Source organism: Copadichromis virginalis, linkage group LG13 (assembly GCF_057382275.1).
Source record: "Copadichromis virginalis isolate Kocher_CV1m ecotype Utaka linkage group LG13, C_Virginalis_male_GT1.1, whole genome shotgun sequence".
Taxonomy (NCBI): Eukaryota; Metazoa; Chordata; class Actinopteri; order Cichliformes; family Cichlidae; genus Copadichromis; species Copadichromis virginalis.
The window spans coordinates 2,866,508-3,010,686 of record NC_140630.1 but is presented as its reverse complement, the minus strand read 5'-3'; the positions used below and the strand labels follow the sequence as shown (position 1 = coordinate 3,010,686).

The window sequence follows — 144,179 nt, the reverse complement described above, 5'->3', positions numbered from 1 at the left end:
GCCGAGCATGTGTGCGGTCAGCGTGTGACGCCACAGTTCTCCTGAAGCGACGTGCTGTTTTTATTAGCAGGAAGCGAAGGCCTGCTGAAAATAGACGGCGTGATGCAGAGCTCGGACGCTTTTAGCCCTGATGGAGAGCCAGATTGTGGAAGCCCCGCGTAGGCTGTCCTCCAAATCAAATAAACAGTTTAAATTATTCTGCAACAGGCGGCCGCTGTGCAGCCAGCACACACACACAAACACACACACACGGCCAGCCTTGTATATTTATAACAGGACAGTAAACAGCAGAGGCTGTGCATGTTGTGTGTAGACTGCAGACTCTTTTGAGGTTTGCTGTCCTGTGCTTACTGCACCAGTTCACAGCTTCATTCTGCTCCTGGACACTGAAGATCCTCCCATGATGCACTGCATTAACTCGATATCTTCCAAGATCACATTTACTTTAGTCTACAATCCAAGATTATTTTTTGCTACTATATCTGCACATCCAATCACAAATTGTCAACTCAAGTCAAGTGGCTTTTATTGTCCTTTCAGCCATGTGCAGTGGGACAGTGCAGAGTGAAACGAGACAGCGTTCCTCTGAGACCCTGGTGCTGCATATGACATAACAGACGATCAACACAGAAATACATAAAGTGTGTGTGTGTGTGATACTGCAGATAAGTGCTCGGCAGTGATGTGTATGCAGCTGTGTGTGTCACTGAGTGTTCAGGAGTCTGACGGCTTGGGGGAAGAAACTGTTCCTCAGTCGGGCAGTGAGCACCTGGATGCTCTGGTACTTCTTGCCAGAAGGCAGCAGGGTGAAGAGTGTGTGTGAGGGGTGTGTGGGGTCCTCCACAATGCTGGTGGCTTTGCGGATGGAGCGGGTGCGATAGCTGTCTGTTATGGAGGGAAGAGAGGCTCCAATGATCTTCTCAGCTGCTCTCACTATCAGGTCTTGCAATCCGATACAGTGCAGTTACCATACCAGACAGGGATGCAGCTGCTCAGGACGCTCTGGATAGTCCAACTGTAGAACGTAGCAACACATCATTCTGAGCATCAAACCGTGCGTTCAGCGCATCTGGTAGGGATGCGTGGTCACAGATGTGTACTAAGTTGGTGCGGTCAACATTTGTTGCAGCCTCCCTAAACATGTCCCAGTCAGTGTGCACAAGAGTCCTGAAGGGCGCTGAGAGCTCCTGCAGGCCAAATTCTCACCTGTCTCAGAACCAGTTTGCAGCGTCTGACGAGTCTGTTAGCAAAACAGACAAGTGGTGCGAGTGTCCGAGGTGTGGGCGGGGCTCCTCTCTGTATGCGCAGACCTTGTCCTTCAAATGTAGAAATTTGTGATCAAACTTTAGTCTCAAACTAGTTTGTGAACTATTTTCAGGATGTCAGTGAGCTCGAAGTTTGGGGCAAATTTTTAAAATACAGTATTTTGGATTGTGCAGGACGCGGGTGGCTGAGTTCATCCTCGAAATCTCACAAAGTCCAACAAAAACTTTATCTCCATTTTATTCTGATAAAATGGAGATAAAGCTGAGGAGACGAGGCTGAGATGGTTTGGACCTGTGCAGAGGAGGGAGGGCGGATACACTGGAGCTCTCAGGCAGGAGGGAAGAAAGGAAGACCTCGGAGAAGATTGATGGATGGAATGCAGGAGGACATGCAGAGGGTTGGTGTGACAGAGGAGGATGCTGAGGTAGAGGGAACTGGAAGCAGACGGTCTAATGTGGAGACAGCGAAACGGAGCAGTCGAAAGAATAATTATCGGAAAGTCAAAGAAGAGAGAAACATGAAAATAAAATTATTTATTTTAGTCTCGAGAGTCCTGGATTCATAACTGCAAAACGTCATTTTCCACACAGCGGTTGATGACAGCTTCAGACACTAAGACACAATAAAATCCCAACTCAGAAGAAGTGAAGACGATTCAGGAGAATCCCCCAACCCCTCTAAACAAATAAACAAAAACAAACAAACACGACTCATGACAAAAACATGCTTCGTGTTTTTGTTTCCTGCCTCTTTGTGGTCATTTTTTAAATTATTAAATTGTTTGTTTGGTTTTTCCATGGAAGTTATTATTGTCCCTTTTATTGTTCGAATCAGTTTTTATTTGTTTGTGTTTTTTTAGTTTCTGTGTCTTTATTTTGCATCTATCCCTGACACTGAAACTCACAACGAAAAGCACTTTGAAGGGACTGTTGTGAATCCATGCTGCATAAATAAAACTGAAGATCAAAGTTATTTGTGCTTTTAGTATCTGTGTGTGTGCGTGTGTGTGTGTGTGAGTGTGTGTGTGTGTGTGTGTGCGTGCGCGTGTGTGTGCGTGTGTGTGTGTGTGCGTGCGCGTGTGTGCGTGCGCGTGTGTGCGAGTGTGTGTGTGAGTGTTGGTAATTTCACAGGTGGATATCTTATGAAAATGTTTTCTAAGACAAATTTCACATTAAAAAAAAATCCAATATGTTTCCATTTTTTTTCTCTGCAGCTTCCTTCTCTCACCCCAACCAATCGCAGCACATGGCCCCGCCCCTCCCTGAGCCTGGTTCTGCTGGAGGTTTCTTCCTGTTAAAAGGGAGTTTTTCCTTCCCACTGTCACCAAAGTGCTGCTCATAGGGGGTCATATGATTGTTGGGTTTTTCTCTGCATGTATTACTGTAGGGTCTACCTTACACTTGGTGCTGTCAATGTTAATCTCGTTAAAATGACGTTAACGTCATTACCGCATTAACGCGGTAAATCTCCGTTAGCAAGGTAACACTGATCGCCAACATTAACGCTGACAGCGCTACTTACAACATAAAGCACCTTGAGGCGAGTGTTGTGATGATTTGGAGCTGTATGAACAAAACTGAATTCAGCTGATGTGTCTCTGACATTTACAAAGTTTTTGTGCTTCGACGTCACTTCATGAACACATCAGTCAGTTTACTGCATGTTTGTAATTAGCATAACTGACCAATAGATGTGTATTGACTGTAATTTACTGTATTTTTAGTTACATTCAGCTCAGCTGTGCAGTCGTTATACTTTTTATTATTTGTATTATTATAGTGATAATTAGCGTGATGCTAGCTCGCACACAGAGCAGCTCTACAGTTCCCTTCATGCTTTTCCGAGGTAACACGGAGCTCCTTGAAATTGGAATTTGAGCTTTGCGTAACAATTTCTCTTTTTAACTTTTGCCAGCATTGGCAGCAGAGCTCTGTGTGACATTTCCAAGACTAACTGGCTGAGGGAGCTGTCGTCCCGGGGGTATCGTATAAATGTCGCTCTCGGGATGACAACTACTTTGCCCTTTCAGGATGTGTGCTGCGCTCTGATCGGGAATCTGCATTTCTAAAGGAGCCCAAACGGAGCTAAGTTTAGGTTTGCGTGCCGTTGTTCCTCAGACACTTCAGCTTGAGTGGATCCAAATGTGTTTTCTGACAGACTTTGGTCCACAGGGTATAGACAGGAAGCTGGATCTGAAGGCAAAAGAATCCCACAGAGAACCTTCACATGCACATGACTCTGGGATTCACTCTGTAAGTAAATGATGGTGGTATTTAGCCCAGAAACAAACTATCTTGATGGACCTTTCTATTTTGGGGGTGATATATGTAATAATATTAACATTACTGTCCTTTTAGGTTCATATCAGTTTTTCATGACTTCTCCTTAGACTCTCGGGATCTGGACCTGATGAAGTTTCATGTTATTTCTGTCTGGAGGATTCGCATGGACTCGTTTCTGCCTTATTTTGTGCTTCGGCCCATTTTTGGATGGTCATTGTCTTTATGGTGGGTCAGCTTATGTTGTTAAAACGTTCCTGCAGAGGATATACACACACAAAATCATTTTTCTTTTAACGGTGTCGACTATGTAGCGAACATCAATGATGTTTGTCCACTTCACAACCATTAGCTACAGTTGCAAGTGCTAAAAAAAGCTACACTCAGAGTGTTGGCTGGAAACCTGGCACCAAATGTTGGTGAAAAGGAGACCTTTCACATGCTCGAACGTGTTCTGAGCAGCCACCTACCCCACATGGTAATAAAATGTAATTCTTGAAGTTTTATCTGGCGATTTCTCAGAAAACAGATCAAAGATCTGAGGCACCAAAGCCTGTTTCTGTTCCTCTACATCACACATGTTAACCTGATGCAGTTTATTCAGACTAATAGATCATAGATCATCGTGCTGAAGCTCAGACTTAGTGAGATTCCTGAATCTGTTTTTTAAGCACTGAAAAACATCAAGAGCACCTCGCGTGAAAGACCACATGGTCTGGAACGATGCTCAGGTTGGTGCTGCACGTTAGAAAACATCCACATGGATGGCAGGACCCAAGGTTTCCCAGCAGGACATGGCCCAAAGTATCACACTACTTCTGGGGTCCAGTTTGGATGCTAAGGGGCTCATTGGTGGTGCAGTTCAAACACCATGAACTGTAATGATCTGTGTATACTGACACCTTTCCGTCAGAATCAGCGTTACCTGCACCAAGTATGAACACACAAAGCTACAACACTTAATAGTACTGTTTATTTCTTTTGAAATAATAAAAATAAGGTCTAGTATTCATCACTTTTCTTTTAAAATGCTCCAAAGATCTGAAAAAGTACAACATTACCTCCTTTTAAATAGCTTAAAAGAACTTATTTAAAACACTCAATCAAAAAACACAAAGCTTTCGTTTACAGGTAGTATTAAAGTACTGAGACGTATAATTCAGACTGATTCCTAAATGCTGGGAAGTGACACCGTCGGTCAGAGGCTGTATTATGAATGCTGCCTCTGAAGTCAGCCTCACGCATGTCTCCTTTGTATCAGAGCAACAACAACAACTGTGCTGTGTGTCTGTGCTCCCAGAAACCTGTTATCTGCAGCCCACACGGCCCAGGCGCCACGGTTACAATCTGTAGATGCCTCCGGCGATACGCCGACCGGCCGCTTCACACGGCGTCCTTTTTCTCTACGTCAAAGCCACGATTTCACGGCGGAGCGCAGAGGACTGAGAGGGCCGTGCGAGCCTCCGCGGTGACGTCAAAGTGCCGTGTTATTGTGTTTACTCTCTCCATGAAAGATCAACACCAGCCTGCAGTATTTACTGACAGGCTGGAGCGCAGTTAGGAACCATAACATAACAAGACATTTAACATTCTGCCGTGGCCTCAGGATCGACAGCCGGATGGTTTTTCCCAACACGCAGATGGTGCTGATGTAGGTCAAAAACCAGGAGAAGAAGCAGAAATAGAAACAAATGCTTCATGTGAAGAATTTCTGTTCAGATGGGAGGAAAACAGACATGTGGTGGACACGATGATCCAAGTATTTACTATTTATTAAGCAAAGTGACAGAATAGTGACTCTGTCAATATACATCTTTATTCAACTTTGAAGTGGCTGCTTAATCAAATTGTGAGCTCTGCACTGATTTATGTCAAACTGTCTTCACACCATCAGATGCTGTCAGGGGGCTGCGAATTCTGAATTCTCTCTGCTTATTAAACATTAAGAAAATGTTACATTTTTGTTATTATTACTTTGTTTTAGTTGAGTTTTGGTCTAGTTTATGTTTTTTCTGTCTCCTGAGTCGTTTCCTGTCCTCTGTGCAGTCTTACATGTTGTCTTGTCCACATTCTTTTAAGTTTCCTGTTTTACTTTGAAGGGTCTGCTGTTCCATGTTCAGTGTTCCCTGCTGTTCAGGTTCATTTGTGTCAGCTGTGTTTCTTCAGGTGTTCTCACTTCCCTCATTGCCCTCCTGTGTATCGTCTTCTGTCTTCCTCTGTTCAGCATCGTGTTCTTCAATTCGCAGGATTATTTTCAAGCTTCGGTTCAGGTTCATGTCATCGTTTGCTTATCCGAGTTCTTGTTATAGTTCACCTTTGCTTTTTGTGTTTCTCATGAGCCTGAATAAATGGCTCGCTTTTTAACTTTCGTCCTGTCCTTTGTGTGTCTGATTTTGGGTCCACACCTTAAACACACCGGCCATCCTGGCCATAACAGATGGTTTACTTCAGCAGCTGTTGGATCATATATGGTTTATAAAACGTGGACATAAACACTTTCTCCAGTTCTTTGAGTCTCACCGTTAGTGTTTTGTCCTCTCCAGTTCTGTGTTTTCTGATTTTTAAGTGATTATATTTGCTGTAAATCTAATTTGGGGTCGCTGATGTCATAAATAACACCCGTTGCAGATGTGACACAAGTAAACACGATCGCGAAGCTTTCATCTGCGAATGCTTCACTTATTTTGGTTTGAAACCAGAAAACCAAGACGACCTATGACACCTGATTCAGTGTGTTGGGCGTGTGTGGATAACTTGATGGTCATGTTTTGCCTCCAGATGCACATTATTCTGGTGATGAAGACTTTGAAGATCCATCCCCTTGGAGCTCATCAGTTACTCACTTAGCCAGAGTTAAATGACTGAGTATGAGATCTGCCAGAGGAAGCAGCTGTCGGCTCAGTGAGAGTAACCTCCTGCCTCCAGGAGCCAAATTTGCTTTTTACAGGCATCACAAGACCGATCTTAATCCAGTGTTTGAAATGCACGATGACCTTGTGTGTGTTGTTGTTGTTGAAGGTCTTTGGGGTGCGCTGGGCTGTGAGAGTGATGCAGATGAGTGGAAACTGTTCGCTGACAGCTCAGAAGCCTAAAATATGTCCTGCTGCAGTGACTATGAAACTATGCAAACTATAACAATACACAATACACGCTGATGGACCGTTTACACGACTGAATACATTTACTGGCATTTTTAAACTCAGCGTAATTGAATTTGGACATGTCGGATATTCTATTAGGGAACTTAATTTTTTTTAAATGCAGAGTGATGAATTAGTTATAACACTGATGCTCCAATGAGTGCATCAGGAACAACTCTGGGTTTGGTATACTGCCTAAGGAAACTTAGACCAAAGCAGCCAGGAATTGAACCTGCAACCTTCCAATTAGATGATTTGCTCAGCCTCCCCTAATTGGACTATTAATCAGGCAAAGAAAATCCTTAAATCTCAAACTAGAGCACAGGTTTCTGTTAATGCAGTAAAGCACACGGAAAACCGAAGTACTGGATTAAAAGTCTCCAAAAGTACAGACCAGAGGTCCAGTTACTGTAGCTGGGGGACTGGCTCGCTTTTTGGAGCCTCATGTGGACACTAGAGGAACTACAGTTTATGAAGCTTCATGTTTCGGGCCCACGCATCGATGCTTTTACTCACGGCACACCGATCACGTTTACTGTTGTTCACAGTCCACCCTCACGTGAAGCCAGCATCTTCACTACGATTCCGTCTGTTTTCAGAGTTTTGGATGGACGTGAGAAACAGGACAGCGTTTTAGCCTCACAGAGTATTTCTGTGCTCTGCCTCCGGCTTCTTTGGACATCTTGGACTTGAGAAACAATCATCAGAAAGATGAAAAAAGAAACAGAGCTGTCATCTTAATCATGTTCATATGTCCTCACAGACAGAGAGGCGGGCAGACGAGCCCCCCAGAGTCCAGGGGGGTTGGAATGAGCTGTGGCTAACCGCTGGTTTCTTCCATCCCGACCACTGTGCAAGTTCCCACCATGCCCTGTTCACACACATCACACGATCACAGGAACAACAAAAATATGTCTGAATATAAAAAGTTACAATTTATCACTTCATACCTGCAGAAATTCATAAACAGATTTTTCTTCTACCGTTTCATCTTTTTTAAAAGGATTTCTTTCAAGTTAAAAACATTTCCTGGAGTCATCATGTCAGCACCATCATATGGAAGAAGCTCCCTCTAACAGATCTTCATTTACACTGATCTATAAATCTGACAAGACACTGACAAACTGAAATGTCTAAACCACGGATGAGGCTCATTCAGCCCAATTTGACCTTAAACTCCACTTTTCTGTCTCAGATATCGTGATAGAAGAAAAAAAAAGTGAAATCCCAACAATACATCTCAGTTCTTCGATATGATAAAGAAATACTGTTGCAGTAAATGGATGAAATCTGTCAGCCTGATGTTTCTGGATTAAATGTTAAAAAATAAATGTGCAAAATTCCTGAAAAATGGTTCAAATTCCCAGATTCTCCTTAAATAATAAAGCAAAGGAAAAAGTCTTTTCTATGAAAAATATTACTTTTTTTCAGAGAGTAAAAAAGAAGGAACTTTTTACAATCATTTAAATTTTTATCCATTACCTAAAAACTTTAATGAAAATATTGAAAGTATTTTACTACCACTTATTTTAAAATCTGTGCCCTCCCTTCCAGAGCCACGCAGTGGGCCGGGCTGGACTCTTAGCGGTCCAATTCTGGCCCTCGGGCCATAGGTTCAGAACCCCTGGGCTTGTTTTTAATGAAGGAATCTTGACTTATTCCTAACAAAACACCGTAAAGACATTAAACCTGTTTACAGACTTTACGCCACTCTCTCGTTTCATTTCTGTGACTCTGCTGCACGTATGAGTCGCCTGTTTCTAAGCAGTTTGTAATGATTTATGGTGTTTACAGGACATAACCTGTAACGCAACGATGAGCGGGCGTGACAGAGCTTTAGAAACGTCTCCCGTCATCTACTGCGAGGATAACAGCCTGAACATTCACAGAAGGCATTCTGGGAAATGCAAGAATAGCAACCAAAGAAGTAGCGAAGGTGCCACACCTGTATTTATGTGAGAAGAGTGACACCAAGTGGCCAGATACGAGTACTACCATAAAAGAGTTGGATAACTACAGGTCGGTTACTTTGGTTAACTCGAACAGAGACTTGGGAGAAGTTTTCCAACAGTCAGAAGACTTTCATGTTGGAAACGTTACATTCAAAAACACACAAATCTGCTTGTTTTCATCTTTTCCCAGCGTTTTCAGGCTTGCTTGAAATTTATTCTGAATGTGTGCATCTGGATGTTGGGGATCTGTAGGCCATGCTAGCTTTGCACTTACCTCTTCTTTTCGCAGGTACACTGTTATTAGGTCACACCTCATAATCTTTGAATGCAGGCGTTCCCAGTCCCATTGCCACAGGTGCACCATGGTCCACAGCTGCAATAAGTCAGCTCAACGAATTTCCTCCCTGATACGCTGTAAGTGGTTCAGTTGCAAAGCTGAAGTACAGCAGCTCAGCCAGTAAGTGTCAGACTAGAGTTACAGAGTGAGGTCACCGATTGCTGAGGTGCGTAAAAGTGACCAACCCTGGCTGACTCAGTAACTCCGCAGCTGCAGAACTCCTCCGGCTTTAACATCAGCACAAAATCTGTGTTTCAGGAGCTTCATGACACGAGTCGTCTTAATATTAATGGGTTAGTTTTGCAATAAACTTTGGACAATTTAATGCTTCCAACATCTCTGCGACATCATGGCCGTGACAAAGCGAGGCTCATACAGGCTTGTTTGGTGAGGAAGAACTTGCACAGTGGGAGGTCATAAACCTGCAGGCGTACCACAAACAGCCAGCGGTTGGTAATGCACCCCTCGCTGCTTTTTTTAAATGTTCTAGAAATGTTGTCTCCTCGTATCGAGGGGCTCATTCATCATTATCACTTCTAATGTAGCAATAACTTCATTATGTCATTAATCACTCATTAAACTTGCACAGCATGAACATGAAGCATGAAACTGACCCCCTTTTTAAGACTTCTGTTGAATGATCTTTTATAAAAGAAAAACAGACAAAACAGCAGATCTTGTCTTGGCGTCATATTTGTTCTTTAATCTTCGATGGCTATCACACATACCGACCGACGGGATTCAACATAAAGTGTTCCAGATCTTCACAGTATTGCATTTTTGCACAGTGTTTTTTTTTTTAAGTTTGTTTTTTTACAGAGTACAGAGTTCTTGAGTGAAGGCACAAACCTAGAGATTACTTATGCAAATGAAATCCCTACGGACAAAAGTTGAGAAATCAAGAATATCAAACAGAACGCTGCTGCTAGAAGTTTTACGCAAACAGAAAAGCTAACGTCACCTCTACCACCTTACTGCAAGAAAGGCAGAGAGTCATATTCAAACAAACAATACATCAGGTACAATACTTTTCTTTTCTTGCACACTTGAACCGCCTCTTGCACATCGATCACCCCAAACATTTCAAAACTCTTTCAAACCTGTGCACGAACCCTGCTGATTGTCCGTTATACATCCCTCTTCCCATCGAAAGACATCCAACAGTGCCAAGCGAAGCTCTCTTGGATGGTTTAGTGCAACTCTCCTTCAAATACCATTAAAATAGACCTCGCTCTGCTACAAAAGTACACATGGTAGTTCAAGATAACAGTATTTTATAGGATTTTTTTGCTACATATGAAGCATGCTTTCACAGTAACACAATAGCTACATATGTAGTAGTAGTAGTGGTAGTAGTAGTAGTAGGGCTGCTTCATGCATCTTCTTCCATTTTCCAAATACAAAACAGGAAGCAGTTCAGAGTCGAACCCAACGCCCACACACTTCCAAGAGATCTGCTGTTGTCTGAATAAAAAAACCCAAAACTTAAAGCTGGTACGTCATCCCTGACCGGCAGAGTAAACTGGCATCCACACAGGAAGAGGAAGTCGCCAGAAACCTCGAGAAACTTCATGAAATTCAGCAACTTGTAGGTGGAGGAACCGCACGTGCACAGAGCCACTGAATGTTTACCAACGGGAGTGAAAAACCACTTATTGACTGTCACATGACCGTACAGCAGCAAATCATGAGCTACAAAGCCGTAATGTCTCCCAAGAATACCGTTATGTTTCATATCCAGAGACCTGCCAGACACCATGCAGCAAGCTTCTACCAGGATATGAACACATTACCAGATGGCAGACAGAGGATGACGTTGAACTGTTCATGATGAAGGTCTCCGATGGCCAGAGACAGATGGCAACTTACGGCAGGAAAAAGATGCTAAAAAAATGAGGCAAACTTCAGCCGAGAGAACATCTGAGAAGATCCGTCCACAGCATGAGGTTAGTCATTAGTGTGGTGCTGGATGGTTTGGATCACTCCCCGATTCTAAGCTTAATGCCCATCAAGAGACGGGGTTTTTATGTCAACAACAGCAGTGCTCAGTGGTCAGTTTATCCAAACCTATCAGCATCAGGTTTCTCCAAGCGGCGAAATTCAAGAATACCGTTTCAGGGACACGAATCCAATTTTTGGCCACAGGACATTAATATCAAAGATATACTCTACATTACTACCAAACGTCTCACATCTCAGTTTGATTCCAATGAAAACACAAACATATAATTGGCTTTAAATATATTCTAGTAAATCTGAAATTCAAAAAGGGTGCCTGGAAGCTCAATTCTCGAAGATCTGACAAGGTCAATCGAAAGTCAAATTCACACCGACTAACTGGAAAGAAAGAGAGAATAATAGATAATACAGATTTCATGCTGTAGCGCCTCAGCAGCAGCAGGGTAATATGCTTCCATAATTACATATTTCCAAGACGAATTTGCATGACATAATTTAGGAAATACTGAAATGTTTCCAGAACCTGCACCCTGTTAGACATAAAATGATTTCTATTTGCAAGTCATACAAAAGTCCTGTCAAGTTATAGTACTGTAGGACCACCACCTCCACTTGATGACATGTAACAGCTCTGTATATAAAATATCAACACCATCAACAAAACCTAAACCGACGACAGCAAAGATACAGTTTACACCAAATACTGCCTTTTTTACATTTACATTCTAACATTAGATGAGTGCAGAAATGTAAACGGATCGAGGAATGATTCTGTTAAACAAGCCGTCGTGAGTCGTTAAGAATACTGCAAATGGACTGTACGCATTCACGGCACTGTTAAGTCACTTTGGATGAAAGCGCTGACGCGACGTCATTCGTGTGTGATTGGAGAATCTCCACCCGTTTAGACGTGAAGGAGCGCGAGCTAAAGCCCGAAACGTCGGGACTTGAAGCACGGCGTCGCTTCACTGTGAGCTATAAATTAACTCATACATTCGTTAAGTGTGTGGCGTCCTCCAGACCTGGGCCAAAGCGCTCCTTCATGTACCTGGACAGCTATATTCAAAAAAGCAAGCCTCTCCAAATGCATCTGCACTTGTTGGGGACTATTTTCAATCGTCTCCACTAAAGGGCGTCGGCTACGCCAACAAGCCTTCGGGTCTTTTTTCAGTTCAGATTGTCTGAAATGGGACAAACCGTCCAAAAAGTTGTGCTGTTTTAGTTTTTCTAAGTCCGCCACACCACTGATGAAATCCTGCTTTGGCAGCAGGTCGGTAAGTTTCTCACCGATGGATAGCATGACAGCTCCTTAGAAGTGAAGTTAAAACATCTTAGCAATGGGCGTCATCGTCTAGGACATGTGACATCATCTACAGACGTCGCAGTAATGACTCAGAACACGATATCGAGGTCCCGCATTTTGCCCTGCCCTCGGTGTTATGATAAGAGACAGGCAACCGAGCAGCTACAGATCATTTTACTCCAACAAGTGTCCACACCCAGAGTCCAGTGGGGTGGAGTCGAGATGGTGGCGGCAGCGTGTCAGCACCACATCAAACCCACCGCTAAAATATCATCGCCCATTTCTGCAACATTTCGTCCTTATTTGAGTAGTGTAGAAGGAAGCGGTTTCCTCCATGTTTACTTATCACCTGTTGTCATCTTTCCTCTCTATGCATCAAAAGCAGATCGATCTTCGAAGGAAACTCCTCTCAGCTACATGCTGAACAGATTTGACCCGGGTCTGGCATCATCGAACTTGTGCCTGTGCTTTAAAAACCAAATCAGTGCTGACAAGGAGGCGTTACTGAAAATCAACTTCACTCAGAGCGTGTCCGAGGCTGGTGCCAAAAACCGCAGAAAGAAAGACGTTGTATGCTCAATAAAGGACAGTTCAAGCACAACCCAGTCGAGTGTGTGGGTCCTGTGTTACAGGACCATCCTAATTGCTCAAACCACCTCAGCCGATTCCTCTTTGTACAAACTAAACTGGTGGTCATCAACAGCTTACTGCAATCAACCACATCACCCTCAGTCTTATTATCACTTTACTCGGGAATGGGATTCTCAGATATACATTTTCCCAGATACGTTCACTGAAGAATCACCTCATTATGCTGGTGAAGAGGGCTGTGTGCCTCTGTGATCCTGGGAACATCACTGTTTGAGAAAAAAAACCCTGCTAGAGTTTTCCAAGGCGAACAGGTCCCGGGTGTGTTTGGTTTTCTTTTCTGAGTAACCTCAATAAAAACTGACAACTAGAAGTGATAAACGTTGCCCAGAAGCTATCAAAGCCAAACCAGGGGTAATGGTGATGGGTGGAGCCCGAAAGAGCTGCAGTTGGGTATCACCTGAAATAGCCACGACTACAATGGCACTGAATTTGGTTCCATCAAGCAAAGAAAAAGGACTGTGGCTATGCAAACCCTTTACATACCAGGATCCTCCCTTGGAGAGGAATAGCCCAGACTATGAGCGGAAAAGGATTTAAACCAGACCTTTGAAGCAGCCTTGAAACATGGAACCAGTTGGGCACAGCCCAAAACAGTCAATGCTAGAAAGGATAGACAATAGAGTTGGGTGCACCATGCAAAGGCAAGGACCCAGGATTTCTCTTGGAATAGTAAGAATTTAGCTCCTTGTACCTCCTCCTTCAGCAGAAAGCCAAAGTTTCACTCGTGATGGGCTGTTAAGATGTGATTGAACAATAACAGACTAAACAAATCTTAAACTATCGAGATGGTCCCGGGTGATGATTTGGCTTAGAAAGCACAGGCAGAGACACGATAACTTGACTGATCAGGAGTTTTCGAGCAAACCAGGCCAGGATGTGAAGGTCTGACCAGAGGAGAGGACGTGTCATCAGGCGTCAAATTCAAATTCTGTGATCAGACGGGCATTAAATCATAAATCAACAGACGAATAGAAAGCACACCTTTGTACCTGAAGATAAAATGAACTATTATACTTAACAGACAGAATTCAGTTCTATGTTTCAATATCGAAGGTTTACCCAGTCATACATCCAAAGGAAAAAGAACCAAGTGTAACAGTTTACACTTCCACTCCAGTTTAATAATCTATGGAAAAGTACCAAAATTACAGCAATCAATTAAAAGTGGAATGTGTCTGATGCAAAGAGCTCATGGAGTCATATTTGTTATTGCTTTATGTTGTAAACCCTGTTCGGAGGAAGCAGCCATGATAATCTGTTATCTTCAGAATTATTTTATCCAATAGATTTTATGTAAAAGCTGGATGCACTGGGTCAAAAACCAAGTAAGCAGAACCTTTAATGGTGACATAGCCTTCTTCTTGTCATCAGACTCCGCCCCCTGCTGGCCATTAGAAAGAATGCAGGTTTAAGGCACTTCCACACTGGCACCACTTCTCAGACCTGGAAGCTACGTCCATCTTTTATATATAGTTTTCCCTCCATTATTATTAGAGACCACGGGTCATTTATGGAGTTTTCAGGAGGAGAAGCACTAAAGTATAAATAATTAAATATTTTTAAATAATCTGCCAGATACAAAAAATCCTTTTTAAAATCATTTTAGAAAATTTGGTCTAAATTTGCAATGACAAAAATATTCATGCCAAATTTATTACTGTTTAGTATTTGAATACTTAACTTTTGGACTCCTGGGAGTCAGACTAACAAATCCAGCTTTAAGATGAGAAGTGGTGTAAAAGAAGTCTGATGTTGATGGGAGCTACTTTTCCATAGGTTAACGTACTGGAATGAAGTCACCGTGTGATAAAGTCTTGCCCCCTGACACCCCTCCCTCTGGTCTTTCTCTGCTGGTCTAGTCCTCGTACCCAGCGGACCGGCGCCGCTGATGGTTCCAGATGTCGTCTCTGTGTTCAGGCCGGCAGAACAGCCGGGATGACTGAGCTAGGCGCTCCCGGTGTTCCCGCTCCCGATCTCGGTCTCCGCCTGGTTTGGAGAACGGAGGACGTCCGCCGAACTGGGACGAGGACTGAGTTCTGCTGTCAGCGAGACCAGACGAGGACAGCTGACCTCCTGCTGACCTGGAGACGAAACTCAGACATGAACGAACAAACAAACAAGAGAAGGAAGCTGTCATTTTAACTTCATATGATGGAAACACTCACGCCTCAATTACATTTTACACAGTAGGAGCGGGTAGCCAGTCACACTGATGATAAACCAGAACTGTCCCTGGTTGGTGTCCAGCCTGGAGACCATCAGCACCTCAAATGCTGCCTTTTCACCTGCATCACCGATGATCTCTTTAAGCTCAACAAATCCTTATGAGTTTGACACGAAACAAGAAAGAAAAATGCACCAAACATCCTTTTATGTTCAGCAACTTTACATCGAAGACACAAGAGTAACCCGATCAGGTAAGACATGAAAACTTTCAAAAATGACAAACTTCCATCTAACTGCAAAAACAGACAGAACCTGCTGTGCAACATTAGTCGGTTTTTACGGACACGCTGGACCGAACAGCTGGTCTCACACGACGAACAAAGTTCAACAAGAACCTTTGAAGATAAACAGCATCTGACCTGAGCGCACACAGAGAGAGTGTGGTAATCCCTCTGCAGTCACTGAGCGAAAGCACAAAGCATCCCATGTCGAGCCATGAATTAAACATGAGAACACCACAGAGAAACCCGACAGATGACACGAGAAAGCTCCTGGATGATTTTGACTTTGATTTAGACCAACAGCAGCAGATTACCTGCTCTGTCAGAGGCCAGTTCCTGCTGAGCAACAAACCTTTTTACACCTACACCCCATCGGTTATTGACGACTTTCCTCCCTCTCAGCTCAAATTCAAATGATTTGCAATAAAAAGCCAAGAGGAAAAGGAAACAGCTGCTGTAATGCTGCACTTTCAGAGGAACAAATATGGATTCAAATCTACTTTATTTATATAGCACAAATTCACAACAACAGTCACCTGAGGGCACTTTATGATGTAATTATACAGAGAAAACCGCAACAATCAGACAAACCTGTATGAGAAAACACTTGGTGACAGTGGGAAGGAAAAACTCTTTTTTAACAGGAAGAAACCTCCAGTAGAACCAGGCTCAGAGAAGGGCGGCCAGAGTTTAATACGATTTTAAATCCTACATTTTTTAGCAGTATTTAATAATATAAGTATAAGGTTCAACCTGTTTGTGTCCAGTTAACACTTTAATATTTCTCCTTGATTTCAGTCTGAAAATTTGCTAATACTGTTTATTCAAAGTAACGATGGACTCACCTGCTCTTAGTTATTCTGTGAGGGCCGTTATCAGTTTTCTGCTGGTGCTGCTGAGGTCATAAAAATCACAAGAATCAGGCCTTCATCAGAGCAATAACCCACCACAGTAAAACATCATAACTGGAAAAGTCAGGATCAATTCAGTCTGTCAGTGTAAAAGTTATTTAAAAGCAGCTGAAAAAACAAACATAAAATGACATAAAGAAACACAAAGACTTACAAAACAACTAGAATAAATAAATGAATGAATAAAAACAACCAAAGACAGTACCTTGTAGTGGTTGCACTGTGGCGGACTACCGTTGACCTGGTAATACTCCACCAGCCTCTCAGCCAGAGCGATACGTCTCAGCAGATTCTCGATGAAATGCTGGATTCGAACTTTGCCGCACGTCTCCTGGCGAACCGCCGCCTCCAGAAACTTCTGGATGGTTAACACTTCCCTGCAAAGCAAAAATCACCCAATTCATAACTTAAATATACCATTCACCCCCAGCTATGCAAGAGAGGCAAAAGGGAAATAACGGGCTGCACCTTCAGATCCTGTCCATGAATATCATAAACAGGATCAGAGACAAGGAGCAACCCTGGAGTCCAGCACCATCCACCTGGCACATCCTCCAGACCAGCGGTCCCCAACCTTTTTTGCGCCACGGACCGTTTTATGGTCGACAATATTTTAACGGACCGGCGTTTAAGGTGTCGCGCATAAATACAACAAAATAAAACCAGTACTGGTACCAAAAAAAAGGAAGATTTATTCTTAACAAACAAAAGAATAAATCCCTGAAAACATAAATTTCACCCCCGAACCTCAACTCTCGCGGCCCAGTACCAAACGACTCCGGTCCGTGGCCCGGGGGTTGGGGACCGCTGCTCCAGACCACATCAGTGAGATCCTGCCCGCCTCACCTCTCTCGCCGCTCCAGCTCATTCTCTGAGGCGTTGAGCTGCTCCCTCAACGCGGCAATAACCATCACAGCCACATCCACCTGTCGGCTAAGCGACCTCTCCTTGTCTGCAACTTCCTGCCTCTCCTGGGCCAGATGCTGTGAGTGAGCACGCTCACACAGGAGCTCCGTGTCGGTATGAGCCAGCTCGGTGCTCACCCTGGCCAGCCGGCGCTGCATGGTGCTATCGGCCGCCCTCAGAATGCTGGCCAGCCGCTGCCGCACTGCAGCCGAGGCTGCTGCCGTCTCCAAACCGGAGTAGGAGTTATGCTCTGGTAGGTGCAAACAAGACGAGACGTTACTGCAAAAAACAGATGTATTCTGATACTGCAACACTCTGCTCCAGAAACCCACCAGTCAGATCCAGATCCAGGTCCAGATCTGGGTCCGGTGGAGGGCCAAGTGGGGGGAACAGTATGTGATGGTGGTTGATGTGGTGATGGTCTGACTTTTTTGAGGAAGTTTTCAAATCCTCCTCATTTCTGCTTCCACTTCTCTCTTCACCCTCATCGTCCTCATCCTCCTCGTCTTCTTCCACATCTTCGTCTTCTGTCCCCACATCGATTTCCTCGTCCTCCTCCTCCTCCGCCTGCGTCCCTACCCCAACGCTCTGGGTGCGCCTCCTCGCAGACCCATATGAGTGGAGGTATCCGCTGTCTCTGCTGTCGCTGAGAGAGCGGACATGAGGTGGCCTCCCTGTACTTTGCTGCCCCCTACGCGTCGGGAGGCTCATGTCGTGCCACGGGATAGCTGCCGTCAGCGGGTCGGGGAGCTTCCCGGTAATGCTGAACCCTTCAGTGACCATGTCTGGTGAGCGATACGAGTGGCGGTACTCGAGGTGAGCGCGGAGGGAAGCCAAACTGTGGAAACGCTCTTGCTCGCCACAGCGGGGACAGCGGAAGGGGAGGTCACAGGGAGTGACAGTGTCCACAATTGCGCCGCAGGCCTGGCCGTTCCTCTCTAAAAGGAAGGATCCAGAACCTCGGGAACACAACTTCTGCTGCATCACCTTACACCTGAGAAGTACGGAGGGGATTAGTGCTGAAAGACTGAAGACCCTAATTTACTGACTACAAAAGCTGCATTAGCTCAAACACCCACTCCATAGACTCCCAGGTTAGAATGTCCAACTTTACAGCAGACACAAACTTGGTAACCTTTAGGGTGTCTAGAGATAACCCTGCCTGACCTCATCTGTCCATCACCACTGCAGACAACAAGGGGCTCAGATCAGACCCCTGATGTAAACCCACCTGTCAGCCCTTCACACACCCCACCTCATACATATCCTGCACCACCTTCACATACTTGACAGTCTATCATATGGTTTCTGTAGATCCACAAAGACACAGTGCAACATCACATCCTCGTTTCAATTCAGTTATTTAATTTATTTAAATGTGCAGTGCATTTCTTTTTTACAATAAAAAGACAAAAAAGATTATTATGGGCGATGAAAGCCTCATTTTACACAGCTTATTTGTTTTGTTTTGGGGGTTTTAAACACATATACATAGTCATGTACACCTGGGCTAATGTTAAGTTTCTGTTACCTTGGAGGATTATTGTGTTTGTAGTTAATATAGACCGAAAATATGTGATTTTAAGTGAGCTCGGACCGGCTGAGCACAAACGGAGAGGACTTCCCCCTCGGTTCCCCCTCAGAGTCTGTTTGATCCCGAGTCTGAACAACAGGTACCTGTCGTTATCACAAAGCTGCACCGTTAGCTTTACCTGGCTGCAGCTGCTAGCCTAGCCTAGCCAAGCGGGTTAGCAGAGACCGAAACAATCGCTGAATCACGGCGGAAGGATTTAAACTCTCTTACCGCGCGCAGCTTTAACGGCTGCCTTCAGATGACACTCCCAGATGACCCGTTACTGTCTGAAGGAGTCCGCTCGCAGCCCGACGCAAACAGCAGCCTGCATGATGTCATTCATTCAGGACACATAGGACCAGACAGCAAGCTAGCAGCGCCGCTGACCAGCCACATCCGGGAAAACGTTTCAAAATAAGATCAAATGCGTCACTTCCGTCCAGGGTGCGGGCGAAACTGTTGGTTTTGTTCATTTATTCATATTCAAGGTTTTTATTCTTTCTTTCTTTTTCCGTTTTAAACGTATTTATTAGAAGTTTTCCTCTTTTTTTTACTTTTACTGCTGTCATATGACTGCTCAGGAAAAACCTGAAAGCTGGGATGGCGATGCATCACCACCAACAATGAGACTGACATGCACTGTGAAAACTAGTGCAGTAATCGGTGCATGAACAACTGGGAACTTTTTCCAGCAAGTTGTAAGACTGTTGAACTCTGGCACTGCTCTGGAGCCTCTGAAATGTTCACTCTCTGCCTGAACATTTTCTTGTTTATAATAATAATAATAATAAAAGATTTTCTTATGTATACTAAATAAGACTGTAAATGTGTTTTCTGTTCTGTTGCTTTTGTGTCTTCACTCTTTTTGGTTTTCAGGTCTCGCTGGACTTGGGTGCAAATGTTCGTTTCATGTGAATACATGTGTAAGAATGACCAAAAAGAAAAGGCATTGAATCTGTCTTATTTAAAATGTTACTTATTTTTACTTTTTGTTATGTTTTATTTGTACCATTTCGAGCAATCTTTTATTTTTTACAAAAATAGCTTTTTATTATTTTATAACATTTTATATGAAGCTATTTTATTAGCTTCGTTTTGGCTACTGTAACACAATATCTTAACTTCTGGGGATAGATATCATTTTTATTTCTTTTTAGATACTTTGTTTATCTCAAAAGTGGAAAATTCCTTTGTAACAGCAGTTACTTTCAACACAACATTAAACAAACAGCTTAAAGGTTCAGTATGTAGAATTTTTCACCACTAGATGTCAGTAGATTGCAGGTTGCAATCAGCTGAATTCTGTTTTCTTACTTCTCCCAATTTAAGTGTATTATTCCAGCTATGGTGGCTGTTATAGGACAAACAGGGTTTTGTCAGCCATAGATAAAAAACATTACCATCAGATTTTATCCCTTACCAGCCACAGCTGGCTGTATATTTCTACTACAGTTTGTTTAAGAAATACTTTTCATACAAATTACATTTGAACATATTTGAATAATATCATCACTTAGCAAAAGATCAGGAAATACAAAAATGAACAGTTTGTTGGATAATTTAATTACACACTGTTCCATGGACATTTATGGATACAGTATGCTTTTAAAAAAAAGACAAAATAGCCAGAAAAAGTACTGACTGTACCTTAAATTAAGATTGAAAAGCTAAACTTTTGAGATTTAAGATTAAAGTCATCCAACTTCCTCAAAACATTCAGATGTCCCCCGAGAGTAAACTTTAAAATTGTTTCATCATAAAAAACCCGACAGAGTCAAGACAAAAGAGATCTATTGTTTATTGCAATGATATCTTCCAGCGATGTGCTGTTTGTAGTAATGTACATGTAACTCAAAATGTGACTGTTTTACAGTATTGTTTGATTGCCACAGAATCAGCCACAGGAGTGTTTCCTGAACTGCACCATCATGGTTCCAGGTAGCTGCCGTTCGAACGAGTGTGCTCATTTGATTTGAATCATCAGGAGTACACCAAACATCTCTCACTTTATCTACTTTATGTGATTTAAAGGAAACAAAAAGCGGTTTTAATTTGAGTTAGTTTTCCTTATTTCCTGGTCTAATGATGGATGTTCATATTAAACTTGACCAGAGTTTTAAATAATGAGATACAATAATCCCTGTCAGTCAAAAGCTCCGGTTGCAGACTGCTATAAACACTCAGTTTGTGACAGTTTTTTCTACTCTTGGATCTGTATGATGTCAAAAAGAGGTCATCTGAGGCACAGGAGCCCCACCCCCATCTGATGTTCAAATTGAGAAGTGGGTGGTGCATATATTGCTTGAATACTGGTGCTGTGAATAATGCAAAGTTACTCCAGTCCAAGGATAGAAATATGGAGCTGGAAATGAGCAGAATAGGTTCTAATCACAACACAATCAGACTTCGGTTGAAACTACATTTGCATATTGGGGTTAAAATGCTTGAATCATGAGATCGGTTTTCCCTCTTTCTATCCCTTTTTTTCTGCTTGTTTTACTTGAGATTTTAACAGTGGGTCTTTGGCTGTGAACTGAGCCTCATCCACTAATTTAAGTTTAACAATATTAAAGGTAAACCCACATAAAGATGCCTTTTCCCAAAGCTCTCCTGTGTCTTCCTCCTACTGACAGTGTGCTTGATAGTTAAGTTTGGCTCCTATCTTTGTTCCTGCCAGACGTTTGTTGAAGACCTCGTCCATCTCTCGGCTCTGCTCTGGTGTGAAATGGTTCTTCCAGTCTCCAACCTCACCTTTGCAGGGACACAAACATCACAAAGTGAAACAGCTGCATTTGGATTCCACCTGAGGATTGATAAGATGTTGGCTAAGTATCACAGTATGCATTTCTCGTTTTCTAGGCTACTTTCTGGGCACCTTTCCTGAAGAAGACATTCCCCATATTGCCGTGGGAGCTGCTGGAGCTTTCCTTCATGGCTTTGAAGGTGCTCGCATCTGCGATCTGCTGCACCTGAGCCTCTGTCAGGCTGAAGCCGTAGAAGCTGGAGATCCTACGGATGTTCTCGCTCAGGTCCTACGGGAAACAGAAGAATCATTACCGCACATTACCGCAAACCCCTGCGGTGTCTAACTGTTCTATGTCAAATGCAGCTTTACCTGTTTCAGCTCTTCATATGTAACGACCATGACATTGGGGTCGTCCATCTTCTTCTCCCAACCTAAGGCGTGGTCAAAGTAAGACCCCCAGGGAACTACACACAAACAATGACAAAAAATTAATGAATCACCAGGTCAGAAGATGGCCCCCAAAATCGAAGCCACTCTTTCCCATGCTTAGTTAGAAATGCTTCTGTAATTCTAGTCTTCAGATTTAAAATCAAATTTTATAGATTTTTTTAATCTGAATAAATTATATATATCATATCAGAATATCTCAATTTGAGACGTGTAATTTCCAGGTCTAGGTTCAAATGAATTAATCAAAAACGATTTGAATCTATGAAGTCATTTTTTCACAAAAACATATTGTCAGGGTTCTTCCCAGTATTGACGATGGCTTGATTTCCAAATCAATAATCTCATTCATTCTAATGCTTCAGAAACAGTTTTTTCAGAAGCTCTGAAGTAATTTTTAGGACCTAAAGGTAACCAAATTATTGCTTAACCCATTCTTAACGCCTAAATTTGACCAAGATATTTTTAGCATCCAAAGCTAAACTAAATAGTTTTTATGTCTGTGAAGGTTCTCAGTCATCGTAGTCTGAGGAGCTCGGAAAGAAAAGCGTCATCCAAGAAGCTTCTTCAGTTATAAAAGCAACTGGTGGAGAGTCCCAGATTTTAAGGCCTATGGGAGTGTCCCCACGAGGGTCATGGTCCCCAGTCGCCCACTCACATCCTGGGCCATCTGACCTCAGGAAATCACACGACAGGGTGGGGCCAGGTTTCACAATGAGCTCACCCTTGGCTGATTGTGACCCACACCCGTTTTCACACCTTGGCTCAGGCGATTAGAGGATCATCAGGGGTCCTTTTGTCCCTCTGTGGGGGGAAACTCCCACTAGGTTTAAATCTGGGACTCTCCACCATTTGACCTTAGAACTGAAGAAGCTTCTTGGATGAGAGGTGAAACGTCTTCAAGCAACTTAAAGAAGTCCAGACGCTTTTCTTTCCAAGCTCCTTTGACTAAATCGTTTTTCACACCTAAAGCTGAGTAATTTTAGCAAACCAAGTACTGTCTAGTGATAAACCTGATGGAATAATCTCTGGTGTCTCAAGCTAACCAAGGCCTTTTTTTAATACACTCTTGGCAGTAACTTCTGTGCCACTCGTTGATAGTTTTCTTTACAGTCAGAAGAATTTATTTTAAATAATTTTTGCTCTTTTTAAATCCAATTTCAGAATCACAGAAACTCACAGTCTTGGACCGAGTATTTCTTCTGTACTTTTTCTCTTTTAATAGACATTATAAATCTCTTACTTACAGGTTATGGTATCTGTGTTTATTATACTCTGACAAGCATCTCTCTGTGCTCAGTCCAGGCCTGATAAGCAACTAAACTAACTGTTTTATTGCAGTGCTTCATAGCAAACTCACTAAGTGGGGCCACAGCAGCTCTTTGCCCCACTTGGACCAATCCAACATTTCCACCGTGACCCTGCTGAGTCAGCACTATGTGCTATTTGTGAGGCCACAAGTGCAGCAAAGCTCAGGATTATGAAGCCAAATCAAAGAGTGAAACAAAAGCTGGTATTTTTATGGACAAGGTTTGGACCACAGTGTGTCCAGCGTTCCTCACATTAATAAGTATTATGCTCGGTTTGTTTGCTCACCTTCTCCACTCATGAACTGGGAGTAAAAGGTGTCCCAGGACTTTGCGGATGGGAGCGCTGGGTTGCTGTTGGAGAAATGATAGAAGGAGACCATTGTGTCTTTCGGGTTTCTGAAGACCACCAGAATCTGTGCAAGAAAAACCACACAAATGAGATTTTATTGACCTGGAGAGACGAGAGAAAGGATACAAGAACAGAAAGACGGGAACAACAGTTACAACTACTCTGAACATTGGCCACATTTTTCCTCAAAGCAGGGTCCATGCGTCGGTCTGTTCTTTTTCTTACAGAGTTTCCACTGTCATCAACCAAGCATCTAAATCCTGGGGTTACATTTGGAAAAGCTGCAGTTCGTTGTGGGAATGAGAGCTTGAGTTTTACACAGATGCTTGTGGCAGCAGTATGCAGCTGAACGTCTCCTGCAGAGCTCGTGAAACTCACCTTAGTCTTCTTTTCGTAGAAGGAAGCAGGAATGTTGTCGGGGTGAAGGTGAGACCCCAGAAGTCTTGGAGAAGGAGCTTCTTCCATGTTCTGAGGGTGGACAAAACATACCATATTTACCCAACATTTTGTGACATGCACTTAGAGTCTTGTTGTGGTGAAAGCAGGGAAGGCGTTGCTTGTGCAAACACTTTGGCCCAGGGTGTGGCTTTTCAGGAACCCAGTGTACCAAAGGTCTGCAGCTTCACATTCTCTGGGTCGATTCAGTCTGCTTAAAGCAAATTTGCAGAATTTCCAGACTTTGCTTTTAAGGATTTTGCTTCCTGTGCTGTAATTTGTCAGGGTTGTAATGCTACAGGGTTCGACTCACGATGAATTACTGTCTGCACGTTTGTGACTGAACAGCTGCAACACGTCCAGATGTGCCTTTTCTTTCAAACAGGAAGTGAAAAAGCACCTTCAGGGAATCACATCTGCTCCTCAGTGAGCCAATCGGCTGCTTTTCCCAGAGTCAAACCACAAAAATGCTGAACTCTGTTGACTTTGTTGACTGCTATAATCTTATGTGCAGCACTTTGTGATTCTGTCTTGAAAGGTGCTACATAAATACAAATTTATTTTTTTATTTTTTTATTTTTTAAGTATCTTTGATTTATTTCCAGCTAAACCGAATTTAAGTTTTGGAAAATTATGAGGAAAATGCTGTGAATCCAAACAGGAACAAACAAAGCAGCTGCTTCACATGATTACGTCACACCTGGAAGTGATTTCAGCTGCAGTCAAGCTGTAAACACAAACGTTTAAACGTAGTTTCAGGATTTATTCTTTTAAAATATTCACTACACAAACTGTTTGATTACAGTTAAGTTGGCGTGCTTGAATCCAACCTTTCACCTAATATGACTTCATACAAATATATTAGTTCTTCTACTTTAGGCAGGCACGTGTGATCTAACTGTACTTTTTAACTTGCAGTTATTAAACACAGGTTTTACTGGTTTTTCTTCCTCAGGCGACTCTGGGATCAAATCAGTGCTGTCAAAAGAAACTGAGGAAAAGGCCTCCATACTCTAAACATGAACTGTGTAGGAATCAGCCTATTAAATGACTTCCACATGGGAGCAGACAAACCAACTTCCTGAAGAAAGCAAAGACTGAAAAGACATTTTGCTCTGTTTTTACATAGATGTGATCTTCATCTCGGGGTCTGATTTAAACCTTTTATCTCATAAAATGTTGAAGCAGCTCACAGACGTTCAGTGACTGAACGCTGAGGAGAAGCCTGACAGGAATCCAGATGTGGATCAGGGACCTCGTCAGTACTGTGCTGTAAAATAACATCCACACAGCTCCTCATCAATGTGTGCTCCGGGGTTCCAGTACAACGAGCCCTCCTTCTTTAATTTATTTGATGTGTTTTGGTTTAAAATTGTAACGATGAGAAAACGGACAGCCTTCTCCCGGTCACATAGAACTGAGAGAGTCCGAATAATTGCTAATTACTTTATGTTTATATTTTTTAATTGTTAAATTTAATGAACAAGGCTCGGCCAGTAGCAGCAGCTGATGAAATATTGTCTTATTTTAGTGCATATTTTACAAACATCAGTGTTCAGACTGTTAAATTAGTAATCTGGGTTAGGGTTTTAGCCCACAGTCGGCCCAGTACAATATAAATGCAGATTATTCTGAAGCGAATCATGCAAAGCCACTGTAGTGGAGCCTAACAGTAAAAATGAGCTCACATTAAAGAAAAATGCATGAGGGGAAAATGCACTTCTGTGGTTTCTGGGTTTGAATGACATCTTTATTTTCATCAGAAGGTAACGGCTATAAACTGTACTGAGAGACACGAACGCTGCAGACAGTGAATGTGCCTCCCCTGGAGCAAAGCCTTCCAGTTTCTTAAACCATGCCTGTTTATCATATACAGTGGGGCAAAAAAGTATTTAGTCAGCCACCGATTGTGCAAGTTCCCCCACCTAAAATGATGACAGAGGTCAGTAATTTGCACCAGAGGTACACTTCAACTGTGAGAGACAGAATGTGAAAAAAAAATCCATGACTCCACATGGTAGGATTTGTAAAGAATTTATTCGTAAATCAGGGTGGAAAATAAGTATTTGGTCAATAACAAAAATACAACTCAATACTTTGTAACATAACCTTTGTTGGCAATAACAGAGGTCAAACGTTTACTATAGGTCTTTACCAGGTTTGCACACACAGTAGCTGGTATTTTGGCCCATTCCTCCATGCAGATCTTCTCGAGAGCAGTGATGTTTTGGGGCTGTCGCCGAGCAAAACGGACTTTCAACTCCCGCCACAGATTTTCTATGGGGTTGAGGTCTGGAGACTGGCTAGGCCACTCCAGGACTTTCAAATGCTTTTTACGGAACCACTCCTTTGTTGCCCGGGCGGTGTGTTTTGGATCATTGTCACGTTGGAAGACCCAGCCTCGTTTCATCTTCAAAGTTCTCACTGATGGAAGGAGGTTTTGGCTCAAAATCTCACGATACATGGCCCCATTCATTCTGTCCTTAACACGGATCAGTCGTCCTGTCCCCTTGGCAGAAAAACAGCCCCATAGCATGATGTTTCCACCCCCATGCTTCACAGTAGGTATGGTGTTCTTGGGATGCAACTCAGTATTCTTCTTCCTCCAAACACGACGAGTTGAGTTTATACCAAAAAGTTCTACTTTGGTTTCATCTGACCACATGACATTCTCTCAATCCTCTGCTGTATCATCCATGTGCTCTCTGGCAAACTTCAGACGGGCCTGGACATGCACTGGCTTCAGCAGCGGAACACGTCTGGCACTGCGGGATTTGATTCCCTGCCGTTGTAGTGTGTTACTGATGGTGACCTTTGTTACTTTGGTCCCAGCTCTCTGCAGGTCATTCACCAGGTCCCCCCGTGTGGTTCTGGGATCTTTGCTCACCGTTCTCATGATCATTTTGACCCCACGGGATGAGATCTTGCGTGGAGCCCCAGATCGAGGGAGATTATCAGTGGTCTTGTATGTCTTCCATTTTCTGATGATTGCTCCCACAGTTGATTTTTTCACACCAAGCTGCTTGCCTATTGTAGATTCACTCTTCCCAGTCTGGTGCAGCTCTACAATACTTTTCCTGGTGTCCTTCGAAAGCTCTTTGGTCTTGGCCATGGCGGAGTTTGGAGTCTGACTGTTTGAGGCTGTGGACAGGTGTCTTTTATACAGATGATGAGTTCAAACAGGTGCCATTCATACAGGTAACGAGTGGGGGACAGAAAAGCTTCTTACAGAAGACGTTACAGGTCTGTGAGAGCCAGAGATTTTCCTTGTTTGAGGTGACCAAATACTTATTTTCCACCCTGATTTACGAATAAATTCTTTACAAATCCTACCATGTGGATTCATGGATTTTTTTTTCACATTCTGTCTCTCACAGTTGAAGTGTACCTCTGGTGCAAATCACTGACCTCTGTCATCATTTTAAGTGGGGGAACTTGCACAATCGGTGGCTGACTAAATACTTTTTTGCCCCACTGTAGCTAAAAGCACCACACACACAAGTGCTTCAGACGTGTCGCCGCGCCCGCGCTGTTAGATGGTATCTGTGTTTGCACAGGAGCAGGTGTGTCACGCAAACACAGAGGCGCTCTGCACGGCTCAACCTTTCACCTGTACAGCACACCTGCAGACAGGAGGCCGGTTTCTAACAATAACTGTAATAATAATGACTGATTTTTAGTGTCTCATATACATTATACAACACACACACACACACACACACACACACACACACACACACACACAACCTTTAAATTTTCTGGTCCATGAAACTCGATCAGCGGTGGGAGTTTGCTTTCCGACTTCACGCCTGTAGCCGCTGTGATGATCTTCTTTATCACCCCGACCATCCAGTTGAAACCTGCACACACACACACACACACACACACGTGCGGTTGTGCTATCATTGCAGAGATTACACAGATATAAGGCCTATAACCCTTTCGTGCTCTCTTTGGTCGTTTCTGTGCAGATCTGTTTGCTTATATTTGCGTGACGCTGGCTTTGGTGGAGCATTAGCCAAAGAGCCGCACGCTCACTGGCTTGTCAATCATCAGCTGTTAGTCAATGAGAATATATTGGATAATCCTTTCTGACACTTCAATGACCAAAAATGTACATTTTACTAACTGAGCTAAAACCTTTTATTCAATATGACCTGAAATAAGCAGCCAAGAGCATGAAGTCATCAGGAGAGTGTTTTTAAGAGGTCCCAGCAGAGGGCAGACTCAGCTACCATCCACTGACGGCCTTTAAAAAGTTTCTCCAACAGAAAACAAGTTTCAACTTTTGCTGTAACCTGGTAGATTTGATATGAAGTGGTGGTGAATGTTCACATTAAACATGTTTCTAATGCTGAGCTCAGTGTTTCCCTGTGAGACTAAAGCTCACACAGCTTTTATACTCTCAGATCTGCATGATGTCACAGAGAGGGGTATCCCTTTGCTCGTCTGAGGAAAAGGATCAGTGTTGAGCTGTTAGTCATGCACAGCTGTCTAAGAACAAAATAAGGAAGTAAAAATGAGCCGAGCAGGTCCCGAACTTCAACTGTGGCGGCTTCCCCGTTTTTCCCTGATACTCGTCTGTTTGTTTTTTGTGCTCTCATTTCAGACTCGTCACTTCCTGGTTTCACGTGTTTCCCGCTGTTGTAATCTTTGCCCTGCCCCTAAAGTTGACCTCCTCTCTGTCTTTGTTTTACAGCTGGTTTCCCTGTTGGATTTGTTTGCCTGCTCTGATTAATATCCGGCGTGTGAACCTTTTCCTCGCCTTTTAAATCATCTCTGAGTAGTCGGCTCATGATTGATTGCACATTGTCGTGCACTCTTGAGGGAGTCTGGCTGCTGCAGAGTGAAGAGTTCAGGGATTGCACCTAGAAAGCTCATAGGTCAGAGGTCACACCGTCTGATGGAGTTTAAACACGACTAAAAACATGTTGGCGTTTTTAAATGAAAGGCTCTCATCTTCAGCTCATTAACAGATCTTTTTGACTCGATCAGCATTACTCACCACATTTGGGGTAAGCCACCAGCATGATGTCGTCCTCTCTGGCCTGCATCTTCTCCAGACACTTTAAATGCTCCTTGGGAGACAGGAGGGTCGAGTACAGCACACCATTGTATCTGTACACCTTCTCCTCGTTGCTCATCTCCTTCGCCTTCAGCATCTTGGCCTGCAGCGGGCCCATCGGTCCCTCGCCGCTCATCCTGACTTACGCACGGAGCAGAGACTCAAAGAGGAAGGAAACTCGGGAGAAGCTGCAGACGCTGCTGGAGCTGAAAGTGAGAAAGCAGAACTGAGACACAGAGGAAAAAGGGTGTGTGTGTAAAGTAGGAACAACGGGAGGAGGAGGAGGAGGCATCAAGCACCTCCCCCTCCACACACACACACACAAATATGCAGAAAACCCTGGATTCATGGAGGCGTGGCTGAAGGCTGAATGGAGATCTCTGGACAAGGTTCACCATATGGAGGTGCCAGACTGACTCACACGCACGCACGCACACACACACACACACACACACACACACACACACACACACAAGCGTTACAGATGAGCTTCCTGTGCTCCTTTCTGGTCGGTGAATTGTAAACAGCTTCCTGAAGCGATCCTCTAAATGTGAACTATTAGCCGACAATGACGAGTGGCACAGGAAGCTTTTTAAACTGCTGCTTTAGTGAAACACATTTAAGCATTCGTGTCTTTTTTGTCATGTATTTGTCTCTTATGACCAACTCAGCCCATCACTGCACTCCTGCTGCACAGAACTAACCAGTTGTGGGGTTTCATAACCTGACACCTGAATACAAGTGAAGCTTTTATTTAAGCCTGTGTCTAATTCCCGGACACCGAAAAAGTTAAGAAAACTTGTTTCATGGCCAAAACGAGAGCCAGGCTCCAAGAGCAGAGCGTGCTATAAGTGGGCGGGGCTAATCCTCATTCATTTATCATACAAACCTCAGGAAGCTATTATGTGTCAGTCTCTTAGAAAGAGGCCTCAGTGGCTGCACTGAGGGCATACACAGCTACATTCCTCCAGAGGAAAAGCGCCCTGCTCAGCCCCGGTCCATGCGGGTCCCTGTGGGTGAGGCTGTGAGTTATCTAACAGTCCCCCACACGCGATTCACTCGTCTGCCTTCGTGTCAGCAGTATAGCAAAAGCTGTACTGGCCTACTTGGGAAAATAAATCTGTTGGGTATTTTTCTTGTCCTTCAGACAATAACTGTGATTGCTGCAGAGCCGGACGGGAGATAAAAAGATAAACGTGTAGAAAATTCATTTATTCACAGAAAATGTCCTTGTACTTGTCATGAATCGCTGTGTGGCAGGCAGGAATTGGACCCAAAATGCAGGCTCTTAGACACAAGGGGTGAACTCAAAACCACAGCTTTATTTGCTGGCTGGGAAAAGCATACAAAAGCAAACCAAACTGAAGAATGACACCATAAACTCACAGGGAGATCCACACAGCATGAGGGACGACACAACACTGACTCAGAGAAACACAGGGTTTAAATACACTGGGAAGTAACGAGTGGAATGAGACACAGAAGGAGGGCACAGCTGGGAGAAATCAGGACTGACGAGACAAGCAAAGCAGGACGCATTCACATAAGACACGGACCATCAAAGTAAAACAGGAAGTATGACACAGAGACGCAAACTTGACACAGTGGAGACAGCAACTAAGAAACACAGAGACACAAACCATAAGGCAGAGGACTCTAAGAATCGAGAGACACAGAGGGGAACTCAAACATGCAGACACAGACTACACAGAACAGAGGGGACACAGAGAAACATGAAGGGCAAGGGATCGAAACTAGAAACCATAGAACAACTCACACAAGTACAATAATACAAAAATCACAAAGAACTAAACATGCTGGGTGGGGAGACCCAGGACTCTGACAGCACTGTTGTATGGGTGGCAATGAGTGGTGGGAGTCTTTATCAACAGGGAAAACTACAGAACTTTAACATCTGTCCACTAAAGCTGTCCAGTGGGCTCACACCTGAGTCACAGTGTGACGACAAAATAGACGTCTGACGTCTGAAAAGAATGAAGAACAGCAATCGACAAACTGTATAATAATTACCATCAAATACACCCTTTATTTAAGAGTATTGAACACTGTAAACAGGTCATCATCAAAATGTTTTCAGGTCTTCAGGTGGAGTTATCCTGAGACTCACAAGGTCACCATTTACTCATAACATGTTCTAGGTCGTGTTTTATTCGTCCCTTTTCTGCTTGGTCTCCTTGCTTGTGTTTGCATGTGTGCGTTATTTGCATTATCAACACACATAAGCCCCTCGTCACTTAGCAGCTGCACATGAGGACCGACTCTCTGTGGCAGGATCGCTCTGAGCCAACTCTGACGTATGTTGTCTGTGAAGGTTCTCAGTCATCCAGGTCATCGTAGTCAAAGGAGCTTGGAAAGAAAAGCGTCTGGACTTCTTTAAGTTGCTTGAAGACGTTTCACCTCTCATCCAAGAAGCTTCTTCAGTTCTAAGGTCAAATGGTGGAGAGTCCCAGATATAAACCTAGTGGGAGTTTCCCTTTGAGATCCCTTCCCAGACGCCTTAACGCCCACTCACATCCTGGGCCATCTGATCTCAGGAATTCGCATGATAAGGTGGGGCCAGGTTTCACAATGAACACACCCGAAACTCTGGCTGATTGGGACCCACACCCAGTTTCCCACCTTGGCTCAGGCGATTAGAGGATCATCAGGGGGTCCTTTTGTCCCTCTGTGGGGGGAAACTCCCACTAGGTTTAAATCTGGGACTCTCCACCATTTGACCTTAGAACAGAAGAAGCTTCTCGGATGAAGGTGAAACGTCTTCAAGCAACTTAAAGAAGTCCAGACGCTTTTCTTTCCAAGCGCCTTTGACTCTGACGTATGTTAAAAATATTATTGTTACACTGCTGCTCGTGGTCTTTGCTCACAGGCTCACAGTTTGTTGGTTGGTGAAAAGGGGGCGGAGCCTTTCAGTCTGTGGCACCAAGGCTGTGGAACAGTTTCCCACCACAACTACGTTTGTTGACTCTGTGGAATCCTTTAACAAGCAGTTAAAACGTGTTTGTTTAAACAGGCCTTCAGTTAATCAACACTTTTGAATTGTTTTGAATTTGCATTGTTTATATTGTCTGTTTTATTACTTAATGTTTTCTTTATTTTAACCTTTGTTGCCTGTCTACGAAAAGCGCTTAATAAATAAACCTGACCTTATTTTATAATATCCTAACATGCAATGTTAATGCCATCTGTATGCAGATACTGCTTTCATTCATAAATGTCAGTTTTCTAAAAAAATTACAGATGATTTTGATGTTTTTGTCTTTTAAATTTGTAAACCTTTAAAATAAAAATCAAACTTTTCCATTTTTATTGATCTCGGGTGTTTTTCCATCATCTGCGTGTTTGTGTCTTTTTCTCTGTAAATTTAGATGAAACATTTCATCTCATAAGTTCTGAGCCGGCTGGTTTTACTCGCAACCTTTTTCTCTTCGGGTCACGTAGAGCAGAAAAATCAGGAGAGAGACTGAAGATGGAACTCAGTGATGCTACGTCTTAGTTTGATTTGCACCAAAATCTAAAAGCTCAAACAATCAGCAGCATCCCTGCTGCACCGGGGCACTTTAGTTCTGAAGGTTAGCAGATGTATCAGAAGCAGATCCTTTTTCAGGGCTCTGAGATGAAGCCGGACGGAGAAAAATACCTTTGGTCTAAAAACAAAAGAATCTGCCAGTCTCAATCGCTCGCTTGTTCTTCTGGTCCCTCACCCTTCCTCTTTGCTGTCCTCAGATAACTCCCCTCCCCCTCCCCTCTTCACCCGCTGTCTTACATCCTGGCTCTCCGCCCGGGGCCCCTCTCGGCCACAGCGGCGATCGGGGCCTCACGGTGTCATTTGCAAACTGTCCCAAACAAAAAACTCCATTCAGCTCCACGCAAAGGAGCAACCACAGATTCCACACACACACACACACACACACACACACACACACACACACACACACACACACACACACACACACACACACATTTCCACGCCTGAATCCGTCACGCTTCCTCATCTTTCTCTTAAAGTGTTTAATTAATGAATGATTTTACACCCTGCTGACTTTTCCTGCTGGCGTTTCAAACACCTACAAAGACGCGTCTGTTTCTGCTGGGAATGATTTCACTTCATCAGAATGATGCCAGGCCTGTTCCCGAGTTTCACTGATCGCCATAATCACGATTAGAAAGTAAATAAAAGGTAGCAGAGGTTTGAGTAAAATGGAAGAACACAGATTAGTGACAGAAAAGGTGTTGGCTGACGTTTATCAAGTATGAACATATCTCAGTTTACTATTTCTTTATATCAAAATTCTCAAAAAGTTGTAAGTTCGCATGACATGTGAGTAAAAACAGAATGCATTGATTTTATTCACAATAGAAGACAAAACAAATGAAATGTTCAAACTGACATGTTTTATTATTTCATGGCAACAAGACGTTGTTAGCTGGAGGCAGATTTTACAGGTGACTGCATCTATTCCAGCAGCACGGCTTCGTAGAAGAAAAGCCGCTGAACCGGCCCGCCATCTGGAACATCTGGAGCATCACGAGGAAAAACAGGATGAAGCTGAGCAGCTGGAATCCTCCATCAGACTATCACAGACTGATGTTAGAGAAGAGGACGCTGCTCAGTGGCAACATGGACAAAAATATTTACATCTAGTAAAACTTTTTTAAAATATTAGCCACTTTATACTATTAATATTTTTGGCATAAATTTTATGAGAAAGAGAAATCAGTAGAATTTCTGTCTTGTGAAAACTGACGTTAGCTAAAGTTAAATATCAAGATTTTAAAGATGAAATTATTTCAACATCCGGCTGTGACCTCACGGTGACCCTGAGCTGGATAAGGAGAAGATAAAACACCTACTGTCAAGGTTTTAGTTAGGTTTTGCAAAGGGTAATCAGGCAAACAGAGAAAGCTGAATCACAAATGTGCCTCGGCACGTTTGTTCAGGAGCTTCACTCACTAAATAAGCCGCACACAGCGCAGTGATCAGGCTCTATCAATCTGGTTTTTAAGTGCAAAATATCAGTATTCTGCTGAACTGCCTGTGAGACCTGAATGCACGGTGGCCCTCAGAGGCCAAACGAACTGCAAATAGAAAACTCTGCAAAAGCACATAAAACACAACAGAAATGGGAAAACAATGCAAAAGGAAAAAGAAAAAAATCTGGAAAGAAATCAGAAGTGTTTCTGGGAAAGTGATTTGATGGAAGTGTGGCGGTGGATAAGTTTTTAAATGGCCGACAGCCAAAGAGTAAACTTCTAAAAGTGTGTACTGCGTTTAATCTCACTGATTTATGTAGAGATACAAATGTTGGCAAAGTCACGTGACATTAGTGATCTCAGTGCAGCTCAGGTTCCACTTGTTTTTAAAGCCTTTATGACGCACGGCGTTCACAGACTGACATCAACCTCACAGAGCGGTTACGATGTTATAGATAAATAATGGCAGAATATCCCAAAACGGAACATGTGACACCCACACACATGCTGGGAACACTCAGCTGAATTTCACTTTTACAGTGATGCACAAACATCAGGGTCGATTACACTAAGCTGGTTCTGCTAGTGGTGTCGAGCTAAACCGACGTTTGTTTTAAGGAGAAACGAGTTTATTCACAGGAGCCAGACGCTTGGCCAGTGGGGGAACATGTAGCTCTCATCTTATTTAGTAGCCCTAATACTAACACAAACAGGAAGTACTCCTTGTGCTGTTTCTGTAGTTCTGTACACCACCTGAGCCCGTCACCTCTCTGTCTGTCCTTCACGTTCCCCTTCTCTCTTTCTCTTTCTTCTTTTTTTTTATACAGGTAAGCTTTCAGACAAATGTAGGGGTACCATATATTAAAAGAACAATATTTATCTCTTTCATAGATAATGCATCCTTATATATCAATCAATCAATCTTTATTTATAAAGCACTTTTCATACAAAAAATGTAGCACAAAGTGCTTTACATAGTTAAAAGCAGCCCACCCCACCCTCCAACTCACTCCCTGCACTCTCATTAACATAAATGATGTGAATACACACATATCTCCCCCCCACCCCCCCACCCACACACACGCACACTTAAAGAGTAAAAATTGGGCTGGGTTCACATGAGCCAAGTGAGGAAACACTATCACAGGGAGCCGTCTGCACCGAGAGCCGGTCACAGACTGCAGCCTCCAGGCCGGGCACACAGCAGGAGGGAGGCAAAGGAGGCCCCCAGCCAGGCTGAGAGGACCCCCAGAGACCCAGCAGCCACGGTCGATCACAGCCCCGGTGCAGAGAGCGCCCTCCGAGGAAACACTGGAGATATGACACAATAGGATATATACAGGGTAAAATGATAAAATAAATAAGAACGGGATACAATATAAATATAAATAGAGTAAGAAGATTAAAAAATGGATAAGAATAAAATCAATAAATATTAGGTAAAGCCTAAATTAATAATAGAATAACAGGATAGAATAAATAAGCATAAAATAAATAAACGCTAAGTAAAAGCTAAATTAAAAAGGTGGTCTTGAGCCTGTTCTTAAAAACATGTACGTTCTCTGCGGCCCTGAGCTCCTCCGGCAGGCTGTTCCACAGACGAGGACCATACCACTGAAAAGCTGCCTCTCCGTGAGTATGTGTCCTGACTTTAGGGACAATCAAAAGGCCAGCACCAGAGGACCTCAGGGTCCGCGAGGGTTCGTATGGTAAAAGCAGATCTGAGAGATAAGAAGGCCCAAGACCATTAAGACATTTAAAAACCAATAAAAGAACTTTAAAATCGATCCTGAAACACACGGGGAGCCAGTGCAGCGATTCTAAAACCGGTGTAATGTGGGCCCGCCCTCTGGTCTTCGTCAGCACACGAGCTGCAGAGTTTTGTAAGTTGTAAAGTTGAAATATTCTTCTTAGGGAGACCAGAGAGCAGGGCATTACAGTAATCAATGCGACTGGTAATAAAAGCATGCATCAGCATCTCCGTGTTGACCCAAGAGAGAATAGGGCGGACTCTGGCTATATTTTTTAGATGATAAAATCCAATTTTGGTCACATGTTTAATATGTGGGATAAAACCAAGCTCAGAGTCAAAAATAACACCCAGGTTTTTCACTTGTAGCGAAGGACATAGTGAAAATGCCTCTAATTTAGACAAGAGTCTCTCTCTCTGAGCCTCGGGACCAATGATTAAAACTTCAGTGTAAAGGATATTTGTCTTTGAGATGAACAAGATACAAAGTGATAGGAAATAGAAATAACTGCACCTCAAATGGTATTTGAAACAGGTTTAAATTTTCTAATTGAATTCATCTAATTTAATACAATAAATGTAATGTCTGACATATTATATGTACATTAAATTACCAAAGTGTGATAGACAATGGTCTCATGAAGTATATTAGCTTGTTGTTTTTAACTAGCTAATCTTAAAATGACTGTCTCTCCGCCTCAGATATATCACATACCAATGTGAAATCAGTCAAAATAAGATGATAAAATGTTTCCAGCGGCTAATGTCTTGGTTGCTAGGTAAACTGGGCAGCGCATCGTGGGCTAAACTGTCCCATTTCACAACCTCTCTGGGAAGGCAGTCTTCAAACTCTTTGAAGACTGGGAACCCGACCGGCACCGAAATGTATGAAGGACCACACTGAGTTTGCTGTTTACTGTTAGCTTGTCACTTCCGCATCCGGTCCGTCAAGTTACTATGTCGCCAGATATATATATATATATATATATATATATATATATATATATATATATATATATATATATATATTTTTTTTTTTTAACCAAAAATTGTTGTATTTTGTGCACTTTTGCAGCGTGTTTCTATTTGCCTGTGTTTTCTTAAGTTGCTGTCCCTACCCTCACCTCTACACTCGAGCTTTTCCTTCGTCATGCTCCATTTGTAACATGTTTGATTTGGCGCAGGATGCCCTGTCTTTCAGTTTCTCGGGACTTGGAGCAAACACTAACAGTTTTTAAATTCTAATTTTTCAATTTTTCAATTATATGTAAAAAAAAAGCCTTAGCCCAAATGGTCTTCCATAGATTGATCTGTAAACGTTCAGCGCTTCCGCTGATTGGTGGAGTGGCGCATGCGCGGCGCAACCAAAAGAAAGAACAGACTGATGGGAACAGGAAGTCCAAAATGGCGATGGACGGAATGATGTCCACGTCCTCGGGTCTATCTTATCACAATGCCGGGGACTTTTACCCGAGAAAGTTCGGCCCGAAGCCGGACGTGGTGCCGTCCGGGGTGACGGAGAGGAAGGTGGGGCCGCTGGATAAACCGGACATGGTGTCGGTGGATGTCCTCAACATCAAGGATTCAGGTTTGTTATGCTAGCAGGCTAATGGCTAACAACACGTATTCAATCAGCTGCTCCGGAGTTTACCGACTAGTTACCGGCTGAAACGACACTAGCACCGTGGCTAACGGCCGGTTTGAGTCAGTTAGACCTGTCGTCTTTTTTTGGTGAGGGCTGTATCCGGATAATCAGTTCGTAGAAAGCAGTTTAACGTTTAAACGGCGTATTTGCACTCCTCCACCATTCCTGCTTCCTCTCCTTTAATGGAAAAGGGTGAAGCAGGAGTCCTCCACCGGCTCCCGTGTTGCTGCTAAATAATCAGCCTAACGTGACTCTTTTGGTCCTTCTTGGTGGATCCAGCAACAACCAGCACAGCTGTAAAAGCGACAGGCTCACACTCCAGGGTTAGGGCCATCTTTCTGCTGGAGTCAGCAGAACCTGATGGTAACTGCTCCATTTCATCTTATTGTTAAAGAAAGACTCACTAATATCTGATCGCTACACCTGTGAAGTATGTGTGCAGGTATTTTATAGGAAACTAGTTCCTTTTAGATGGAGAAGCTGGAGGAGACAGTGGATGGAAGAATCTTTTCATGTCCTGCTGTCTCGTGGTTGATGTGAGATCAGCTGAAACATGCTCAGTGTGTTAATATCGGTTTGGACCTCTTATGAATAATCAGATAAATCTTTAAAATTGTCAACCACTTGGATCAAAAACACCCTTTTGCCGAACAATGGAAGGGATCTGATCTGTGGAAAGCCCTGGTTAGATTGCTGACCTGACTGTCTCTTTGCTACAAGATGAAGGATCAGCACCTGCAGCAGGTGGAGAACTGGTTTATATGCAGCTCTGATGAGTTAACGGAGGCTGCAAAGCAGAAAAATGTGCTCCAGCTTTAAATGTAGTTCTTCTGAGAACTAGTGATGGTGCATGGCATCGAGGACCACATCAGCTGTGACCCAGTCAATCAAAAGCTGGAAACCTGGAAAACCTGAGACGGGACAAACGTTTCTGTCCTATAAGGCTGTAATCACACTTTTAAGTCCTTCTGTAGTTGTGCTGTAACACACTGACTGATTTTTGTCGTCCACAGACGTCCCGATGCACAGGAAGAAGCACGAGCACGACACCTACGTCCTGGTGAGTTTCCTCAGGTTTCACAGTCATAGTTTCTCTCTTATGTCTCCAATGGTCCACGTGGGCTCAAACACAGTCACACTCCGAGGAGTGGAGGGTTGGCCACAGAGAGAGAGAGAAATTCTCTCCAGTGTGACACTGGAACAAAGGATTTGTAGAAAGAAGGCAGGCAAAGCTTTAATTAAGGCTTTCATGTGTGATGCAAAACAGTCATTTGTCAGAAAAATGCAGATATTAAATATTTAAATGAACATACTCTTTGGGGTAAAGTTTCTGCAGTGTTGTTTTTCTGGGTTTCAGCTGTTTTTAAGCACACGCTTGGGTTTTACAGAGTTATTAGTCGTCATCTGACGACATCAAAAAGCTGAAAACTGTTAGACTCAATTTGGTGTCACCTCAAAACATTTCTGTCTTCTTTAAAATCCGCAGAATTTTAGCTGAAACCCTGGTCTGATCGTTCTCAGTGCCTCTAATGTGAGTGCTGCTTTGGCCAGGCAGTCATCGTGTGCTGCTGTGACACTTTCCCTGCATGAATCTGTCAGCCCGTCTCTGCACATTTCCCTGGAAAAGGTCTCCAAGCTTTGGAAAATGTAAAGGAGGGCGTCTGAACTTTGAACTGTATTTTCAGGCGTTTTGCTGCTTTCCTGCTGATAAAGAGCTCATGGCTGATTCATACTGCACCAAAGTGACCGATAAACAATTAAATGTTAGAATTAACATTTTACAGAAAGACATTTTTCCATTTTCTACAGCAAATCTGTGTCTCATGAAGAAAAGCTGAGATGTGTGATTTTTGTTTTATTAACATGTAGCAGGGATTTTAAATGTGTAATTAAACTTGTTTACACTGACAGAAGGCAAAGTTTCACTCGTCCAGCCCATGAAGATCAGAGTGGGCTTCGTGGATCTGACCCAGGATGGAAAACTGAGCCGACTTCACTGTGATTTATTTTCCTTCAGTGTTACAAACTTAGAATAAAGTTGTTCTTGAGGTTATCGGGAAGCTGAAATAAATGTGCTACAACACGCAACCACATGGTGGCGGTGTAGGTCAATGTTTGCCTGCCGCTCTTCTGGACCTGATCGTAGTTTAATTTCACTGACAGCCGGACCGAGGGCTTTTATTTTGCTTCTCATGGCTCTTCCTCGTGTGCTTTGAATTTTCAGGGGACTATTCACCCGTTCAGGAAGACGCACAGATCCATCTTTGGGAAGCTTCTGCAGGAGTTCAGGCTGGTGTCCTCAGACAGACGAGTAAGTGATGAAACATGTCGTGTCCTCTCCGGGCTTTGGTTGTTCGGCCTCCTCTCGTTTTCACTGAGCGGCGATCATCTGAAGGATCCCGATAAGCTGGTTAGACGCTGTGTGTCATACGCCGAGCCCAGCCCAAACACCTCCTGTAATCCTGTTTTCCTGAAAGGTCACCGTGTTCCAGCAGGGATGAAACCCTCAGAGGAAAACACTGTCATTCGTGAGCTGATTTCACGTTCTTTAGCTCGTTAAAGGTCCTCGGAGCGCCGGCAGAGCCTCCGCTCATCTGCTTCCTGCTGTCATCTGTTTTGCTGCTGCTTTTTGGTTAAAGTTTAGAATATTCCCTCTGATTGGAAGATTAAACCGAGCAGAATTTAGGATTTTAGTAGCAAACCTTTCCCTTAAACTTTGATGAGTCAACCTGTGACTCTGTGCAGTTTCAAAATCACCAAAATCTGTTCAGAAACCAGCTTTTATTATTTGTTCCACACTAGATGAGCCGTGGCAGGTACAAACAGCCCTGTGGTGAGCTCTGCATGATTAACAGCTCAGAATAATTTTTCTTATACGGCACCCTCAGTTCATCCAGTGTGAGACAAGCTGCTTTAGCTCCTCCTTCCTCCAAAGACTTTCTTCTGATTGGCTGCTTTTGGAAAAATAAGGTTTGAAAAGCAGGTGGGTGGGGCTTCTGCACATGAGTCTCTCTCTCTGACATCATAAAGACCTGTAGATTAAAAAAAAAAGACTGAAAGTTGTTTTATATGAACATGCAGCGCTGGGTGTTTTAACTGCAATGGTAAAAACTCACTGGGAATACCACACACACCTTATCGCAGATCAGGCTTACTTTGAGTGTAAGGTTTCATTTCTATGAACACACAGAAGCGAGATTTTTGGCAGTGAAACCTTTGAGTTTGTGTTTGTGCTCCGTCTGAGTGATATTTACTTCAGCTGTGGCTGATGTAGGTGAACAGTCTGTGTGAAAAAGAGGGAGATCCATGTGGACTTCCCAAAGTCTGCATGTATGTGCTGAATTGAGTGAAGAGGTCATCAGATTAAAGGATGTGTGGATATATTATGTGTTTTTAATTTAAAGTCTCCTGTGTCACTCCTACTCGCCCTCGAATGACCAAATCACAGGCTGTAAAAGCAAATGGCACGCACTCACCAGGATCACCCACACCAAGAGGCGGCTAGTCTCTGTGGGTGATCGTCGTCAGCCTGTCACTTCATTTGGTCGATGTCCACGCTCGGTCTGGATCCAGATAATCCTTTAACATCAAACTCCAGGCCTTTAAAACAACCCTCCATCAACCCCGTGAGGTTTCCACCACCTCTGACTTATTAGCGGCGTTTCCAGCAGAGATCGCTGCTCGGTGACCAAATCTGGGCACATTTAACTCTGAAGTTTCCTTTCAGTTCTGCTTGAAACGGGAGGTGCTGTGGAGCTAAAAGAATAAAAGATGAAGTGAATAAACAGTCATTAGAACTCGTGCGGTTTAAAAGCCAGAGAATAAAAAGGGAAAGAAAGACTGAGCAGAAATGGGAACACGCTTTTATCACGCTCAGGTTTGGGTTTCTTTCTCTGGGTCTACCCCGAGGTTTCCTCCCAGCTGGATGTCCTCAGAAAACCTCCAAAGGGAGGCGCTCTGGATGCATCCAAAGCAGACGCCTGAGCAGCCTCAGCTGGCTCGCTTTCAACACGAAGGAGCAACGGATCTATTTTTAACTCCTCCGCTTATCTCTAAGGCCAGGCTGGGCTCGTAGGTGAGCATTTAGCGTCCGGGCCTGTATCATCATCACGACCTGAAAACTTGGATCCACGGAAAAGGTGAGGACTTGGCCCCGGTATTATTTTAACACACACATCAGATCAGTGCTCGGGGTCAACCGATTCCCAAAGCTGCAGTATCGGAGGAGAACGGGAAAAAGTTGGATCAGTCCATCACAAAATGTGAAAACATCTCCAGCTGTAACAAGCAGAATAATCCCAGTGTATAAAACAAACAAACAAACAAAAAACAAAACGGTGACATGGAATAAATATACTGAGTGTCCTTTGGTTAACTCTCCTTCCTCACTTAACTCTCACTGAAACCCAGCTGTCCTCGCTCAGAGCTCAGATCGTCTGAAAGTTCCTAAATCTGAGCAGCTTGAATTAAATGCTGGTAGGAGCTGTGTAGTGCAAATGTTAGTGCTTCAGACATCGCACACGAGGCTTGTGTTCATGCCTGGTTTTCCTGCTTCTGGCTCCTGCTGCAGCCTCCGGTTCAGCCGCCTGCTGTAGGCGTCTCGTCAGCATCTCTCGCCCTTCCTGCAACACGACTTTAAATCCCAGGGAGGGTTCTTCTTCTGCGATTTCCCCCTGTACACATAAATTAAATATTCAACAACAACATAAAAACAAGGAGCAGAAGCAGAGTTTGTACTGATTCCTGCTTATAAATAAAAATACAATTACAGTGCATTAAAAAATAAGGTAGAGCCAAAACAAAACAGGCACAGATGTGGAGCTAAAAATGTTTCAGAACAGGACAAAAAAAAGCAAAAACACTGAAGGCATGGTAATGAATGTGAAAGGATTAAATGTGTGTGTGTGTGTGTGTGTGTGTGTGTGTGTGTGTGTGTGTGTGTGTGTGTTATTGTGCTATAATCCACTTTGGTGATGCACTAGCAGGGGGTCCAGCCTCCCCGTAGAGCCCGGGATTGGATTACGCAGTGTCGTACACGGCTTAGCGACCAAACGCGATTCAAAGCAGCAAAAGTTGAGACGTGCTTCCTCAGCGCCTCGCCTCCAGTCTCCGCTTACATCTCCTGTTTGTGCAATAAAGCTCGTCAACATCTGATTTGAGGTTTTATCAGCACGATGCAGATATTTTTACTGATCGCTGAAATCTGCAGGTTTCATGCCATAAATGCTGACATTAGGTCTGTGAAACGAAGTCGGCGTCAGACTCTCGCTGCCTAAATGTGCCTCAAAATGAACACGCGTCCTGCGCCAGCTGGGGGATGGCCTTTGTTTCCTAATGTCAGCCAAGCGGTCACATAAAGGTGGTTACCAACTGGAAAAGTCAGCACGGGCTCTCCCAGTCTGACTACGAGTTCGTGTGAAAGAGGCACAAACGGCGAGCTGTGTGTGATGATGGAAAAAGAGTAGTATGTAGACCAGGGGTGGACCTCTCCAGGCCTGAAGGGCCAGTGTCCTGCAGGTTTTAGATCTCACCCTGGGTCAACACACCTATATCAAATGATTAGTTCATTACCAGGCCTCTGGAGAACTTCAAGACATGTTGAGGAGGTCATTTAGCCATTTGAATCAGCTGCGTTGGATCAAGGACACAACTGCGAGTGGCTGCTTTGATGTCTTTTCGGTTGGTGGTGCACCTCTTGGTTGAAGACGCGAGTGTACGATCGTGTCACCTTTGACCAGCGTGTTAATGACACATCCATTCAGAAGCTCACAGATTCAGATTTTTATAGACCGACATGCTGCAGATGTTCAAAAAGATGAAACATTCTGTTAAAAATAAAAACACTTTTTAATGGCTTTGCTTCTAGTTTCGAATCTTCCTTTCATATGTGTGGTGGATCGTCTGAGTGGCGACACCTGTTGCTCAGGAGAATACTGCAGCAGCTACCTGCGGCTTCACGGTCTACAGAAACGGATGTGACTGTGTGATTATGTTACTGTCAGACTTCCAGCTGTATGTTCTGCTCGCAGCCATTTCTTTTAGTTCCTGACATCAGACAAACTGAGCGTTAAAAACGGCCCCATTCAGCGATCAGTGCGGCTCTCCTCCCAGCTGTTACGTTAAAACAAGGATTTACAAGGAGCAGAACTTAAAGGAGTGCTGCCTGAAGGATTTCTAAAACGATGGAGGAAAATCAGCAGCACTGAAGTCAGGCTAGTTCAAATGTAATGGCAGTTGGCCAGAGAGATGGTGCAGTCCTGATCAAAAGTTTAAAACCACTTTAAAAATGACAACAACAAAAAAAAAAAATTATATTTTGCATTTTTGGATCTCAACAAGGTTCCAAGTAGAGCTTCAACATGCAACAAGAAGAAATGTGAGTGAGACAGAAACTTTTTTCGAGCAATTTATTGAAAACAACACTTAAATCGAAACAGGTGATCAAAGGTTTAGGACCACGTGTCTTTAAATCGGTGCAAAAATGTGGATTCATTGTCATGTTCTGTCAGGTAGTCCTGATGGCAAAGGTAAACAAACCCTGAACGTGGTCGTGTTGCATAAACAGGGACGCAGTGAGACGGTCATTTGGAATTTCTTAAAGGATCCTGAGGGTTATGGAACAAAAGAATCAAGCGGAAGACCCCAAAAAATGTCACCAGCACTGAGCCGGAGGATCTGATTGGCTGTCTTTTGAGACACCGGACGATCCTCGACCCAAACTAAGGCCGTTACTGGTGCTGACTGCAGCCCCATAACCGTCGGACGGCATCTGAGACTGAAGGGCTTCAAAACCAAAAAAAAATTCTTCAGAACTTCCTCAAGACAAACGACATCACGTGGCAGGAAGAAAACACTGAAAACGAACCAAAAGTCAGCTGAGGGGGGTTGGGCCAATCCCAGCTGACACAGGGCGGGACAGGGGCGGGTACACCTGGACAGGTCGCTGGTCCATCACAGGTCTAACAAAGAGAGATGGACAACCAGTCACATTCACACCTACAGACAATTTAGAATCACAAGTTTAGCTGAACGTGCATGTGTTCAGACCGAATTCAAACCCTGGACTGTCAGAGAGATAATCCCATACAGCTTATGACAAAATTTGATCCGAAGTGATTGATGGCCCTAATCACGACCTTTTGACCTCCCGCCCCTCCCCTCCGTGGGAAACCCCCCGCGTGACGAATCGTATCCGGAGAAAGGGGGGCGAACCCCCCGCGTGACGAATCGTATCCGGAGAAAGGGGGGGGCGAACCCCGGAAGCGCGCCATCTGTTGCTAACCGTAACGAATTGCACCCCGAGAAAGGAGGGGGGAACCTCCGGAAGCGCGCCATCTGTTGGAGGGGAATAAAAAAGCAGAGAGGTGGAGCCCCGTCACAATTTCTAAGGCACAGACACAAGATGGATTTCCTTCTGCAGCCCCGCAGCGTTCCTGTGTCCGATGAGATCTGCTCTCCCAAAGAAGAAGGCTTTGAATATGACATATTCAAATACAGCATATTTACTATGGAAGACATCGATCCGGACCTTATGACCCTACCGGAAATACTCCGGAAGTGTCTAGTCATTTTCAGACCTGTTGCGTCATGTTCCCTAAGCACAGCGGTGATGCAGCAGCTGATTCTGTGATGTATAGAGAGACAGAGCGGATGTAATTTTACTTTCTTAAGCTGCACCGGCGTTTGTAATGGAAATAAAGAGTGACTTCCTGTAGAGATTTCAATAGTAATTTTATTTTCCTATAATACAGACGCTGTAAAAAAACCTTTAAGATACACCATAGCTTGTGATGAAAAGAAGAACTTTCTATCCGCTTGTAACCTACAGGCTGCCTATGTGTAAAAACGGATAACTGTCCCTTAGTGAATACTACTTTTCCTTTTGAGAGACTGAAAAACAAACCAGCGACAGGCGATCTTGTTTCACACACACACACACACACACACACACACACACACACACACACACACACACACCCCGCGGGACCAAGGAGGAGTTTTTTTTCTTCAATACTTTAACAATAAGTTTTCTCAATAGATAGAAAATGATGACGCTGAGGAGTCAACATCCGATATTATCATTGCTTGTAACCCGGTAAATAATTTCGTACATCTCCCCATAAAACAAGTCTTAGTGGAAAAAAGCTCATATTCGAATAAGTTTATTCCCCTCTGTGGGAAAGAGTTTTTTTCTCAGAGTCAACCATGAGGCGAGTTTTGTCAACAGTAAGAACAAGGTCAGACAACTGTTGCCCATTTGGTAAAACAAATACCCGTCTCAAAGTCATATTTTACCGTTGCAGAATGTGGAAAACAGACGGCGTTCGCAAGAAGGCAATCAAAAAAAAAAAAAAAAAAAAACAACCCTCTCTAACTATTGGTATTGTCAAGAGAAAGATGCGAAAAACAGATGCTTCGCTAGACTAGGATAAAATGAGAGAAGAAACGGGAGGGGAGTCGATATCTACTCAGCCCCTACTGTGACAGTTCTACCAATCGCGAGGAAGAATCCGTGAATATTATGTCAGCATTCCGTTCAAACAACGCCGCCGATCACACACACACACACACACACACACACACACACACACACACACACACACACACACACACACACTCACTCACTGCGGGTCAAGGAGGAGTGAGACGGCAGAATAGTTTTTTTCTTCATTACTTTTACAATGGGATTTCTCAATAGATAGAAAATGATGACGCTGAGGAGTCAACATCCGATATTATCGTTGCTTGTAACCCGGTAAATAATTTCGTACATCTCCCCATAAAACAAGTCTTAGCGGGGAAAAAAGCTCATATTCGAATAAGTTTATTCCCCTCTGTGGGAAAGAGTTTTTTTTTCTCAGAGTCAAGTTTTGTCAACAACTGTTGCCCATAAAGTAAAACAAATATCCGCCTCTAAGTCGTATTTTACCGTTGCAGAATGTGGAAAACAGACAGCCCTCACAGGAGGCACCATAGTTAAAATATTTAAATTTCAACTAAATTTGTAGTAATGATCGGATTTCCTCACTTATCTACACCACACTCCTTGTCCTTGATTTCTTATCGTTCCTCTGTCCCTTAATAGAAACCACATATATAGAAACTATCCTCCCTTTCAGTTGTCTTTTGCACTTCCATATCGCAAAGCAGTTACTGTAGGTTATTTTCTGCTTATGCATTAATGTAATTAATTAACTTATTTATCCTTAAGTAAGGTAATGACTTGAGTTCTAATGCTTTTTGTCTCTTGAGTTAGCTGTCAATGTGGGATTTTTTTTCCCCTTTTGTCCAGTTAAAGCTGCCTTTCATTCTTCAACACAGCTTAAACTCTAATAGGTAAGCTTTCTTGTAATTTCTTAGTTCTGCAGGCTTCTTGAAAGACATCCGAGACTCTTCTTTGGATGCTGGCTGCCTTTTGTTTTGTTTTCTGTCAAGATGATCCCACACCGCTTCGATCATCTTGAGGTTCGAACCCTGGAGAGATCAATCCATGACTGATGCGTTGTTTCATCCAGGCATACTTTGACTACATTGGCAGTATGTTTGCGATCATTGTCGTACTGAAAAATGAAGTTGAAGCCAATCAGACACTACGTGGTAATACATGGTCGATCAAAATCTGGTGGAACTTTTCTACATTCATAATTTGATTAATTTGGATAAGAGCTCCAACAACACTGGCTGAAATCCAGCCTCAAAGCACGGTAGAGTATCCACGCTGTGTTAAAGACGGCTATAGACATTCACTGTTGTATCTCTCTTCGGACCTCTTCCATGCATATTTCAAATTTGGATTCATTACTCCATAAGACATATTACAGCTGATTTCTTTTTCCAGTCAATTTCTTGTGTAATTTGGCACACCTCAGCCTTATTTTTCTCTGTTCTCCTTCCTTAAGAATGGCTTATTAACAGCCACCCTTCCAACTCAGATAAATTTTGATGAGGTTTCATGAAATGTTTACAGCACTTGAGTTACTCGCCACGGCCATCCTAAATGCTAAAAACACTAAACTTTAATTCTAAATTACGTAATTAACGTTAACCAGAAAAAACAAGCCAAAGTCGAAATGTTGCTGAGCTGACCTGTGGTATGCTAGGTCTTCTAAAGCACGTATAATGTAAACAGAACTGGTCTTTGCACAGAAGCCTGTGGAGCTTCATAATTAACCTCAGTGTGTGAAGAGGACTCTCCATTTAATAATAGCTGTAATAAAATGTTATGGCCGACGGTGTTAAACGCTGCACTTGGGTCTAGCAGGGAAGATTTCAACTTTTCAATACGAATGAAGGCTGCAAACTGATTAGATTAATGTCTGATGATCTTTTCTGTGCTTCTTCAAGTTTGTAACACCAAACATATTAAAGGATGATGTAAGGCTCACAGGAAGAGTTTAATTAGACACACATTTACTATTTTTCTTTATACTCTTTCTTTCTTGACATGTTTAATATGATTACTATCAGAGGAGAAAATGAACCTTGTGTAGTCTAAAAACTTTTTTATTTAATCAAACTGTAATGTTGTTGAACTCTGACGGACGTGTCTTTTAATCTTGTCAACAAATCCTTAATCATCTAAATCTGCCATTTATCATCTTGTAAAATGTTCCCTCTGCTTCTGTTGCACATCTCCCCCCGACACTCTCTGCTTCACCTGTCCTGTGCAGCTGGTTCAACCCCTGCCTGCCTCCTTAAACTGGGGTGTTTAAATCTCTTTACCTCTGTTGTGAACTTCACACAAAGTTTGTGGTAACAAAATCAAACTGACGAGGATCTCGTTTGAAAAACACACACACTCACGAGACAAAATAAAAACAGACTGCTCAAAGCAAAAGCAGAGCCCTCACAGCTGGTAGTACAAACACAGTGACAACATGCGTATTAGATACCCTCAGTGCCAAAAGCATAAATATGAAAAAATGTGATCACCAAGAATATCCTAAAAATGGCATTGAGGTGGGTGTTACAGTAAAGAAAAAAAAAAGTAGCCAAATTTTCATCGGAAAATGTTGAATTTTAGTAAAAACAATGCTCTGTAGTTTGATACTGTCGTTACAGACAAAGCAGATGTTTAAAGCCTTTGGACGCACATTTGAAACGCACTCATTCTCCTTATCAGCTGGAAACATTAAAGCCGTAAAATGACTTTTTCAAACGGATAAAAACTATTGAACAGCAGCAATGATGAGCCTGTTCCAAAATTTGAATGTACATGTGTTGAAGGTGCGGGTCTTGTTGAATTATTAAACATACTTTCTTTAATTTTTCGTGCCACAAAAACAACAACTTTTAATTTTCTTCTGCTTGAGTCTCGGCCTCGGGTAGCTCTACTTATCATTGCTCAGTCAGTCGTCTGTTTGTGCTACTTTTTTTCAAGGAGCAGTGGATTATTGGTAAGGGTGACTTTATGTGTTTAGCTACTTAAGTGGAAGTACTGTGGAAAGTTTTACCTTACATACATAGATCTACCAGTACAGCTTCTGAGGTAACTGTTTACAAAATGTTATAATCTATTCAAAGGTTCTTTGCAATTTTACATTGATAAACATTATCCTTAACACATTTGGCCCACATAAAGTACTATGGCCATCACACTGTCATTTAGAATTGTTTAAATAACTCGTGTCTTAAGTCCTTCCATCAAACAGAAAATTAAAAAAAAAAAAAAACATGGTTCACTTTTACATCACAAAATGTTAGAAATATAAGCCGTTCATAACAACCTGAAAGGTTGGGAGTTTAAAATGCAAACCGATGGAAGCAGAAGTAGAAGACTATAATGTCTCAGAGCACACGGTGTCTATTAATGTGTAGACATGTATAAATAAGAGCTTAATAAAGATGCTTAATTTCTTAAGAAATAAACAGGTGTTAGTCACTTTTGATCTTTATCAAAAGTGGATGTTGCATCTGTGGCTAAACCCCTGTACCCAAAAAAACTTTAAAAATCTACTGTGTGTGAGGCTGTGTAAGTAAAGCTTGCCCTTCACACCTGCGTGTAATAAACCATTTGTTGGGGGTTGTGGATTTGGCACCTCAGCATTGTGAAAGTGGGGAAACATGTTTCTGGCTGTGCATAAGATTTCTGCTTACAACTTAGAATCTCAGTTCTAAATGAAATTCAGATGTTTTTTTAAGTATGGCTAATGTATTATTTGACTTCTAAGGCACACACACACACACACACACACACACACACACAAGAACAACACAGAGAAGAAGAAGAGGGGGTCGTTTTACTACGCATCATAAAAACGCAATCATTCATCTTCCAACTGTATCTTTCTGTTCTGGCTTTAGAGTCATAGGTTGTTTACTGAGCCGTACTTTGGGAGTCATACTGTTGTGATACTGAGGAGAAAGGGGTAAGGTTTGATAGACTAAACCCTTACACACATAACTTGAAAAACCTAAAGAGTGTGTGAGACTGCTAGCTGTGTTGTTCAGCATTAAACTCATCTACAAATGTGTTAGTAAAGAGCGACTTGTACTTCTGTCCCATTAAGCAACGGTTTAACAAATTTCACTGCAAACTATAAAAGGAATCTGGATTTATATAGAACATAGTAGTGCAGGAAACACTAGTATAAGGTGTCTATTGAACAAATCTCCTTCAGCGTTCAAAATGACCAAAGTGAGGCCTACAGGCGTTTCTCTCGATTGGTTGTGTTCAGGGAAAAAGCAGCTAAATACACTGAGACTGCTCCCCATTGTTAGTGAGTTAACTCTGGATATCTGTAGGTTTTGTCAAACTTGGAGTGAACAAAAGCAGAAAAACAGTAAAAGATGCAGACGGTGAAAGTCTGGTTTATTTCATGAACACAATGAAACATTTTACAGTCCACAGAGCAAAGTAGCATACATGATAAATAGATACACATAACATGAGAAGTAAAACTCGTCGTCTTACCACATGTTATATTCTGTAAACTTAAAATAACCACAGAAATTAGAGTTTAGTGTTTTAAAGTCATTATTAAAAACATGAGTCAACATTACTGAAGTGACGCTTTAACGATGCGTCTTATCACCGTGTTTATGATGATATAACATGTTCTCTCGTTAGTAGTTGTCTGCGCTGTCACTTGTCATGAAAATGTCCAGAGCCAGGGTTCCTCTTTAATCACCATTGATCATTAATAGGGTCACAAAAGATTTGTCACATTATCCCCATAAACAAAATGCTTTTATAGAAATCATTGTGATACAAATATTTAGATTCTTGATTCACAATGTGCACGAACTCAAAATCTTTAGAGGTTCATATTTATAAAGTATCGCAAATAATACATTTATACCATTGTATGAGCTACTTCTTGTAAAAACTGATTGAAAAAAGCTCCTGTCGTGACCTTCCTTCTGTGAGGACACACACACACACACACAGAGAGAGAGAGGGGGAAGATCATTAGGATTGGAGGCGTTTTTGGATTTTCACTTATTGTTGGCTTTACAGTCACATAAAATTCATTCCAATTTTTTTGCCTTTGCTTCAATTAAGGTGTTTCTTTAAATCTACAGCAGCTTCCTTTTCAAAAAGTTTACTGACATAGTAAGGAAGTAGCTAGGGAACTCAGTAAGTATGAGCAACAACAGCTTAGGGACTGTTTCTACAATAAAGAGGAATTCATCATCATCTGCAGTTCATCAAAAAAAAAAAAAAAAAGTGCCATTAAAAACAATTCAGCAGATCCTCAAAGTATGGATACAATCTGTTTTCAGCTGTAGAGGTACGCTTCATGTACTTATCAACATGCAGTTTAGAGGCTTGCATTAGAGTGCTTTGGTACTTGGGTCTCTTTTATTTAGCACGGTTATACCATTGTGTATTTAGCTATATAAATATGCTCAAGAGTCTATTGTATGTTTGTCATGCAATTAAAAATTCAAAAATATAATTTTTAAATCAGTAACTTTGCAAATTTAGAGGAAATGTTTTTGGATAACAAATGTGTCACATTTTCAACAGGGTTTGAATAATCAACGTTAACACAGAGACATTTATGCGCTGGGTATAACAGACATCCTTACCTTGGAGCAGAGAAACACGGTGTATTGTTGCTTTTCTCTATTGTATAAGCAGCGCCCGACTGTCAGAAACGCTCTGTGCGGGTAGCAAAGTCGGATCTGACGCACATCCAGGAATCCGTGTGAAAGAAAGGTCTCGCTGCAGCTAGGCTCTCAGGATAGTCAGGCTTTTATTTATATTTGCATTCTGGTGCGTTAAAGCAGCCTCTGTGTCCCGCTTGGATCCTCATTCCGAAAATTCAGATATTTAAATAAAATGGTGAATTGGCTAGTGATGAGGAGCCACTTAGATCCGTAAAATGAGGTTTGATTAAATTAAACTCTTATGAACAGCTATGAACTCTACCTCTCTGCTGATGTGTTCCAAACAAGCAATGTTTTCTACACGTCCAAACTGTGTGCTAACTACCTCACACCGCTGTGTCTGGGATCCGAAAAAATAAAAAGTTAAAACGCTATACCTTGGGGGGGAATTGTGAAGTGCTGAGGAAACTACTGTGTGTCTGGTGGGGTGTTTTTATATAGGTGGACTTGGTTTCAGTTGGCCTCTGACATGATAAGATAAAATAAAGGAAACTGATTGTAATGGAACTACAGTGCTGGGATGCTCTTGATAAGGCAGCCTCTTTTATTGTTTTATGACTTGTTTTGCTGACTGTTGAGGGCCTAACTGTAACCAACTCTGTCTAACTGTTGCAGAGTTAAGAATCTGTAGTTTTTAGAAGTAACACAAGAAAAGTTTATTTCTAAAGGAATACCTGTTGTTTGTGGTGCTCTATTTAAAACTATTAGTGTCATGAACCGAAGTTCAGCGCACAAGCTGGACCCAGAAGCAGAGCCAACACACACAGGAGTACGAGAAAATAAACTTTATTTTAACTGAAGGTGTCCCGGGAGGGTAGAAGGAAAACACGCGTGAAACTCGAGAAACCAAGGGACCGGGAGATGAGTCGCGCAGGAACGCCGAAAACGGGACTGTGGGAGGCTGCAACAGAAAAAAGGACAAGAATTATTGGGGCGCGGGGAAATAGCAGCATACGTGGGGGAAGAGTATGAGTCTTACGGTGACAGCGGGGCCGTGGGAGCCGGAGGGAGGGGTGAGGGTCCGCGCTAAATTTGCAAAGTTACTGATTTAAAAATTATATTTTTGAATTTTTAATTGCATGACAAACATACAATAGACTCTTGAGCATATTTATATAGCTAAATACACAATGGTATAACCGTGCTAAATAAAAGAGGCCCAAGTACCAAAGCACTCTAATGCAAGCCTCTAAACTGCATGTTGATAAGTACATGAAGCGTACCTCTACAGCTGAAAACAGATTGTATCCATACTTTGAGGATCTGCTGAATTGTTTTTAATGGCACTTTTTTTTTTTTTTTTTGATGAACTGCAGATGATGATGAATTCCTCTTTATTGTAGAAACAGTCCCTAAGCTGTTGTTGCTCATACTTACTGAGTTCCCTAGCTACTTCCTTACTATGTCAGTAAACTTTTTGAAAAGGAAGCTGCTGTAGATTTAAAGAAACACCTTAATTGAAGCAAAGGCAAAAAAATTGGAATGAATTTTATGTGACTGTAAAGCCAACAATAAGTGAAAATCCAAAAACGCCTCCAATCCTAATGATCTTCCCCCTCTCTCTCTCTGTGTGTGTGTGTGTGTGTCCTCACAGAAGGAAGGTCACGACAGGAGCTTTTTTCAATCAGTTTTTACAAGAAGTAGCTCATACAATGGTATAAATGTATTATTTGCGATACTTTATAAATATGAACCTCTAAAGATTTTGAGTTCGTGCACATTGTGAATCAAGAATCTAAATATTTGTATCACAATGATTTCTATAAAAGCATTTTGTTTATGGGGATAATGTGACAAATCTTTTGTGACCCTATTAATGATCAATGGTGATTAAAGAGGAACCCTGGCTCTGGACATTTTCATGACAAGTGACAGCGCAGACAACTACTAACGAGAGAACATGTTATATCATCATAAACACGGTGATAAGACGCATCGTTAAAGCGTCACTTCAGTAATGTTGACTCATGTTTTTAATAATGACTTTAAAACACTAAACTCTAATTTCTGTGGTTATTTTAAGTTTACAGAATATAACATGTGGTAAGACGACGAGTTTTACTTCTCATGTTATGTGTATCTATTTATCATGTATGCTACTTTGCTCTGTGGACTGTAAAATGTTTCATTGTGTTCATGAAATAAACCAGACTTTCACCGTCTGCATCTTTTACTGTTTTTCTGCTTTTGTTCACTCCAAGTTTGACAAAACCTACAGATATCCAGAGTTAACTCACTAACAATGGGGAGCAGTCTCAGTGTATTTAGCTGCTTTTTCCCTGAACACAACCAATCGAGAGAAACGCCTGTAGGCCTCACTTTGGTCATTTTGAACGCTGAAGGAGATTTGTTCAATAGACACCTTATACTAGTGTTTCCTGCACTTAATCCATCACTACTATGTTCTATATAAATCCAGATTCCTTTTATAGTTTGCAGTGAAATTTGTTAAACCGTTGCTTAATGGGACAGAAGTACAAGTCGCTCTTTACTAACACATTTGTAGATGAGTTTAATGCTGAACAACACAGCTAGCAGTCTCACACACTCTTTAGGTTTTTCAAGTTATGTGTGTAAGGGTTTAGTCTATCAAACCTTACCCCTTTCTCCTCAGTATCACAACAGTATGACTCCCAAAGTACGGCTCAGTAAACAACCTATGACTCTAAAGCCAGAACAGAAAGATACAGTTGGAAGATGAATGATTGCGTTTTTATGATGCGTAGTAAAACGACCCCCTCTTCTTCTTCTCTGTGTTGTTCTTGTGTGTGTGTGTGTGTGTGTGTGTGTGTGTGTGCCTTAGAAGTCAAATAATACATTAGCCATACTTAAAAAAACATCTGAATTTCATTTAGAACTGAGATTCTAAGTTGTAAGCAGAAATCTTATGCACAGCCAGAAACATGTTTCCCCACTTTCACAATGCTGAGGTGCCAAATCCACAACCCCCAACAAATGGTTTATTACACGCAGGTGTGAAGGGCAAGCTTTACTTACACAGCCTCACACACAGTAGATTTTTAAAGTTTTTTTGGGTACAGGGGTTTAGCCACAGATGCAACATCCACTTTTGATAAAGATCAAAAGTGACTAACACCTGTTTATTTCTTAAGAAATTAAGCATCTTTATTAAGCTCTTATTTATACATGTCTACACATTAATAGACACCGTGTGCTCTGAGACATTATAGTCTTCTACTTCTGCTTCCATCGGTTTGCATTTTAAACTCCCAACCTTTCAGGTTGTTATGAACGGCTTATATTTCTAACATTTTGTGATGTAAAAGTGAACCATGTTTTTTTTTTTTTTTAATTTTCTGTTTGATGGAAGGACTTAAGACACGAGTTATTTAAACAATTCTAAATGACAGTGTGATGGCCATAGTACTTTATGTGGGCCAAATGTGTTAAGGATAATGTTTATCAATGTAAAATTGCAAAGAACCTTTGAATAGATTATAACATTTTGTAAACAGTTACCTCAGAAGCTGTACTGGTAGATCTATGTATGTAAGGTAAAACTTTCCACAGTACTTCCACTTAAGTAGCTAAACACATAAAGTCACCCTTACCAATAATCCACTGCTCCTTGAAAAAAAGTAGCACAAACAGACGACTGACTGAGCAATGATAAGTAGAGCTACCCGAGGCCGAGACTCAAGCAGAAGAAAATTAAAAGTTGTTGTTTTTGTGGCACGAAAAATTAAAGAAAGTATGTTTAATAATTCAACAAGACCCGCACCTTCAACACATGTACATTCAAATTTTGGAACAGGCTCATCATTGCTGCTGTTCAATAGTTTTTATCCGTTTGAAAAAGTCATTTTACGGCTTTAATGTTTCCAGCTGATAAGGAGAATGAGTGCGTTTCAAATGTGCGTCCAAAGGCTTTAAACATCTGCTTTGTCTGTAACGACAGTATCAAACTACAGAGCATTGTTTTTACTAAAATTCAACATTTTCCGATGAAAATTTGGCTACTTTTTTTTTTCTTTACTGTAACACCCACCTCAATGCCATTTTTAGGATATTCTTGGTGATCACATTTTTTCATATTTATGCTTTTGGCACTGAGGGTATCTAATACGCATGTTGTCACTGTGTTTGTACTACCAGCTGTGAGGGCTCTGCTTTTGCTTTGAGCAGTCTGTTTTTATTTTGTCTCGTGAGTGTGTGTGTTTTTCAAACGAGATCCTCGTCAGTTTGATTTTGTTACCACAAACTTTGTGTGAAGTTCACAACAGAGGTAAAGAGATTTAAACACCCCAGTTTAAGGAGGCAGGCAGGGGTTGAACCAGCTGCACAGGACAGGTGAAGCAGAGAGTGTCGGGGGGAGATGTGCAACAGAAGCAGAGGGAACATTTTACAAGATGATAAATGGCAGATTTAGATGATTAAGGATTTGTTGACAAGATTAAAAGACACGTCCGTCAGAGTTCAACAACATTACAGTTTGATTAAATAAAAAAGTTTTTAGACTACACAAGGTTCATTTTTTCCTCTGATAGTAATCATATTAAACATGTCAAGAAAGAAAGAGTATAAAGAAAAATAGTAAATGTGTGTCTAATTAAACTCTTCCTGTGAGCCTTACATCATCCTTTAATATGTTTGGTGTTACAAACTTGAAGAAGCACAGAAAAGATCATCAGACATTAATCTAATCAGTTTGCAGCCTTCATTCGTATTGAAAAGTTGAAATCTTCCCTGCTAGACCCAAGTGCAGCGTTTAACACCGTCGGCCATAACATTTTATTACAGCTATTATTAAATGGAGAGTCCTCTTCACACACTGAGGTTAATTATGAAGCTCCACAGGCTTCTGTGCAAAGACCAGTTCTGTTTACATTATACGTGCTTTAGAAGACCTAGCATACCACAGGTCAGCTCAGCAACATTTCGACTTTGGCTTGTTTTTTCTGGTTAACGTTAATTACGTAATTTAGAATTAAAGTTTAGTGTTTTTAGCATTTAGGATGGCCGTGGCGAGTAACTCAAGTGCTGTAAACATTTCATGAAACCTCATCAAAAGTTATCTGAGTTGGAAGGGTGGCTGTTAATAAGCCATTCTTAAGGAAGGAGAACAGAGAAAAATAAGGCTGAGGTGTGCCAAATTACACAAGAAATTGACTGGAAAAAGAAATCAGCTGTAATATGTCTTATGGAGTAATGAATCCAAATTTGAAATATGCATGGAAGAGGTCCGAAGAGAGATACAACAGTGAATGTCTATAGCCGTCTTTAACACAGCGTGGATACTCTACCGTGCTTTGAGGCTGGATTTCAGCCAGTGTTGTTGGAGCTCTTATCCAAATTAATCAAATTATGAATGTAGAAAAGTTCCACCAGATTTTGATCGACCATGTATTACCACGTAGTGTCTGATTGGCTTCAACTTCATTTTTCAGTACGACAATGATCGCAAACATACTGCCAATGTAGTCAAAGTATGCCTGGATGAAACAACGCATCAGTCATGGATTGATCTCTCCAGGGTTCGAACCTCAAGATGATCGAAGCGGTGTGGGATCATCTTGACAGAAAACAAAACAAAAGGCAGCCAGCATCCAAAGAAGAGTCTCGGATGTCTTTCAAGAAGCCTGCAGAACTAAGAAATTACAAGAAAGCTTACCTATTAGAGTTTAAGCTGTGTTGAAGAATGAAAGGCAGCTTTAACTGGACAAAAGGGGAAAAAAAATCCCACATTGACAGCTAACTCAAGAGACAAAAAGCATTAGAACTCAAGTCATTACCTTACTTAAGGATAAATAAGTTAATTAATTACATTAATGCATAAGCAGAAAATAACCTACAGTAACTGCTTTGCGATATGGAAGTGCAAAAGACAACTGAAAGGGAGGATAGTTTCTATATATGTGGTTTCTATTAAGGGACAGAGGAACGATAAGAAATCAAGGACAAGGAGTGTGGTGTAGATAAGTGAGGAAATCCGATCATTACTACAAATTTAGTTGAAATTTAAATATTTTAACTATGGTGCCTCCTGTGAGGGCTGTCTGTTTTCCACATTCTGCAACGGTAAAATACGACTTAGAGGCGGATATTTGTTTTACTTTATGGGCAACAGTTGTTGACAAAACTTGACTCTGAGAAAAAAAAACTCTTTCCCACAGAGGGGAATAAACTTATTCGAATATGAGCTTTTTTCCCCGCTAAGACTTGTTTTATGGGGAGATGTACGAAATTATTTACCGGGTTACAAGCAACGATAATATCGGATGTTGACTCCTCAGCGTCATCATTTTCTATCTATTGAGAAATCCCATTGTAAAAGTAATGAAGAAAAAAACTATTCTGCCGTCTCACTCCTCCTTGACCCGCAGTGAGTGAGTGTGTGTGTGTGTGTGTGTGTGTGTGTGTGTGTGTGTGTGTGTGTGTGTGTGTGTGTGTGATCGGCGGCGTTGTTTGAACGGAATGCTGACATAATATTCACGGATTCTTCCTCGCGATTGGTAGAACTGTCACAGTAGGGGCTGAGTAGATATCGACTCCCCTCCCGTTTCTTCTCTCATTTTATCCTAGTCTAGCGAAGCATCTGTTTTTCGCATCTTTCTCTTGACAATACCAATAGTTAGAGAGGGTTGTTTTTTTTTTTTTTTTTTTTTGATTGCCTTCTTGCGAACGCCGTCTGTTTTCCACATTCTGCAACGGTAAAATATGACTTTGAGACGGGTATTTGTTTTACCAAATGGGCAACAGTTGTCTGACCTTGTTCTTACTGTTGACAAAACTCGCCTCATGGTTGACTCTGAGAAAAAAACTCTTTCCCACAGAGGGGAATAAACTTATTCGAATATGAGCTTTTTTCCACTAAGACTTGTTTTATGGGGAGATGTACGAAATTATTTACCGGGTTACAAGCAATGATAATATCGGATGTTGACTCCTCAGCGTCATCATTTTCTATCTATTGAGAAAACTTATTGTTAAAGTATTGAAGAAAAAAAACTCCTCCTTGGTCCCGCGGGGTGTGTGTGTGTGTGTGTGTGTGTGTGTGTGTGTGTGTGTGTGTGTGTGTGTGTGAAACAAGATCGCCTGTCGCTGGTTTGTTTTTCAGTCTCTCAAAAGGAAAAGTAGTATTCACTAAGGGACAGTTATCCGTTTTTACACATAGGCAGCCTGTAGGTTACAAGCGGATAGAAAGTTCTTCTTTTCATCACAAGCTATGGTGTATCTTAAAGGTTTTTTTACAGCGTCTGTATTATAGGAAAATAAAATTACTATTGAAATCTCTACAGGAAGTCACTCTTTATTTCCATTACAAACGCCGGTGCAGCTTAAGAAAGTAAAATTACATCCGCTCTGTCTCTCTATACATCACAGAATCAGCTGCTGCATCACCGCTGTGCTTAGGGAACATGACGCAACAGGTCTGAAAATGACTAGACACTTCCGGAGTATTTCCGGTAGGGTCATAAGGTCCGGATCGATGTCTTCCATAGTAAATATGCTGTATTTGAATATGTCATATTCAAAGCCTTCTTCTTTGGGAGAGCAGATCTCATCGGACACAGGAACGCTGCGGGGCTGCAGAAGGAAATCCATCTTGTGTCTGTGCCTTAGAAATTGTGACGGGGCTCCACCTCTCTGCTTTTTTATTCCCCTCCAACAGATGGCGCGCTTCCGGAGGTTCCCCCCTCCTTTCTCGGGGTGCAATTCGTTACGGTTAGCAACAGATGGCGCGCTTCCGGGGTTCGCCCCCCCCTTTCTCCGGATACGATTCGTCACGCGGGGGGTTCGCCCCCCTTTCTCCGGATACGATTCGTCACGCGGGGGGTTTCCCACGGAGGGGAGGGGCGGGAGGTCAAAAGGTCGTGATTAGGGCCATCAATCACTTCGGATCAAATTTTGTCATAAGCTGTATGGGATTATCTCTCTACTGTCTGTTGCACCGGCGCTAACCACTGGACCACTGTGCCACACAGACCTGCTGGAGAGACTGAGAATGACGCTGATGAGATCCTCCTCCAACACAGGAGGAGACTTTAGACCTGGGAAGAAGAAGTGGAAGCTTCTTGCAGTTCTCCCTCAGCACAGGGTTGGGGAGCTGCATCGACGTTTTGAAAGCAAAACGTCCCGACGAAGCTGAACGGGGACATCGGGAAGGACACGACTGCAGGGCGGCAGGGAGAGGCTGGCAGGCTTCAAACGAGCGGGAAAACTCGTCTGCAGCCGCCGCCGCTTCATTATGTAAGTGGGTTTATTTTGAGAGGAGAACACTGCCACCCTGGAGACAGCGAGGCCTGTCGGCGCGGTCTGAGCGCCACACCGAGGTCATCGGAGGTCACTCCTTGTGTTTTAATTGCCACCTAAAGCGAGCCTCGGTGGGTTTCGCCACACACAAAAAAATATCCCACAATCCCGCTCTGCACAAAGTCTCGAGACTGGTGTGAGTCACACCTCTGCTCGCCACGATGACACACATGTGCCTGGCGCTGCGTGGTGATGCCGTAATGCGCCTGGCATCAGCAGCGACTCGGGATTTTAATACAGTACCTGGTGACTGACCCTCTGTCACTCCAGTGTCACATGTAGCCTCAATATGCTGGCATGCCGTCACGCTGCCGCCGGACGGCCGGGCGAGGCCGCTGACAGACAAACGGGGGCAGCAGAGCGTCGCAATGTGGCCGCTGTGCGCGCTCCCCTGGGCGCTCTGCATACGTGGAGGGAAGCGAAGGTGGGGGGGTGTTTTGGCTCGAGTGCTGTCTCTGTGTTTGCACACACTCTCTGTCTCTCTCTCACACACACACACACACACACACACACACACACACACACACACACACACACACTGAAGGTCTCCCATGCCTGTCGCTGGCTAGTGCTGTCACCAGACGCCCCAACGCTGTCATAACACAGCACACCACAGTAATTGTAGATTTCACAGCACTCGGCGCTCCCCACCACGGCATATGACTCCAACACGAAGTGACAGGCCAGGACACAAACACACAGTCGCTCGCCCGCCTCGCTCCATTTCTCGTTTCTCTCCCCTCTGACACACACAGGCGTGCACGCACACACACAGGCGTGCACGCACACACACGTGCACACGCAGCCTGGACTCAAGGTTTTTTCTCTTCATTGAAAATTCTGCTGATTGCACATCCAGGCTGAGGGAACGGGCTGTACTCACAGTAAAAACACTGAACGTTTACCTGCGGACTCTGTTGGAGTTGTGTCACCTTTGTGTGTTTGCCCATAAAACCCACAGAGATTTAAATGCGCCTTATGTGCTTTTTAAAAAAATGCGTTTTATTAAGGTTAAGATTGAGATCTTTTACTTGTCATTGTAGGAAGACGCAGTTAAATTTCTTTTGTTGACTGTTAACTAAAGGATGTAAAACAAATTGTAACAACAAAGCTTTATGCAGACAACAGGAATGCGTCTCTTGCCTCTTCTTATTTGTGCGAGCTTCACCCTCACGTGCCGTCGAGTTCTCTTATAATAATGATGGATTGCATTTATATAGCGCTTTTCGAGACCCTCAAAGCGCTTCACAATTCCACTATTCATTCATTCTCACATTCACACACTGGTGGAGGCAGCTACAGTTGTAGCCACAGCTGCCCTGGGGCAGACTGACAGAAGCGAGGCTGCCATATCGCACCAGCGGCCCCTCTGGCCATCACCAGTAGGGTGAAGTGTCTTGCACAACGACCGACACAACGACCGAGGCCGTCCGAGCCGGGGCTCGAACCGGCGACCTTCCGATTACAAGACGAACACCCAACTCTTGAGCCACGATCGCCCCATGATCAGCTTAGATCAGCTAACCAGGCTTTTGTTTTTGTACAGCACTTTGGTCAGCTGTTCTGTTGTTAAAAGTGAACTCTTCTCGATTCAGTTTTATTTATACAGCGCCAAATCACAACAGTCGCCTCAAGGTGCTTTATACTGTAAGCTAGACCATACAGAGAAAATGTATATGACCCCTATGTGCAAGCATTTTGGCGACTGTGGGAAGGAAAAACTCCCTTTTAACAGGAAGAATCCTCCAGCAGAACCAGGCTCAGGGAGGGGCGGGGCCATCTGCTGTGATTGGTTGGGGTAAGAGAAGGAAGACATTGGTTTAATAGCAGGATTTTCTTTGAGTCAAGTTGGATGTTCCCTTAAAAAATCACAAAGGTTTCCTGTTGGGAATAACATCCAGTAATCACTAATGTCGCCTCGTTACTGGTTACCAACACAAACCACACATGAGGACAGAAGCTAACACTGGTGTAGCTTTCTCAGGTAAAGTTGAGCCACCATGACATATGGAGTTCCACAAGGGCCTGCTTTAGGGCCTATTTTATGTCTTTATAAATGCTGCGTATGGGTCTGCTGGTGCGTATCATTAAGTGCTAAGAAGCACAGCACTGTGTAAAAGTCTTGAGCCAGGCCTTCTTTATGTGTTGCTGCAGTAATAGATGCAGTAATTTATTGAAACATGCAAACATACATGGAAATACTGACAGCCGCCCTTTCACGAGACATTTCTGAGGAGGCTTCAGTCAACAGTAGACGATCAGCTGAAGGTCCAGGTCATCTCTGATCTGTTGTAAATAAAAAGGAGAAGAAGAAATTCTTCTTTTGTGCTCCATATGCCAAGTTTTCAGCAAATTCTTTTCACCTTGTTGGTGCAAAAATACTATTTTATGTCAGATTTTGGCATTTTTCATAGATTCTACTAAAGAAATGGAAACACCTGCTGGTAACAGGTGCTCAGTTGTGTGTAGACATAACACTGATTCATGCTTTGAGTTTGAAGCTATTTCTGCTTGAATGAGTCGTAGGTGGTTTAACAAACATGAAACTGCGGTGAAAATGATCAAGTACTAGGGCTGAACGATATATCGCATTTGCGATAATATCGCGACATGATCAAGTGCAATTTTCTAACCGCAAAGGCTGCGATTATACTGCGATTATATTACACAATTCATGGGCTGCATCCTCCTGAGGCCGCATTTGTAGACCGATTATGTCACAGCGACGCGCCGAAGGCTGTCCAAATTACTACCATATCCCAGAATTCATAGCGCGGCCCAGCCAAACTCCAGTTTCCAGCAATGGCGGCCGCTACTAAGTTTTAAAATTACTCATACTAATCTTACTGGGTCAAAAAATAAACTTTTAACATATTTTCAGGCGAGAAAGTAGTTGTGTAAACATCAAATATCTGCTCGGTTTATCAAGATATCCCATATTTGCAAAAGTGCTTCGACGTTTTCAGAGGCGTCTGCTACCCACCAGCTCGACAGCTAGCCGGGAGCTCGAGGGTTACTGATGCGGCCGAGAACGGCACAACTCCTGGCACATCATTTTCAGATCACCGCGGAGTTTCGCTGCTCGGGTTAAACGTAATATATAAGTCACTTAGACAACCTAAAAATGTTATTGTTGGGCTTTTTTCAGTGTTTTGTTTGTTCGTGAGTAAATCGGTTTGGCTGAGATTAAAGTTATTAGATTAGATAAAATAAAACTTTATTAATCCCCCGGGTGGGTTCCTCCTTGGTTTTCACACAGCTGACTAAACGTCAAACAGAAAACTTATTAAACAGAAGTATGAGACAGTCGAGAATTTACACCAGTGTCTGGTTATATTTTAGATAGCAAGAAGCAGACGGCCGAGTTTATTAAACTCCACCGAGACAGCGGTGACGCTAATCAGAACTAGCCTTCTGTTTCAGAAGGCTAGACCGTCCAATGTGTGTGTGTTTATACAATTGCTATTATGTTTGCACTTTATGTGTAATGTTACTGACTGCAGAGATCAGTAAGATGTGTGTATTTTTTATTTATTAGTTTTATTTATTTAATATTATTTTTTAATTGAATGACTGTCTAGTAGTTCACAGATGTCGAAAAACTGAGTGTGGTAAAGCCACTGATTTTGTTTATTTATATTTCTGCAATCTGCACATTGTACTGACTTTCATTTTAATGTTTACACCAGGGTTCCTTGTCAGCACTTTATGCTCAGATGTTTGTAAGCTAAAAATAAACTATTGTGTATGTTCAAATATACTGTTGTGATTGAAGAAGTTAAATAAAAATGTCAGTCATCAATTCATGCATCACCTCATGTCATCATAACAGAGGTCTGTCTTCCAGGAAAGAACAGTTTAAAATTAATGTAATATAGTATTGGCCATACTATATGATGTATTGCTTGTCTTTGTTTAATAATACAGAAGACAAAGACCTTAAAAAATAATCGCATATCGCATCGCAATCGCAATATTGGGGCAAAAAATCGCAATTAGATTATTTTCCATAATCGTTCAGCCCTATCAAGTACATGGACTGCACTGAAAATGAGTGAAAAAGCCGCCAATGTCCAGAGAACAACTTAAAAATACCTTCAGATAATCTGGAGAACTATTTCTCAAGACCTGTTTAAGAATTACAAGACAGCCTGGCTCCTCGAGGCAAAATCTAAAGAAATGAGGCGTGGCTCAGCGCTGTATACGCTTGGTGTTCTGCTTCGTTTATTTCTCTGTTTGGAATAAGAGGCTCGGCCCTGCAGATGTTCCTGACGGGCAGAGCTGCTCTTTGTCATCACCGAGCCCGTTTCCTGCTCTCGTGCTCTGAATGTGACCTTCCTCTGGGCTCGTGTTTCTGATTCAGACCTCAGCGAGCCTCGTTCACTCAGCTCAGAGCGGCGGGACTGCAGGTGGTAAACTCACCCTCTCCGTCCGAGAGCCAAAACCAGCAGCTCCCAATCCGATTGGAGCTCTGATTGCCTGTTAGAGGAGAGCTGTCTGTGGTGAGTGGTTGAGACGTGATTAAGCCTCAAAAAATGTATTAAAAAAAAACTCTTGTGTCACTCTGAGTTTTGTTTGGTTTACTGAGTGTCAGCTGATCAAAGCCTGACTCTGATCAGCTGACGTTGCTCCTTGCTCGCCGGATGTAAAGATGTCTGAGGAGCGCTGGTGTTCCTGCTCGCTTATGAACCTTTTTGTTATTATTGCATGTTCGAAAAAGATTTGCCTCACGTGTGCAAATAAACTTAAAATAATTGTATCTGTTCTGCTTCATATGGTTAACCACACTGATCCATCCCAGTCGGTAAAAAGCTTCAAAACAGCTTCAAAACATTTCTTCAGCACTATGAGTGAAGTAAAGTCCCTCGTGCCTCTCGTCGATGTGATGCTGATTAAAGGACTGCTTGTTGGTATGACGGGGCCTCAGCGGGGCCTCGACCCGGAGCTTGAGCCGCCGCTCTCTGACGGCTTTCTTGTTTGTTTGTTGTCGTTTGCAGTCGTGGAGGATCCTGCTGTTCGGGGTGCTCAACCTGCTGTGCACCGGCTGTCTGCTGATGTGGTGCAGCTCCACCAACAGCATGGGTGAGCACACACACACACACACACACACTCTCTCGGAGTCTCGGATGTTAACCGGCAGAGATACCTGTCGACACACCGTAAACACAGATTGACACACAGACACACACACACACACAAACACAGGCAGAATCGTCTCGCCGCAGGGGGTCAGGCTGATCCCGATGCTGCTGTGTGCGTGTGTCTGAGGCGGCGGCGGCGGGGAGGTCACCTCAGTCAAAATATTGCACTTTAAAGGGCACGTTGAAGAAACAGAGTCCTTCACAGCGTCTGCTTTCGCCCTCCGGTGCTACAACACAGAGAACACATCTGTCATATTGACAGGCGCGCTTTATTTTTTCCTCTCCAAACTCAGCAGCACAGCAGAGCCGTTCCACCTCATAGCTCTGCTCGCTGTATATGAAAGAGACAGGTTTAAATCAGTCTCAGAGCTGTGCAGATGGGAAGGAGACGTCTGCTCACAGGTCGGTGGATTCATAGATCGGTGGGAATGATGCCGAGGAGAGAAACATTTCCAAAAGCCTGAAATATCGGTTGTCGCAGCTTAAACTCGTGTGAGTGTTACGAGCTCAGGTTTGATTATTTAGTGTTTGTGCTGATGCTCCGTCTGCCTCCAGCCGCAGGGTGAGGCGGCGTGTTTATGGTCAGCGAGGCCTGTGTATGCCCACCAACATTAAATCCTCTCAGGGATCCATCGCTCTGAAAAACGCTGCCATGAAAAGAACAACATGCAACTTTATCCCCTGCTCTGCCTGCAAATACTGCGGCATCAGACACACGCACACACTGAGACACGCACACACACGGGGTGGTGGCGTCGGGTGTCGCACAGACAGGAAGCAGAGAACAGAGGTATCGAACAAACAGGGGAAGGTGACACCGCTGTCGATACTCGGCCCCGAGGAGAACAACGGGCGCAGACAGCGGGCCGGTCTCAACGCTGTCAGACAGTCCTCTGCACCGAGGAAGTCTCCTCCGACCTCAGCAGCAAACACAACTTTAACCCAGGTTACGAGGAAGTACGACACGTGCTTGTGTTTATGGATGCACCCTTTGAGAAAAAGACAGCGACGCTCACGCTGTGGCGTCTGGTACATTCGTGTTTGTTGGGCGACGTTTGTGCAGCTCATGATTCCAGTCCAGGCTCCGCCCCTTTTTCTGGCATGTAAAGACACACTCCCTAATTGTATTTAGACTGATACTGCTTACATTTAACTAAAACTGATCTAAACACAGAAACTAAGGCTACGTCCACACGTGCACGGGTATTTTTGAAAACGGAGATTTTCCGTTTTCGTTTTAAAAAATTATCCCGTCCACACGTAAATGCAAAAACGAAGTTTTCGGAAATCTCCACCCTGGCCGGAGTTTTTAGAAGAATTGCTTCTCTGAACTTTTCAGATGGAGCCACTGGAAAATCCTTCCTCCTAAAAACTCTGTTATCTGAGAGAATATGTTCTTCCTCATTCTTTCATCATCATGAGTGCAGGGGAGGGTGGAGCGGGTGGAGATGATGTTGAGCGATGATTTGAGACAGGAAGGTTTAAAGATTTCATATTGTTGTCTTTCATTTTCAGCTCATTGAGCAATTTTGTTTCATTTTTGTCAAACTATTCCGATTTATTTATGTCAATTAGTTATCAGCTGTGTGTGTGTGTGTGTGTGTGTGTGTGTGTGTGTGTGTGTGTGTGTGTGTGTGTGTGTGTGTGTGTGTGTGTGTCAGATCCAATGAGATCTCCTCCTGTCCTTAGCTGTTGGCTAATGACCCTGATGATGTGGAACGTTCACTGTTTATCTTCCACCTCATTAGTTTGAGGCCAATACACACGCACGCACGCACACACACACACACACACACACACACACACACACACACACACGTATGAGGCGTGGATGCACAGACCCTCACAGGTTCACACCTACACACTTATTTTTTAAAATTTTTGATTTCATGTGTGCAAAAAAAGATTTGCTGTGATTTTCAGAACTGGACACAGAGCTGTGATGCTGCTGTGATGCTGCAGTGATGTTGCTGTGCAGCATCACAGCAGCATCACAGGAGCCGACCAGCTCAGTTAAATCATGCCAACATTCTCAATGATGTCATGCTTGGAGACAAATCTAATGCCTCATTTACAGGCGACTTATTGGACATTTTTATGTAGTTTAACTTGGAGGCTAATTTGTTCGTACTTCACTGCAGCTGCTGGTGTTTTCTGGTGCCTTTGAAATAAAATGTGTACATCCAGCACCTGTGGTGCAGAGGCAGCCTTCATTTAAATGAAGCATAAGCCACATATATGTGACTCCCCCCACGCACGCAGACGTGTCCCCGCTGACCTCCCTTTGCAGACACTCTTTAGCTCATGACTAATGGCTTAGCTGACGTTTAAATACACACCATAGATTTACAGCCATCAGAGGATGGCATGTTCTCTACAGTCAGTTTCCTGAGCTTTTACCCTAATCTCAGCCTAATCTTACTTTATCCCAACCTAACAACACATCTACGCAAAAAAGGAAGAAATGAGGGTGGTTCAGGCCTTTTGCACAGCACTTGTATCCAGATGAAGGCATGTCAGGGTGGTCTGCATAACTGTAAGAAGCAGCAATGACGTCACTGCAGACAGAAGGAACCTGGTTTAAATGTTGGAGAGGAGCAGGTATTTAAAGCTAAATCAGAGGGAAACGTTACAGGTGGCGTTTCATTTGTTACCTTATTGTCATTGTGAAAGCAAAAAGAAAGCCACGTTGTGTGTAACTGCGACACAGAGAGACTATAAAGTGATCCTACAAATGATAAAATATACATCAAATAAACCAAATTAATGAAAAAATATATTTGAAGACATAAAAACACAGTCTGTAGTTACCTGTAAACACGTGCCTGTCTTGAATAAATGAAACTTCAGTCTTACATCACGAGCGAGCCGACTGAGATTGTCTAATATGATGAATCTGATTATTTATTAGCTGAAATCTGGACAAAGCAACGATGTGAATGTTCAGGTTAACGCAGGCTCCGTCAACGATGCCTAAAAAGGTAAATTCATAGGTTTAAAAACGGTTCAATGCAAACAACCACAGGCATCAACGGCGTTGGACGAAACCATCACTATGACACAGAAGAAGTCGAACCACGCTGCACCATTGTAATCAGGCAAGGCAAGTTTATTTGTATAGCACAATTCAACAACAAGGTGATTCAAAGTGCTTTACAGAGACATTAGAAACAAAAACAAGTAAAAAGCATAATTTAAAATTGATTAAAACAATCAAACAAACAAACTAACTAATTAACAAACAAACAAAACAGTATATAAAATCAAAACAGATAAAATCAGAACAGTAGATAAAATCAGTAGTTAAAAAGTTAGTTTTGAAATTTAAGCTTAAAAGTGTGGATTTGGTGCTTTATTCAAATGCAGCTGAGAACAGGTGAGTCTTCAACCTGGATTTAAATAAACTGAGTGTTTCAGCTGATCTGAGGCTTTCTGGGAGTTTGTTCCAGATATAAGGAGCATAAAAGCTGAATGCAGCTTCTCCGTGTCTGGTTCTGACTCTGGGAACTGATAAAAGACCGGATCCAGATGACCTGAGGGATCTGGAAGGTTCATACTGGGTCAGGAGGTCACTGATGTATTTTGGTCCTAAACCATTCAGAGCTTTATAGGCCAGCATCAGAACTTTAAAGTCTATCCTCTGACGGACAGGCAGCCAGTGTAAAGACCTCAGAGCTGGACTGATGTGGTCCACTGTTTTGGTCTTAGTGAGGACTCGAGCAGCAGAGTTCTGAATGAGCTGTAGTTGTCTGACTGATTTTTTAGGTAGACCTGTAAAGATGCTGTTACAGTAATCAAGCCTACTAAAGATGAATGCATGGACTAGTTTTTCCAGGTCCTGTTGAGACATCAGATCTTTTATCCTTGATATATTCTTGAGGTGATAGTAAGCTGACTTTGTTATTGTCTTAATGTGTTTTTCTAAGTTTAGGTCTGCATCCATCACTACACCCAAATTTCTCGCCTGGTTTGTGGTTTTTAGATGTATAGATTGAAGTTCTCTGGTGACCTGTAATCGTTTTTCTTTGGCGCCAAAGACTATTACCTCAGTTTTGTTTTTGTTTAGCTGGAGAAAATTGTGGCACAACCAGTCATTGATTTCCTCAATGCATTTACCAAGAGCCTGTACAGGGCCTCGGTCTCCTGGTGACATTGTGATATATATTTGTGTGTCATCTGCATAGCTGTGGTAGTTTATTTTGTTGTTCTTTATAATCTGTGCCAGTGGGAGCATGTAGATGTTAAACAGAAGGGGTCCCAAGATGGAACCTTGGGGAACTCCACATGTGATACTTGTCTGCTCAGATGTGAAGTTACCTGTTGATACAAAGTATTTCCTGTTTTCTAAGTATGTTTTGAACCAGTTTAGTACAGTTCCTGAAAGACCTGTCCAGTTCTCCAGTCGTTTGAGTAATGTGTTGTGGTCAACTGTATCAAATGCTGCACTGAGATCCAGTAAAACTAGGACTGACATTTTTCCACTGTCTGTGTTCAGACATATGTCATTAAACACTTTTGTCAGAGCGGTTTCAGTGCTGTGGTTCTGTCTAAAACCTGACTGGAAGGCATCGTAGCAGTTATTCTGTTTTAAGAAGTAATTGAGCTGTTGAGAAACTGCTTTTTCAATGATCTTACTTAAAAATTGGAGATTTGAGATCGGCCTGTAGTTGTTCATTTGTGTCTTGTCAAGATTGTCCTTTTTCAGTATAGGTTTAATTACAGCAGTTTTTAGTGGTTCTGGAAACACACCTGACATTAAGGAAAAGTTGACGATCTGTAACAGGTCTGACTCTAAAGTCTTTGAGACCTTTTTGAAAAAACTTGTTGGCAGGACATCTAAACAGCAGGAGGAGGAGTTCAGTTGACCTAAGATGTCCTCCAGGTCTTTGCTGTTAATAGGGTGAAACTGTTTGATGGTGTTTAAAAAGTTTTTCGGTGGACACAGTACATATCCTGGATCTGCTGTTGATGTACCAATTGCTTGTCTAATCTTTTGGATTTTGTCTGTGAAGAATTTGGCAAAGTCATTGCAGGCCATGGTTGAATGAAGTTCAGCTGCCACTGGCACAGGAGGGTTTGTTAGCCTGTCAACTGTAGAAAATAAGACCCGAGCATTATGGCTGTTTTTAGTGATGATGTCAGAGAAGTAGGACCTCCTTGCATTCCTCAGTTGTAAATTATAATTGTGAAGTTTCTCTTTATAAATGTCATAATGAACCTGGAGGTTTGTTTTTCTCCATCTGCGCTCAGCTTTCCTACACTCTCTTTTTTCATTTTTCACTAGTGTGGAGTTTCTCCATGGAGACTTTTTCCTTCCAGAGATAACCTTCACCTTAATGGGAGCAATAGTGTCCATTACATTTAACATGTTAGCATTGAAGCTATTGACGAGCTCATTGACTGAACCTCTGGACAGGTCAGGTGTTAATGGGAAGACCTGGTTAAAAATTGCACTACTGTGTTCAGTTATACACCGTTTTGTGATCACTGCTGTTGATATATTTGTGTGGGCTGAGATTTTACTTTCAAAGAAAACACAGTAATGATCAGACAGGCCCACATCAGTACCATTTTATACCACAAGGTGGCGCAGTGCTGTAATCTTTATATCAGTGTTAATGAGGAAGTTGTTCTTTACAGCTCTGTGGGACATGTGGGCTTATATAAAAGTGAAAAAGCGAAACCTGCGGCACACGAAACATGTCACCACACTGGTGAAACTCTGCCCCCTGCTGGTGAAAGTTTTAGTCGAGCACTGCAGAGGGAAACTACAAAAAGCTCTTTAAATGTGAGAGCTCAGACTGTGTGTGTCTGTGTGTGTGTGCATGTGCACACGCTGTTTAAGCAGCCAGTGTTGCTGAAACTTAATCTGATGATGATTCTTCAGATCTGTGTGTGTGTGTGTGTGTGTGTGTGTGTGTGTGTGTGTGTGTGTGTGTGTGTGTGTGTGTCCATATCAAATTGTGCAGTGGACCACTGGATCGTTTTTCAGCTTTCTACAAAATGAAGACATCAGCTTTTTGTCTCTCTCTCTCACACACACACACACACACACACACACACACACACACACACACACACACACACACAGATCCCGTCTCCCCCTCTGTTTCCCTGACAAACACACACCTCTCAGCACTTACCTGAACTCACCTCCTTCTCTCTCCTGTCTGTCTCAACCCCCTGACCCCACCCTCCTCCCAGCTCATGGCTGCTCCATCTTTCAGAGGCTCTTCATGTTTTCCTCCTCCTTTCACAGAGTTGGACCTAATTGCATGTTGCATGTGTTTGCTTCGAGGCTTCCAGACTGAATAAACTTTATTCCCTGCAGCAGCTCCTGGGTGGGACGAGCCTCTCGTCTCTTAATTCAGTTCTTTGACCTTTATTTATTTATTTCAGAGCACAGATGTCATGTGTCATATGTCATCCTCGGCCGCTCCAGGCTTTCATCAGCACGACTTTGAGCTCTGTTTTTGCTTTGTTTTTTGTGCGCTGATCATTTGATGGCACCGGTCGAGTGTTTGGACCCAGAAATGGTTTCTGATGGCAGACCATACTTGTGGATTTATTTAAAATAACTGCTGTCTTTAAAAGCGTTAGGGTGGTGGTGGTTCGTACCCTGCCTGAGATCTTCACCCGTACAGTCAGTGCAGATGTGCAGGTTGGATCCTGTGAGGCGGCTGAGCAGCTGAATATTTCACTGAATTAACATTTCTAAAATCATACAACCCACATTAATGCCCAGGTTCAATATATAGTTTAAATATTTTGATTGTGTGTGTGTGTGTGTGTGTGTGTGTGTGTGTGTGTGTGTGTGTGTGTGTGTGTGTGTGTGTGTGTGTGTGTCTCCAGCTGTTTTTCGGCCCAGAGCAGCTCAGACAATCCAGGTCAAGTGTCTTCAACAGACGAATAAACACACGTCCTGCTCCTCCGTCCTCGGGAGAGTTGAAGACTGAGCCTGTGTGTGTGTGTGTGTGTGTGTGTGTGTGTGTGTGTGTTTGACTTTCTCACATTAAGACAATGAAAGGATAGGTGTGCGATTTCAGAATAGAAGACCTGCCCTCTGTGGGGGGTTTTGTGATGTGCAGATCTTAGTTTGATTTTGTTAGTCGTGTTTCAGTCTGAGACAGATGATAAAAAGAATCTGATGTTTCCTGGAGTTTTGTTTTAAATTCGAGTAGAAAAGACGGTTTTCATGCACTGACTTTAGAAGTTGGAATATTTCAGTCGTATTTTCGGCTGTTGCAGTGTTTGTGTGCATATCCATGAGTTTGTTTGTTTCTCATCCCGACACGGTTGAGTGCACACATGTGATCTCTGTGTGTGTGTGTGTGTGTGTGTGTGTGTGTGTGTGTGTGTGTGTGTGTGTGTGTGTGTGTGCTGTCCCCAGGCCCTCAGTGTTCCTGTGTGTCAGAACACAGCTGGTGAAGCAGTTCGTCCCACGGGGCCTTCAGTACAGCCAACACACACACATTTGCTGTAGCTGTGTGTGTGTGTGTGTGTGTGTGTGTGTGTGTGTGTGTGTGTGTGTGTGTGTGTGTGTGTGTGTGTGAGAGAGAGGGATCCACTCCTCTTGCTCCCCAAACAGCCACCACATGTGCTCCTGGCTCTTCCTATGACTCGATCTCCTAAACACACTGATGTCTGTGAATGTGCTCCCAGGGGTCCCACCTTTAAAGGCACAGCCTGCTGCAAACTGCAGTCACTTCATTCTAACGACGGCTTGTTTGGGTTCAGACTGCAGGAATTTTAAGCAGGACCGGAGTGATTCGACTGTATGTGCTCCATGCCCGCCTTAACGTGTGGGCCGGCCTGAACCAAACATGGAGGATTAATGTGCCGTCGCCTGTTTTGAGCAGCCGTCCGTCCCACACGGTTGGAGACAAACTTAGAGGAAATCAGCAAACAGAACCAACATGCAGGGTAACAACGCTCGCTTCTGTTCCTGAGACATGAAGCTCTTTATTGAGACTACCACAGATCCCACCATACCAGAGCTCCACCGGTCATTAATAAACAGATTTTGGAGAAAACGGATTTGGTTGCAGTTTTCTGTCCTGAAAGTTCCACGTGAGTGTTTGCAGGACTTTGTGGAATCACGAGGACTCAGAAATACTGGAAAATGATTGAAAAGCACAAAAATTCAGCCTTTTTTCATTTTGAATGAAGGTCAGGTTTTGTGTGCATGAAGATGGTCCTTTGGCTCTGAAATTCCTCCTAAATGCAGATCCAAGTCAGCAGAGGCAGCCTTAACACAGCCCTGCTGCTTATCTTCATCGTGTTTTATTGATTATCCTCATCAGCAGTGCCCGAGGAGGGGGCTGCGGGGTCGGGGGTCGGGGGGGGGGGGGGGGGGGGGGGCTGTGTGGTTTAACATATCACAGCCAGCTGCCTCTGAACTCCCACGTGGAGACACGAGTCTGACTGAGAGCGGCGTCGCTCTGGTTTCATATCGACGAAGATCTGCCGAAGATGTCGAGGGCGTGTCTGTGTTTCTGTTTGACCAATTAAATAATTAAAATATGTTCGTATGGACACGATGGTTCCCAGTCTTATTCATTTGATTGATTTCCAGCTTATTTCCTCACATTAAGCTGATGAAGACTGTGTGTGTGTGTGTGTGTGTGTGTGTGTGTGTGTGTGTGTGTGTGTGTGTGTCTGTGTGTCTGTGTGTGTGTGTGTGTGTGTATTGATCAGCACGTGTGTATTGAGTGTTTGCATGCTGATATTATAGGCAGTGTTGTGATCATGCGTTTGTGTGTGTGTGTGTGTGTGTGTGTGTGTGTGTGTTGCCTTCTCCAGTTTAAAGTTTCCTCCTCAGTGGTCAGCAGTGCACCTCCTCCTCCTCCCGTGTCCCGGCCGTCTCCTCTTCCTCCTCCTCATATTCTTCCTCGTCCCCGAGGATCCTCCTCCTCACCGCAGCAGTTGAGGCGTTCGATAGAAGCTTTTAGTTTACATCTGCACCACATAAGAGCTGAACTGACACCACGACCACTGTGTGTGTGTGTGTGTGTGTGTGTGTGTGTGTGTGTGTGTGTGTGTGTGTGTGTGTCAGTTTACTGGTTGCCGGAACCAATGACACTAAGCTGCTATTTTCTGTGGTTAGCACATCCAGATCCCGATTTTGTGTGTGTGTGTGTGTGTGTGTGTGTGTGTATTCATATCTTTGTGGGGACCAAAAATTGAAAGTTTACTTATGGGGACCAGGCTTTTGGTTCCCATAAGTTTGAGACTCAAAATGTGGTTTTAGTGTCTAACTGTTGCCCCAAACAGAAAGCGGTGAGGTGGAAGTTGTGCTGCATTTTTAATGATTAATCTGACCAATAACATGGCTGCTGTGAGGTCACTGTACTAACTCAGCTCCAGTTTTCTTGGTATTTAAATCGTTTTTCATGTCGCATTAATTAGTGCAGATCAGTGTGGATGCTGTTGCTAACCGGGCATAGAAGCTTTAGCTTATTGGCTAAAGCTCCGCCCTTTCATCCATATCAAAACAACATGGCGGCATCTAAAATGCTGACGTTGACGCGTCGAAGTTCAGAACGAATGGGTGATGCTCTCACTGCAGTTCTGCCATCTTTGTGCCTGCTGCTGGTCGGGTTGCTGTTGAGGCGGTCCTTGCTATGATGCAGCTGGTGATGGCAGTCCTAACCAGCTGTCCTGTGCTCTGCCTGTTTGCTCTGCAGGCCGGCTCATTGGGCTGGTTGGTCTAGCTTCTCTCTGATAGGTTTCTTCCAGTGTCACAGTCTCAGGCTCCAGCTGCTGATGGAAGTCCTTCTGGCCTGGAGGTGGTGAGAGGTGGAAGGCCACGCTAACCAGACCCTGCAGCAGGTGGAGTGCTGGTTCAATGCCCCAAACACCACCAGCTGCAGTCCAAGACCGTGAAGCAGGAGTCCATCATGAGGACGTGATGGTTATGGGAGGGGCAGCTGGTTTAGATGCACTCGTAGAAACTTTCTTAGAAAATGGGCCACACGAATTCTGAATCTGCAACCTGTGAAGGTGCAGCGTCCGTCTGCCAGTGTGCGCTTATAGTTTTAATTCTGATTCCTGTGTGTGTGTGTGTGTGTGTGTGTGTGTGTGTGTGTGTGTGTGTGTGTTTGGGCTTCTCCTCTGCAGACACCATTAAATATTCATCCTGCTGCTCGTATTTCTCCTCTCTCATCTGTCCGTCCACTCCCGGCTGCTTTCCTTCTTCCTTCTGTTTTAAATCCTCACACTTTGTTTCTTCTAAAACATCAAAGAAGGAAAGCAAACCCAGGAAAGACGTGGAACCAAGAGAACAGAAGAGTTGAGCCAAAAAAATAAAGAGAGACGAGTGGTTGTGACAGATTTGCTGCCCTCCCCTCCATCGATCATTCCTGAAAACAAACACAGGGATCTTAATCCTCTCGTTCTGTTCTGAGTATTGAGTTCAGGTCCTCTGGGGCCTTTATGTCTCTACATGTTCTAATATACATGTATGTGTGTGTGTTTTCTTGTTTTGTAGCTCAGCGTAATGTTCTCCATCTGTTCCTTTTAGTATGAGTGTGTGTTACAGATGAATAATGTCCTGTCTGCTGTGTTTGCAGCTCTGGTATCACATCCACACGTCCTCTGGGTGTCAGTGTTTGTAAGCAGGAGGCTGGGACAGGAATTCAACTGGCTTCTGTGTGTGTGTGTGTGTGTGTGTGTGTGTGTGTGTGTGTGTGTGCGCGCTGCAGTGTACATGTAAACCTATCTGAGCACAGCAAGGGGAAATTTCAGCCCACGTATTGATTTGCTGCGGCCTGTTTCAGGGTCACTGTGATGTCAGCGTTTGTATTATTATTGCTTTTATTGTCTGCAGCTCTTAATTCAACACAGTGACATCAACGCTCATTGATCCCCGTGGAGAGATGAGCTGCTGCATATCAAAATTAAGTCAGCAAAAGGACCTTCTGAAAATTATTTTATATTACTGTAAGTCAACCAAATCAGTTTACCCCCAGAGTCACAGTGTGAACACAAGTTCCTGCGTCTGTGACCAGCTTTGAGCATCAGAATCATACCAAAAGTTTCTGATACTGGAGAAAACGTCAAAAATTGCATTCTGGGTAAACTTTAAAGGCTCATATCAGATGTGGGACAGGTGAAATCTAAGAGAACCACAGGCTCAGGCGTGGAGGTGCCACTTCACACTTGATTTGAAGCTTTAACAGTCTGATGTGGAGGTCGCTGCTTTCTGAATCAAACGACCACCAAACCCAGCACAGTCCGCTCCGTGGCTGCAGCTGCTGTCCATGAAAGTTATGAACAGAATCGGTGAAAGGCGATGCGCCCCACGTAGCGTCGCCTTTTTGTGGGGCTGTTCACTAACAGAAACTGGCACCCGCACACTTGTTTGCTAGCACGGGACCAGAAACTCAACAGGGGAGTGTTGACTGAGGTCAGAGGTCAAATTTAGTGCAGTAAAGTTGTTTATATGGTGATAAATCCCAGCAGCAGTCTCCTCGAGGCGTGTAAGGTAAAGACCCTACGATGAGCCAGCACAGTAACAGCGGGGAGGAAAAGCCCCTAAATCAGGGCCCAGTGTCTCAGTTCTGATACCTCTGGACTGGTTTGGAGGCCGGCTTCCTGCTTTGCTGTTTTCTTTTTTGTTACTTAACGAAGCAAATTTGTCTGACTGGCTGTTGGAGCATGCCGGGGCCGCGATGAAGCAGGTGGATGGTGTCTAAGTACAACTGACATGAATGTATTTTAATTCACATTTTAATTAGATTATCAGTGTTATTGACGAGTTCTTACGTTAAGTCTGGAAAAAACTATTCCAGTCCCTCTGTGACAGCAGGACGTGATTAAAAGGCTGAACAGATGATAAATGTGGGTATTGATTTGGAGCACTGAGCAGTAATCTAACTGTAAATAATTTATTAATAGTTTATCAGAGCCACAGCTGTTAGCAATCAATCTGAAGGATGTAATCGGTATGTAAGAAGGGCTTCTTGTCTTTCCATGAACTGTTTACGACTTCATGCTCATCAAAGTTGAAATAAATGCTGTTGGTCGCACTGGCGCCTGTACAGAGACTAGTCATACTTTATTCTCCACGAGGATCACGTGAATAGATTTTTCTTTTAGAATCCAAACCATTGTTATAAAACACTTTTCTTTGGTTCAATCTCCCTTTTCTTGTCTACTCTCGCCACATTTAGGGGTCGTCTCTCACTCTTTCTCACTCTTTCACTTTCCCTCTTTGCACCCGTCCGTCCACACGTCCATCATGCTGTCTATCCGCCTTCTCACCTCCCTCTCTCTGCCCGTCTTCCTGCCTCGATCCATCCATCTGTCTCCCTCCGCCTCCCTCTCCCAGCCTGTCGATCTGTCACTCAGCCCTCCCGCCCGTCTCCCTCTCTGTCCGTCTGCCTCTCTTTGGGTTTTTGCCGCGGGGCCTCTCTGTCAGGATTACAGGACGTCAGGTTGGCCAACATGAACGGCGGTGGTGGGGAAACAAAATGTTCCTCTCAGCACAAAGCCGCTCTAATCCGCTCTCCTCATCCCCCACAGCACAGCCTGATTACAGGAAGGCAAGCATTAGGACAGACAGACAGGCCGAAAGATCGACAGACGGACTGGCAGGGTTTAAGCCAGGCCGATATTTGTATCTGGCTGGTTAACAGACTGATTACTTTGTTGGCCGACTGCCTAATTGGTCTACTAACTGGCTAACTGCCGCTTCAGCTTACCTGGCTGGAAACGAGCCAGGTAATTAGTCTGGGTGATTAACTCGGTGAAAGCCTGGCTGACTGTCTGCCCGCGTGATTTACTGACTTGTTAACTCAGTGACTGATTTAGTGGCTAGCAGTCAAGCCTGGTAGTAAACAATCTGTATAAACCGACCCGTTTCATTTGGACAGTCGTAAAACTCTCTGTGTGTTCCCCTGATCGCACCAGCAACCGCTGGATTACATGGAAGTTAATTTATGAACAGTAAACCTCACACTGTACAACTCAAGGATGAAATGCCAACAAAATGCCCCAAACTGGGTAAAAATATTAGATTTCACTAAGCCTAGGGATTATTTTAGCATCCCAAAATAATCTACAGTGGCTTGGAAGGGCCATAGACAGAACACCCAGTTGTCCCCAATGCATCCATCAATGTATATGTGTGTTTGTGATAGACAACATGCTGCACTAATGGGCATGTTTTTGAGGTATCAGGTACCTTGAGTGGTCAGTAAGACCAGAATAAATGAACATGAAATATATTTACCATTTTTGACTCGATACTGTTAGAAAGCGAAGCTTTACCATCTCTGAGATCAAAGAAGAACGTCTTACCTCACCTTAATACAGAGCTGTTAGCTTTCTACCACTAGCTTAAGCAGGCAAATAACAATGAAAGCTATATGTTAACAAGCTACTGTAGTTAGCTTGTTAATGCGTACAAGCTAACTACAGCAAAGAAAAGCTGCTGCCTGCTCAGCTCGACAGATTCAGGCCTTGCTTCCAGAGACAATAGCAAACTGTGACCATAAGATGGCAGTAATTAAAGGACGGATGCAAACAGGCAGCGAGAGGAGATTATAGAACAGAACGCTGTTCGATATATAAGGAGAGATTTCACTTTGGCTTTTAATTTATGTTTATTTTTAAATTTTCATAGGCAAGCACTGTGGATTTGGCATTTTATAGTGCTGAGCTTGACTTCTCTGTGTACAAACTTTGTTCAGTTCTCTTTACCCTGATGGATGGGTGTCCGACCGTGGGCACTTTTCAGTTCGTTGCTAACAAACTGATTGTAGCACCTTCACTCACTTTAAAGTCAGTGAAAAACATTTAATCTGCTGCAACTGTAAGTACCAGATGATGGCAACAGATCTGCAGGTCAGACTTTGTGTTTCAGTTTGTGTGTTTTTGCCAAACTCCATCAGACACAGTTTGATGTTAGAACTGTCTCAGAGATGTGATGAATCAACCTCTCGCTTCATTACAGATGCTGGTTAATACACGAAGTTGTATTCATGACATTTAATTCACCAAAAGAAGACAATTTAAATGTTGTGGGTAATTTTATTAAATGTCTTATTCTAATCAGTTACCTCTTTTATGCGTATACATGCGTCCAGAATGTAGATGAAGATAAATCCTCAAATACATGAAATTACAAAAATTCTAACTCGACTGTCTTTTTTTGTTTTGTCGTTTCAGCTTTAACTGCCTACACGTACCTCACCATCTTTGACCTCTTCAGGTGAGTGGGTTACCTCATATTTCTGTTTCCTCTGATTTTATTGGCACTTTAAAGTTGAAATAGTTTATTAAAACGTGACAGTGTAGCTCTGGATAACTGAAAGCTTCTGCAGAACAGGTTTGCCACTGGTGTCTGGAGGTTTCCATTTAAAAAAATAAAAAATCTAACGTGACACAAAATGTGGTTGTTTAATCTTAGTTTGTATTTATTGAGGTCTTTAACAGTCTCGGGAGAGTTACAGAAACTCCGGAGCAGGTTGCAGACTAGACTAGTCTAATAGATTAGAGCCGGTTGAAGATGTTTGGCAGGTTGATCGACGGGTTGAGCGCAGAAACTGATGGCAGATTGCACTCAGCCTGCTCAGCGTAGCTTTGTACCTTCATGTTCTGCTCCTTATGAAAAATAAATTCTGAGATGTTATGAATGAAAAATAAATCAGGAGGAGGTGAACTTGGGCCGACCTCTGTGTCGTGTTGGTTTCTTTTTTCTGCCGCTTGTCTCTCGCTGACTCTTCCTATCTGCCCTTCTCTCGTCTGTCCTCCTCCATCCACTCCATCAATCACCCAATTTCTCTTTCCCTGCCATCACCCTTGCTTCCTCTCATCCTCCTCTTCTCCTTCCTCTGACCTGCAGTTTGATCACCTGTCTCATCAGCTCCTGGGTGACCATGAAGAAACCCAGCCAGGTCTACTCGTTTGGGTGAGTCCACCATAATAACCCAGAACGTGTTGTACACCACAGTTATACTTATATACATTTTCTTTGAATAAACATCTTTATTCAAACGGCTCAGATATCAGTAAATTCTGCCTGGTTTAGATCAAACCACCTCCATGCTGAGGTTCCTCTAGCGTCCAGCAGAGGCAGCAGTGAGTCCATCACCATTCACTCCCATGTTAAACTTTACAGCAGAAATAAACGTGTTTACAGCTCGATGCACAAACTGTTCTGGTTTTTATAGATCATTTCATAACAACTGTACGGGGAGAAAAGGTTTTTATAACTTAGCTGTTTAAATTGTATTAAAACCAAAATGTTTCCATTATTATGGGCGTGGCCTCTTTGACTGACAGTAGCCGTAGCTGCTAGCTGTCCTCTGAATGGGACCTCTGGGCCGTGTTTTTACAGTTGGACCCCAGATATCGTTTGAACAGACTGTCTGTGACGTCTGAGCTCCAGCATTAATTAGCAGGTATTTCTGTCTTTGTAAAATGCTTAAGTTGAAGCATAAAAATGGGACTTAACAAAGAATGAATGCACAGTCATTAGCTCCATCTTTATTATACAGTCGATGCTTTGCTGTACTTCTTTTGAAGTGTAATTTTGAGCGAGCCCATCCTTTTTAGTGCACGCTACAGTATTTCTGAGCAGATTTGTGGGATCAAATTCAAATTTTATTTGTCACGTACACAGTCATACACAGTACGATATGTAGTGAAATGCTTGGACAACTGCTCGTGACCTAAAGAGAACAAAAAAAGGAAAAGGCTATGAATAAGATAGGAAATAAATATGAAAAATTAAAAAGGGTAAATTTAACTAGGAAGGAATAAAATATAAATTAAGGTTAAAAATGAAATAACTGTACAACACAAATTAGAATGAAGGGTAAATTTAACTGGGAAGAATAAGATAAAGATAAATATATAAATTAAAGTTGAAAATAAAATAACTGTACAACAAAATACACAATACACAATATAGAACTATATAAGAATGTATGAAGAAATATAAATATATACACAATAACAGCAGCTGTACAAGTATTAACTGGAAATGAAGAATATAGTGACCAGTGTTGTGCAAAACCAAAGTCCAGAAAGTCCAGTGTGTGTGTAAGAACTGTATGTGTGGGTCAGTACTGTGTGGTGGTGTGATTGAGAGACCGTATCGCCTGCGGGAAGAAGCTCCTCCTCAGTCTCTCTGTGTTGGTCTTCAGGGAGCGGAATCGCTTTCCTGACCTCAGCAGAGAGAACAGTCTGTTGTTGGGATGGCTGAGGTCCTTCACCATCTTCCTGGCCTTGGTCCAGCACCGCCTGCTGTAGATTGAGTGCAGGTCAGGGAGCTCGGAGCGGATGGTGCGCTCAGCTGACCGCACAACCCTCTGTAGAGCTCGTCTGTCCTGCATGGTGCTGTTCCCGAACCAGGTTAAGATGTTTCCCGCCAGGATGCTCTCTATGGTGCAGGAGTAAAAGTTCCTGAGCACCTTGGAGGGCAGTTGGAAGTCTCTCAAGCGTCTGAGGTGGTAGAGATGCTGACGGGCCTTTTTCACCACGGTGTTGATGTGACAGGACCATGACAGGTCCTGTCAACTGAAGCTGAAAAGCAGATTTCCACACGATCACCAGTCCTGTCAGGTGATGTGAACTCCGAGGTATTTGAAGCTGTCCACTCTCTCCACTGGGCACTCGTTGATGACGGGGGTCTGGTAGTTCCTCTCCTGCTTAGTGCTGAAGTCCACTATCAGCTCCTTTGTCTTACTGACGTTTAGAAGGAGGTTGTTCCTCTGGCACCAGTTCTCCAGATTCCTAATCTCCTTCAGGTAGGCCGTCTCGTTGTTATCAGAGATCAGGCCCACCACGACGGTGTCGTCAGCAAACTTGATGATGGTGGTGGAGCTGGTAGTGGCCACACAGTCATATGTGTACAAAGAGTACAGCAGGGGGCTCAGAACACACCCCTGGGGGGCTCCAGTGCTGAGAGTGGTGGAGGCTGAGACATGTCCGCCCATCCTTACTGCCTGTGGTCTGCCAGTTAGGAAGTTGGAGATCCACTGACACATAGATGAGCTGAGTCCCAGATGCTCCAGCTTGGTGGTGAGTGTGGAGGGAATTATGGTGTTAAATGCAGAGCTGTAGTCTATGAAGAGCATTTTAACATAATTCCCCCTTCTAGTGTCCAAGTGAGTGAGTGATGTGTGGAGGAGATGAGAGATGGCATCGTCTGTGGAACGATTTGGACGGTAAGCGAACTGTAGTGGGCCCAGTGTGTCTGGTAGTGAAGAAATGATGAAGTCTCTGACCAGGCGTTCAAAGCACTTCATCACTACTGAGGTGAGGGCTACAGGGCGATAGTCATTGAGAGAAGCAGGGTGGGGTTTCTTCGGGACAGGAACAATGATGGACTCTTTGAAGCATGTGGGGATCACCGACTGAGATAAAGAGATGTTGAATATCTCAGTGAACACAGGAGCTAGCTGGTATGCGCAGTCTCTGAGGATACGACCTGGGATGCCGTCTGGTCCTGCTGCTTTCCTGGTGTTCACTCTCTTGAAGGCTCTCCTTACTTCATGCTTTGTGCCTTTGCTTTTGGTTTTCGTTGCTAAACGTCGGCCTCTGAAAAGTGAAATTAGCAGCGACCTTCTGTGGCCGTGATCCACTCCAGACTGTAGACTCGTTTTCCAGGTCCAGACCTGAGAGATTTATTTTTAGGCATCCGTTGGTTTATATTTACTGCAGTCGTTACTGACATGAATGTATCAGCATCGCTTCCTTCCTTTGGTTTGGGCTCCATCTGTGTTTGTTTATGCGCTGTCATTTGTTTGTGTGTCTCTCACGAACACACACACACAGCCAGTTTACTGTCTGTGTGTGTCTGTGAGCTGGCTAAACAGTGCTTTTGCAGCTGACAGGTGATCTCTGACCTTGAGGTGTGGGAGACTGGTGATCGTGTGGAAATCTGCTTTTCAGCTTCAGTTGACACCAATAATGCCCAAGTGTGTGTTTGTGTGTCTGCAATTGTGTGTGTGTCCTAATGGACTTTCAGTACCTAAATGGCCCACAGCCCAGTTCAACCAGTGTCTGACTCCTTTAAACCCCACCGGAGCTGAACTGGTCTTTTCAGGAATTAGCCTGATCCATGTTTGTTCTAATGCTTAGCACCTCATGACCACCTCAGGCTGCAGTTTAGTTTGATCACAGTAGGCTTATCATGAAAGTTATCCAGCTCCATATTTTTATTCTAACTGTTAGAGCAGCTTTGCATGATTCACAGTTCAAAATAATCCATATTTTACTGATTCTGGGCTTTTCTGCAGCCTGTAGGATCATCCTCAAACTATTTTAATTCCTCCATGAAATCAGCGTTCTTCTGATTGGCTATCCCTCACAAACCAAAAGTTTGATCAGTAGGTGGGCGGAGCTTATGTGCCCAAAATGACCAGTTAACTGTAATTATACCCAGAGTATGTTTAGAATATACAAATAAAATAAATTGTATGAAATGATGCTGGATAAAGACAATTTACAGTTCATTAAAATTAAGACATGATGCATAAAAACAAGAAAACAGTAAATGTACAATTTAATAAAGGACATCAAACAAAAAATAAACGCTGACGAATAATGAAAAGATAAACACGATCCAGATCTTCACTCGGTGATGACCACCTGATCACAGTGGGACGTTATCATTCAGCCATTTAAATTAGCAGTCAAAACTATCCCCATAAGTATTTTTAATCAGAAATATTCTTTTTTTCATCCCAGACGTTAAGAACATGAAATTAAACACTAAATGCAAACTGTTAGAAATAAAATATCTCAGTTACATGAAAAGAATTTCACATAATAACAGTTAAATTCTAAAAGTAACCAAGAGCTTTCATATGCTGCATTAATGTGTGAATATAACACAATAAAGTGGATTTACAGGGTGAATAAATGTTTAGACTCAAATGTTTGAAACAATTATAAACCATGAATAGCGGCGCTGTCATCTGCACGGTGACAGGGCTGTCAGAGCGAAGGAGGCAGCTTCTAATTCTGTTTCCCCCAAAACATCATCGCCACCACCCGACAGCGTGGTGTTGATTCATTAGCACTGAGCGCGTTTCCAGGTTGAGCAGTGACTCACTTCGTTAAGTCAGCGGCGTGATGGACGGTAATAACGCGTCCTCACTAAACTGACTTTATGTACGATCAATATTGATCTTATCTTTAACTAGGAGGAGGGGCACACATGATGATGTCAGCAGACGGCAGCTTTACGTGGAGCCTGTGTAGATTAACCACAGGAGGTTGCAGAGCAGAGTGTGACCTTTGACCCCACATCAGTGGGAACTATGTGGGATTTTATTTAGGAGTCATCTGTGAGCGTCCCCACTCTGCAGTCCTGGTGAGACGAGGAACCCATTAACCTGAAGGCGTCGGGAGTTAGCCCGCTGACGTCGAGTAAAGTCTCTCACAAGACCTTGTCCCCCCCCCCGCCTGTTTTGATTACCAGACAGGTGCTGCTAATCAACGCACTTGATTAGTTGAGCATCAGTAAGAGTGAGCACATCTGTAAAGCAGAGGTTTGGAGCGTTCAGGTGTGTGTTAATGCCACAGTCCTCTCAGGAATGGACGTCCAGCAAAGTCCCCCTGAGGTCAGACCGGGCTGTGCTCCACTGCAGATTCTACAGGCCTCAGTTAGCAGGCTTAAGGTTAAAGGTCATGGCAGGTTTGGAAAGGTTAGCAGCACAGCTTAGGTTTGCAAAGCTGCATCTGAACAAAGAACAAGACTGCTGGAACAGACGAGACCACAGAGGAGACGTTTGTCAAAACCAACTCCTCAGACCAGCTGTGAGCACGGGGAGGAGTGGACCGTGAACTCCTCAGTATACAGAATGGTAAATGGCCTGTATTTATATAGCGCTTTACTAGTCCCTAAGGACCCCAAAGCGCTTTACATATCCAGTCACCCACCCATTCACACACACATTCACACACTGGTGATGGCAGCTACATTGTAGCCACAGCCAGCCTGGGCCGCACTGACAGAAGCGAGGCTGCCGGACACTGGCGCCACCGGGCCCTCTGACCACCACCAGTAGGCAACGGGTGAAGTGTCTTGCCCAAGGACACAACGACCGAGACTGTCTAAGCCGGGGCTCGAACCGGCAACCTTCTGATTACAAGGCGAACTCCCAACTCTTGAGCCACGATCGCCCGAAGTAGAGTCACATGTGTCCCACAGCTACAGCTTGGACCAAACTGAGTCATCAGCAGGACAAAGATCCAATCACAGCTGCAAATCTGCAACAGAACAGCTGAAGAAGGACAGAATGAAGCTGCAGCGATGGTGATGTCACAGCGCAGAGCTCAGCTTGACTGAGATGCTGCAGCTTCAAAGAGCTGTGCTGAAAACCTCTGTGAGCTGAAGCAACGCCGTAAAGAAAAGTAGAAACCATCACAGCAGCTTATTGTTGCTGAAGGCGGTCCTATGAGCTGCTGAATCTTATTGGTCTAAAATCAAAAACAGGAATTGGCACATGTTATAATTATCTTTAGGAAAAATAAGTATGAAAGAGTTCAGATCCATCAGTGTTCGCACTTAAACAGGGTTTGCGTTTTTCTGAGATTGAAGGACTTTGGACAAATCCAGTCGCTTCATAAGTCTCTGGTTTTTGTCTCTATGGCAACAGTATCTTGACAGCTCATCACCACTGTCGCCACCATTGTGCAAAGGACTGGCGTCGCCCCATTCCTGTCTCTGTCCGCCTTATCTCGCTGCTCGGAAATAGACATCCCCATTTTTCCCTGGTGACGAGTCCCGCCCACACGATGTGCTGCCACAAACGGCGGTGACGACACCGGCTGAGAGGTTCAGAGATTTCTGAACACGGTCACATTCAGAAATCAAACCTCTAACTGTGCAGCCAAGTTTCTTCTTTAGAGCTGAGACTGAATCCACTCAGCCTCTTAGCCCCGATCTGTTCACCTCACCTGCACCTGCAGGGTCAGGACAAATGACTGCGAGAGGGAGGGGCTAAACAGGTACCTGGAAATCAAAGTGTCTTCTGAGAGAAACTGTACTTCCTGTGAAAGGAAAGAACGTGTGAATGTGTCCGATAAACCGGGTGGATGTGAGAGGGTGGAGTTAAGGTGGTTTACACCCAATGTCATTTACCCATTATATTGTATATTGTATAGCTTTCTTGTTATATGTAAAATTGTATTGTATTTATTTAAATTTTTAGTTTTTAATTATTTTACCTGCATTTTTTAATCACTCTTATATTTAAATGTTCATTTGCTATTTTATCTAGGGATTGAGAGTAACGTAGTTTCTATTCTCTGTATGTCCTGTACATGTGGCAGAATTGACAATAAAGTTGACTTTGACTTTGACTAAACTCAGAGGTGTATTCATGGTTGTTATTGGTGACATAAGGGTTTATTCCGGTCTGAATCAGCTGGTGTTGAGCTTTGGTTCCTCACAGAGAATACTCACACGTAATGCAGCCGTCAGTATGTTTTACATGAGCTTCCTCCTCTGAGACTGCAGACTCAAACCGAACCAGTCCTCCTTAAATGTACATCAGTGCATCAGGCTGTAAACATGTTTATTTCTGCTGTAAACTTTAACCTGGGAGTCTCAGGGGACTCGGGGTGGGTTTAAAAAATCGTTTTTTCCGATTCAAAATGATTTTAGTTTGAATAAAACGATATTCATTCATTAAATCCTGAATCGATTTTTAACTATAAATACATTTTGCCAGAAACGCCAGAATCTCAGGTTAAAGGTCACAGAACTATTTCAGCACCCGCCAAACAGGTGAAACAGTAAATGAGAGCAGGTACACGGTCACTCGATGGTACGGACACGCCCCCGGGGCTGAAAGCCGACGTCTCACAGATTCTGAGGCTGCAGGTTTCATCACTCCAGCCAAAGTTCACTGAACCAGCAGCAAAAGAAGATCCGAACTACACGTTCGATAAACATCGTCATGAATTCTCTTTTACTTTTGCTTCCACCACGATAAAATCACACTTCCTCACAGCGCTCTCTCTCAGCGTACTCAGAGACCAGTTTACCATCAAACATCTCAGTTTTCTGCATTATTCTCTTGCTTGTTACGCACGAGTCTACAGTTGTGTTCAGTGCTGTCGGCCTCTGTTTTTTTTTCCTCCAAAAATGACAGTAAAGCCTCATTTCTGCTGTTCAGTCAGGAAGAAATGTAAACTTTTTAAAGTGATGCCAAATTGCTTCATTGTGTCTGTAATCAAACCTCTGTAACTTTGCTCTGCTTCACTTCAGCAGCATCAGGTAACGTAAAGATGTTGATTCATGGTTTTCCTCAGTTTTTGATCGAGTGCAGAATATTTTTAAGGTTCTCTGTTAGAAACAGGACAGGAAAATGTGCTTCATGTTTTTCTGTTTTATCCTCAGTGACTTTGACACAAAGGCGTCTGCTGTGATGCTCACTCCTCTGACGAAGTCTCACAGTGTCAGCTTTGTTTTTATACATATATAAAATATGGAGATGTGCTGATAAATGATCAGAATTATAATATTTCTGACCGTTTGAGTCCAAATTGAATTAAATCAATTCGATCATAGAAATCAAAATCGATACCCAGCCCTAATGGAGACTGACTCACTGATGGAGCATCTGGTGGGCACTAGAGGAACTGCAGCTGTAGTACTTTGAGTCGCAGCTTCATCTCTTCGCCCTGAGGCCGACGCTTGCTTCGTTTTGATTTGACATGCATCTGCAGCTGTGGCACATCCTGGTTCAGGTTATTGTAGTGAGATGGATCTAATGTATATTTGAGTGACTATATTTGAATATGCTTCACAGAGTAAAGCTGGTGTTAGAGAGCGGAGCGGTTCATTTGTCTCCCTGTGGAGAGGTTATGTCAGGCTATGTTCCTGTGCATGAGCATTAAAGTGTGAACCCAAAGCAGGGACGTGTCCCGAGGCTCGGAGACGACAGACCTCAGCTTCATGTTTGAGTCTGGAAGGAATAAACTCCATTCTGTTTTATTCTATATTTGACTATTTTTACTCCATAATTGTCCTTTTTTGCTCTTAATCTACCGTTTTTCACTTTGTTTTTGACAGAGGCCCATGAAAATAGAAATCGTAATCTCTTTTTCTTGAGGTGTTTCAGGGAAACCTTTAGACCCAGAATCTGAATCAAGCATCCAACCCTATAAATGCTGAGAAGATCTCCCTCGGCCGCCGAAGCTGCTGCAGTGGGAATATTGCTTATAGGTGCTCAAAGCCGTCAGGAAGTGACCGTACACCAGCATGAGTCCAAAACATCAGCGTTTTTGGATTTTGATGAGTGTGTTGGTGTGTCGTGTATATATATCTGACTGTGTGTGTGTTCCTCTTGTCTGCAGGTTTGAAAGACTGGAAGTTTTGGCAGTTTTTGCCTCCACTGTTCTCGTCCAGCTGGGAGCTTTGTTCATCCTGAAGGAAAGGTGTGTAGGTCTCTCTCACTCACACTGTTAATCCTCTTGAACATTCAAAAGTTTGTGAACCCGTGGTTTGTTCGGGTAAAAGTGTGAACACACACTTCATTCACGTCTAAGCCTTATCTCGATTAAACGCAATTGTTCTTCTGGAAAAAGTCCTTCTTTCTTTACTCCTGCCAGCGTTTTTTAAATAGTGATCTCACAAACTGACAGTTATAGTTCTTGCAAACTGTGATGAGACTGATGTTAAACAAGTGGACAAAAATGGGTGTGAAATAGTTTTTCTGCTAAACTCTAAAACACAAACACTTTTTGGGCAAGTGGGTTGCTGTAGTGTGTGTGTGTGTGTGTGTGTGTCACTGCCTAGCTGTGTCTGTCAGTGTAACACACACACACACAAACACACAGTCACACCTTCAGGTGGCCTGTGTGAGGTTGTCCTGCGGTCAGTTCTTAGGGGAGGGAGGGGTTCCTTTCCCTTTCCAGAAAACTGAAACACACACAGACACACACACAGGTCTGTTCACGCTTTCATCTGCAGACACGTGTGTGTTTTGGGAATATTGGCCTCAGCATTTATCAACCTGCATAAATGCATTTATGAACGGAGCGTCGAGGAAAACTGACCACACACACCTAAAATACCACAGAGTACTTTGTAAACGTGGCCTTTGTGTAAGAGGAAAATCAGATTCACAGAAAGTTCATTTGTATTTATTACTGCGACTCGCTCCACAGGAGAGAGTCCTGACTGCTCTGCCTTCCATTATAACGTTGAGTTACTCTGCAAACCACGAGTCAGCCTGCAGTGTGTGGATGATGTGCTGCTACGAGGTCTTTAATCGGGCCTGACGTTTAAGGATTTTAAATTCATTTCTCCACAGAGACACTAATGATGGGGAAATGTGCTCTCTGTCTGTGCTCAGTCAGGACTCTGCAGCTTAGCCTGAGTCTTAGTTTTAATATTGCAAACCTGAATGCTGCATAAAGTGATTTACTCAGAGTAAACTTGATTAGCTCCATTAATAAAAGCAAAAATCCCATCAGGTTTAAATACAGCCGATCGGTTTGTGGTTCAGTGAGGTTAAAGTCTTCAGTTGCACTGCAGCTGTCAGTGAAACGTCTCAGGTAAATTCAACACGTCAAGTTCACCACGACTCGTACATGAGCTGGATCATTGGTGTGGCGAGCTTCTAATTCCGACCTAACACACCGAGGGTCACGAGATTTACTGCTGCAGAGTCTGTCTCTCTGTGCAGACTCACAGAGGTGACATGGATGAAAAACAGCCTGCACCTCATTTTCATTGCCTAAATTTAACCACGAAGGTGTTTAGTCCCAGAACCTCACTGTGCTGAGAGAGCGCTCAGATATTCTGGGATGTTCTTCTTCACGAGTGATGCAAAGGAGGAATGTGAGGTTTGATACAGACGTGTTATCAGACTGAGCTCAGCTTTAGATCTGTCAGTCCACCTACCCTCTGTCTGTGGCTCCCTCTCTCCTCGTGTCCCTCTGTCTGTGAGTCCCTCTCTCCTCGTGTCCCTCTGTCTGTGGCTCCCTCTCTCCTCGTGTCCCTCTGTCTGTGAGTCCCTCTCTCCTCGTGTCCCTCTGTCTGTGAGTCCCTCTCTCCTCGTGTCCCTCTGTCTGTGGCTCCCTCTCTCCTCGTGTCCCTCTGTCTGTGAGTCCCTCTGTCTGTGAGTCCCTCTCTCCTCGTGTCCCTCTGTCTGTGAGTCCCTCTCTCCTCGTCTCCCTCTGTCTGTGAGTCCCTCTCTCCTCGTGTCCCTCTGTCTGTGGCTCCCTCTCTCCTCGTGTCCCTCTGTCTGTGGCTCCCTCTGTCCTCATGTCCCTCTGTCTGTGAGTCCCTCTCTCCTCGTGTCCCTCTGTCTGTGAGTCCCTCTCTCCACGTGTCCCTCTGTCTGTGAGTCCCTCTCTCCTCGTGTCCCTCTGTCTGTGGCTCCCTCTCTCCTCGTGTCCCTCTGTCTGTGGCTCCCTCTGTCCTCGTGTCCCTCTGTCTGTGGCTCCCTCTCTCCTCGTGTCCCTCTGTCTGTGGCTCCCTCTCTCCTCGTGTCCCTCTGTCTGTGGCTCCCTCTCTCCTCGTGTCCCTCTGTCTGTGAGTCCCTCTCTCCTCGTGTCCCTCTGTCTGTGAGTCCCTCTCTCCTCGTCTCCCTCTGTCTGTGAGTCCCTCTCTCCTCGTGTCCCTCTGTCTGTGGCTCCCTCTCTCCTCGTGTCCCTCTGTCTGTGGCTCCCTCTGTCCTCGTGTCCCTCTGTCTGTGAGTCCCTCTCTCCTCGTGTCCCTCTGTCTGTGAGTCCCTCTCTCCACGTGTCCCTCTGTCTGTGAGTCCCTCTCTCCTCGTGTCCCTCTGTCTGTGGCTCCCTCTCTCCTCGTGTCCCTCTGTCTGTGGCTCCCTCTGTCCTCGTGTCCCTCTGTCTGTGGCTCCCTCTCTCCTCGTGTCCCTCTGTCTGTGGCTCCCTCTCTCCTCGTGTCCCTCTGTCTGTGAGTCCCTCTCTCCTCGTGTCCCTCTGTCTGTGGCTCCCTCTCTCCTCGTGTCCCTCTGTCTGTGGCTCCCTCTCTCCTCGTGTCCCTCTGTCTGTGAGTCCCTCTCTACTCGTGTCCCTCTGTCTGTGAGTCCCTCTCTCCTCGTGTCCCTCTGTCTGTGGCTCCCTCTGTCCTCGTGTCCCTCTGTCTGTGAGTCCCTCTCTCCTCGTGTCCCTCTGTCTGTGGGTCCCTCTCTCCTCGTGTCCCTCTGTCTGTGAGTCCCTCTCTCCTCGTGTCCCTCTGTCTGTGAGTCCCTCTCTCCTCGTGTCCCTCTGTCTGTGGCTCCCTCTCTCCTCGTGTCCCTCTGTCTGTGAGTCCCTCTCTCCTCGTGTCCCTCTGTCTGTGAGTCCCTCTCTCCTCGTGTCCCTCTGTCTGTGGCTCCCTCTGTCCTCGTGTCCCTCTGTCTGTGGCTCCCTCTCTCCTCGTGTCCCTCTGTCTGTGAGTCCCTCTCTCCTCGTGTCCCTCTGTCTGTGAGTCCCTCTCTCCTCGTCTCCCTCTGTCTGTGGCTCCCTCTCTCCTCGTGTCCCTCTGTCTGTGGCTCCCTCTGTCCTCGTGTCCCTCTGTCTGTGGCTCCCTCTCTCCTCGTGTCCCTCTGTCTGTGAGTCCCTCTCTCCTCGTGTCCCTCTGTCTGTGAGTCCCTCTCTCCTCGTCTCCCTCTGTCTGTGGCTCCCTCTGTCCTCGTGTCCCTCTGTCTGTGAGTCCCTCTCTCCTCGTGTCCCTCTGTCTGTGAGTCCCTCTCTCCTCGTGTCCCTCTGTCTGTGGCTCCCTCTGTCCTTGTGTCCCTCTGTCTGTGGCTCCCTCTGTCCTTGTGTCCCTCTGTCTGTGGCTCCCTCTCTCCTCGTCTCCCTCTGTCTGTGGCTCCCTCTGTCCTCGTGTCCCTCTGTCTGTGAGTCCCTCTCTCCTCGTGTCCCTCTGTCTGTGAGTCCCTCTGTCCTTGTGTCCCTCTGTCTGTGGCTCCCTCTCTCCTCGTGTCCCTCTGTCTGTGGCTCCCTCTGTCATGAACTCTTGGATGACCAGAACCATGAGGCTGCAGATGCAGGAGGAGCTCTGAAGGCAGCGTGGAGTTGCAGCTCCGTCAGGTTGAGGTGGTTTACGAAAGGAAGTCAGGAAACATGGCTCTCTTTGGAGGATTTTCAGTTACGAGTAGAAACCCAAATGAACAGGTTAAAAGTCGTGACCATTTCATCTGATACACTCATGTTTGGTGACTGTGCACCAGACCGGGCACTCGAGGGTTAAATCTTCCTGTATGTTGCTGGTGGACGTTCACGGTTTTGATGCTGCTGTTAAACAGCAGTTTAATTTAAAGGTCTGCGATTTTCTTCGTTTCTGCTCCTTCCTGTGAGCGAGGCAGCACACACACACACACACACACACACACACACACACACACACACAAAGCTTTGTGTGTGTGTGTGTGTGTGTGTGTGTGCGCGTGCATGCATGTTGGGGGAGGTGGGGGGGGTCTGTGCACACCATGAAAGGCTCAGTAGGGCAGCAGCACAGGGGGCGGAGCCAGATGAAACCATGTCATGCATGCTTGTGCGTGCATGTGTGTTAATGTATTTCCTGTTTTCTCTCTGTTTGTTCACCCCTTGTCTCCTTTGATTCATTTCATTTGTCTCGATCACTCTGCCTCTAGCTCACACACACACACACACACACACACACACACACACACACACACACACACACACAGTGTAGTCCCACCTGGCCACTGTTGTTGACGGTGTTTGTTTCTGTTTTGTTAGTGTGGAGCGCTTCATGGAGCAGCCTGAGGTCCATACGTAAGTATTACCCATGCACACACACACACACACACACACACACACACACACACACACACACACACACACACACACACACACACACACAAATTCCCATGTGACATTGTAAAATAAACAGACACAGCATGATGCCCCCGTGTGTGTGTCTGTAAAAGCACACACACAGAGCCTGCCAGCTGTTGTCAGAACAGAACATCCCAAACAAACTGGGTCAGACAGACCCACAAACACGGCGGGATTGGGACTGAGTCGGAGGATCGTGTTTGTCCACAGCAGCACGCTGAACCCTCGCCTCCTTCACTGACCAGTCTGCATACACCAACTAAAGCAGACCAGTAAGATCTGTCCATGCTTCCTCCCTCGGTGGTATCGTTTATGTTTTCCATACCTACCGAGTGTTTTCCTGGTTTCAGAGTTTTCTGTAGGTTGTTCAGATTTCTTGTGAAGTCTGGAATAAACATCAAGGTAATCAGAGTGGAGATATGAGCGTTGGGAAGGTGGAGCGTGGAGGTTTTACTGAACCTTTGAGGCATCGGCGCAGCCAAACATCAAAGTTTAACTCAGTTTGCGTCTGAATGGGAAGTCGCTGGTTGATATTTTAGTTTCTCGACGGTCCCAGTGATGCGAGCACTGTACCAAACCATCGCGGTAAAGAGAGCTGAGTTGCTAACAGTCGTGAACTCAGATGGAAGTGGTCAGCCGAGTTCGTCTCCTGGATGTCAGGACGCCTCCCTTTGGAGTTCCAAACCAAAAGGAGACCCCGGGTTAGTCCAGGAAAGCTTGGGGATAACCTGATGCTGCCCAAGCTTCTTGTTACCCCCACGTGACACAGCAATACTTCTCATGGTGGAGGTTTCAGGCTGGCCTTCCATGTCAGAAACACCTCGCGCTGATGTCCCGCGTTCATGCAAAGTGATCCTTCGATAACTTTAGTTTAAGTTTCATGCATTGTTTTGTATCTGGTGGTTGGTATTTCAGGATCCACAGGTAGCCCTCTGATATGTTTACCACTCAGAATAAGTCAATCAGTCGTACCCTTCACTCTGATTGGTGGTTGCCTCCATCGCTCGTCTCAACCTCGCTTTTAGAACCAGCTCACCGATTGTTATTTTTCCAGTCATCACTACAGGTTGTTGATTTTGACAGTTTTCTCTTAGTTTCAGCAGGTCTAGAAGTCTTTTTCGTCCCACACCTGTCGCCCCCTGGTGGATATTAAATAGAATGCAGGTTTAGGGCAGTATCGGCTTCGTGTTTCAGAAACTGCGGCCCTCTTTTATACTGACTACATGACGACTCCCCTAAACTCCCTAGCAGACGACCCTGAGTCAGTGATAGTTGTTTTAAAATCTGACCAAAACAATCATGATTATTGATTTCTGCAATATAATTTCTCCTCTCTCGCTCGTCCCCTCTCCATCTTTGTCCATCTCTCTCGGTTCTAAAGCAGATTAGCGACGGCTTTTATAAAATAAAACAGCGAGCTTTAAACCTGTCTCTTGTGACGAGATTACCCCCCCGCCCCCCACTCTGCTCTCTCTCTCTCCTCTCTGACGAGATGTGATTGGACGGCATGAAAGGTGTCCGCCGAGCGAGAGACATTCACACACACTCTCTCTCTCTCTTTAATCTCCTTTTTAAAGGGAGGAGGAGGTTATCATCCAGTTATTCTGGCTCACCGTCGGGCAGCGTTTCGCCTCCCGCTGATTGTTTGGACCAAATTTCTAGGCTCTTAAATGGATTGTCCCGTGTGATTAGTGTATTGGTGTGTGTGTGTGTGTGTGTGTGTGTGTGTGTGTGTGTGTGTGTGTGTGTGTGTGTGTGTGTGTGTGTAAATCTGTGCTCATACTACACAGTCACTCGACTTCTTCTGGGGACACAAAGACAAAGCCTTAAAAACATTAACCATTAAATTTTAATCACTCAAACAGCCGTCGAGCTCAAACTCTGTGTTTGTTTGTTTATTAAGTCTCATTAACATGGTTTACTAAGCATCTATTTACAGGCTCTTATTACAAGGATGTTAATTAAAAACCTTAATCTGTACTTCAGCTGTTTAGCTTGCTGATGACGTCTTTTTTTTTTTTTTAGATTTTAGACCTTAAAATTGTTGGTCCGATGATCCTCTAAAAGTTTTACCTTTATGTGTACAGCGTGTCTTAGAGCAGTGCTTCACCAGTTAAAGAGGCATAGGCACGTACATATCCCAGCATCCATGGCTGTAGCTGAATAAGATCAGTGATGACAGATGAAGGAAAGGCGACCCCGTAAACGTGCATTTTCAGGGCTGCGTCACACTTTAGGAGGTACAGCCTTGAGAGCGCGGTCGATGTGGACCCTGATCAGATGATCTGAGGGCCCGATCGCTGGAAAAGGTCTCGGGGAGGCGAGGGTGTGGCCACGTGGGGGCTCAGTCTGTTTGCTCCACTTCACTGTTTCAGTGTTTGTTTTGTTTAGTAAGTGAAACTCTCGAGGTTTCAGTTTTTTAAAGGTCAAGTTTAAGTTTTTAGTTTTAGATAACTACAATAACCTCGTGACCAATCATAAGAATTTCAGATGTTTCAAAGACTTATTGGAGTTCACAGCGTTCACCTTTCCTCGTAACCTCTACAGTTCTGTGCAGCACGCCGTTCATCATCTCCTGAATCCAACTCTGATCGATGGAAATTCATCCATGCCGATCAGAGCTCGATGCTCAAAGAGCCGCAGCTAAAAAATACAAAAATCTCAGTGAACGCAATATATAAAGAAGATGGCACACCTGAGGTTGCCAGCACAAATTATTTCATTTAAATAGAAAGAAAACGCAAATATAAGTTGAAGCCATCGTTCCAGCATCTTAATCCCATCCACAATCTACCGTCATTCCTTTAACATGTATATTTAAAATACAAAAAGTGTATCTTAGATTTATTTCATGGACTTTATTCTACTTCTTTATCTGAAAATGTACAAAAGCGACTGCAGTCATAAACTTTTAAAGCAATATTTGTGTTTGGCTCCTTGAATTGAGGCGATCAGAGTCCGATCCTTTGATTCAGATCTGTCGTGCCTACATGTGAACCCTGTGTTCCTGTGGGAACGTTTGCAGACCTAACCGTGTCTGGATAACATGTTGAACGTGTTTCTCTCTGTCTGCAGCGGGCGTCTGCTGGTCGGGACCTTCGTCGCTCTCTTCTTCAACCTGCTGACTTTACTGTCGGTCAGGAACAAACCATTCGCCTACGTCTCAGAAGGTACGTCCTGCCTCTTCATCGCAGTTAAACCAGTGCGTGTCCCCACCTGCTGTGTGTGTGTGTGTGTGTGTGTGTGTGTGTGTGTGTGTGTGTGTGTGTGTGTGTGTGTATTCATATCTTCGTGGGGTCCCCACAAGTTTGAAGGTATTTTTGAGACTCAAAATGTGGTTTTAGTGTCAGGGTTACAGTTGGGTTATGGTTAGGCTTAGGCTAAGGGTTAGGCATTTATTTTTCAAGTAGATGTCCTCACTAAGATAGCAAAACAAGAATGTGTGTATGCAGTTGCTATTGTTATCTGAACCCATCACTAAGATTTCTGTGAGACGTGTTATCTAAAGGTTTGGGGCATCATTTTGAAGCACATATCAAAAACGGACTGAGTTCTACCCAAACCTAATGGATTCAGAGCCTTTTACAAACAAGAGTGAAATGAATGTCTTTAGATTTGAAGCTTTAACCCTTTAAAGCCGGTCAGAGCAGCACGCTCCGTTTTGTGTAACTATTTTTAAATCCCTGTAGAACCTGAACCGTGTAAGCTAGCGCAATAATTTTTTTTGCATATGAAACTGGAGGAGTTGTACTTACATCTTATGCCATCAGCTTGTCCTCGGTCACAGTTTCCTTCCACATATAGCTTTGCAAAAATTGCATAAAAAGCGCTTGCAGGAACAAAAACGTAATATTCCAGAAAAACGCTTTGCTGATCCGATCAGCTGTCGTAACACTTCCCACAGTGAAACAGACGTCAGCGCGAACTATCGCATGTCCGCCATTACCTGTCCGAAACCGGAAGTGACGTCATTTTCGCGGAAAATGTAGTTTTTTTACTTGTAGGCCTTAAAAGCCTATACTGGTGTTTTTTATACTGGTGCATAAAGTCATGTTTGACTTTATGCTTTTCTGAATAGTTTCTGGGATGCTTAGAACTCGAATTGCACTGCTGGAAATAGTTTATTTTGATGCACCTGCTGTTTTCTTTGCAAATTTGCATCATAGGATTGTTTTTTGTTTTTCCTGCAGTGTATAAAAATTGCTGTATCTCAAAAATAAAACTATGAAGGCACTCAAAATAAATTTCCTGTTGTTGTAAACTATTTTTTGCAACTTTATTGTATTTAAAGTTTTGAGGGATAAACCTCTTAAATTTCTCTAATTAGAAATATATGTTAAAAAAAAAAAACGATTTCAATATTTCAGTAGTTTGTTGCACTTTTTTGCAATTAATGTGGTTACTATGGATTTAATGCATAAATATTATTAAAATTTGGGCTATAACAGTTGTATTGATGTATAGCAGCTTGAAATGCTCCCAGAAATGGCTCCGCAGCATGTAAAAATATAAAGTAAGCTCTGGCGGACTTGGTTCTATGGTAGGTCTTAAAGGGGTAACGCAGCTCCATGCTCCTGAAGGTTTCCTGAAGTCCCTTTTAAGAACATTTAAAAGCACCAGGAGTCGACTGGCCGTCCACCCACGTAGGATGCAGACTTCTGTGGAGGAGATGATCCCGCTCGCTCCCAGCGAACATCAGCTCAGCTCCACCGTCTCCAAACCATCGCCATCTCAGTGCCATCTTTAAACCTCCTCTTTCAGTCTTCCTGCTCACCTTCTGTCACAGCTCACCCCTGACACTCGTCTCCACCCGCTCCACCCTGCCTATAATAACTGGAATTAAAATTCTCCAGAGCAGAAAAAGGACTAATGTTGGAGTTGAAGTCCACCTGAGATTCGTAGCGATAACTGAACTTGAAAAATCTGATGGATGAAAAGGTAAAAATAAACCTCAGACTATACCTGGCCAACCAGGTGTACACCTGTGCAGGGAGGAGGAGCCTGAAAGGTCCATGAACAACAAGCCACACAGCTTAGAGCCTTCTTTGCTCCCTTCATTCCTTCACTCCAGCCTCCTTTTCCCATCATTTCTCCTTAAAAATCCAAACCGTCATCATGTGGAGAAATAAAAAGATGGAAGGAGACCGACAGATCCTCTCCTCCTCTCCTTTCCTCTCATGTGTTCCCCTCGTCTCCTCTCCTCTCCGGCTGACTCACTGCATGAACAGTCTACCGATGAATGAGGTCAGAGTGTGTGTGTGTGTGTGTGTGTGTGTGTGTGTGTGTGTGTGTGTGTGTGTGTGTGTGCGCGTTCGTCAGCTGTCTGTTCTTGCGTTCGGAGCAGTCTCAACATCACTTAACATCTGACATTTTGGAACAGGAGGGGGATGAAGCTGCACACGCTCGCACACAAACGCACACGGGCACTTAACTTTGCTGAAGCACACAATCTCTCACTCATTACACACACACACACACACACACACACACACACGCACGCACACACACACAGCATCTCTGATGGAGCGAGACTAAAAGTGCATTACGCAACCATGTTCCAGACTGTGGTAATGTAGTGTGCCAGGGGGCCATGCGAGCAGAAAGACATGCCAACACACACACACACACGGCGTCCTCGTGCACACGGATCATAAATAAGTCACTCCATTAAAATGTTTGTTTAGACTGACTCACCCTGCTAGCAAAACAAACAGAGCACACACACTCTCCCTCACACACACACACACACTCGGGGGTTGAGCAGGATGGGATGTGAAGGGCCTTTGACCCGACGCTGAGCCTTCGGGCCTCGCGGCGTCTTCAAACATTAAAGGTGGGACGGCGCAGCCGAGCGAGAGCGCTTATCTTTTTTTAAAGACGAGTGGGAGGTGTTTTTATCCCTCATCATGGAGGCGGCTACGCCCTCCTCACTTTAAACACTGTAATCAGATTCCCCCCACCCCCGCCCACCCAACAACCAAAAAAGAAGTAGAAGAAAACTGCGATGTACAGTTTTGCAGGTTTGGGTGAGCGGGAGTCTGCGAGTGTCAGATCTATAGGACGGAGCTGACGGAGGCAGCTGTGGAGTGAAACAGCTGGGACCTTCATGCAGCACTGAGACAGAAACGTGTCCTCCACTCTCCATCTCGAGCTTCTCCGTTCCTCCACAACAAGCGTCATCGTGTCTGAAACTGTAACGCTGAAGGACCCGGGCCAGGACGCAGGCTGGGCGGAGTCTGTCACACCTGCTTCCTCTACAGCTGACTCAGAAAGAGATCCGATATGGTTTTCTATCATTTTGTTCATAAGCCCGACTCATCTCTGTCAGCTGAGCTCTGTTAATCGTCACTTTGAGCACTGAGTACCTGCAGCGGTAAATCTCGTAGCTCGGCTGTGTTCAGCGACAAAATCAAAGCCTGTAGTGAAAAGATGCAGGAGCAGAAACAGGAAACAATTTTATGAGCAGAAAATATTCCTACAGCTGGGGTCATACGTGTGCGGTGAGCACATAAGTATAAAAAACGTTGTTCCTTTAATCTTCACTCTGATCTAAACATGAACTTTAATAATACAGAATCTTATACTTAAAATATTACATAAAATAATACCCTTGTAAAAGTATAAATTACAAAGTTGAGTATTTGATGTATTTCCAGAAAACCATGGCACCATAGCACAGAAGTATTCGAGTAAATGTAATAAGTTACCTTCCAGCACCGCCCATGCTCTTATCCAATGAGAACTGTAAGATTAATGTGGCGCAGGTGAGAGGGTCTGCGATCAGTGTTGATGATCCGACCAATCACGTTTGTATTCAGGCAGAGGCGTTAAATACAGGAGTGACATCATGAAGGGCTCGAAGGGCAGAAACCACATTTTCCAAAACAGAAAAGTTTAAAAAAAGAAGAAAGTCAACTCAGTCTAACCTCCGAGGACCGGGCTCCTCATATGTGGACATCACATTTTTGTCAGAAACAAAAATCAGGCAACTCTTTGTTTTTACATTCATCAGGTCGCAGTCAGCCCAAATAGCAAAGATTAAAAATGCCATCAAAGAGTTAGGAGGTTAAAAATAACCTTCCTTTGGTTTTAAATGGGACACTGACCCCAGTTTCCTCGTGTTTGATCTGAACAGTTTAACAAGTGCAGCCATCAACGAGCCGGGCTCATCGTGTCCGTGCACCGCTCCACCACCGCTCCACCCTCAGACAGGCTGCGTGTGGTTTTTGTTGCTGTATTAAACCGATCTTTCTCTCTCCTCAGCGGCTAGCAGCAGTTGGCTTCAGGAGCATGTGGCAGATTTAAGTCGAAGGTAAGGACGCTTCCTCGCTCTGCTTACACTCACACACACACATCCATCCTGTATGTTACACCCTGTGTGTGCCCAGGTGTATGGCCTCTGGGGTCAAAGGTTAGCCTCATTGATTTGTCTTCTCAGAAACAGCTGTTAGATCAGTTTCTGTCTGCAGAGGCGAGGCAGCAGGGGGCTGAATATCCCCCCGCTGACAGTTTCTGGTCACCTGATATTTGTGGTTGGAAGCTGAGACTTTGCACCAGAGCAGAGTTTGTCTTAAATTCTGTTGATCCGGAGGATCAACGCCCAGAAGAACTGCAGACGTTTTCCTTGGTCAGGAAGGAAAAGCCTCCGAAGCTACGCCACTGATGCTGCGTTAGTTCAGTGAATATTATCATAACCGCGAGTCTTTCTGAGGCCGATCGATGGTTGGTTTAAGAGAACGAGACGTCAGCAACAACAGGCACGACTCTTCTGCAGCATCATCAAACCCCTGCACCCGTCACTCTCAGCCTGGGTCGTGGCCGACCCGGGGAAACAGCCACACTGATCCGTCCGTTTGAACTGGAGGAATTTGGACGTTTTGAGTCTCAGCGGCGCCGCAGTGTTTGATTTTTAGAGCTGAGGGAGAATTGAGAGTTGGACAATGGCTGATGACCTCAGGAAGTGACATTAAGCAAATGAAAGCGAAATAAGGCGTCAGTGACGCAGACACACAGACTGGCCGATGACCCTCTGACAGCCACACGTCTCCAGGAAAAAGTTTGTGTTCCCCGAGTGGTTGGCGAGTCGTTGCTGGCTGATGAAATCAGTCCAAACCCAGTGACTGCCAATGAGAACAAAGGTTGCTCTTTACGGACGTGTGAGAGGCGGTAAATAAGCAAGCGAGTAGCCAAGACTGTCCACTAGGTGGCAGTCGGGTGACGCACGATGTGCTTTATATGTGGGCGGGGCTTATTATCCAGCAGGTGAGGTAAACGTTGATTATTTTTAACAGTGAATCGTGCAAAGCTGCTGCAGTCGAATCCAAAAATAGAAACATGGAATCAGAAATTTGAAATGCTTCCCAGAATTCAGCTTCCTTATGTCAAGTTATGCAATCAAAGCATGAAGCATTAATCGGTGTTTGATAATTGTGTCGTCGCGTCTGATGAAACACCAAAGGCAACTTCCCGTGTGCAACCTGTCGACCGGCTCTGAAGCCTCTGCTGCTCCTGTGATAAATATTCCATGCTGCTGCATCGCTCCGGCATCCGAAGTGGGTGAAATATACGATGTCTGCACACACACGCACACACACACACACACGCTGAGAGTCAGCGGCTCAGTCGGCGCGGGTTACTCAGGGTGACAGCCTGGAGAGTTGTGCAACAGAACTGCGCTGTGATTGGCTGAGAGGGCAGAAGTGAACAGGACGTCCCAGCCTAGTTTCCACTCTTTGACTGCGTGTGGGAGAGACACACACAGAGATGCTGTGTGTGTGTTACTGTGTGTGTGTTATCACAGCCTGTCCCCATTTAACCCCAGCATGGTCTGAGGGCCAACTGGGTTATATAAAGCCTGCTGCTCGGTCAGCCTCACCAGCCAGAAGCCTGAGCTCTGTGCATGTGTGTGTGCGTGCGTGTGTGTGTATGCGTGTGCGTGCGCGTGTGTGTGTGCGCGTGTGCGTGTGTGTGTGTGCGTGTGTGTGTGTGTAAGTTGCCACCAGGGAGGAGAGAGACAGAGGAAGTAAAAAACGTGCAGATTTGGATTAACAAGCCCTGATCCTGCTCGTCCGGTTACTTCCAAGCATCGCTGCACCGTCTTCAGTTTTTTTTAAATAGTAACTTTATTTATAGCACATTTGTCTACGTTTACATACAGAGATGAGAAATTCTTTATTATGTCTGGATTTGTGCGTTTGTTACGGCAGACATGATGAAGAGTCACAACAACATCTGGCAGATGTGTCTTCCTGCGTCTGCGCTCAGGGCAGCTCCTGTGTGTTAGAGGAGGAGCAGGAGGTGGTCGGGATTATCCATGATGGATCACTGTTTCTTGGTGACCTCCAATCCCAGAGCCCGACTTCCTGATCAGTTTATCCCATCTGCTGGAGGCTGCAGCTCGATGCTGCTCCCCCATCTTACTGCAGAAATCCACTGTGGTGCTTTCCCTGGAAGCAGAGCCTGCTCGGATCCTTCTCGTATCCAGCCTCTGCACTGGTCTTGCAGCTCGGCCTGTTATCAATGTGGACGCCCAGGTACGCGCACTCTTGGACCTCCCTGACATCCTGTCCCAGACGGCAGCTGTGTAGCCGTCCTCTCACCATCTCTGCTGCTATCACATGCAGGAGCAGATCTGTCCTCCTCCTCCTGAACATCACTAACACATCCAGAGTGTTTCTGACCTCAAAGTGTCGAAGGTGAGCAGGAATGGAGACGTTATCGCCTCCTGAGGTGTTTCCTGCAGCTTCTCTCTCAGTAGCAGCTGCTGAATCGTGTCAATGCACGTGAGGAACCAGAAGAGGCGTTTCTAACCGTGCATGCAGAGGACTGCATCAGCCACCCCCAGATTCAGTCTGCGTGCAAACCTCTCAGGGTCAAGGGAGGTTCTACCTGTGCTCAAGGGAGGTTCTACCTGTGCTCTCAGGTGGGCGGAGACTAGTCTCTGCATCACCTTGATAACATGATGGATGGTTGACCTCTGATGGAGGCGACTTGTTGGTCACAGGAGACGTGATTGTGCCACGGAGGTCACGGAGTCCCACGCCTTTTTCTGCCCGTGCAGGCAGGACGTCTGACCACAGTCAAAATCATTCGACACTTAGAAATCTCTACCAACTTAACTCAGTTGGTAATTTAATTTTCTCTTTATTTTCTTTTTTCCATCTAAATTGATTGGCCTGGAGAAGGCCAGCACAAAGATGATTGGACTAGACTAGTGATGTCACAATGAGCTTAGATTAGCCCCCAAACACCTGGGCAGCAGACAGATGTGTGACTGCAGATGTTCATCGTTGAACGTCTGTATGAGCTGAAGTCTTTACACATATTTAATTGTTTCCTTGCAGATCATGTGATGTTTACATTGAGCTGCTGTGTTGTGTCATATTTCAGGTTATTGTATGCAGGACTCCTTTTGCATTGAAGTAAAAAACACTTGCTGTATCACTGAGCGTCGTCTTCTCTCTCTTTTTTTAAACTGGCGTTTTTTTCTAATGACGATGTGAAAATATTGTGACAGCGCGAGAGCGGTTGCCCGTAGCGTTGTTTTCACTCGCAGCAGGCGTCTGTGTTCAGAGGAGAAGCTCTAAAAAGCCACAGCGGAGTACCTGCTCAGCAGCAAACAGACACGGCTCAGTCAGACGCTCGCTGCTGAACACGGAGAAGCTTTTAGCGGCTCGAAATGCAGACGTTTCCCTCGGGAGCCGTCGGGCCGTAGCTCCCGGATCTGAGACGTGTCGCAAACAGAGAAGTGTTTCTGACGGCCAGCAGGGGGCAGTCACACTGGCTCCAATAACGCTTCACCTTGCATGAATTTTACCTTTCCTGATGCCTTTATGTGCTCACAGGCTGGATGTAAATTATTGCTTCATATTCAGGAAGCAGGGAGGAGTCTGTACTCCTCCCTGCTTCCTGAATTCCACGGGTCCGTCACAGTTCACTGTGAACTCGAGTCAGGCTGCAGGGAGCTGAATATCTGCACACCTGATATTTGTGTGTGGAAGCTGAGACTGGAAACCAGTTTGCCTTAAATTGTGTTGATCTGGAGTTTTTTCCTGCAGATGTTTTCTGGAACTAGGCCGGGATGCTAAAAGCGTAGCCACGGGAACGACGTTATTTATAAACAAACTGCAGTGTAGAAATTAGAGATGGCACGATGCCACTTTGTTACTTTGAAATGCCGTTTTGGTAGCCAGGCTTCAAATGCTCAACCAGACCGCCGACAGGTCTCGCACGCCACAGCCGCTCTATCACGTGACGCATACTGCTCCGACGTGCTAACGTTATGAGCTGAATTACGCCGTGTCGCTAGTTTTGGGAGGTGCTTTGGTGATATTGAATGGATCAGATTAGATTTTTTATGTCTCTCCGATATCCAATCCAGTAATCTAGGTCAGTATCGGACCGATGCGTAATATCGGTCCATCCCTAGTAGAAATGAAACATGTCCGTACATGTCGATCGTAATTCCCTGCAGCTCCATCAGAACCTCTGACAGAGATTCAAACCTGCATCACACTCAGCGTGAGTCAAGGATGCTGCTGATGGATGCACGAGGTGGTAAAAGCATTAAAGGGTTATCTACGAATGTCCACTAGTGACCGGCTACAAAGTGTACGCAACAAGTTAATTGGTTTAAACGTGGACGGGCTTTAGAGGATTATCCCAGGTGTGCTCAGTGGTTAATGAGGTGTCAGGTGTTCCTCAGATGGTATCAGTGAAAACGCCGAGTTCAAAGCTTCAGCGCTGGACCGCGTGCATTTATACCGACTCCGTTGTCGTTGTTTCAAATAAACAATCATTTGTCTCCAATGGGCGTGAACGACTTCAACCAGCAGCTTTAAATGTGATTGGTCCCCTAAGCAGATCGCTGCATGCTTCGGACGGCGCTTCAGTCGAGCCCGCGTTCAGCCTGGAGAGTTCACAGTGATCGAGTAGTCGTGGTCCTGCCTCCTGCAGCGCTGTGTCCAGGCTCCGCCCCTTACCTAAACTGGAGTTTTCCCACAGGTTAACGGGTTGCAGTTTGGGCGTTTGTCTTCTTGTTATCGGGTTCGTTGTGGAGCCGGCAGAGCGCCACGGGGTATCAAGAGTTCGTTTGTGACTTTGCTTAAATCCTGCAGCCACTCTGGATGAGCACACACAAGGTCACATGTCAAATTATATCAATGCATCAGCGGGGATTATGGGATCGCTGGGATTGTCAGGCTCATCCTCGACACTCTGAGTCTCGCCTCCTTTTTGTCTTTTGCTCTTTCCAGTCCAACACTAAAGACAGGAAGTCTCACAGTGTGCAGACTCAGTTTTTCACTGAATGTCAGATTAAAGAGCCCGGAGCTTTCCTTCAGTAACAAGATCAGATGGTCATTTTGTTTCGTCTGTGCCTCAGTTTTACGTAAATTAAAGGGAAAAAACTCTCCAAACATCCATTTTTTCTTTAATTAAATGATCCTGATGAATCTTTGCAATCTTAAAGCTACGAGCAGTGACGATGATGATGAGGAAGACACCTAAGACACCTTTTATGTCCCCGCAAAGGTCCTGCGGGGACATAAAAGCACCTCCTAAGCCTGGCGAGGGGAACCCAGCAGCTCCCGTGTCGTGAATCATCGCTCAGGTTTCCTCGCCGCGGCTCAGATATGAACGCGGAGCGTCCTCCGGTGAATCACAACATGTGCTCGAGTATCCCGCTAACATCGCCGCGTCCTGCCCGGCCCTCGATTATTCACCGTCCGAGGAGCCGCCACAGGATCTGATGACGCCGTCAGCTGACCTTGAAGACATTAAAGGAGGAGCACGTGCATTTCTGTTGTTGCTGCTAAACATGTGATGTCCCCCCCCCTCGTCTGTTCCTCCAGCTCCGCCCGTGGCGAGCACACGCCTCTCTGAATGACATGTTTGACGTTAATTACGTGTTGACATGCGTGTCTCTGCGTTCTTTCTAATCATCATCTAATGATACACGCCCAGGCAGCGGCGGCAGAGTGCGGCCATGTGACATATTCAGTCTCACCAGGGGCGCGAGGTCTTTTTGCTGCGTTTCATGTTATGGATTTTGGTTGTTGGCACTGTGGGCCCTCCGTAGAGGTGCTCTTTTAGGCTTTGGGGCAGGATTAGGACGGAGGATGTCCTTTTCTTCTGCCACAGCTGGAACAGCAGGATTTTTGGCAGCGTGTCCTGAGGCCAACGTTTCTCTTTAGCTGTTTATAAAATGACGGCGAGCCCGTCCACAGGCTGCGTTCGATCTTCGTCTATGGACGAGGCGTCATCGATGGGCGGTCCTCTCTGACCTCTTTCAGTCGAGTCTTCTCAGGCCGAACATCCGGCGCCACGCCGCTGTCTCTGAACCGCGACGTGTGGCGCTCCACCGGGACACCATCCCGCCACCGCATGTCACGCCGCGTTGCATCACGTCACGCTGTCACATCACATTAGGTCCTGTCAGATGCATCGTTTCCTGCTGAAGTGCCTTTGAGCAAGAAACCGAAACTTTCCACAGCTCCACAGGTTTTTTACGCTAGCGCGACCTTTGACCTCAGCTGAGAGGAACAATAAAGGTCGAGGGGTCAAACTGTTCCTGCAGGTGGTCGACTTTCATCGCACACCTTTATTATATTTGTTACTCCTTCTTCTTCTTTATTATTATTATTATTATTATCCAACCAGCAGCAAATAATGAGCATGTATCTGTATAAATATTAATATCTGCTGTTGTCTGATACATGTGACTGTATTTAATAAACCATTTTAAATTCTTTTTGATATTTCACTGTATTATTATCATTTATCAGGGTTTTCTTTTGTACTGTGGGATAAACTATATTTCATCTTCAGTGCCTATTTCCTCGTCCTTCTGATGATCATGGAGTCGGGATCGCTGCTTCTTGGAGCAGGTCCTTAGCGTTTAACTCCCGGGATCGTTTAGATCAGCGTCCCTGTCGGCTCCTCCCACATTAAACCATTTGCTGCTGTTGGCATGAACTGAGAGGGAGTTTTTTGTGTGACGGCTCTTCTCCGATGCTCAGGCAGGATGTGCGGGAGCTCGGTCGGAGCTTAAACTAACATGAAACAAAACAAGAATGATCCCATCAGGTCCAGTTCAAATCCCCCTAAAGTCCATTATGATGGCGTGATCGGGTTAAAGGCCTAAACCTGAAGACAAATATAAACACCGGAGGATTCAGGGCTCTGCCTCCCAGAGACGCTGCTGGGTTTCAGGAATTCCAGATACTATGAAACTATGAAGTCAGTTTAAATTCATACCTTTGCGCACCTGTTACCTGTTTGACGCCAGAAAGACTTGAGAGCACACAGACTCAGAGGTGCGAGAATTTGACATTTTATTAACAAGTTGAACCTGCTGCTGTGTCTGCGATGAGCCAATGAGGTGAGGGTGTCCTGTTAACCCTGTGAGGTCATCAGTCGAGAACCCCTCAGGTGTGTTCACACTTATTTTTGCACAGTCTGATTTTGTGCAGCGAAGCCGACGGGCGCAAACGTGAACAGAAGCAAATCCAACCACAGATTTTAACTTCGGCAGAAAGTTTTCACGTGAGCAGCTGGCGAGACGTGGAGGAGGAGTTATTAATGCTGAGGCTGAGTGATTCATGGATCAATAGGTCTCCTGGTTCATCTGACGCCTCCGGGACGCATCGTACGTGATGTTTACAGTTTTGTTTTTTTTAATTCGCTCGCTGCACGACCAATGAGCTCGTGCGACGGGGAGGTGACTGTCACACATCCGTCCTTGCACAGTTGATAACGTTGCTGCTCCTCCGAGTGTTGGTCTGATTTTAATGACAGTTTCATTCACAACGATCACCAAACAAGTCTCCAAACAGGCTGCTCGGCTCTGCTTTGCATCTTCACCAAGTTTAAGGGCAGCTTACTTTAAAACTACAATTTCATTATAATCATAAAGAACATGCACGTGAGCATAACTGCACTTATTTTTAATAATATACAGTTAGAAAAAAAATTATAAATCAAAACTAGGATGTAGGAAACATACGTAAAGGAAGCTTCCTTAGGAAGTGACCTGTTTCATGTTTCGTCGTATTTTAATCATTTTTATGTTTTATTGACGCTGGAGGAGCTTTTGGAGTTTGTTCAGTGGGAGAATGTGGAGGTGATCATGTGCACTAATTCTGTTTCTGTTTGTTTCCCTGTGTGTGTCTGTGTGTAGTTTGTGTGGCATCGTTCCAGGCCTGAGCAGCGTGCTGCTGCCTCGCATGAACCCCTTTGTCCTGATCAACATGGCGGGAGCTCTGTCCCTGTGCATCACCTACATGCTCATCGAAATCAAGTAAGAATTTAATCTGCGTGGATGTAAATCCCCACGTTCACGCTCGTCCACGATCTGTTTAACCAGCCCGAGTTTGTTCAGCTGATGCCGTTTCCATCCCTGCTTCCCTTTTATATCTTCAGCTGTGCTGAGCTTAGAGCGGCAAACGTGCACAGATGAAAATGTCGACCAGCTTCAACGAATAACATGAATATTGTCGTTTATTCCTCTGAAGTCTTCCTCAGAGTGAACTGTGCGCTTGTATCGGCTCATTTACAGACTGGATTATATCAGGATCTGTGGTGGTGACAGTGATGTCGTTTATTTATTTTAGAAAAGTGGAAATCTTCTTTATGTTTGATGAACCATTTCTTCTCTCGTGTCCGTGATCTGTGTGCTCAGCAACTTCAACGCGGTGGACACGGCGTCTGCGGTCGCCATCGCCCTCATGACCTTCGGCACCATGTATCCCATGAGCGTGTACAGCGGCAAAGTGCTGCTGCAGGTGAGACAGACGGGACAGTGCGCTCCCCTTTGGCCTTTAACCCCAAAATATGATGCAGGTATGGAAGTCACGTGATCATGATTATTAACCGCCTCTCGCCCACAGACCACGCCCTCCCACATCATCGGGCAGCTGGACAAGCTTCTGAGAGAGGTGAGAGCCAGCGCTTTATCGCAGCGTTACTGCAACATCAGGAAGTGTTTCTACTGCTTAGTTTTATCCCAGAATTCATCATAACCAGAGTTTAAAATCCAAACATAAACTGGATCCACCAATCAAATTCTCCCTGCGAGGCTTCATACATCACTTACATTGAGTCCAGATTGTTGCATAAAACTGTCACTTTTGGCATTTAAGATCAAATTTCAAGCGCAAATGTAACTGTTGACGTATCGATCGGGTGTCCAGCACACTGCACCATTAAACTGTGCAGAAACTCCGAATTTCAAACCTCTGCAGCTGACCGGCCGCCTCGGGGCCGACTGCGATTTCACCGACGCTCAGGATCTCGGCTTCGTTCACAGTCAATCCAAACCACGAAGTAGCAGATTACTGACTGGGCGGATCATTTCACAGCTTCCGTTTTCAGCTTCCTGTCGTACGATGGCGTTCGTCTCCGCCCATCAGGGACTCACAACATGAACTTTAGTTAAAGAGAGTTAACGAGTCCTGAGCTAACCCTCCAAACATGGCTGCTGTTCATGTTTCCTTCATTCACGTTAACGGTGACGGCAGCTTGGTTTCTGAGTCCTTCAGACACAACACGAGGTCAACGTCAGACGGAAACCAGCGAGCAAACGCCGTAAACCACGTTAAACTTTATTAGGAACAGCTGAGAGAACAGCACACTGACTGATTATGATTGGCTATTTGTGCCTTCTTGTGTCCAATCAGGTGTCGACTCTGGACGGGGTGCTGGAGGTCCGAAACGAGCACTTCTGGACTGTTGGCTTTGGATGTCTGGTGAGTGACAGAGGCCGACGGAGAAACTCTGGATTAACTTATCCAGTTAATTGTGGCGTCGGATCGCTGGCGTTAGAATCAGTGAAGCCCGATAAGGAAAACGTATCCTGGGCTGAGCCTGAGTGCAGCTCTGCAGACTCGTAGTAAATAAATAAGTGAGGGCGCCGCGATCTCTTTTAAAGAAATGAATCGGGTTACTTACAGAGCGGGGTCGGAGGTCTCTCAGGGTCTGCTGATCAGTTCCTCTCTGACGGTTCTTCCTCTTCCTGTTGAGTTTGTCCCGTCTCCCTCCTCCGTCATTCGTCGGATTAGAGCGATGATCTGCAGGGATTTGTTCAACGAGACGAAAAGAAGGAACGACTCATTCATGCGGAGACTTGGCTCCCCCCTCCTCTCCCTCTCTGTTTTTTGGGGGTGCGTTGTTGTTGTTGTTGTTGTTGTTGTTGTTCGTGTTGCTGTCGTCGCAACGCAAACAAACCCAGCTGGCTTTCAGGGCGGGACGCACACAGAGAGGAGCGCACACACCGACAGTCTCCTCTGCCGGGCTCAGATGCTCATTATAATTTATGGATAATTTAACCGTGCTGCTGTTGAGCCTGAAGGTTCACACGAGGAGAACTTCCTGTCCACTTCCTGCGTTTTTTTAACGTCCTAAAAACAAAGTGAGGAAGTAAAAGTGAAGCTGTCGCTAATGAAAAACAACAAAGTTCAAACAGGGATAAAATAGTTCATCTGCACTTCATGAGTCAGCTTTCAGTTCTGCTTTATAGCTTATTATCTTAAATTAGCAGCTTTCCTGTTGGAGTTTTGTACTGAGACGCTAACATAAGGCTAGCACAGTTTCATATCACTCGGCTCATACATGTTAATAAAACCAAAACACAACGTTTAGTCAAATTTATCCACCCTGCAGCGCCCTCGAGACTTCAGTGAACACACCCATTGGTTCCGGTGGTTTAGATGGGTGGAGTGGTTGGGTCAGGTGGGGCGATGGGGTGGGAGGGGTGGGTGCTTTGAGCCTGTCAAGGTTTAAATTTGGTTGAAATCGGCGACTTCAGGTTGAGTTTAGACTTCTTCTTGGATCTCCTGTAAACGAAGAGCTGCGAGGCACGGAGGCGTTTTCCAGCCGAGGCTCATGTCTGTGGGGTTAAAGATGACATCACCACAGTATCCATGGTTACAGGCCAAACCTTCTGTGTTAGGCGTGTGTCTGCTGAAAGCTCCTCTCTGGTATGAAGGATGAAGGCCGCCGTTCCTCTGCCTGCCTCCGGGTGGCGCAGCGCCCGTGTTTACCTCGCCCTGATGCTGTTTTTATTGTTTGTATTCGTGTTGTCGATGCCACCGCCCCTCGTGTTGTCGTTTGTGATGCTGCTGCAGTTACACAACTGTTGGTTGTTGGCCCACTGCTAACAAAGCAGCTGTCCAAACTGATTTGACCCCCTGACTGCACTTCTGCCCCATGGGGCGATTTGCTCTGCATGTGTGTGTGCGTGTGTGTGTGTGTGCGCGTGTGTGTGTGTGTGTGTGTGTGTGTGTGTGTGTGTGCGTGCGTGTGTGTGCGCGTGTGTGCGCGTGTGTGTGTGTGTGTGTGTGTGTGCGTGCGTGCGTGCGTGCGTGTGTAAGAGAGGGAGTCTGTCCTTGTGAGGTCTGAATATTCCCAACAACAGAAATGACAAACTGTGTTTAATGTTTTAAGGTCAGAGAGGTTGGATTTAACAGCGTTTAGAGTCCAGCTAAGCTTCGTTTCAGCGCACGTTTGTGACGCCGCTCGGTTTGCCCGAGGAGCGCTGCAGGAACACTGGAGACGTCTTTGTTCGTCTCCGAGTTTGGATCTGAACTGTTTGCATGATTTTGGATCAGATGATCGCTCTCGTGTCTGCGCACCGATAACGGGGTCACGGACTTGAAGACACTTCAGGCCATGTGGGCGTGGCCACCGTCACATAACCCGCTGGTTTCTGCATTTTGAAGCTTTTTTTTTGCTTCATTTTGGGTTTTCGGAGCCAGATGTGACCATATTTGGGCATCGATAGACATCGTATGGGCATTTTAATATAGGCGTGTATGTGGAGTGAGCCCCGTGTGGACGTCAGAGGAACTGCATGATCAGGCTTACTGTAATCTGTGTGTTATTGATCTGGTCTGGAGCGTGTTTGTATTTAATCGCTTTGCTGAGCAGTTACTGAAGAGTTAGCTCTTCTCTCTCTCTGTTCTTGTGTTTCAGGCTGGCTCCGCCCACGTCCGGATCCGCCGCGACGCCAACGAGCAGCTGGTTCTGGCTCACGTCACCAACCGGCTGCTGCCGCTCGTCTCCACGCTGACCGTGCAAATCTTCAAAGACGACTGGTCCCGGCCCCTCCTCACCGGGGCCCTCTCCTCCTCCTCGTCCTCCTCGCCCGCTGCCTCCCCGCTGGGTGCTGCCGATGGCTACGCCGCCCTCGCCTCATCGCTGCCTCCTCTGCTCTTGTCCCCGGGAGGAGACTTCGACCCGCTGACCTCCACCCCCTCCAAACCCACCAGCCCCCCTCCGGAGTTTTCCTTCGACACTCCGGGGAGGAACGTGCAGCCGATGGTCCTCGCCGCTTTGGGACACCACACCCACAGGCCGTACGGAGGCCTGGGACTCTCCTACGGGTCGACCCCCTACACAGGGATGCTGAATCAGGGCCTGGCGCGGCCTGGTGGCGGGATGGGACTGGGCACACAGGGTCTGGGGGTCGGGCTCGGACTGGGCGTGGGCAGTGGCGGCGGGCCGTCCTCTCAGAGCTACAGAACTGCGTTTGGCGGGTCGACGGCGCCGCTGCGCTTCGGAAACCCTCTGGCTTCACAGTCGCAGTACCGACAGTACCGGCCGTGACCGCTCCGGCGGGTTCAGGACTTTCGGGTACTCGAAATTCATTTGTGACGGTCGGCTCCTCGGGAACGTCGAGTCAGGCAGCGGCGTCACAGCATCGACGACGGCGCCAGTTTCTGGTGTTAGATGTCGATGACTTCAGAGGAGCGATGGTGGTGATGTATTTATTGTCCGGACGAGGAGACCACCGCGTATCTTTGAGTGCTTTCTTTGTTATGGGACTGATCGTGAGGTTTGGCGGTTAGAAAGTGGCGTGCTCGTACTTTGTAAGCTTTTTTTTCCTGCAAACATTCCTTAAAAAAATAAAAGTCTTTGAGTCTGAAAGAGTTTGATGTTTAATATTTCCAGCATTGCGTGAAACAAGTATCACAGCGAACTCCACGTCTCACCCGAGATTCACCAAACATCAGAAATCCTCGTTTATCTTTTCGTTTGAGTCGTTTTCATGCAGATTTTATTAACGAAGAACTTCCTCACAGACCGACTTCGTCCAGCGTGGTGGAGCTCCGCGTCACGGGGCAAAGGTGAGACCTAAGTGATCAGGAAACTTCCCAGAGCTTTATCCGGTCCATAAATCTGCTCAGTCCATCAACTATTAAACTTTAAACACCATCAGTGACTCCGCCCCTGTACGAGGTTTCCCGCGTCCTGGCGTGTGGGGATGATGAGGAGGAGGAGACCAGCTTTTATTTAGGCGGGTCCTAATCAGGAAATCAGGGCTGCACATCCCCATCAGACGAGCTCACAAAGAGGCTTTGGGTACAGTCGCACAAATCAGCTCCTCTTCCTCCTCGCTGTCCTTCAGTTTCAGGAGGTCGAGGGAATGTTTGAAGGAGAACAGAGTGAAGCCAAAAGAACTCAAACAGTTCCTAATGACACTAAATGTCGGGCTGTGACGCCTCTGCTCCAGTCGTTAAAAGCAAATCGTTGAAGTTCTGAAGTCCGAGCCAGGAAAACTTTCCCGACTTCTTAAATTTGATGTTTTCTGAGGTTGGAAGTTGACTGAAGACATTCTTGACTCTTCTCAACATCTGAAGCTTCGTCTGATTTTGTGAACATGAGCCGAGCTCTTTGGAATCCTCATCGTGTCCTGTAGGACGCTGGTGACCTTCTGACCTCTCAGCTTCTACCTGATGATCCTCTGTCTGTACTGAGACAGCCCGTCCTCTCTCACGCCCAATACAAACACAGACAGGTCCCCATTGGTTCACCTGACCCCCTCAGAATCAGCTGATTTTTTTAGATTAATAACTTTATTATATTTAATAAATCCAAAGTTTTACCTTCATACTATGAATATTCTACAGGACCTCCATTAGTACTTTTAAATTATGCTTCCAGCTGTTTTGACTGCTCTGCTGAACTTCATAACGACAGCAGAAAAACACGTTTAAAGTTACTTATTTTCAAAACGAATTAGTTACTTAGTTACTCTTTAAAAGCATGATACACAACCTGAGTACGTAATAAAGACAAAGACCTTCCAGCCCAGTTCTATTTTTTCTGCATCATATAAACTGAATCAAATGAAAACGTCTCCTTTTAAAACTTTTATTTCGTTTTATTAGTTTTAATCTTTTAACAAAAATTAATCAAGCAAAAATTAAACTATATGCAAGAAGAAATGTGTTTAACATTTAAACCTATTGTCTGCATATTCCAGCATATAAAATAAAATAAAACACTGTTTTGTGTTTACACTCTTTCAAATAGATGCGAGTAAAACACAGCAGAAAATAAATAAAATCAAAGACTGAGCAGCTCTTAAATCTGTTGTCACCTGTTTGGCAGGAGTGGGGCGGGTGGAGGTTTGCCCACAGCGGGCGTGTCAGTGGGGATTTCTCTGTCAATGTCACGTTCCCGTGGCAGCGTGCTCGCCGCTCGCTCAGATTTGAAGTTTCATTTTTCGCTGTAGAAACAAGTTTTCTTCCCACGCAGAGTGAACAGCGGACGCTAATGTTTGTCACTTTTTACTGGATCAAACTTAAATTAAGGTCATCTTCCAGCTGTGATCCCATCTACGTCCGGATCATTTTGTGATGTGGAGCTCATGGACCTGTTAGGTCCTGAACAGTTTTCAAAACCCTGGAAGCATCAGAGGGTCTGAGGACGCCGCTGTGGCGTGTCCTCACTTCATCTTGTTTCTGCTGTCACATCCAACGAGGCCGACGCCACAAAGCGTGCTCAGCCACACGCTTGCATTTTAATGGATGACACACTTTAGCGACTTTGCTGCAACTGGTCATTATTTTGTCCCCTGCAATTACGTTACCCTCTTGGCCCTCGGTTCGCCGCCCTCGCATCCTCATCAGCCCAGAAAATATTCAAATGAGTGAGAGACGCTGCGGGCCGGCGAATGAGAATGAAGCGAGGAGACAGCTTCGAGGCCGGTGGAGTCGCAACGTGTTAGGAGGCCAACAGACTCCTGACCCCGTTACTGAGGGACCCGCCTGGTCTCCAAAAACCGCTAATAGGCCCAAGTTTCGCTGTTTTTCCAGCTCGGTGCACATTGATCACTGTGTTTGTTCAAATCCAACGATGGGGAGAAGATTGGGCACGGAGGGAAGCTCGCCGTTTTCCCAGGAGTTTACTAAAGAGGTGCGTGTTCAAACTTTGTCCCAGAATGTGCCAAACGCGACCAAATGTTTACCGACACACTCGTCCCCTCTCGGGCTCCTCCTGCGGTAAACGCAGTGATGCTCATCTCTCACAGAAACGCATCACTGAGCCTCACGCAAACTGACAAAAGCATTTCCTTCCCCATGAAACATTCACACGTTTTACTCCGAGCTTCATGTTTCCTCTGTGATCAGGATCCTTGCAGGGCTCGGCTCAAATCTGAGGAGTTTCAAATACATGAGACACAGCTCTCCACCAAATGAAACTTTATCATAAATTTCAGCAGCAGAAGTAAAACACTGAGGATAGATGACATGCTCAAGTCCATCTTTGAGACATAAAACTCACTGAAGAGGCAGCTGATCACCTCCTTATGTCCTCAGCACAACGCCTTTCACCTTTCAGAAGAACGAAGGTGTGCCTATTTTTGTAGAATCTGAATGTGTCAGAAACACTGAGCAGGGTTCAAAGCTGCACTTTGCTGCCACTTAAACTGGCCTAGTTTGGTTCACGTTTTCAGCTCTGCTACAAACTCAACAATCTGACTTTAGTTCGAATGCAAAGACTGTACATAAAAGATGGGGATCCAGCTTCCACGCTATCATCATGAGGTCACTCACTGGTTTCTTGGCTTCAGATTTTGAAGCCACTGCATTTGTATTTTGGCCTCAAACGTTTGCCCACATGGTGTGGAAGCTATCTGCTAATGCTAGCTAGCATGGGATGCAAAGTGTTAGCCTGTATGGATACATCACACAGATAACGGCAAGACCTTCTTTGAAATGTGACACAAAGGAGATATTTTGTCATCTGCTGACCCATCCATCCACCCTAACCACCTCTGTCCCTTTTTCAAGTCACCACTAGAGGGCAGTGTCACTTGATGGTAAACCTTAGGCTGTACATAAAAGGCTGAAGTCTGAACAGTAGTGCTCTGGATAATGCCAGAAGGGACTACATTCAGCACCCGAGGGTAAAGTGCTAATGCTAGCAAGCTCTATTAAGAAGATGCACTAATAAACTGTAATTGTGCATCACACAGGCACAGATGTGGTTAAGATACTGATATGAAACTGGACATAAACATCAGTTTCCTGTTCAAGTGCATCGGCTCCATCAACCTGACCTCCCCCCCATCCTTCAGTCATTGTTACAGCTGTCATTAGAGGGTGTGTCTTAAAAATATAAGCTGTAAATAAATGATGGCTGTAGCTACTGTGACATCACTGGTTTAAGTATTGTGGTCATCACCGTCCTGGTTTTAGCAAGACAGGTAAAGCACTAAGTTATCAGGTAATGCTAGTGATGTCAGTCAAAGAGGCCACGCCCCTATTAGCGCAAATGTTAAGCTTTAATACAATTTAAGCTTTCTCCACCTGTACAGGTGTTACAAAGGTGGTAATTACCCATAGAGACGAAGCAGTTTGTGTGTCAGGCTGTAAACATGTTTCTTTCTGGTCTATGGGGACTGACTCACTGCTGGTGCCTCTGCTGGACGTTAGAGGAACTGCAGCTTTTCCTTCCTCATTGGCTTCATCTTTCAGGATTTGATGTTTGGTTTTGCCGAGCCCACAGCTGCGCTTTCTGTTGTTCTAATGAGCTTTGGAGCCTCGTTTTTTGGATGACGTGTCAAATTGTTGGAGCTAACAAGTCGCACAGCGCCGCTCGTATTTCCCCCCAACACACACTCGCAGAAGCTGGAACCCGTTTAAGTGCCTCTTCTGAAGAATTTCATTTCCTCTCCAAAGGAGGATAATCCCTCCTCTGGTTTTGTTCTGCGGCTTTCAGAGGAGATTTTGACCAAACAATCAAAGAAGTACTTTTCCTTGGAAAGCTTAGCGGGAGCTTCTGCTCCCTCAGCGCTGGATGTGCTCAACAGTCATTAAGCCTGTAACGAGGTCCTGCAGCATTTCAAAGTCCGGAGTGGCAGCGTTTTTATGAGTGTTGACTTCACACGCTTGTTACAAAACAAATGGTATTGAGCTTTTGTAATCTGTGACCAAAATCCCCACCAAATGAACAGGATCAGTGCAGCGCCGCTGCTTTCTGGGTCAAATCTGACACCGCCGAGGTCGACGCTGCCCGCCCCACGGTCAGCTCAGGTCACACCGGCCGACTGCGTACACGCAACCTAACGAGGAAAGTAGAAGTACATTTACTCGAGTACTGCTTGCTGACATTCCACTACTCTTTCAGGAGGGCGGAGTCAGGATCTCACCTTAAAAAACCAAACAAGCTGAAAAAAAAATAGATTTCTGACATTTAAATAGTCAGATCTGGACAAATCTCTTGGCTCTCTTATTAGAGATTAAATGAGCGACCATGATGATATTTATAGGCAGTGTTGGAGGGTTTATGCAGAAGCAAACACCTGCTGATGTAATGTACAGGCAGAGTGAAGATCTCTTTACTTCGAGCGCACCTGTTTGGTCTCCTTCACAGTCTCAGTGTCTCTAGTAATAATAGTTCCTGTAACAGCTCCAAAGGCTGCCGTTGGATTTGAGCTGATAGACCCTGTGCACGAGAAAATGCTAACTTCCTCGTTTGAGACCGGATGTGGGGTTGTACATTTCCGGTAGCTTTACTTTGCGGTCAATCGCTGCTGCGAAGATATATCCTCCAAAATCATGTCCAAAACTCGAAAACGGAAAGATGGCGTTAAGTTACAAAGAGCAGAAGGTGGGAACACTCACCGCTGTTGTGTCATGAAAAATCTAATGATCAATTTTGACGTTTAAAGCGTTTAGATCGATCAGTTGTTTGCATCACTCAACACAAGCAGAACTGCATCACTGCAGCAGAAGACACCTCGTCCACATTCAGAAGCACATCTCTGTATAGTGACTGGTCTCATGATTTAAACAGGCAAATGTTCAGCATTCAAACTACAGGTGAAGAGTAGTCGAACCAGATTCACCAGGTTCACCTTTCACCTCGCTGTTTCACAGATTTTAGTGCAAGTTTGCATGCTTTTTTTTCTCGTGTGATTTCTGAGGATAAAAAAACTGACTGGAATACAATGATGATGAGGAGGAGGAGGAGGAGGAGGAGGAGGAGAGCAGCGTATGTAGGGCAGCCTGCTGGAGGTGGAGCGCGGCTGCAGGGAGGTGACTGAGGCTCTGCTGGTCTTTTAGGAATATGTCGGGTTAAGAAGGATTACAGCGTAGAAGGATATCTGCATGAAAAGCAGAGATGTGGTGCACGTGCTCAGTGCAGTCATGGCAGCCGCAGCAGCAGCCGCGGGGGCGATAATGATGTCAGAGGTCCTCTGAGGTCACAAACCCTGACCTCAGCTGCGCCAACTAGAGCAGAAAACCTGGAGGGGAAGGGCGGGGCCTGTGACCTCACTGATGGCTGGTCGCTCGAATCGACTTTCAGAGGTGATCGCGTCGTTTATATGGCTGACAGATTAAAGGAAAAGCCAACATCGAGCTTTTCATTCTGCAGCTTTGCTTCTCCTCATGGTTTTATGCTTTGATGATGAGGATGAAGATTCAAAAGCCACCATCAGTGTTCAGTTGGGCTGAGATACGAGGACTCTGAAGGAGTTAGCACAAAGTGGGAATCACCAGATTTTTAACGTTTTGTCAAATGCAGAGTGTCGGAATAACAAATATTGCGATTTTGTTAGTTATCTCACGTCACCTTTGATCTTTTTGAGATTGTGAAGCAAACAAACACTCTCACTAAAGTCAGTCTGCAACTGAATGCTGCAGAGTTGCCAATCACATGCATTGTGTTTTGTCCCTGGATCATTTTCATCCTCGGTACAACATTCAGTGACTTCTTGCGTCCTGTGGGAGACAGCGCTATCATCCTGTACGCGGTCTGTAGGAGATACATAAGCTCAGTGTGATAAATTATATATTAGCCTCACATGGGTCCTTCTGGCTGCTGTAAAGTCGAGCTTTAACAATACTTCCTAATTCCCAGCCATCACATGCTCCTGATAACTCTGTGCAGGAACATTCTGGTGGCAGAAAAACAGGAAATGAGTAAAAGAAAGTGACGCCCTCTGAACGCAGGCGTTTAGACTAAATTCAGTCATTTCATATCCAGCAGGTTCCAGAAATCTGAGCTGAAACTGAATCTGGCTGCGCATCGCATCATACCGCTGTGGTCACAGCACCATGGAGCTGTTATGGACGTTTATTGATACTGGATTCTCTTTAATGAACCACTAGGGGGCAGCACCTGTGTTGGCACTCGACAGGAAGTCGAAGCTGGTTTCTGGTGAGTTTACAGTGACTCCTTTTTGGTTCGTACTGGGTAAAACATCAAGTCTAAAAAGGCAGACATGTAATGTGTCAGACAGGAGGGTTTTCCTGCACATGCTCACTGGATGTCGCTAGATTCACACCACAGTCTCACATCTGGTGAACTCAGACAAAGGAAGCTCATTTCCACCACTTGTGTCTTTGACCTCATTTTTTGGTCACTCCCTGCAGCTCAGGGTCGCAGATCGACGGAGAACCACTCCTGATCAGTCGTAACCAGACTGCATTTTGTTCACATCTGTCTCAGCCCGATCCAGTTGTTGAAAAACGATTAGTTTTAATCACGTGTGAAAAGGTTTTCCTCCCATCCTCGCCTTTCACAATAAAAGCCCCACACAGTGAGTGTAAAATAGATTTTGTCTTTGTTTCATGAACCAAATCCACGTTTTCTTGTTAAAGTTGGTTAAAAATCAGAGCGTGAATCACCTGATCTCTACCTGTGGCTGAGGCTGTGCGTCACTAATGCTGTAATTCTTCCTGCTGTCATTTTCTGATTCCTCAGAGCCGCCTCGTTTGAAACGTCGGCCCTCCACAGAAAGCAGTTGTGTGATCAGAATGAAATCATTGTGTTAATCTACGCGTGTTGTGTAACGCTGGCAGTGAACACTGTGTTCAGACAGGCGGGATCACTGCATCTGTTTACAGCGACCTGCAGATTAGATGCGACCTCACACTTCAAATAGAGACTAATCCGACGCAACACACACACACAGCGCCGAGCTCCGCGGGAACATTAAAGTCAACGACCTAATCCCCCGAGGCCGAACAGAAACACTTAGAGCCACAATCACTGTCTGTTTAACATCCAGCAACACACACACACTACAGCTGCTTCCCTCTCTTAAAGCAACCAAAATCTTTTTTTATCACCACACACACACACACACACACACACACACACACACACTCACTCACTCACTCACTCACACACACACACACACACACACACACACACACACACACACACACACACACACACACACACACACACACTTGTTTTTCTTGTAGCTGATTTGTCAACTTGTTTAAATCCTGGATTTTTTTTCTGAGAGCTCCAACCACAGATCAGTGAGATAAAAGTGATAATAGGATCTTAATATTCAGACCTACTTCTTCACTTTCTGAACTTTGTGTTTTAAATGTTCAAAAATTAAAACAGGCGTCCTTCTGCTCCACCTGCAGAATGTTTGCAGCCTGATACGGTGCTCTCTATCGTTACTTCCCCATTTATAACAACCCAGAGGGTTTTATTTTTAACTCACCTGTGTAGGCTCAAATTTAGCATTATTAGGGGCGTGGCCTCTTTGACTGACAACTGAATGATGTCACAGATGACTCTATAGGTGCTAGCTGTCCGCGAGGCTTCGCCTCAGCTAACTGGAGCCCCTGAATTTGACCTCTGTGCTCAGTCTGTTCTTAATAATATTGTTTTAACCAGCACTACATCATCAGCATTTAATGATGTCATATGCTCATTTTTAGCCCTCAAGCATCATAGCAGATTGTTGTCCCTCCGGCTAAACGACCTCCTCAACATGTCTTGTAGTTCTCCAGAGGCCTGGTAATGAACTAATCATGTGATTCAGGTGTGCTGACCCAGGGTGAGGTCTAAAACCTGCAGGACACCGGCCCTCGAGGCCTGGAGTTGCCCACCCCTGGTTTAAAGCCAGCAGCGTTCCTGTGCTATGCACTGCAAGCTTAAACCTGCATTACTTTTAATGGCCACTGGGGGCGATAACTGCGGCTGCAAAAAGACTTCCAGTCTGAGATTATGGGCTCAGGCACATATCGGACACAAGCACTCGCAGCACCTTCAGAGTGCGGTTCGCAGGCAGCATCAGCGGAGACGCTGTATTGGAGGACTTTATGACACCCTTCCACCTGAGGCTAGCTTACCTCAGAACAGGTAACGCCTCCAAGCGATGATGCAAATGTGTGGGGCTCAGACAGGAGATGGGCCAGTTAGAAAGGAGGGCAAACTGACAAAGACAGGAAGTGTAGCTGACAGCAGAATTCCCAGGAATACACCGAGACCAGCTCCATTACGTTCCAGCTGTGATGTAATCGTTCCCACTGAAGACAAAGATTTCAATTCCAAAGACTCTGTGGATAAAACGTTCCTCTGAAACGCTCCTGCTGTGATCTGAACCCATGATGGCAGAAAATGTGTGGAGATGCACAAACACACGATTCCTGCAGAAACTTTCCTCAAAATACAAACAGTGTGTACAATGACCAGTCAAAGCGTAGGTTGGAGCGACGTCTTCAGCTCACAGATACTTTCACAGATTTGAGGCTCATCTCTTAGCTCCAACAACCATGTCAGTATATCTTCATTAGGGATGGGTACCGGTGTCCGGTGCGACATAAACGGTAGTAACCAGACCGAAAAGCAGCGCACATTTCGGTGCTTTATTTCGGTGCTTTTTTTTCCTGAGCTGTGATACACTTCTAGCCAATCATTTTACGTTTCCGAGAATAGTAGGCGGGGCCAGGTACGTAAATTCTGTTAGAGCAGAGCTACAGATTAAAAATGCCCAAGGCGAAGCGGTCAAAAGTCTGGCTGTACTTCACAGCAAAAGATGCAAACTCAGCAGCAACAAGTGCTTTAAGCTGATACTGTGATACTGTCAAAGGAGGTAACACCTCGAATCTGATGAAACACCTGGCGACTCATAGCGGTTTTTTTTTTAAAGCCGAGAAATGCGCCGTATTTGATAGCTTGCTGCGAGACCTCACACCGGGCACATCTACTGCGGGTGGGTTGCCTGTTATGCAACATCCCCCAAAAACCCGAAGAGGAGAGTCCTGGCCCCTAGCCCTGCCAGTGTAGCAGAAATGATGAGGATGATGATGCAGCAGCAGCCGTTCTTCTCTGCGTGAGTAGCTTAATGTTGTTAGTGTGTGATTTACGTTGAGTAGGCTAACCACGTTATTACATTAATGCATGTGTAACCGGTGTGATTCTGCGTTGTGTCTGATAAAAAAGGTAAAAGAAAGAAAGACCTCCAAGTAAATAATTTGCCCACTCCAGCTCCTCTCCCACAGGGGAATTGTAGAAAAAGGGGAGAGGCAAAAGGGGTACACTGTATTTATAGTATTGCACCAAAGAAGAAGAAAAGAATGAGGAGGGGCTCTAACTGATAATGAACACAACTACAGGCTTGGAGGTCCTAAAAGTCAGGTATAAAAGGAGAAGTTTGGCGGTTTAGAACACATTTTGTGTAATTATAACAATGTTATTTATGACTCTGTTACATTCACCCCCCAAGAATTACACAAAATCCTAAAGGGTACACCAAAAAAAAATATATAAACCCACAATAACAGATACAGTGGCCTCAAACAAATTCACATCGCATATACAATGAATTAGATCAGCAACATAGCTTCCTCCAAGGAGGATAAGAGACCTGAGACCTGCTCGGCGCCTAGCAAGGTCCCAGGACTTTCTATAGACAAAATGAGGTGCCATTTACACCACACAAAACAGGCCATAATATCTATGGGCGTCACTATCAGACTGCACAGACTGACAAAATACAATGAACTCTGTGCCTGTATTATTCTTTTCCAAAAACAATAGCAATGAAAAACATACAGAAATAAGCAAATTCACACATCAATAACCGCTGCTTGAACAGGTTCAACACCAAGGAGTGTTTCAAGTTGAGCCATTGATTCAATCAAGCGACGAACTGGTTTAATGATTCTACCAAAACGTGTGGTAAGTCCTTGATCCACGTCCACATTTTTGGGTTCAAGAGAATGAAAAGTGTGGGACGGGAAAGCAGCAGGGGAGCCTGGGGAGGCTCCATCACCAGCCAGCCCACCAAGATCAGAAACACCCATTATGGGAGGGGTCCCATGAACGCCATCTTCGACCGGGTCAGCGGCAGATTGCTGATGGATCCATGATAGTGTGCGGTCATCACACTCGCCAATGCTGGAGACGGAATCCACAGTCCAGGTGGCAGGAGGTACAGCTCCTGTGCCCCCAAAAGATGTCACAGACCCATCCAGGTCAGACTCAGCGGGGCCACTGACAACGCTCACAGCAGGATGTGCAGCATCGTCATTCAGTGTTGTGTCCAAGGGCAAAAAGTTAACTTGAAGGAGCAGGTTGCGATGCACCACACGCTCATGACCTTCTTTGTCTCTGATACGGCAGATGTGAAGAGCAGGATCCAAGTCAACTACCGTGTACACAACAGGTTCCCATTTGTCAGAGAGCTTCCTTTTTCCTCTGACTTCCTTGTTTGCCAACAACACCTGGTCCCCTAGTGAAAGAGGCAGACCCTTCACTTTTCTGTTGTACTGGTCAGACTGGTGTCTCTGCTCCATTGTGCTGTGTTCCTGGGCTCGGAGCATGGCAGAGCGCAGGTCATCCATCAGTGACTTGACATAGGTATCATAGTCACAAATGGTGTCATCATGAAGGACATCCCGAAACATGAGGTCAACTGGCAACCTTGGCACCCTCCCAAACATCAGGTAGAATGGCGCAAAGCCGGTGGTCTCGTGTGCCGTACAGTTATACACAAACGTCATGGACTGTATCATCTGCGGCCATTTCTGCTTACATCTGGGGGGGAGGGACCGTAACATGTTTCCAAGGGTGCGATTAAATCTCTCTGTGGTACCATTACCCATGGGGTGGTATGGTGAAGTGTGGGATTTGGCAACGCCACCCAAAACCAGAAGCTCTGCAAGCAGCTCACTCTCAAAACTAGCTCCCTGGTCAGAGTGAATGCGCTGAGGGAAGCCATACACACAGAAGAATCCATCCCAGAGCTTTTTAGCGACTCTCTTAGCTGTCTGATCCTGGCATTGGAATGCATGTGCTAATTTTGTGAAGTGGTCAGTAATCACAAGGACATCCACAGACTTGTTGTTGCTGTCCTCAGCTGACCAGAAGTCAATGCACACAAGTTCCAGTGGAGCACAGGTCTTAATGCTTTCCAACGGGGCCCTAGCTGCTGGCTCTGGGGTCTTGCTGAGAACACACCTGCGGCAATTTCTCACATGACCGCGCACATCCTTCTCCATATCATACCAGAAAAAACGCTGACGAGCCAAGGAGAGTGTGCGAGGTTGACCTTGATGACCAGCATTGTCGTGTATGCCAGACAGCACCACTTGTTTTAGGGAGTCAGGTACCACAAACTGGAATCTCTTGTGTTTGGTCAGTGGGTCCCTCACGACTCTGTAGAGGACACCATTGAGGAATGTGAGCTTATCCCATTGTTTCAGGAGCCGCAACGTATGTTGGTTCTCATGACAGCGCTCACGTCTGGAGGGTCTGCGCTTACGCTCAACATAGCGGGCTACTCTGGAGATCACAGGATCCCCTGTTTGATGAGACAGGAGATCAGCACGGGACAGCGCATGAGTAACATCACAGTCAGGTGGACTGATGGAGGTTAGGTGACCAGCGAGGGATGTTGCACGCTGGCGAGAAGCAGACTCCCACTCACAGAGCGAAGACATGAGAGAAGACACGTCATCAGTTGACAGAGACACATCAAGCACAGCAGAGGGTGGAGCACTATGTATCGATTGAGGTTGACAGGTCAAACGGAAGGCATCTTGGACACTGGCATCTTTCACACCACTGACTTGCTCTAGCAGCTCAAAGTAGGGCTCCGACAGGAGCCGCTGGGCCAACGGCCTCACAAACGGTTCCCTGCTCAGGGTGTCTGCCACAATGTTCAGCTTTCCAGGAACATATTTGATCTCAAAGCAGTATGGTGCAAGCTTAGAGACCCAACGCTGTTCACAGGCATCCAGCTTTGGCTTAGTCAGAATGTATGTGAGAGGATTGTTATCAGTCCAGACAGTGAACCGATGACCCTTGAGCCAGTGGCTGAACTTATCGCACACAGCCCACTTCAGAGCCAAAAATTCGAGCCGGTGTGCTGGGTATTTGGCCTGACTGCGGCTGAGAGACTTACTAGCAAAGGCTATAGGTCTTGCTCTCTCCTCACCAGCTGGCACCTGGGATAAGACAGCACCCAGCCCATCCATGGAAGCGTCAGTTGAAAGGATGAATGGCCTCTCAAAATCAGGATGTGCCAGCACCGCACAGCTGAGGAGTGCACCTTTGAGTCCCTCAAATGCTTTCTCACAAGCAGGAGTCCAATCTTGAGGGGTGAGCTTGCGAAAAGTTCCAGGTTTCCGACTCCCATGGCAGCCTTTAGTCCTCTTCTGACCGGCAGTTAGAGCAAAGAGTGGCTTCGCAATACGAGAGCACCCTAGAATAAAATGCTGGTAAAACATCACCATGCCAAGGAAGGATCTCACTTTCCTCTGAGAAGGGGTGCAACCGTCACCATCCATAAGGTCAGTCTTCTGAAAATTGGCGATAACCCTCACTTTATCCTGATCAACCGAGACACCACCAGCATCCACGACATGACCCAAAAACCTCACAGAGCGTCTGAGAAAGTGACATTTTTTCTGCGCCAGCTTCAGATTGCTGGTCCTCAGGCGAGAGAAAACAATCTCAAGACGTCTTAGGGCCTCCTCTTCTGAAGGCGCAAACACCAGCAGGTCATCAAGATAACACAGGAGGCTGGAAAAGTTCAAATCACCAAAGATGCTGAGCATCATCCGCATGAAAGATGCTGGGCTGTTGCATAGACCCTGGGGAAGTCTGTTGTACTCATACAGGCCAAGAGGTGTAGTGAAAGCAGTGTACCGTCTGTCAGACTCATGGAGGGGAACGTTGTAGAACCCAGATGTGAGGTCCATGGTGCTGAAGAAAGCATTCCCACCAAGGGCAGCAAGACAGTCAGCCTGATGGGGCAGTGGGTGAGCATCCTTAATGGTTTTGGCATTGAGCCAGCGGAAGTCAGTGCATATCCTCAAGTCACCTGACTTCTTCCAAACCATTACCAGTGGCGAGGCGTATTCGCTGGTGGACTTACTGATGATGCCTTTCATCTCCATGTCTGACAGCACCTCTCGCAACTTGTGATAGTGAGCCGGGGGTACTCTGCGATAGGGAAGCCTGAAAGGGCGGTCGTCAGTGAGGTGGATACGATGGACAAAGTCTTTCACCTCACCACAGTCCAGTTTGTCTCTAGAGAACACATCTTGGTAAGTCAACACAAGCTCCACCAATTTCCTCTTCCACCCATCTGACACTTCACAGCCCTCAATATCAATGTCAGCCAACCCAGCATCTTTGAGTAGCTGTGCAGAGTCAGGCACAGAGTCTGATGAGGGGGGAAAACTGGTATGCTGGTCAGTCAGAGTCTCGCAGAGACCTTGAGTGATGGGCAGGTCCTCCACAGCAATACAAGGAAAGACATCCGCAATCTTAGCATTGCGACGAAGTGTCACAGGGCTCTCTGTTGGGTTAAGGACTTTCATAGGGACCCAACGATCTCCCCACATGGGTGTTATAATGCGCCCCACCATTATGTTCTTTGGAGTGGAACGGGCTGACGTGGGTTCCACAACGACAGTACTTCCTGGAGACACGAGGGCAGAAGGTGGCAGCTTTCCCCAAACTACATATTCTTTTTGTGGCAGGAGAGTGACACTCTTCCGCAACCTGACTGTACCTACTTTATCTGGCAACACAGGAGCAGACCACCGTGAGATACAGCTCAGCAACTGCAGGAAGTCTTCACAATCAGTGCCAGTGTAATTGGAGTTAATAAGCTCCCAGTACTTTGTATCAGCCTTCATCTTCTGAATGATGGGCCGGATCACATTGCTCCCCACGATGAGCTCATCTTTTTGCCCAGGAACCACAAATGTTGGTACAAGAAACCTAGTCCCATATACTTCAATGTCCAAATCATAGATGCATTTCGGTTGTGTGAGAAGGCCACCGCAACCAACCAGCACCACATTTTCAGGGATATGCTGCGGAATCAGAGCAACACCAGCGGCTCTTAGCTTGCTATCAGCCTCTTCACTTAGTGTGCATGACATACTTCCTGAATCAAGCATGCTTGTCAGGGAACACCGGCCACTGACCGACACTGGAGTGTAAAACAACTCACTAGCCCTGCCAACTCTTTGTGAACCCATAATAACAGTCTTCTCATCAGAGAGGCTACTACAGCAGTTAACATATATGGCTTCTGGGTCTGTTGCATTTCTGAGGGTTTCATCAACACTGCCCATGCTACCCCTCTCGTTACATGGGCTGGCTAGTTTAAAGCAGCATCGGTGGGAGGAGGGACTGAAACGCTTGGTTTCTGGTGCAACTGTGGGCATTCACGCCTCATGTGTCCAGGGTCAAAGCAGCTGTGGCATAGCTTGTACAGCCTACAATGCACATGGGTTGTGTGTTCATGTGAGCCACACACTCTGCACGAAGCACGATGAGCATTGCGGTGCCCATGGGAATGACCTGTGGGTTGTGGGCACCTAGGACCAGTGGCTAGTGATGCAGTGCACATGGACAGAACCTTGTCAAACAGTGCTACCATCTGTTGAACACCTGGCTCAGCTGGAGGAGGGCCAGAAACTGGCAAAGATGGGGGCATGACATGTAGAGTCAAAGGAGGACAAGCAGAGGGCTGCTGCACACTTACCATGCCATCAGAAGAGAGAGGCTGACATGTGGCTGCAGAGGGAACAGAGGGCATAGGATACGAGGCTGGCTCATGTGTTACTGGGACTGCTTGAGCACCGCTGGAGTGGGGCTGGCTGTTAACAGCGACAGGGCTCTGATGCGGGATGGACAGACTTGCTGTATTATGAGACAAAACACTAGACTGTCTCATTTTCCTCACATAGTTGTCCAGACGGCTCTGAACCTCAGCTGCAGTCCACTCCTCAGGGGCCTTCAGTTGAAAAGACAACGTAAGACTGTGGTCAGGACAGTGATTAATGAACATCGAAACAACCTCACTACTGGGGTCCTCTACCATCTTGCCGCGCCTGCGGAGACACTCATCAGCAGCATCAATAGACTTGTTCAACCGGATCCAGTAATCCATGGCGTTCTCACCTGGACGTGGCACAGTACTGTAGAAATCTTTCATGGGCAGGCTGGAATATGTCAAGTCGCTGAAGTTAGACCTCAGTATGTCAAACACAGCAGTAATAGGATCATTCCGATTCAACTCAGGGCGGCAACGAAGTGACACCTTGACCACATCTCTGGCTTTGCCAGTTAGTCTAGACATTAATATGCCAAACATTTTTTCATCTGTGTCACAGCTGATTCTGTGCAGATAACATCTCATCATGTCCTCCCATTCACCGATGGGAAATAGATCTGTGTTGTCACCCTTGAAGTATGGTGGAGCTTTGGTGTCTGACTGAACAACAACCTTCAGCTGGGACTGGTCAGTGCAGCTCGAGGGCACATTCTGGGGAGACTGTGGCTGGGTGGGGGCTGGCTGGTGCATAGAGTTAAGAGAGGATGTGATATTTTCCCCAATTTGCTTTGCTAAGTCAGTGATCAAGCTGCTCAACATGTCACTAGTGACAGCCTGGGTGTGTGTTTGGCGTTCGCAAGCAGCTGGTGTGGAGCTAGCTGCTGGCATTAATGGTGAGTGCATCACTGGCTGGTCTACAGTGTGGGCACCAATACCCGGGACTACTGGCCTACCCCTCCCAAAAAACTTTGGAGCAATCTGATGACCCCTCCCCAAACCAAAGGTCATATTACTCCCCGCAGAGAACAGATCAGGCAAATCGCTATCCACAGTTTCCTCACTTAACATGTTGGCCCAAGTGAGATATCACTGTTCAACAGCAAAAAAAAAACGAGCCTAACCCCCACACACAATTATGCAAAACTTCACAAAACAATGAAATGTGGGGAGAAGAAAAAAAAAACATCAAAGAATCAAAACACCATAGAAAATAAAATGTTGTTTTCTCCTCTCAATTAAAACAGGCTGTAAAAGCCAATATCAATAGAGAAAAAAAAATTACAATCCGTGCCTGTATAATTTGAGGCAACAATATGAAACAGTGACAGAAATGATCACCTACGTATTTGCCCTTTAAGTTCACACGTGACAGAGATGCCTGCAAGCCAAATTACGGGGCATCGATCACACACGCGATATAAAAACCTGTGAGTCAAAGCGCAGGGCACAGGATTCTGGCACACAGCTGCAGAGAGGAGGCGGGAAAACAGCGGCAGCAGAAGGAGGAGGGGTGGATCGCGGATTGGCGATGTGACGGGTCAGCGGCACCAAGTGTAACCGGTGTGATTCTGCGTTGTGTCTGATAAAAAAGGTAAAAGAAAGAAAGACCTCCAAGTAAATAATTTGCCCACTCCAGCTCCTCTCCCACAGGGGAATTGTAGAAAAAGGGGAGAGGCAAAAGGGGTACACTGTATTTATAGTATTGCACCAAAGAAGAAGAAAAGAATGAGGAGGGGCTCTAACTGATAATGAACACAACTACAGGCTTGGAGGTCCTAAAAGTCAGGTATAAAAGGAGAAGTTTGGCGGTTTAGAACACATTTTGTGTAATTATAACAATGTTATTTATGACTCTGTTACACATGTAAGGTGAACTAGCAAACATCATCATAGCTACATGCGGCTGTCTTCTTGTTTGATGGCAGATACTCCCTTCACCCTGGACAAAAAGGCTAAAATGACCAAAGAAAAAGTGGAAAACAGTTAAACATGAGAGGTTTTAGACAAAGTTTGTGTTTTTCCATTGTTTAAGCACTGCTTCCAGCCAAGAGTGATACCATATATGCCCCATAGCTGCAGAAAAGGCTAACATTGTTATCTTTTTACAAAAAACAGATGAACATGAGAGGTTTTTGGACCAATTTTGTGTTCTCCATTCTTTAAGCACCGGTTTGAGCACCGTTTAAGCACCGGCACCGTTTCAAAAGTACCGATTTGGCACCGGTATCAGATAAAACCTAAACGATACCCATCCCTAATCTTCATAAACTGAGTTACCGTGAGAACAAACTGGTCTCCTCTCATTTACAGTCTGATAAATGTGAGCTGTGACTGTGTTTAGAGAGCAGATGCAATCATGTAAAACTGCAGACAGTTAAAGAGAACACAGGCTGAGGTCCGATGAGGTGCAGTGCTCCTGCTGCAGCAGCAGGGCGGCGACGTTGAGCTGAGTTTGAATGCTGCTCGTTTTGACGTTGATGCTGTTTGACGTCCCGCCGCCTCCTCGCTCACCCACAGTCAAACACTGAGTGCTTCACTCCCATTAACAATGGATAGGGTGTGTGTGTGTGTGTGTGTGTGTGTGTGTGTGTGTGTGTTTGGCTTTCTGAATGCTGATTCCAGTACTTGATCCTACAGTTACTGTGACGCCGCTGCTTCCATCTTTTCTTGAACTTATTACTACAAGCAGTATTTCAGTAGCACTGCTGGTAGTAATGGTACTGCACACTGGTTATCCCTGTCCTGCACAGTGGGAGGTATTCCACTGATGAAAAATAACTCACCAGCCACTTCATTAGGTACACTTTGTTATTTTACCTTCAGACTTGTTTGAATTCTTCATTTCACAGATTCAACAAGCAGCTGCAAACATTCCTCAGAGATTTAGCTCTATGTCGACATGACATCATCACCATGTGAATATTTATTTATTTATTTATTTTATTTAGGACAGTGCATGTTAATGAACATAAATGTAAAAAAAAATAATACATGAATGTAAACATACCAGATTATAGCCAAGGGCTAATTTCCATCTGTTGTCCTTAAGCATAAAAAATAGGCATAATAATTCATAAAAATTCATCATTCATTCATAATAAAAACTCCATCACCAAACTTACACATACACACCATTCTGTTCCCAAATAAAACATTAAAACTATACAACTCATACATGATCACACACTTGATTTGTCCATAACCAGTTTTTAAGCTTTGCCTTAAACAAATTGAATGTAGAGCATTCTCCCGTTCCACCACATCCTGTTTCTGGTTAAAGTCTATCGGCCCATCCATCAGCCCCACCTCGTCCATATTCCTTAAAAATAATTGCAGTTGTCACTAGACAATAGTAATCCATAGGCTGTAATATATTAATGATGGACGTAGCCACCGAGACACCACCCAGTGGTGATGTCACTGGTTTGATCTGAGACCCCACTGTGGTCATCGCCATCCTAGTTTTAAAGAGCCATACCCCTTTTGGACAGGTGAACCACTAAATTATCAGGTAATACTATGGTAGCTAAGAGGCCCCGCCTTAATAATACAGATGTTGAGCCTTGATACAATTTAAGTTATAAAAACACATGTAGGTGTTTTGAAAGGAAATTATCTATAGAGACCAATCAGTTTGTGTATCAGCCTGTAAACGTGTTTATTTCTGCTGTAAAGGTTTAACATGGGAGTCTATGGGGACTGACTCACTGCTGCCGCCCTGCTGGGCATCAGGGGAACTGCAGGTTTCTTTCTTTAGAATCTATATTTGGAAGTTAGTTTAAACCTTTTTGGACTTAAATATGCCTGAAATATTTAACATTTATAGAGAGGGAAAAAGGCTTTGATTATATTTATATTCTTATTTTGTTCATAATAATTTATCTAAACATATTTTATTTAAATATGTCCTTTCTTTAAATCATAATTAAAATTAAATATTAGTAATATTAGTAATTCAAATCATATTATTTAATAGGATTAAATAAATGTAAACTGAAAAACAAACTATTCCTTAATTTTAAATATAAATGAAGAATTGAAATGGCACCAAAAAAACGTTTTTCTTAAAGTTGACGAAGAACTATAATTAGTCTTTCACTTAACTAAAATCAACCTGTTAGCATCACACAGTGTCCTGTTTTATCCTGCTTTGTCTCACCTGCAGACAAATGTAATTTACTGAGTTTTAAAACAGTGAACACAAACCTCTGGAGCCTGAGACGCTTTCATTAAAGAGTTATCGGCCTTTAGTCTTTAAAATCGTTTGGCATTAATCATCAGAAGTGCAGATACATAACTCTGTGTTGGCAGATTAATCAATCACAGTCAGGCGTTTTCAGCGGCGATGCGGCGGCAGATAAAATGTCAGCGTTTGAGCCCGGGGCAGTAGAAACAGGAGCAGCTGAGTGTGTGGATGCAGTTTGCTGCACTGAGCAAATCTCTCCAAATTTCAAGTCGATACCAGCTTGAGTTTCCACCGTGTTTCAGCTGCAAATGTCAGCGTGTGTGTGTGTGTGTGTGTGTGTTTAACAGTAGGTAACGTATTGACTGTGGATGAATGCATGAATGGATGGATGGACAGCTGGGTTGGTTGGTTGGTTTAGCAGGAACAATCGGAGGGCAGCAGGGTTAGCTGTGTTTCCATACAACAGATAACTGCCAGAGGGTTGAGGGGTGTGTGTGTGTGTGTGTGTGTGTGTGTGTGTGTGTGTGTGTGTGTGTGTGTGTGTGTGTGTGTGTGAATAAGGGGATGGAGAGAGCGAGAGAGAGAAGGGGTAAACAAGGCCCAGAGATCAGAAATCTGAACATGTGACCTCAATATCTCTGGTTTGAAGGTCGGACTGCATGTTGCAGAAAATTGGAGGCAGGATAATAACACGTACGACGTGTTTGTTTTCTAAATATACTTTTAGTTTCAGGTGAGGAAACAGCTGATATCTGTGGAGCACATATGCACTCCGGCGAGCCTCTGAGAATCAGGGTGGAGGGCGTCCATGCTGCGGTCACACAGGGCAGAGTGGAGTCAGACTCTTTGAGTCAGAGTCTTTGAATAAAGGAAAGAAATCCAGAAAAGCATCATCATCAAAGCTCATGTCCCCTCCAGCTCTGTGATGAGCTGATCATCTGTAAACGATCCTGGGAGGTGATAAACAAATATTTAAATCTGACCGATGCAATAATATTAACTGTGATCATTTTTTTGAAGTAAATACTCCACAGACCAACCTTCTTCCTTCCACCTGCTCCTCTCAGGCGCTGTCCTTCAGGACGTGCTGAGTGCTGATGAAGAGGAGGGAGCGGAGGAACCTTTTAAAAACTGAAGGTCACTTCTAACAAAGCAGCGCTTTGACCAGAGAAACAAATCTCACCCTGACTGTGTGCGAAGGTTCAGCTGCTGCGTGTTCCCGGGAGAAAAAGGCCACAACTTCAGAAACATGGTAACACTGCTCAGCATGTGACGTTCACAGGAGATACGTAAAAGTCAAACACTGGATCTGTACGTCTGACAACAGCTTGATACGATAATTATAACCAAGATTATTAGAATAATAATAAAATACACTTGAAACAAGCATTTTATGAAAAGAAATATCCTTATAAATATAATTAATAAAAATAAAGAAGTAAATATCTTCAGTTTTAGAACTCGTTCATCTAACGAGGCTTTGGATGATCAGTGAGAGTCGACTGTTTACAAAAATCAGTGTTTTTATATTTAACACCTGTGCTGTAGATCTGACGATGAAATCAAAGTAAACAAGCAAACGTGCAGTGGAAACTCAGCCAAACAAACTCAAAAGTCAAAACAAAATAAACATAAACACTAATATAAAAAGAAAAACGATGATGACAGACGTTGAACTTTATTTATGGGCAAATTAATGAGTTTCCTCAGATGTGACAGGATTTTGTGTACATGCACTTTTTGTTTACTGACCATATTCAAAAGTGAAGTCGTCCTTCAAAATAAGAGTACAAAGGTGTTTTGGTCCGGCTGCAGAGGCTTTTGTAGGACTGCTGTGACGCTGTCTGCATGTGTCAGGTAGCAAATAAATGATTTTATGATTTTTGTTTTGGAGTTATTCCGTCTTGATTTGGACAGTTTGAGTCTGTGTGACATCTGGAAACATTATTATTACATTCTGTCCGCACTGAGTACTTTGAATCGTTGCCTCGGCCCTTACAGCGCGAGTCCTTCCTCTTCATGTATCTGCAGTCACGTCTCAACTTTTTACTTATTTTTAAGGATTATTTGATCAGAAGTTTATTGTTCTGGGATTTAAGCTCCATCAGCCTGTAGATCTGTGATTGGTCCAAGAGAGGGAGCCAAGAGAGAGAGAGAGAGAGAGGAGTTTATCCCTCCTTTACCTTCAGATAGCACCCCCCCCCCCCCCCCCCCCCCCCTCAACTCTACTGACTGCTCTGTGTGTGTGTGTGTGTGTGTGTGTGTGTGTGTGTGTGTGTGTGTGTTTGATGCTCATGCGGACCGACAGCCGAGTCTTCGGGTCACTCTCTGGGACGTCTCGGGACCCCGATCAGTCCTGGCTGAACGCCAGACTGTCTGGGGGGGGGGCTCTGTCTCAACAACACCAACACACACACACACACACACACACACACACACACACACACACTACATATCTTCTATTTGCATGTAGGTGCTGTGTATCGTGCACATTAACTTTGAACTCTCTTGTGCAGTAATAACTGCAGACTGCACTGCATTATGGGAAACATGCATGATGTCACTCTAAATGTTTAAATCTGTAGTTTTTTTTGTCAGTTTTGTAGTTTTACTGTCTTTGGAGCACGTGTGTTTCACACAAAGTCACATCTGGACAATATCAGGTAATATTTTAAAAATCTGTTTCTAAATCAGTGGATTTGATCCTGTGAATGACCTTTAACCTCGTCCTGTGGTCATCAACATCCCAGGTACAGGTAGACTGCTTCACGTTAACGTTGGACAGAAGGTGTTTTTAGTGCAGGAAGCACTAACCTCAACTTCTTGTTCACTTCCTGTGATGGAACCAAGCGTCTGTGTTTGGATCGTGTCAGCGATGAGGAGCTAGCAACGCCATCCAAGCCACGACTGCAGACTCTCCTGGGACTGGCGCATGCCTGCTGCTACCATCACATGATCGACATGATTGACAGCCACGCTGCCAAAGTGGTCGCAAGAAAAATTAGTTTTGATTTAAAGGCTTTGTTGGAAGCACAGGTGGGTGATGGTCGCTGATGGTGAGAGGTCTTGGTGCTTAACTTCCTGTTTGGGTTTTTTATTCTAGTGTTTGAAGCTTTGAAAGATTTCGTTATTATTCTAACGCTGACTCTGATTTCGTGTCATATCGTTGAGATCCTGCTTCTGTTTGACTCTGTGGTTTTCTGATTGGCTGTCGTGCGATCCTGTGTTTTGGTTCATGTCTCCATTATTGTTTCACTTTGTGGTTTCTACTGAGAAGTTGTTGTTTTTATTTACTGGACTTGGTGCCTCCTTGTCTCTCACATCTTGTTGAGCGTTCATGTCAGTATTTGTGATGGTCTGCTCCTCCCTGATTGGTTCACCTGCTGGTCATTACTTCCTCACTTGTACCACTGCAAATTTTGGGAACATATTTAATCTCTGAGATATCTCAACATAGTGAAATACAACTTTTTGGGCTTCAGTTAAAGAAACAAACGTGTAAAATGACACATAATGTTGTTTAAACCTCGTGTTTCTCTCGTCTTTGTTGCGTTTCCATATCTCAGCTTCGATTATCAAAGCAGTTCTTTGGACTTTTATATCTGGTGCTGTGGATTTATTGTGTTTGCCTTGGTAGTATTACAACAGCTATGTTTCCAGTAATGTTTTTATCTAAATATTTATATAGAATATGTATATTCTGTATTTCTTTAAAGTATATAAAATAATATTTGAAATATGGAAAAATTGGACTCACTAAATAGTAAAACAATAATAATATTAATAACAATTGGGAAATACTCCCAAAAGATGTTTTTAGAGCAGATACTGTTGCACAGATTCATTTTGATACTTTCAGTTACCTGGATAAAACTGCATGTCAGAGCATTTTTCGATCATCAGCCCGCTGAGGCTGAAATTAAAAATACTAAAGTCTGATATGTAGCTTCATAATCATCTCTTCAACCACTCAGCCTGTTGATTTATGAATAGTTAACCCCTTTAAGTAAATCCCGTTTTTATGACCTTCCGGGGGGTAAAACAGGATTCTTGAAACTACCGGCTAAACGTTTTCCGTAACAGGAAGTGAAGGTTAGCGAACATCAGAGATGGGCAGTTACTGTAATCTGATTACTTTTTTCAGGTAACGAGTAAAGTAAGGGATTACTATTGCAAAAACTGTAATTAGATTCCCGTTACTTTCCCGTAGGAACGCTGCGTTACTGCGTTACTTAAACCGTGATTTTTTTGCGAGAATGTCTCACGACAGTGACGTAAGCAAGTGCGCCGTTCGTGACAACAGCTGTGTGCAGATCAACAATGGATCATATATCGAGTGCAGAGAGAGTTTGAGCGTGCAGCGTTTAAAGCGTGGAAGTACTGACCTTACTTTGAGTTTGATTCCATAAAAAGTGACAAAAACATTAGTGTCCGTTGTGCGTGGGAAGAAAACTTCTTTTTACAGCGAAAAAACCCCTAAACTTCCAACAAGCACCGAGTAGCTACGACGTAATGGGAAACTCACAGAGAAACTCGTGGATTCTTCCACTGACCGCGGCACACCTGCACCAGGGTAAACCTCCGCCTACCCCCAGTCCTGCTTTACAGGTGAAAATAGAGCAACAGGACCGCTGAGTCTTTGACTTTATTTATTTTCTGCTGTGTTTTACTTGCATCTATTTGAAAGACTGAGTGTAAACACAAAAAGTATTTTATTTTATGTGCTGGAATGTGCAGAAAATAGGTTTAAATGTTAAACTAATTTCTTCCAGTCAGAGAATGTTGCATATAATTTGTTTTTTGCTTGATGCATAAAGTTAAAAGATTAAAACTGATAAAACAAGTTTTAAAAAGAGACTTTTCCATTTGATTACATTTTGTATGATGGATTATGCAGAAAAAGTAGAATTGGGCTGAAAGATCTATCGCTTTATCACCTCTTCAGGTTGTAAATCGTGTTTTTAAAAAGTAACTAAGTAACTAATTACTTTTGAAAATAAGTAATCAGTAAAGTAACGGGATTACTTTTTTGGGCAAGTAATCGGTAATTAGTTACTTATTACTTTTTTCAAGTAACTTGACCAACACTGGCGAACATTAATGGAAAACGCTGCAAAAGCACACAAAACACAACGGAAATAGGAAAAAACACAAGGGAAGTGTTTCTGGGGAGACAATAACCCAACGCACCAGTTGCAGGAACTCAAAACATGGTGGGTGTGTCTTATCATGATTCATAAAATACTGATGACGGATTTTTGTGCTAATAGTTAGGCTAACACACTTACTGTTCATCTTTTCTTTCCTCACAAAATCGACAGATCCTCCGCTTTTAAGTGTCTCTCAGTTCTCAGCATTTTTTGGGTTATTGTCTCCCCAGAAACACTTCCCTTGTGTTTTTTCCTATTTCCGTTGTGTTTTGTGTGCTTTTGCAGCGTTTTTCTTATTGCTGGTGTTTTCTTTAGTTGCAGTCCGTTTGGCCTCTCAGGGCCACCGTAAGGTTGTCCTAAGATGGCACACTATCTCGTATCAGTTCAGTGACATAAATGCTAAAATGCAGATTTGATTTGAGTAAAACAACATTTTCTACTCAGCCTTTTTGCATTTCCTCATTTCTTATTTTAGCTTGCACATTATTTCTTTCTCTCAACAGGTGAAAAAAAAATCCTCCCCTGAAGTGTTAATGGGTAAATGTGACACTGCAATCAACACATCAGTGCAGGATTTTTACGCCCTCGAGCACGAAATAAAGAGCAAAGTAAAACAATAGTATTCACCTCATCTAATGAGAACCACATGCACCTGCTTTGCTTTGCTAGCTAATATACTGAAAGTAAAAACTAACAAGTAGCTAATTTTATTTAATGTGAGTGCATTTCAATACATTTAAAAACACATTTTTCACTGTCAGTCTTTGAATATTTCAGTATATTTTCCAGTGTGTGTCACATGTATGTGCGCTGTGTAGCAGCACAGTGTAAAATGACAGTACAATGCAGATGTGATGCTGTAAGTCAGTCGAGTGTATTTAATCGTGTTTCTCTGCTTGCATGAAATTAAATGTCATGTTTTCACCTCTTGCAGGTTTTCTGTTGACTGTTGACGATACTCAGACTCTCTCAGGCACTGTGTGCCTCACATTTCCTCATTCATGTCTGTTTAAGCTCTAATTCACACGCACTGAGGTCACACTCTCGGTTTGGAGCATAAAAGAGCAGCGGGACGACGGACATGAGGTTAGATACACAGACAGACAGTCATTAAGACATTCCTCTGCACGCCGAAGCGCTCACTCATCCCTCGGCCTCTTTCTTCTTTTGTATTTCAGCCACACACTCCTGAAGGCTGCTGGGAGAGGCACGGGAGGGCGTCTCTGTCTGGACCTGCGTCGCTATGGGTCTTCAGTCCAGCACTGCACAACAGCAGCAGCAGATTTGGAGGGCGTTTGGCTCGGTTCATCGGCTCTGAACGAGCGGCACCGCGGTGGCTCTGATTGGCTGGCTGGACATCCACTGAGCGCGACTTCAGGTGACGGAGAGGTTTAAGGTAAGACTCGTGTTTTCATACTGAGACAGCAGCTGTTGACTCTCAGCTCAGTCTGGCTGGTGTCTTCGGTGCTGTTATGCTGCTAAAAATTCTGAATTCTGATTGGTTGGAAGGTGTGGATTTAAATAACTGGAAACCTGTAATGGAGGCGATATTCTGCCAATATGAATCAGTGTGCTAGCAACAAACTGCAAGCAGAGACAGCCAGTCCTCAGCTAAGGAGAAGCTAGAGAGCTCAGGTTATTTCTGTAAACACCAGCAACAATCTAAGGAGGACAAACCAAACTGGACACCTCGATGGGTGATGTCACAGTGGTTCAGGCCATCCTTTATATACAGTGGATTAACTGTGCAATTTGGTTCAGATGGAAAGCTGAAAACAGATTGAAGGAGATTAAAAAGAAAAATTCAAATAAAAAGTTACAATTGGTTTTTTTGTCAACAAAGCAAATGCATTTTTTCCAGTATCCAGCAGGGGGCGACTTCTCTGGCTGCAAAAACACGATTGTCTATGACAAAATTTATCTATGGACTCTATAAACACTTCCCTGATCATGTTTAATGAATATAAGATGAGTTTGTTTTGTAAATTATAATCCCAAACACCACTTTATTGACACTAAGAGCAAAACAGCAGCGTGTTTTTCAGGTAAGCTACTTTTGACTGATGAAGTCAACATCTAAAAGTCCAGCTGAAGGCTTTTTAAGCAGAACTTTGTTTAACCAACATTTCTGTCTGTTTTACAATTTGTAATATGGCTCCAAACACCAGCTCATAATTATCACCACTGAAACTTAGGGTTTACTCACACCAGAGCACAGTAACCTCCCCGTGATGACCAACAATCAGTGGTTGCATTCAGTGTTTTTGCTGTCACAGACTGATTGGTAGAAAATGGTAGAAAAGCAACCGATCTGCAAACAGTCCAACAATCACTGTCAAATAATTACAGTCTGATTTATAAATGCAGGTTGTAAACAATCTAAGCTGGTCTGCATCGATTAACTCGGATCATCTATGACGTGTCTTTGCAGTAGGGGACTTGACTAAGCTGGATGCCAACTGGTTGTATTCTGGTTAAAGTCCTATAGTTAGTGGTTGGTCTTCGTCACTAAAGCACCCCTGTTTCTCCCTCGTGTGACTGCAGGATTAGCCGGGGCTTACATCTTGTTTTTCTTTCCACCAGTTTTAATAAATTAAACGTTAGCGTTCAACTGCTGAAATGCTCGTTTCAGTGGTGCTCAAGCGGGTTCTGGCAGCACTTCCAGCTACTAATAACTGGACTGTGATTAAATCTGTTGTATCAATTATTTGTGGTATTTTAAATAGCCGATATATTGGCTCACAAATGGAGTCATATTCTTTACCTGAGCCGAGCGTCAGCATCAGGTCACATGATGACGGCCTAAAGGCCTGTGCTAAGAGAGCAGGAAGCTAGCAGCTGGTTATTTAATGCAGCGGTCCCCAACCCCCGGGCCATGGACCAGTACTGGTGCCCGAGTCGTTTGGTACTGGGCCGCGAGAATTGAAGCTCAGGTGTGAAATTTATGGTTTTCAGGGTTTTTATCGTTGTTGTTTTTTTATTGTTTTTATCGTTAACTCTGTTTCCCTGTTTTTTTCTTTCCTGTGTGTTATTAATAAATATTTTTTTGGTACCGGTCCTGGTTTTATTTGTAGCATTTATCCGCGACACCTTAAAGGTCAGTCCGTGAAAATATTGTCGGACATAAACTGGTCCGTGGCGCAAAAGAGGCTGGGGACGGCAGATTTAATGTATTGTGAAATATGTCGTTGGTGAGTCCTGAGTGAGCGGACACCAGCTTTCCCGGCTCATCGGCCTGTTTGTTGGCTTTGCCTGTGAATCTAAGCTCACGTCCAGGTGTTTGATGAAACTGCCGCCATTACAGCCCCTACAGAGCTGCTGAGTTTGTGTGGTTTGTTGGTTTGCTGGCAAAGTGGTTTATTTACTTGTATTACACTTTTCTTTTCAGTTCTCAGCCACCAGATGAGTGTAATTTGTTTTTGAACACCACAATTAGATAGAAAAACCATGCATAACTAACGTTTCACAGAATAATGCATAACGCTCTTATCATATTATAAATAACTCATACTGCCAACCATACAGCCCCCCCCAAAATGAAACACCTTTCAAATGCAACAATTTTCCAACCCCCGCATCATTTTTAAATCTAATTGTTTTATGTTAATTTTGTGCAGTCACATCTTTTCAGGCCCTGTCTGTGTGTTTCTCCCTCATCCTTTAAAAATCAAAAACAATGCGAGGCCGCGATTTTAAACACGTCGACTTCGAGTCAAACGAAGGTCAGCAGGATGGCATCGTAAACTCTTTTCATGGTGTCGTAGATTTAAATGTGAGGGACAAGGAAGTGAAAGTAACTTAGAGCAACCCCAATTATGAATGATTAAAAAGCTTAAAAATTGACAAAGAAACCAAACCTGCAGAAACAAATCAGGGGATCCAAACAGTGGGAGCTCTGAGGAGGCCAACAACAGGAGTTAAAACCTCAAACAGGCTCAAAACTCAATTATATCACAAAAACTCAGCGCAGTAACACAAACCTGGCACCGTGTCATCTTGTGTATTTAGCCGTCGAGTTCATTAGTTCATCGGGATGGTCTTCACTGTGAGAGCCACGGATCCAGACGCGGCCGCCCAACACTCCCTTTTAAAAACACCTTTTTCCATTTTAGGAGTAGGACCAGAGTTAGCGTGCAGTCAGGGTTTTTATTCTTCTTTATTTTGTTCATTTTGTTTATATTGTTTAATTTTCTTTGTCGTTTAATGTATGAGATTTATCTGTTTTTTACTGGAGAGCACTTTGGTCACTGGTGTTATTTTTGCTCTATAAGTAAAGTTGGATTTTTAGAGTGAACTTTTTACACTAATGCAAAATTATGTTTTAAGTCATTTTATTAATCTTGCCCACATGAGGTCACACTGGACTCGTGTTTCTCATGATGACAGATGAATTGACAGCTGTGACATGTTGTGATTTGGTGCTGTGTGAATGAAACTGAATTTAATTAAATGTTTGTGTTTGCATCCTGCAGTGTAAGGAACTGTCCCACTATTGCATGTTAAAGCATATCTCAGCATTACAAGTATGATCGATTTCACACCACAATGGACTTTTCTCAGCTTATAAACGTGTTATAAACGTGTAAACAGTGTTGAAGCTGCGTCAAAAGTGTTGCTGGGGTTTGATCGCTTAAGCGAGCCAGAGCTTTGGGCTTACTCCAACACAAAACTGTGGTCTTAAAATGTGTTGCATCAAATTGATAAATAACTGAAAGTATATTGAATTTTTTAGATGTGGCATTAGGAAAAAGAGGAGCCTGGACCTCGAACTAACGTGGACGGCATCACGAGGGTTTCAGTCCTGCTCTGTTTAGGCTTTTTTCATGAACGCAGCTTTTCAAACTCACGTGACTTGACGCTGTTGTCATTGGTTAGTGATTCTAAAAATATTTGCAGCAGTTTATGACGTACGGCTCATACAAACTCAACCGAGAGCTTAAACTGGAAGTAGAAACGGAGAGCTAGTTTTCTGTGATATTCACAACACATTTCACCTGAATAACTGTGCGAATTAGATGTAATATTTATCTTTTGATTACCAATAAAGTCAATGTTACTGGATATTTAAATATGAACAAATATTCTAAAAATCTAAGATCAAATAAAAGCACATTAATACATTTAGAAGCACCAAACATTTAAGAGTCGTAGTTCCTAAATTTTAAGGCTTTTTGTCAATTTTCCACCAATAATTCATTAAGTTGACCTTAAAGAGCTAAATGGATGTAAGCTACATTTTTTTATGGATCGTAGACACGACCCCACTCCACACCCCCACTGAGTTTTATCAGCATAAAGTCAAAACTTGAAAATGAGCTGTGGTGTTGACAGAGGGACACGAATGCACACGAACGCTACCAAAAACAGAACCTACTGATGATAACGATTTCAACAAAGGATTTAAAGAACGTGCAGAACAAATTTTACCAAGAATGGTAATTTTACTCTTTCACAGTGTAAGCATGCACGTCTTTATTAAAAAGAGCAAAAAATAATAGAACTTGTATTTTATTTACAAAACACGAGCAATAACTGATGTATTCTTCATTAAAGAGAAAAAATAGGAGTGACTTGAAATGAAAATGTGATTTCTATAACACATTTTCTTACACTTAAACAAAAGAGAAACAAAGACATGACCACACGAGCTGTTAATATAGACAAACTTAATGAATTATTGATTAACAGAACATTAAAGCATACACTGCTGAACACGGATATGCACCCAGAGGAATTAAAGATAGGATAGGAAAGCCTGAATAATGCATTGGGATATGGAAACAGTTGTGATGGATCTGAGGTCTACTCTAAGCCAGACTGGATCTAATCCTGGATCTGAGACCCCCCCCCCCGACCCGTTCACCCTGCCCACAGTGTGGCAGGTGACTCGTGTGCAGGATACAGGTCTGGTATTCAGCATGTGACAGACAAATATACTGTATTTTACCCCAGCTCAGTCTCTATGTGAATAATATAAACATGCATTGCTACACTCATTTATTCCCTTAAATCCATGAAGCTGTTTGGCACAGTAAACTCTGCATAACTGAATAATATAGCAAAAATAACTTCCCGCCGGCTTCACTTATCTATAGTATTTCATTCTTTATCGGTGCTCCATCACTGCTCCAGATCGCCACTGAGGCACATGATTCGTGGTTGAGCGTGTCCGAAGGAGGCCGACTGCTGCTGCGGTGTTGAAGTTAAAGAAGCGTTGACTTGGAAATACTGGACACCACCAGAATGTAGGAAAAAAGACTAAAACCTCAATGCAGTCCCACATAAGACGAGACAGCGGGACAGGTTTGTGCTGTTCTATGTTAAAGCAGATGCTACAGGTTTGATGGTTTGGACGGAGCTGCTTTGCAGGCAGGAGAGTTTCAAAGTCTGTGTAATTTATCTGAACATACTCTTTGTTATCTGCAGCCTATCTGTAGACGCTACATCTAGAAATCTATTCACAGACAAGAGCAGAAGCATGTGGATGATAAAACAAACACATAACCACGTATCCCGTCAAACTTAAAGAACACAAACTCTTCCTAATATTCAATTTAATTCACTTAAATTTATATAGAGCCAAAACACAACAGCAGTCACATCAAAGTGGTTTATAATGTAAACTAAAGAGCCTACAGTATCCTTATGGGAACCAACTTATTAATTAATGTCCTCTTTAATGCACATTTGTTTTTGGTCTATCTTTTGAGCTGCCCCGTTGTCGAGGACACATCCTGGGCTTTCTGGATATCTGGTGTGTTTGAGTGACCTCTTTTAGCTCCAAAAAGGAAGGAAATCACAAAAAACACTTTCCCTCCATTCTCAGGAGGAGACGTCTGAAGTTAGGCAAACTACTTTTAAGTCTCTTCGCTGTGTTTTAAGTTTGTTACATTCATATTTTCTGATACTGATCGTCGTTTTCCTGTTACTGAAACACATCTG

General features: G+C 44.3%; 3 protein-coding genes and 1 long non-coding RNA gene across 6 annotated transcripts in view; 2 read left to right on the top strand and 2 right to left on the bottom strand.

Annotated features, from left to right (window-relative positions):
* Nucleotides 1–9,653: 9,653 nt before the first annotated feature.
* On the bottom strand, nucleotides 9,654–19,372 carry znf365 (zinc finger protein 365). 3 transcript variants are annotated; one of them, XM_085476940.1, is made up of 6 exons: nucleotides 18,956–19,372; nucleotides 17,484–18,145; nucleotides 17,092–17,401; nucleotides 16,451–16,622; nucleotides 16,180–16,226; nucleotides 9,654–14,968 (listed from the first exon to the last, which is right to left on the bottom strand). In XM_085476940.1, exons 2-6 carry the CDS (start codon nucleotides 18,133–18,135, stop codon nucleotides 14,743–14,745), a joined length of 1,407 nt encoding a protein of 468 aa, XP_085333066.1. In that variant the 5' UTR covers nucleotides 18,136–18,145; nucleotides 18,956–19,372; the 3' UTR covers nucleotides 9,654–14,742. The 3 variants fall into 3 exon arrangements, with proteins under 3 accessions (XP_085333066.1, XP_085333064.1, XP_085333065.1); XM_085476938.1 differs by having other exon boundaries at nucleotides 16,180–16,229; nucleotides 18,956–19,371; XM_085476939.1 differs by lacking the exon at nucleotides 18,956–19,372 and adding an exon at nucleotides 18,864–18,940 and having other exon boundaries at nucleotides 16,180–16,229.
* A 1,126-nt stretch (nucleotides 19,373–20,498) lies between these two features.
* On the bottom strand, nucleotides 20,499–29,301 carry sult6b1 (sulfotransferase family, cytosolic, 6b, member 1). The gene is made up of 7 exons (XM_085476941.1): nucleotides 29,017–29,301; nucleotides 27,759–27,871; nucleotides 23,955–24,044; nucleotides 23,514–23,640; nucleotides 21,840–21,934; nucleotides 21,600–21,756; nucleotides 20,499–21,475 (listed from the first exon to the last, which is right to left on the bottom strand). The coding sequence occupies exons 1-7, from the start codon at nucleotides 29,210–29,212 to the stop codon at nucleotides 21,348–21,350; spliced, it is 906 nt and encodes a 301-aa protein (XP_085333067.1). The 5' UTR covers nucleotides 29,213–29,301; the 3' UTR covers nucleotides 20,499–21,347.
* Nucleotides 29,302–37,155: 7,854 nt separating this feature from the next.
* On the top strand, nucleotides 37,156–112,702 carry slc30a6 (solute carrier family 30 member 6). Its single transcript, XM_085476937.1, has 15 exons — nucleotides 37,156–37,406; nucleotides 38,477–38,523; nucleotides 39,688–39,774; nucleotides 64,850–64,934; nucleotides 79,166–79,208; nucleotides 79,842–79,907; nucleotides 88,319–88,399; nucleotides 92,681–92,716; nucleotides 95,855–95,949; nucleotides 100,043–100,091; nucleotides 107,958–108,077; nucleotides 108,459–108,561; nucleotides 108,667–108,714; nucleotides 109,456–109,524; nucleotides 111,749–112,702. Exons 1-15 carry the CDS (start codon nucleotides 37,223–37,225, stop codon nucleotides 112,379–112,381), a joined length of 1,746 nt encoding a protein of 581 aa, XP_085333063.1. The 5' UTR covers nucleotides 37,156–37,222; the 3' UTR covers nucleotides 112,382–112,702.
* A 25,475-nt stretch (nucleotides 112,703–138,177) lies between these two features.
* The window catches only part of LOC146695017 (uncharacterized), a 21,044-nt gene continuing 15,042 nt past the window's right edge, over nucleotides 138,178–144,179 (top strand). The window contains exons 1-2 of the long non-coding RNA XR_014923448.1: nucleotides 138,178–138,323; nucleotides 138,416–138,633. This is a non-coding gene — a long non-coding RNA (uncharacterized LOC146695017). The remainder of the gene's footprint in view (nucleotides 138,324–138,415; nucleotides 138,634–144,179) is intronic.

Excerpts from the sequence above, each read along its gene's own strand:
- znf365 (XM_085476938.1), bottom strand. The coding sequence starts at position 18,135 with ATGCAGCAGAAGTTGTGTTCCCGAGGTTCTGGATCCTTCCTTTTAGAG. Across the intron at positions 17,402-17,483 it reads CCTGGATCTGGATCTGACTG|AGCATAACTCCTACTCCGGT; the intron begins GTGGGTTTCTGG and ends TGCACCTACCAG. Across the intron at positions 16,230-16,450 it reads CACAGTGCAACCACTACAAG|CAGCACCAGCAGAAAACTGA; the intron begins GTACTGTCTTTG and ends TTATGACCTCAG.
- sult6b1 (XM_085476941.1), bottom strand. The coding sequence starts at position 29,212 with ATGAGCGGCGAGGGACCGATGGGCCCGCTGCAGGCCAAGATGCTGAAG. Across the intron at positions 23,641-23,954 it reads TCTACGAAAAGAAGACTAAG|ATTCTGGTGGTCTTCAGAAA; the intron begins GTGAGTTTCACG and ends TTTCTTGCACAG. Across the intron at positions 21,757-21,839 it reads CATATGAAGAGCTGAAACAG|GACCTGAGCGAGAACATCCG; the intron begins GTAAAGCTGCAT and ends TGTTTCCCGTAG.
- slc30a6 (XM_085476937.1), top strand. The coding sequence starts at position 37,223 with ATGGCGATGGACGGAATGATGTCCACGTCCTCGGGTCTATCTTATCAC. Across the intron at positions 79,908-88,318 it reads AGCCAGGTCTACTCGTTTGG|GTTTGAAAGACTGGAAGTTT; the intron begins GTGAGTCCACCA and ends TCTTGTCTGCAG. Across the intron at positions 92,717-95,854 it reads GAGCAGCCTGAGGTCCATAC|CGGGCGTCTGCTGGTCGGGA; the intron begins GTAAGTATTACC and ends CTCTGTCTGCAG.